We start from the raw sequence: 144,179 nt of genomic DNA, 5'->3' as shown, positions 1-144,179 counted from the left end.
TCCACATGAGATGCAAATACCATGGAGGTTGATCAAGAAATCCCCTTGAAATAATGCACAAACACTCCCCTTCTTTGTTCTCTTACCTCCTTAACATAATCAAACACATCACACACTATGCTTGTTATCATTTAGTACATGAGTTATACCATTTTGATGGAGAGATGTCGACGAGACCACCAAACACAACAAAACTAAATAAAACAAATAAAGAGATGTTTATCACCTATCTAGATCGTGTGCTCTTGCATCAAAGACATAAGCCATTTGCAAAGCTTTCCCATTAACTCCTGTTCTCCCAATTTATCTGCCATCATAAGCAAATATATTTCTTATAGGATTGAAGGCTAATTTGTGTGGCTAAGGCATAAAAGTTGCCTTCATTTTAATACCTCCTTCTAGGAAAATGCTTTACCATCAGTTCTTCCACTTGGATGGATAAGAAACTCTAGTGATATAATTCACCACATAAAAATCAATAGATTCAATTGCTCAAAATTTGATTTCCAAACACCCTTCACTCTTTCCTACCCTACAAAAAGAAGTGCATTTGAATATAAAATAAATTAATTGGTTAAAATCTAATATCAGATTTTCATAATCCATAATTTTGATCATTGTTGTAATGAGGTGGATTAGATTGTGTGCAAGGCTTTTACATCAACAATTCATATTATACTTTGTGATCCATCCATCGTTATTTCTAGATTAGATTGTGTGAGAGTTTTTTACATCAACTTTTAGGATAACACACTAACATAATTTAATCCAAAAATAATAGCAATCATGATTACCACTTTATTATAGATTGGGTTAAACTAATCCATTTTTCCAAAACAAGGTCATAACATCTATGGAGGTTCATAATTCTCACAACTATGAACTCCCCTTTTGTCTCAAATATACTCTAGTTTGATTCAGTACTTATCTTTTATTCAATTCATCACCAAAGATACAAAAAAAAAACTTCTTTCTTATTCTCATCATGTTATCCCCATATAAATTTATCACCTCCCTACAATAGTCTAACAATTTAGTGTAGAAGAAAAGTGAGATCAAATCAATAGTCCCAAAATTCCAACAATACAATGCAAGAGAAAAGAACTTGAAAAAAACAATAGTTCCTTCTTACTTTTTCTCTCCATTGTTTGTTCTATTAGCTCATGGTCCAAATAAATTATAAGTTGAAATGGGAAGGAGAAAAAAAATAATTTTTTTTTATTCTCAACTTTGATTTTCACTTTGGGCATATAGGCATACTTTTTCATGTCACAAATAACAACAAATAGCCTTATCTTTTTCAAGATTCATTAACCCATACAACTTCGGGAGTGGGGGCCTGCTATTGTTAATTCTATTGCATAGGTGGTCCCTTATAATTCAAAAAGTATATTTATTGCATTTAAAAAGCATATATTGACTGCTAGGTGTCCTCTTCACAAGGTTATTAACCTAGGTTCCTCTCTCTTCTCAAGAATTGAAATAGAAAATCATTTGCATTTGTTAAAATACTTTGAGCATTTTCTAATTACATCTTTCCTCACTATTAAGTCATGTGTTTTTGTAAAAATACACTACACCCTTAGTGTTATTTCCCTACACCATATGCATTCCTACTAATATAATGTAATTTAAAATATATATCATAATAGTGTACATTTATCTCTATATCTCCCTCCCACTCTTCTATCTCTTTCTATCTATATTTTTATTACCTCTTCCTACATATATATCTATCTCTCTCCTTATCTCTGTCTCTTTAAGTATCACTTTTATCTCTCTATATCATCCTCAATTTATATCTATCCTCCTTTCTATATATTGAGCTATCTCTTTCCCTCCTCACATTCTTTTACTTTTTCTTCCTCTCTCTCTCTCTCTCTCTCTCTCTCTCTCTCTCTCTCTCTCTCTCTCTCTCTCTCTCTCTCTCTCTCTCTCTCTCTCTCTCTCTCTCTCTCTCTCTCTCTCTCTCTCTCTCTCTCTCTCTCTCTCTCCCCTCTAACCATATCTTCCCCTCTCTCCCCACTCTTTTTCTCTCGCACCCTCTATTTATCTTTCTCTCTCTCCCTCATATACCAATATCTCTCCCTCTCTCTCCCTTTTCTCTCAATTCTTCCTTACCTATCTCTCCCTCTCCCCCCCCTCCCTCTCTCTATTTGTCCCCCACTTCCTCTATCACTTTACCCTCCTCTCTATTTCTATCTCCCTCACCCTCCATCTATCTATAGACATTCTCTATCTCTCTATCCATCCATATCTCTCTCTCCCCCTTTCTCTTCTTATACATCTATATCTATATTTATTTGTTTCTTTGGCTTTATATCTCCATATTTCTTCTTCTATCTCTCCCTTTATCTCTATCTCATATTATATCCATCTCTTTCTTCCTTGTATCTCTCCCTTTAACTCAATCTTATAACATCTCCATCTCTCTCCTCTCAAATATGTTTCCCTCTCTCTACCCCATTATCTATCCATACCAATTGACCTTGTGTACAATAAAAATATATTCAAGAAATAGACCAAAATCTTACCTAATTGACCTTCCACACCTTTTCGGTGTACCCATTGCACACCAAGGTGCGATCGCTAGTTAGCATATATATTTTTATTATTATTACACATGAAGAATAATTATTTTAGTTAAAATATATATTTAATAATTTTTTATTTTTAAATTATTTTTTAAATAATGATAAAAAGTATTAAATTTAATATAAAAAAATAGATGTAAATAGTAGGGAAGAAAAAAAATGTAAATAAAATAAAATTTAAATGTCTTTGTATGCAATAAATATAATTTAAAGTAAAATAAAATCATTTTAATGTAAATAAAATGACTTCAATTGATATCTCTTGACATTTCTTTAGATGGATGTATTTAAAGTATCTATACTAAACTTTATAATTTTAAAATTCAAATTTGAATTAAATCTTGCCAACTCCCTCATAATAGTCATGTAGTGAGTTAGTCTTGCATATGTTTGTCTAGATGTGTGCTATGTTGTTTTTAAAGACAAGCATCATTCATTTTAAGATAATGCAAGGGTCACCTTGGAATCATTATAAAAGAGTTCACGCTAGGGAATCATAGCATCATTGTAAAGCATCCTAATTACTTCATCATCTTTTGACCAACTCAATCATTTTAAGAAAAACTATTTTGTCCAAAATATTTCAGCTAGAACAATACTGAATGTTATAATATTTATGTCATTTTTATACTTCCAACTAAAAGTGTTTCACTATGCTTTGAAAATTTAGTATCATATCTTTGTCTAAAATTTATTTTCCTAAAACTACATAACATCAATGTACTTATGGTTTTCTATTTTTATAACCTTATTTACCCAAAACATTTTCTCATGTTAAGAATTAAAATATCCCTTTGGCAGATTCAAGAACATAAATTTTGAAAATATATTTAATATTTTGATTGTTAATAAAAAAAAATTAAATTCTTACAAATAGAACATTAGAGTTGACTAAAAATTAAAAAATGTATACTAAAATTTACATTAAAAATGTGATAAAAATATCATGCATTAGAGGAAATATTCCTTGTGAAAAGAGTAATTTTTGTATTTACAATAAAAAATTAAGACATAAAATGGAGACTTTTATAAAATATGTGTTTTCAATACACTTAGATTCTAAATATTCAAGTTAACTAAATAGAAAATTAGTTTATTAAAAGTGTCTTGCCAACTTAATTTTATGAATATTTTTGCAGTCATTAAATTATAATGTTAATTTTATAAAAAAAAAATATATTAAAATAATTACAAAATTGCAAAAATAAATTACACTAATAGTTTCGCATTTCATTAATTTGTACTATTTTAAAATTTCAAACATATGTGACTTTAAGTGCTTCAAATTAAAAAGATATATTTTTATTAACCACCTTCTTTTATAATAATGTGACATAATTCTAAATCTAATCATAATGCATTCTTACTTACTATCTTTGGTCTTCATTCATACCTATTGAATTAATCTATTTAGGGGATTAGAAATCAGAGGGGGAATTCACTCCAATACAGATATTTCATCTTCCCAGTTAGGAGGAATCTTCCTTAAAAAAAGTAGAAAAAAATGATGAGTTTCTCAAGATATGTCCCTCATTGAGGAGAGCTAGGCACCCTCTAAAAACACTAGAGAACTAATGAGATTGCCAGTTCTTCTTACCTTAACAAAATTATGAACTCCTTCTTGTATCCAATCAATTCTAGACTTTTGTTTCCAAAATTCCTCATGAAGTTACCATTCCTCCAATTCCTTAACAACCATAGCCTCCTCTCAATTCAACTCCAAAGTAAGCCCCTAGTCTCGAATTAAGCAAGTGATAGAATCTAGCCAATCTAGAGCAACCTTTTTATGGAAGTGCAAATTTCCAATACATTGCCTATTCCACCTCTTAAGCTTGTATTTCACATATTGCAATCTTTTGACAAAAGAATACATAGCCCTACCATGAGAAGGCTTTCCTTCATACCACCAAACACCAACTAAATACTGGAGAGAAATATGTCATAACCACATAAGGTTTATACAAGATCTCACTAGTATAATATTTGGTGTAAATATTTTCTTATAAGGATCAACATGACTTTCTAGATCATCAAACCTATGAATTAGGAGCACAAATTAGGTGAATAATCCTTCCTAAATATTTATTGCTACTCATGAAAATGTTTATGTAATGATGATTAAGTATTATTAGATATGCCAAATAGAATAGGATCTTTTCATTTATGCAACATCCTAGTATATAGTTTGAAGTTTGTTGTACTTCAAGTTAGCACATAATAACTAGTTTTTTTATAGGTAAAAGATTAATTTTATTATTAATATTATAAGAATCAAATGCACATTAGAATTCCATCAAAAATATAAAACAACTCTGGCCCAAAATAGCACTACCACTCATAGGGGAAAATGAAACTCACAACAATACCACCCCTATACCACACAACAAAACAAGAAAGATGATTTTGAATACTAACTCGCCCACCTAGACTCAAATAACCAGTAACAAAAAAGAAGCACAAGATGGGAAACCCAAAAAAAATGACAAGATGCAACTACCCATCTAGATCACTACGCATATAAAATATCCAAAGAAAAATTTATGCCTCCTGTACAGTGGAAAAATTGTCAACCACCTTGTTCCCACCACTAGAAGAATCACCTTCCACCTCTGGCATCTTCAACCTCTTAGTACTATTTGAACTCAGAGGACATCCCCTCTTCCTCTTCAGCTCTTCTTTCTTCCCTTTCTCACTATGCAAAGCTACCTCCAACTCTTAACAACGAGCTCGATTTTACATGGTGCATAGAAAGTTCTTGATTTCTCCCAGCCCAATTTTGGCTACAACACAACTAAATTTCTTATCCTAGTCAACTCCCCAAATGAAGAAGGGGCATAGAGGGGGAATAACTTCACCATTGTTCAACCAATCACCTTTTAGTGCCATAAATCCTTCTCCTAGTCTTGCAAGCACATAATAACTATTTGGAGGAGATGATTTACTCACAATTTAAATTTTAGATTTTGAATTTTAAAAAAGAGAGATTTTTGGCCAAAAAATAGAATTAGGTTAAATTTTAAGCCACAATTTCAAAACCAAGTAGATGAATGGATAAAATAAGGGTCGAAAAAGAACTAGGTTCAATTTTATGCCATGATCTTAATTCAAATGGGTGAATAGATAAAATATAGGTCAAGATCATTCCTTGAATATATTTAGGGGAGATAAAAATAAATATTTATATGCTAATTTTGGTCCCCACCACTTGAGCTACATGCAATAACCAGCACATAATATAAACCCCAAAACTCAAACAAAATATTACACTCAAGATAGAATCAAACAATGAAGATGATTGACAAAATGCAAGATAATAAATAAGTAAACCAACATTTATACCTTCATTGTGATCTTTGGATGTGCTTTAGTTGATTGAATATGCATATGATTTTTATTATAATATCATTGATTTTATAGCATAAGGGCGTATTGGATGATTTGGTAGTAAAAATGGTAACATGAGAATAAAATGTGAAATATGATGAGGGTGGAAAGCACCCATAAATAGATTTACTAAGAGGAAAATGGAGGGATAAAATGAAAAGATAGAATGTGAAGCTAAGATGCATTTGCGTGGAAAGGATTCATATTCTTGTCACAAGTGTCACAAGGAAGAAATAATGTTTTTATCAAAGGATATGGTTTGTTCAAATCACAAGATTGAAGCAAATATGAGCAAGTGAAGGTAAGGTGGAAGGGCATGCATGCTCACACGTGTGTGAGCATAAAGGTGACATGTGTGGAAGACATGTTCGCACATGTGTGAGCATTTTCGGAATGAGGTGAAAGTCAAAGATACCTTCAAGAATGCTCACACATCTATGAGAAAAGAGTAAGATGGTGAAGCATGTGTGAGCATGAAATTGCTATGGAAACATGTTAGATGATGGATGACTTAGATTTTGATCTATGTGAATGGAGTGGAGGGCAAGGATAAAATTATAAAATATTTTATATTATATAAATATGATAAGGCGGAGTTTAATTTTAATTACAAAATGATAATGGAGTTTAGTTAGCCTAATCAATTAACAAATCACTAATTTAACAATAATTAATTAAATATTAATTTAATAAAATTAGAAAGATAAAAAAAATTAGTCAAATTAAAATCATTTTAAAACAAAGGTGCAACAAATGCAATTTTCAGCTTACAGATGCACATAAGCTTGAAATATTCTATTTTAGTGAGAAAAAATGTTTTAACTCTAACACCCTATTACGTAAGTGAGCCACAATGCTTAGATAAGCATTGAAAAAAGAAGTAACAAAATTTAGTGATGACATATAGTTGAAAAAAATAATCATGAAAGAAGACATTCCATATCATAGAAGTATTTGTGATCAATTAATCATACTTTGGTTGTGTTAGACTCACTATATGAGTTCCAATATTCAAGAACATTACCTCCTTTTTTTTCTACACCAATGAATTTGTAAAGAAAATTGAGCAAAGCTCTAATAATATGATATTAAATTTGTATATACTTTTGAACACGTGATATTTTTGAAATAGTAATTTTAGATGTTAGTATTATTTCTTATAATAATAAAAATAATAAAATTGTGTATATATATATATATATATATAAAACAATGGAATGAGATTAATTTTTAAGTTGTGCAAATTGAAAAAATAAATATTACAAGATCTAAAAATAGTTTATAAAATAAATAACAGTTCACATAATCTTATAGTAAAACTCTTCAATAATTTTTACTTAGATATGTTGGAGTGTAGTAAATTTCTAAAGTAGCTTTTAATAAAATTGTGTCTTCATTTGTGTTTGCATGTTGCGCAATGCATTAATTGTCCCTCAAATAATCCATAATTTTGCTATGGAATTTAATTCTAACATTGTAATTCTTTGGTTTAGATCAATCAACTCAAAGTTATTAGTGGGCCATAATTTAATTTCTAGATTGTGTCATCAATTTAAATAAAAATAATAATTTTATTGCAAATTTTTTGAATGAGCCTAAATGACCTATCATTTTTTAGAGAACAAGCAAATGCTTATGACATTCCAAGAACATCGATCTATGAGGTCATTACAACCCTTTTGAATTTTTTTCCTTAAGCATTTAAAGCTTGGACAATGTTTTGCCAATACTTATAAATTAAAATAGTGACCAAGCAAACACCATCACCTATGACTTCTCAATTAACTTCAATTCATGAATACCTATACAATACAATCTAAAATTTTCTCTTATATTAGCAAGATGTTGAAACAAAGTCAATTCAAAATGTTAAGCCAAGATAGTTCTCACACAAGTTATCATCATGACTACCACAAATTTTTGACCTTATGCATGAGACCCAACAACATTCATATACCCAATTCTCTTATTTCATCTGCATGTCATGGCGACAACATAGTCAAGAAGAAAATTCACAAATTGAACACATCCATAATAAACTCAATTCTAATTACACCCTCGAGATATAAGATTTTAAAGAGTACAAAAGCACATGAACCTTTTGAAACAAAACCCTATACATCTAAATAAACAATGATATAATAAACAAAAATTGTTTCCACAATAATCTTCTTGGTTATAGTGACAAGTTTTAGAGTACAAAATAAGCACATTCACATTCTAATTTGACCCTTTTATGCTCATATCAAAACATCCTAAAAACCCCTTTGCGAAGAAGACAACAATGCACATCAAAAAATATTTCAACATTCACTATTCAAAATTAAGTACATGTAAGAGTCCATTCAAGTAACATTCACCATGACAAAATGAAAAGATCTCACACAAGTTATTCTTTCCTTCTCAACAAAGATATATGACAATATTTTCATTGTTGCTAAGTAGTTTCTAGATTTGACCTTATGAATTTTTATCGTTACCAACATTTAGGATCAAATCCAAAAACTAATTAGCAACAATTGATATGGATTGTGCAAATTTTATACTTTTAATATTTTCATTATATTAAAAACATGAGAAACCTTATCATCCTTTAATATTGAATGAACATTATTCTTACTCTTGTCAAAACCATAAGGACGGTATGTAGAATGTTAACAGGATACTACAATATTGAATTTAAAGTAAATGTTACAAGGAGAGTTCAACATACATTGTTCCTTTTTATTTGCATCATTAATCCAACCATAAAGAGTTAACATGATATAGAGGTTATTACTAATAATAGGAAACCCTTACACTTTTAACTGATAATAAAAACTAGCATGGGTATGTTACATTTTGTTCAATGAAACATAAGATAAATTTCCAATGAAAAACCCTTAAAAACCATTATCAATGGTGCGGTAATAACTTTCTCAAAACAGTGATAAGGACTATTTGTTAGAATCAGAGATCATTGAGAGGGGGAAGGGGGGGTGTGAATCAGTAATTTGTTGAAAATCAAATCCACGAACTTATTCTTTATCCACCAGTTAGCAATGCATAATAGAAAAGAACATAAACAAGCAACAAATAAACCACAAATCCACAACATCAGAATTTTTACATGGAAACCCGGAAAGGGAAAGACCACGGTGGGGTTGGGACCCACAATATTTATATACTATGCCCAGGTTTACATAAATATTACATAGATGGGGAATTCACTTGCATTCAGGCTCACTGCTCAATTACAATGACCCAAAAGGCTACAACCTTGGCCTTCCAGGAAGTCTCGCTGACTTACAATTTAATTACAATGAAATGAACTCCGAAATAGCATCTGATAATGCATGAATGAGTTCTAGTTAAGCACAAGATCTCTGATTGTCCTCACTCTGCAAATACTCTGTCTATCTCAGTCAACTACTGGATTATCTATAAACCAAATGCGCACATGAAGTTGCGCTCAATCGCACCAAAAATGGATCACCACAATAGTATTACCACAAAAACTAATTGCCAATTCGATCATATATATCCAGTCATATTCGAAAATAATCTCCTTCAAGTCAACTTCAAGAAGTGTAACGTGTAGCTTCAAGTTGGCTTCAATAACAAACAAAACATAGCACTGGATCAAAAGAGTATAGTCACATGCTTCCTAAGAATCTTTCCATTCATCGAGATCACAAAATCAATCACCAAAATCACCACAATCATAGGAAATATTTTCGGACCAAAATATCATTGAGATAGCCCTGAATTACCGGTTAACTCCTGCTTCCAGATAAGATGAATCACAATTGCTAGATCAAATCACCAAGAAAAGTTTCCATCAATGACAACCCTAAACCATAAATCAAGCATTGGAAATCACGAGATGAGTGTTAATTGCCAACAATCTCCCCCTTTGGCATTGATGGCAACACCTATGAAAAATGACTAAGTGTTGAAAACCTGTAAAACCTGTGCACTGGATGAAAAAGAATGAAAGAATTCTAGGGCTCCCCCTTAGATCAATAACCCAAAAATCTGCATCACTAAATTGTACACAATCAGCCTGTACATTTTTTACCTTATCTCTCCCCCTTTGACAAAAATGCCAAAGATGGGGTGTTCATCAAAATTACCTGTACATATATACACACACACCAAATGATCAAATTAATATATTCTTAAGGATATTTGCATATGCCATCTTAAGGAACCCAAGATAGGTGTTCCATCCTGCCCACAACTTCTCCAAAATTGAAACAAAACCATTCAAAATTTAAGCATGAAATTCTATAGCTGCAATCTTAGTTGGAGTCTCCTGAGACATATTTTGAATGCAGTCCATTTTATGATACACTAAGGTGTCTAACCAAGGACCAATTACGTTTCGAAGTTCACCTGACCGCCTAACCATTTTCTCCTCCTCAAAATTCTTAATCTGCTCCATAATAGTCAAAATTTGGCCTTCAATACTACTGGTTAAGTTAGTCATAAGATCATAAGCCTGAGAAATCTGAGCTAACTATCCTCTGTAATTATTTATTTTCTTGTCTATTTCAATAGTAAAATGTGTCAAAACTAGACAAGACTTGTTAATTTTATAGCCTTCTGTTAAGGCCTCATCAATTAGTTTTAATTCATTTTCAAGCTGGGCCTTGTCATTGCTAATCATTTGCAAAATGTTTGAACTTTGGCATCTTTGAATTTCTCCATAGCCTATTGGGATGATGCCTTGGTCAAAGAATCAAATTGAGAGGATATGTGATCTATTAGATTCTGAAGCTTACCAGATGAGATGGTATTAGCAATGAGTTGTAGTTTTGGTACCACCTGTTCCAAAATTTTAACTAATTTCTCAATGAATCTCTTCTCTTCAAATTCTAACTGTGTTAACTCCAGACTAACTTGTTCTTGGAGAGAAGCAACAACAATCATCCTTTCAATTGGATACATTTGATTGAAAGTTTTGTCAAAGCAAATATTAAATTGTGGAAAGCTCCCCAGGCTTTGTAATTTTGATGTGTCAATTTCCATAAGGATCAAAGTTTCCATTACCTTACCCTTCTCTTTATCTAATTCCTCCTATTTTTCTTTCTTTTTCGCAGCGTCAACCTGTCAGATTTTGTCTCCTTTAGGTGTCTCCTATGCACCAGTGTCACCACTTGGTGCACCAACCTCTACCTCAATTGATTTATCATTCTCCTTAATAGGCTCAAGCTCTACATAATCCAAAATTTGTTTCTCTACAACATCCTAAGTGTCCTCCTCCTTATTTACATCATTTACTAGAGGATTCTCTAACTAAGTGGCTTCATCTTGTGAAACAGTTTCTACTAGCCGGTTCTCAGTGAGAAACTTCTTCTAGATTGCAATGGTTTCTCTCCTTATTTCTTCAACTCTTCCAACCATCAGGTTGTTGACTCTGTGCTTGCTCCTGAATTCCTTTTTATTTGCTAACAAAATTAATCTATCAATTTCTTCAATAGTGATACTAGTGCACTAATTAACCAATTCGCTTTCCTTTATTTCTCTGTCCATCTGACTTGTGGACTTTCTCCTAGCATCAATTATATTGTACAAATCTTTTGGAAGATATTTTTCTAATTCAATCAATGCTTTACTAAATACATCCATGTACAAAACTACAGCTTCCTCAATCTTCCTCTTATCCTTATCATCCATATTTTCATAATATACAGAAATGTTCTTCAAATTTCCATCTTTAGTAATTTCATCTATTAATTCTTGAGTAGACAGAGGAGGAATAATATGATACTTGGTTTGGGAGGTCTCCATCTTACCGAATTCAATTGCCTCATCCAAGTCAGATTTTATCTTCTTTCCTCGCTTAGGCTTTCTTGTCGGTACATGATCAGACTTTGCCTTCTTATCCTTCAGCCCTTTCTTCTTAGCACTAGATTAAGGTTTCCATATTACCCTTGCAAACTCTCCTTTCTTTGGGGTCTTGGGAATGTCTACATTTGACTCAGTTTCAGATGCCGCCAGAGAAACTGCTACATACTCCCTTTGGGGTTTTTGCTTCTTCCTTAGAACACCTTTACCTTTAGCAAATGAACCAAAGGGTTTTGATTTAGCAGGAGGTGTCTTCACCGGAGTGGGAGAAGACCTTGTCACCTTCATCTTGATTGGAGTAGGTGCAGTCTTTTGTTTCTTCACCTTTTCAACTGCATCCCTTACAACTCTTGCATCCTTGACTTTTTCTCGAGGGTGACCTTCCTCAACAAGGATTTCCTCCACTATCTTTGTTGGTTATCGCATAAAAGACTCTGTAATGTGAATTTTGATTACATTGTAAAGATCAGTTCAACTAAGGCAGTAAGGGATTTACCTAAGATTGTGAAACCTCATAATCCGGTATTTCACTCTAAGACAAAGCATGTTTCTATTAAGTACAATTTTTTGAAAGAAAATGTTGAAGCAAATGAAGTAAGATTGGTTTATGTGAATACTAAAGAGAAAATTTCAGATACATTTACAAAGCCTTTGCCTAAGGAAACATTTGAATATCTCGTAGAGAAGCTTGGGGTAATTTCCTCATCAGTAGAGACTTAGATGATGAAAACTGACATCAAACCGACAGGGACTATCAAAAAAATCTTTTTTCGGCTTTGATGAAGGAGAACTACTTCTCAGGGGGAGTAGTTAGTTGAATGTTATGTTTTGATTCTTAACTGCTTTGGCATTTGATGTCAAAGGGGGAGAGATATCTATGGAAAAAAAATATTCCTTGGGGGAGAGATGTACTCTTTGTAGAGATGTATTTGGGTTTCTGTTTCTGTATCAAACTTTGTATTCATCTATTTTTGGAGATTGTTGGTTTATTGGTTTTTGGCATTCTGTTTTTGGCACTTAAATGTTTTTTTATCTAGTGTTGCCATCAATGCCAAAGGGGGAGATTGTTGGTATTATGGATGACTTCATCATGTGTTGCATTGGTTTTGTCATTGATGTCAACACTTATCTTCTTGGAGGTCTACATTGTTGATTTGAAACTATGGTTATATTGGTTTATTGTTGAACCAGCATATTATGTTCACCGACATGGATATTGGCTTATGCACAGTCACTGGTATATGTTCACCAACAGGATATATGGTTCATTGGTAGCGATGATAACTTGGAGATCATTTGGTTATGTCGAAGACATGGATTGTATGTTTGGATTTGATGCTTTTCTTGTTGGTCTAATCAGGTTGACAAATTTGCCTTTACCGGCATATAGGTCTAGGTTATGGATTGGTACATGATATCTATTCCAGATCAGCACGGTACGTTATGGAGATGGTTTATTGATTAGATAATGTGGTAAATGTATTTGTAGTCACATAAATCTGTCCAGCTTAATTAAATGAATATTTCGTATTTATTTGATTAAAAATCCACTAGCCACCAGTTAATTAAATTAATATTTAATTAATTCATCCCCAAACATTCTTCTATTAATTAAATAAATTATTCAATTTATTTTAATTAATTCATTAAACCAAATACAAATCAATTAAATAAATAAAATCAATTTATTTAATTATATCCCCCTATTCCTCTTTTAAATAAATTAAATAAAACATTTATTTAAATCATTATCCCCCCCCCCCACTTGCATTTTCCTACAAATGCAACTTGCACACATTTATTGAAATAAATAAATTTTTATTTTAATAAAATCCTATTTTCCCTCACCCACCAAATCCACTTGCAAAATCTAATCCCCTTCTAGATTCTTCTAACCCCTTCCTAATTAACTTAATCCATCCCCTAATTATTGTCACATTCCTAAGCAAAATGGAGTCACTTCTCAAAGCCTAAAAGTCTTTGATAACCATTAAAGGCTTTCAACCTTCAACCACTAAATGTCTCAAAGTCTTGGATAACCTTTGAAAGCTTCCAACCTTCAACCACTAAATGGCTCAAAGTCTTTGATAACCATTGAAGGCTTTCAACCTTCAACCACTTAATCCCTAAAGTCTCCAATAACCATTAATGGTTACCTCAAACCCTCCCACATGGTTAAAACATTTGTTTTGACTCAACCTCTATCCAACCCAAGGGTCTCATCAAGCCTTTAATGCTTTGACCATGATTATCTCTTAATCATTTGCACAAAGGTTTATCCTTGCATTAACTCCTAATCCAGTGGGTAATCCTAATTTAGACTTGACCCTTAGCCTTTAGATAACCATGAAGTCTTCTCAGGCATTCAATGCCTCCAACCTCTTCTCTCAACCCAATCCTGTGTTGACACTTGTCACTATTTTATTGGTGCCAATTGTGCACATGGATCCCCAACTTTCAAGCTTGACCCTTGATTAAACCTTTCAATCCTGGCCATCCATTGCTCCATTTTTCCTATAAATAGAGCTCATTCCTTCATAATCCAAATCCTGAAAACTTGTAAGCATTTAAGCTATAGGCATTTTAAGAGAGCATTTAGCATAGCATAACTAAGATCTTGTCTTTTTGATAAAATCAATCATTTTAGCATCAATAGCATAGTAATAGCTTTTCATTTCATATTTGGAGCTATACTACAATCTCAATCCTCCATAAGCATCCATAGTGCAAAAAGCTGCTGAGAGCTACACTATTTTGGAACTTGGAGAGGAGAGGAACAAGGGAGAAGGAACTAGGAGTATGTTAGGAGGTATTTGGAGATGCCTCATCATGTTTTCTTTGATAGTTAAATATGCTTGCATGCTTTTAGTCTCTCTTTTGGTATGCCTTTTTAGATTAGTTTTCGATTGACTAACACTAATGTTTTGTGTGTTTTGTGTTCTTTGATCATAGACTAACCTTGTGTCATTTAGGAGGGCATCATTTGGTGAACCCGACGTGAATACAAGCACCTAAAAAACAAATTTTTTTAACCCAACTAACATGTTTGAATGTTGAACTTGACACATAGGTCGCGCTTTGGCGCTTTTGTCGCGTTTTAGCGCTATTGTTTTTTTGTCTTTTAGCGCTTTTGTTCTTACAATAGCGCTATTGTCAAAGAATTAGCGCTTTTGTCAGTATTTTGGCGCTTTTGTTCATTAATTAGCGCTTTTGTATTGTTGTAAAATCTTTTCTTTTAGCGCTTTTGTAATATTCTAGCGCGTTTGTGTTAAAATAGCGCTTCTGTTTTCACACAGACGAGCGCTATTGTAACAGAACGTTGTAAAAAAAAGGTCTTGTAATTGATAAAATTATTTTTCTTAGGTTTGTGAGAGGCAGAATATATATGGAATATAACATTTAAGTATAAGAAAAAGCTTATACTTTAAGTTATATTCCATATATACTTTCAGGATGTTTGAGAGGGGTTTCAGACCTCTAGGAGTTGTAATGCAAAATCTAGTTTTTGGAAGATCCTCCAAATTTCAGACTTAGTCAAATTTCAGGGCATTTCAGGATCAGGATTTGTAAAATTTGTAACCAAAATCAGAATTTAGGCTTGTGTAAGCCCACACTAACATTTGATCACTGATTGTGTGTAGGTTCTAATATGTTTTGTGTAGGGGAAGGAGTTAGTTTAGAGGCTTTAAGTTTCTTCTTTTTTTACTTTCTTTCAACAAAAGTTGGTTAAAAAGAATCCATTCTCCATTCTTGTACAAGTTAAAATAAACCTCACATTTTATTTTGGAGTGCATAAAATGAACCTCAAACTTGTTTTTGGTGCTTAAAAGAAAATTCATCTTTCTTTATTGCAAGGTAAAAAGAACAACAACTTCAAATTTGCTTTCATTGCAAGTTAGGACTCATTTTCTTTTGGTGCTTAAAATCAACAACACAAATTTGATTTCCTTGCATCAATTGGGACTTAAAAATCACAATCCACACTTCAATTTTTGGTGCAGTAAAAAGAACAATCCACTTGTTTTTGATTTATTTTTGGCAAACAAATTTTCCTTCAAAGCAAAACGTGTTTTTCATTAAGTTGACCAGGATTTCCCAATTCTAGATTACAAAACACATTGCCTTTGAAGTTAAAAAGAACACCATGACTGTTGGAGCAACATCTCCAAATAGTTAGATCATCTTTGCAAAATGTGGGATTAAAAAGAACAAGTGTTTTTATGTATTTGGCATGCTTGTGCAAACAGTCAGTCGAGTGGACCTACTTCTAACACACACTATCCTCTCCCTTGGCTCTCGTGGTCCTAGGTGCAAGAGAAAAGTGTTAGTAACGCTCACATTTTATCTTTTTAAGAGAAGCCTGCCAAGGGATTGATACTCTTGGGAACGACCTCGAGCGGTAAATCCTTCGAGCCGCTATAGAAATCAGGTGAGAGCGAAAGCTGTAGCCTTGGGTATAGCTGTTCCTACAGTGTAACTGGCCGAAAGGACAAATGGGCCCCACCACCAGTTACAAGGCTCTTAAGTGAGTCACTGTAGAATGAACTTATGTCCAAAGCCATCGAACATGACTAAACACCTTTAAGTAGTAGCCCACCTGTTCTATTGATTGAGGATATTTGAGATATAATTTAGTGCAAGAGCATAGAAGGTTTTGCTCCCAAGATACTCACCATACATATTTCCTTGAGTAGAAACATAGCTTTTTGAAAAGTCACTTGTGGCTTGATAAAAGTGGTGACTCCCCCATCATAGGGATCATCTATTTGTTATGCTCGTGCAAAACTTAGTATATCACATCCTTACCTGCCACAGGGGGGATTCATAAGGTATGTAGTACCAAAGTCGAAGAAATATCAAGATGTGGGCTAAATTTATCACAACTGGCCATTTGACCTTAGGGATAAAAAGTGTTTGAAGTGTGTTCGTTTTACAGACCTAGTGCAAATTGAGCCGACTTCAGGCTTTGGAAATACACCTTAAAATAAATCTAAAGGAAGGGTCAAAAACAAGTCCAAGGATTGGGTTGATCTAGACCCATACTCATTTGTGCCTTTGAGGCAACATTCTTGTGTTTGTGTGCTTGCTTTGTTTTCTTGTCAAGGAAAAATCAAAAAAATCAATCCCAAAAACAAAGTATTCATCCAGCATCTGTCAACACAACCAAAAATACCAAAAACAAAGGGCAAACAACACAGAGTCACAACTTTTATGACCATTCTTCACATCTTGCGAAAGAAGAAGTGTCATCAGAATATAAACTTGAAAAGGAGACCATTAAGCTCAAAGGCTTTGATCAAAAGGAGGAAATTCTTCTATCTCAATAGACAAATCTTTGTCTCACATAGAGTCTTTCTACATCGCATGCGTCTATACCTTCAAGGTAAAACAAATGAATTTGATTCTGAATCATTAAACCGTAGAGCTTTTATGCAATATAGAGCTCTGAGTTATCACAAAAATCAAGGAGGAAAGATTAATCCCAACTTCTTCCCAAACATCTGTATCACCTACAACACAGCTCGAGAAGTGCCACCAATGCTTAAAAGGGAAGAAGAAGAGTTTGTCCCATTTGTGACACAAAGTTTTTATTGAAGTTGAAAACATTTTCATCCATCATCTCACTCATACATCATCACTTCATCATCAATCCATCCCAAAACTCTCAAAACATTAAGAGGTTCTTGTCCCAAGATTCCTTTTTAGATATTGCTTGAAATCAAACACATCACATCACTTTTTAGATTGTTTCTACATCTAGGATAAGCTCATCCTAAGAGACACATCTACGTAGGTTAAAACTAGTTCATGAGTGAATCCTCTCATTACTAGGTAGTTAAATCTGTAACACATCTCAGATTTCTCTACACCTTATCACATCCAATCTTATCAAACAAGCAAGCAATTCAAAGAAGGAATTTCGGTTACATCTACCTTAAAGTGCTAGAGATCTCCATACAACACAAATCACCAACCATCAATCTTTCATTTCATCACCAACTCATCATCATCTTTGATCAACTTCAACAAAAACTTGTAAACAAAATGGCTCAAACTCAATCACGGTCAAGGCAACGAGAAATTGGAATTGAAGGACATGACCCAAAAACAACCAATAATGATCATCAGATGTTCAAGAATCCACTTCCATCACAAGATCAAAGGGGTCCTTCCACTTCCCGGCGAGGCACTGATACCACTGATTATACGCAGGCTACGTATAACTACACTGTCAATCACCTGTATGATGCCAGTGAACAAATTGCAACTATCACCTTCAAAAATTCCACCTCAAATTGCAATGTTGTTACGCATCGCGGCAAAGTTACCATCAAGGCAGCTCCACAAGGCACCACCTCCATCCCAAAGCAGTACAATCTTGTGGAACAATTAGACAAAACCCCTGCGCTTATATCCATTTTGGAGCTTTTGCATCTGTCACCCTCTCATAAAACTATCTTGGATCAAGCACTCCAAGAGGCGTCAGTCCCTGCAAACCTGAACATGGACCAATTTCAAGCCATGGTTGGAAATCTAAAGTCATCACCTTGTCTCACTTTTTTCGAAAGTGACAACTCTTCGTTCCAACAACCTCATAATGCCTCACTCCACATTGAAGGCTTTGTCAACCAACACAGGATCAAGCGAGTCTTGATCGATAATGGAGCAGGCCTAAACATTTGCACACTACAGTTGGTCACAGCATTGGGATATGCAATAGAATCAGTGGATCCTCGCAAGAAGATCACCATCAAGGCCTATGATGTTGCAGAGCGTTCATCCAAAGGAGCTGTGATACTACCAATCCGAGTGGGCCCCGTGGTAAAGCACATCATTTGTCAAGTTTTGGACCTTCCTCTGCCATATAATCTATTGTTAGGAAGACCTTGGATACATGCCATGCAAGCCGTTCCATCTACCTACCATCAATGTATCAAGTTCCCACATAATGGTGCAGAGATCACAATCCTGGGTGATGCAAATCCTTTTGCATTTTTCCATAATATCAGCCATCAACCAGAGATTACTGTTCCTAATAATAGAGAAGCCATTTCCTCCACATCATATATAAGTCCCGCCTCTCTTACCAGTTCTAACACCCCTATACCCAAGCAAGAAAAGCTAAAGATGAAAGTAGCAGAGGAAGGTCCTGGAGAATACAACTTGAGTCAGCTCTTTTGTGTAGGACAAATGCCCACTTCTCCTAGAACACATGGTAAACCACAGCAGTTACTCCAGCAACCACGAATCATGCCTGCATGTGCCTTAACGCCTCTCATCCTTGGAAAGAGTCAAGAGGAAGAGACACAAGATGAGGACCTAGCGGACTGGATCTATAAAGATCCCATCACCACTGACAAACCGCAAGTTACACTTCCTACGGAACAATATGGCAAAGGCCTCCTCATTATGCAAAGAATGGGATATGATGGTCAGAGTGCTTTGGGATACTGCAAACAAGGACGACATGAACCTCTGCTACCAGAATTCAAGCCCAAAGGTAATACAGGCCTAGGCTTTGAAAAAGAGATCCTTCCTAAACTCAAATTCAAAGGAAAACTCAGCAAACCATTTTGCCCACCTACTGCAAAGAGGACACCTTTCATAATCAAAGCACCATCAAGCAATATTGCCATTGCCCCATCGAGGCTCACAACCCCACCGCAACCATCACCAGTACCAAACATACCACCAATCGAACCAGTAATCCCATCAGCAACACCATTTGTAGCAACAACTATATTGGAACCCGCAGCAGCATCTATGGCACCAGCCGTTCCAACAGAAGCCACTAAATCAACACTGTCGATACTTCCAGTGACAAATCCTTTAAATCCCATCACGGTTCCTGCAGCACCGATCACCACAAAGGTACATAAACCAATCACGCCTGCAGTATTCAACTCCAGCAACATCCCAGTATGGTATAGCAATCGGATGCTGGAAAGTGATTCAGAGACCGACTCACATGAGTGGGAATTTGATTCTGTACAGCTTAACACTTCAGATGAGGAAGACACATCACCACCTCCACCACGCAAAGACATTCCTGTTTACGGAGAAGCACAGATAAAGACCACTTGGGTACCTGAGCTGGAAACATCTTCCACAGACCCTATGTCTCATCCTATGCCTGATTCTGACAAGGAGAGTACCATTAACGACCTTCACCATAACGTCTTAACCCTCACTGATACATCTCCCGCACTTAACTTAATCAATGAAGTAATGCCCATTATCCACCCTGAACTCATCGAATGGAACCAACCAAATCCCCCATGTCTTGACCTCTTCCAAAACGATGAGGCTATCATTGACTTTTTGGAATTAAGGGATAATCTACCAAGTGGGGATCACAAAGCTGGATTCGCCATTCAACTTAATAGCACAGCATACTTTGGGGCGGATGCCAAACCCTTCAGGTGCAAAAATATAACATTAAAACATGGATCTTCCAGTGAAAACCACACTGTGGCACTGTTTGATCCGACAACAATAAAAAGAAAGAGCGTATCCAACGGTGAAAACCTCTCTGAGGCGCCTGAGGATGAAGGGTTTGACATTCTCCCTGCTAGTACACAATAGGAACGATCAACGATTCTTATCGAGGAAACCAAAGAATACAATGTGGGGACTCCTGAAAACCCTCATATCATACATTTGGCATCTCTTCTCACTCCAGAGGAACAGCCTCAATTTATAGAGTTCTTCCAGCAGCGTCAGATCAACTTTGCATGGTCATATGCAGACATGCCTGGACTTGATCCTGATTTAGTCATGCATCATCTCACAGTAGCAGAAGGAGCCAAACCTGTCAAGCAGAAGCTTCGTAAGATGCATCCTCAGATTGTCGTGCTAGTCAAAACAGAACTCAAGAAACTCCTGGATGTTGGTTTCATTAGACCAATTGATTATGCAGAATGGATCTCCAACATTGTGCCAGTCGGCAAACCAAAAGGGGGCATCCGCATTTGTACAGACTTCAGAGATCTGAATAAGGCATGTCCTAAGGATGACTTTCCCCTACCAAATATCGACATCATAGTGGATTTGACAGCAGGACATGCCATGCTTTCACTCATGGATGGCTTTTCAAGATACAATCAAATAAAGATTGCACCAGAGGACCAACATAAGATAGCCTTCACATGTCCATGGGGCACATATTGCTGGAATGTAATGCCCTTCGGTCTAAAGAATGCAGGAGCGACCTATCAAAGAGCAATGACCACCATCTTCCATGACATGATGCATACTATGATGGAAGATTATGTTGATGACTTACTAGCAAAATCACTCACTAGAGAAGGGCATCTCCACATCTTAGATAAAATCTTTGATCGACTGGAACAATACCATGTTCGACTCAACCCAAAGAAATGTGTCTTTGGAGTAACCTCTGGGAAACTTCTAGGATACATTGTCTCAAGCAAAGGCATTGAAGTCGATCCAGCAAAGGTTAAGGCAATAATGGACATGCCACCTCCAAAGAATATCAGTCAGCTAAGGACATTACAAGGGCGGCTTCAATTCATCTGAAGATTCATTGCACAATTGGCTGATAAGTGTCACCCATTCACACACCTGCTACACAAGAACATACGCTTTCAATGGGATGACAGATGCCAGCAAGCATTTCAGGCACTTAAAGACTATCTCATGAATCCACCCTTGTTGATGCCACCAGATCCAAGTAGACCATTGTTACTTTATATCTCAGCAACAAGTACCGCACTGGGTGTGCTACTGGCACAACATAATGAAGAAGGTAAAGAGTGTGCTGTTTACTACATCTCTCGCACACTGGTTGGCTATGAACTCAATTACACACCTATTGAGCGAGCTTGCCTAGCAGTAATCTTAGCAGCCACTAAATTGCGACACTATCTGTTGACACACAAGGTACAACTCATCGCAAAGATTGATCCACTCAAGTATTTACTCAGCAAAGCAGCATTGACGGGCCACTTGGCCAAATGGGTGATGATTCTAAGTGAATTCGACATTGAGTATGTGGACCGTAAAGCTATCAAAGGTCAAGTTATTGCAGATCAGTTGGCCGATGCACCACTCATAGGCGATCATCCTCTCATGTCCAATTTTCTAGATGAAGAGATATTCATGATCACAGAAGCACAGCCATGGAAACTATACTTTGATGGTTCATACACTAGGCATGGCTCGGGGGCAGGCATTCTATTTATCACACCTCAAGGTGATAGCATCCCGAAGTCTTACAGGCTCACATTTCCATGCACAAACAACATAGCAGAGTATGAGGCTTTGATCACAGGACTTAGGCTAGCCATACAATGGAAATTAAAAGAACTACAAGTATATGGCGACTCCCAACTGGTCATTCGACAAGCAACAGATGAGTATCAGACCAAAGATGATAAACTCATGCCATATAAGCAAATGGTGGACAATCTAAAGACATCATTTACTACTATCACTTTTGAGAAAATACCAAGAGATCAGAATCGAGCTGCTGACGCCATGGCTACCATCGCATCTCTACTAGATCTTCCACAGAATTCAACACGCTACGAGTTCTTAGTAGAACAGCTTTGGATTCCCGCTTATGATATCCCCGAATCCAAAATGATATGTCGCCTTGTTGGTTCCGAATCCCCATGGTACGGTGAGTTCTACACCTATCTCCGTGATCACACCCTTCCTCCTAACCAATCAAATAACCAACGAAAAACCTTCATTCGCCAAACTGCTCGATATACCATTATTGCTGAAACCCTATACCGACATAGTCTTGATGGTACTCTCCTTTGATGTCTGGAACAAGATGAGATAACAAAGGCTTTGGAAGAGGTACATGAAGGAATTTGCGGGACTCACTCAAGTGGTCCATCACTAGCCAAGAAGATCATGCGAGCTGGATACTATTGGCCATCTATGGAAAAGGATTCCTACTACTTTGTCAGGAAATGCAAGAAATGTCAAGTTCACGGTGACCTGATACATGCACCAGCACAGGAACTGCAACCAATCACAACACCATGGCCTTTTTGTCAATGGGGCCTTGACCTTGTGGGTAAGATTCATCCATCTTCATCCAATGGCCATAAATTCATTATTACCGCTACCGAATATTTCACAAAGTGGATCGAAGCTGTTCCACTTACCCAAGTCACCGGCAAGCAGATCGCCTCATTCATCCTCAACTACATCATCTGCCGGTATGGTGTACCCATGTCCATCATCACAGATAATGATCTTCCTTTCAAAAATTAGGATGTCTGTGAGCTTTGTGAGAAATTTCATATCCAACATCGCTTTTCCACCCCCTATTACCCACAAGGCAATGGTCAGGCTGAAGCATCCAATAAAAACATATTGAGAATCCTAAAGAAGACAGTCAATGATGCCGGTCGTGATTGGCATGTTCAATTGAATCCAGCATTATGGGCATATCGAACTAGCATTCGAACCCCTACAGGTGCAACTCCTTATTCATTGGTCTATGGTGTTGAAGCTATCTTACCTATTGAGGTTGAGATACCATCATTACGAGTTTCCTTGCATAATCTCATCGATGATGAAGCATACAAAGTCTCACGCCTTCAGGACTTAGAGTTACTTGATGAGAAGCGACAAGTTGCATACAATCACCTCAAAGCCTATCAGCAGCGCATGAGTAGAAACTACAATCACCGAGTTAGATCTCGTACATTTGAGGTAGGTGATCTTGTTCTTCGAGAGAATCCTCGCAACCAACCAAACAGAGAACATCAAGGCAAGTTTGAATCAAACTGGTTGGGCCCATATGTTGTCACTGCTGTATTCGGGTCCGGGGCATATCAGTTGGCTACATCAGATGGAGAACCACTCGCAGATCCAATCAATAGCATGCACCTCAAATGGTTTTATACCTAAGGTGTACAGAGCATCAGGCTCCCCTACATTTCAGAAAAATACCAAAAACATTCAGAAAAATGTCCTAAAGAAAATACAAAAACATTCAAAAAAGTAAAGAAAAATCATGCATCCAAACGGTGAACAAACACTCCGGTGGCACCTTGGGTAAGTACGATGGTGAAAACCTGGCAAACAGGCGCCACTCGTAAAGGCAATGGCTCCAGTATCTTTCAGGCTCATTGCGATCACATTCATGCACACATACATCCATCCATCCCAACCATGGCTTGTTATTTGATCTACAATTAAGAAAGTACTCCATGCGTCTAGCATCCCACCTTTTCAGAGTCAGGTCTACAAACTGGAGGCAATACCCTTACCCTAGTGATGGAAGTGGATTCTACATTGTCTTATATATCATTACGCTCTTCATTTAGGCAATCATCAGAAAATATCAAAAACATTCAAAAATGACTCTCAAAAATCCAAAAACATTCAAAAACTATTACACAAAATCCAAAAACATCGAAAAACCCATCGAAAATCACACAAAAACATGGCAACACCTTGTACATACTCATCCATGCAGATACCAAATAAACATTGACAAACATTACTCACACACTGACCATTTACCAATCAACCACACAATCAACATCAACAAACCAAACTGTCTTTAAAACAAGGATGCATCCTTCCTTCCCAAAACAAAGACAAAAGTGACGTTTTCTTTGACAAGAAAATTATGTTAAGCTATCAAATGCTTGGTTGATTCATGAGTAATTCATTTGTTTATCTATATCAGGATCTTGCAGCATTATTTTGTATCGTTTGCGCATTATTTTTGATGAAGTTCTGGGGCATGTACTAATGGTGTCTACATGGGAAGTTCACTAAGCTACGTGATCTTATGCCAAATGCAATCATAGATCACTACGGCTTGCTGACTACAGCGTATATCTCGACCATATGGACATGAACCATTACCAAGGATCCTTATTCTTTATTCTTTATGTATATACTGTTTGTTTGCAGGTACAATGCTCTTCCTTTGGTTCCTCCTACCTCATCCAAACTGGATAAAGGTTTTTATCTCTTAGTATGGTATGCACTTGTCTCAGGATATGATCAGCCTAAGATCAAGGAGGACGATCCAAGTCATGCATGAACAGAGATAATCCTTGTTTGTTCCGCAAGCAATACTCTGGTCAACTTGATCCATTATATCAAGTTGCTTGTATTAACTTGCTATATCAAATCCATGTAAGAAATACTCTGGTCATCTTGAATCATTATGTCAAGATGCTTGTATTCTCTTCCAACATTTTAAAGCTCAATGATGAAAATAGAGCACTATGGATCATCATCTCATCTTATCTATATATATTGCATTTCGTTGCATTCCACCCATCCATACATTCATAATAGCTGCACATCATGCATACATAGTCATAATAATGCATACTATATTTTCCTCTTCTTCCATAGGAATGAGTCATAGGTTCTCCATTTCTTCTATCTAACATTGAACCCACCCCCACCCTCCCCATCTCAACAATTAGCATCACATACCCTACATCGTGTCCCAATCAACCTAATCAAGCCACGTTCATCACCATCCATCTCTAAATAGGAGGGATTGTGTTTCCTATCCTAAGTCATCCAATAAGTCAAGAAAGTCACTCTCTCTGCACAGATACATCGACTCCCACACACCTAAACTATCAACAGATACTCTGATCACGTATCTTCGGGTCTCAACAGGTAATCGATTATGGTAATCCTAGACTACATCAGGCATTTATCATAATGACCTAATCTCAACGGGGCTGCCATGATTCCCCACAACCATCCATCACACGCACATACTATCAATTGATCAACCAATCAAACACAATCCAACGGACAATTACATCAATTGTCTACGTCTCAACGAGTATTTTGCTTCATATACCTTGACTTCATCGAGCAATTACATCAATTGTCTAAGTCACATCAGGTCACTTTGATTCACTTACTCAGACTTTATCATGTCCAAGCAACCAACTGACATTAACTGTCACGCTTTGACTTGACCGGGGCAATTACACCGATTGCACCAGATTGTCCAACCAATTTTGATCAATTGTATAGCATCAATCAAAACCCCACACTACATCTGCTATGTATCTCTTGCATGACCTCAGGGTACTCGTTGGCTTGTTGTTTCTTCATATTCACTCCATTTTCTCCCATTCTTTCATCATTCGTTCTAATTTCTTCTATTCTACCTCCCCTCCACTTTTCATTCTTTTTCGAGAGATCGCCCGATTTTTCAAAAAAAAAAATTTGGCCCATCTCTCGAGGGGGCATACCACCCATTAAATTTACATTTTATGGGGCATTTCTTCACACCAGTTTTTCTTTCTTTGAAACAATGCGATAAACCGCACCGTCTCAAAGAGGGGCAAATGTAGTCACATAAATCTGTCCAGCTTAATTAAATGAATATTTCGTATTTATTTGATTAAAAATCCACTAGCCACTAGTTAATTAAATTAATATTTAATTAATTCATCCCCAAACATTCTTCTATTAATTAAATAAATTATTCAATTTATTTTAATTAATTCATTAAACCAAATACAAATCAATTAAATAAATAAAATCAATTTATTTAATTATATCCCCCTATTCCTCTTTTAAATAAATTAAATAAAACATTTATTTAAATCATTATCCCCCCCCCCACTTGCATTTTCCTACAAATGCAACTTGCACACATTTATTGAAATAAATGAATTTTTATTTTAATAAAATCCTATTTTCCCTCACCCACCAAATCCACTTGCAAAATCTAATCCCCTTCTAGATTCTTCTAACCCCTTCCTAATTAACTTAATCCATCCCCTAATTATTGTCACATTCCTAAGCAAAATGGAGTCACTTCTCAAAGCCTAAAAGTCTTTGATAACCATTAAAGGCTTTCAACCTTCAACCACTAAATGTCTCAAAGTCTTGGATAACCTTTGAAAGCTTCCAACCTTCAACCACTAAATGGCTCAAAGTCTTTGATAACCATTGAAGGCTTTCAACCTTCAACCACTTAATCCCCAAAGTCTCCAATAACCATTAATGGTTACCTCAAACCCTCCCACATGGTTAAAACATTTGTTTTGACTCAACCTCTACCCAACCCAAGGGTCTCATCAAGCCTTTAATGCTTTGACCATGATTATCTCTTAATCATTTGCACAAAGGTTTATCCTTGCATTAACTCCTAATCCAGTGGGTAATCCTAATTTAGACTTGACCCTTAGCCTTTAGATAACCATGAAGTCTTCTCAGGCATTCAATGCCTCCAACCTCTTCTCTCAACCCAATCCTGTGTTGACACTTGTCACTATTTTATTGGTGCCAATTGTGCACATGGATCCCCAACTTTCAAGCTTGACCCTTGATTAAACCTTTCAATCCTGGCCATCCATTGCTCCATTTTTCCTATAAATAGAGCCCATTCCTTCATAATCCAGATCCTGAAAACTTGTAAGCATTTAAGCTATAGGCATTTTAAGAAAGCATTTAGCATAGCATAACTAAGATCTTGTCTTTTTGATAAAATCAATCACTTTAGCATCAATAGCATAGTAATAGCTTTTCATTTCATATTTGGAGCTATACTACAATCTCAATCCTCCATAAGCATCCATAGTGCAAAAAGCTGCTGAGAGCTACACTATTTTGGAACTTGGAGAGGAGAGGAACAAGGGAGAAGGAACTAGGAGTATGTTAGGAGGTATTTGGAGATGCCTCATCATGTTTGCTTTGATAGTTAAATATGCTTGCATGCTTTTAGTCTCTCTTTTGGTATGCCTTTTTAGATTAGTTTTTGATTGACTAACACTAATGTTTTGTGTGTTTTGTGTTCTTTGATCATAGACTAACCTTGTGTCATTTAGGAGGGCATCAGTATTTAGTCGACATATTGTATCGCATCAAGACTTATTTGTAATTGATTTTTATTGTAATATCTTTAGTGAGCCGATCTCATGTATAGGTCTTAGGTTTTGTATAAATGATTGTAAGATCTTATTGAAGATCAGATATGGTATGAGTGTGTGATAATATTGAAGAGAGAAAATAAGCAGATCCTTGTGCGAATCACGCATATATTATTTGAAGGTTGAAGGAAAGGTTATGAAGGTGTTTGACACTCATGTTCAGAGCTTACACCGGTACTAAATCCAACATTGCAGATGCTATTCTGAAGCAGTACATTGTTATTGGATTTAACCATCCAATTGTAGTTAGTGTGACTCCTATTTTGTGATTGAGCAGTGAGCTCTAGGTGGTTGGCCTTTCTGTATGTGCAGACCCCATTTGTATACACTTACTATCTGCAGTAGTATCATATGATTGTGGGTAAGGTTTCCCACCGTGCTTTTTCCCTTACTGGGTTTCCACGTCAAAATATATATGTCATGTGTTGTGGATGTTGTTTCTCTTTCTATTTCATGCATTAAGTTAAACCGGTACTGCTATTATTATTAATCTGTTTTACTGGCATTTAAGTTTGGTTTACCAACACTAAGTTTAAGTTGGAATAATTTTCATTTGGGTTATAATTTATTGACAACTGGTTCACAACTGATTCAACCCCCCTCTCAATTGTCCTTCCCGATTCCTAACAATCTTAGCAACTTTTCTTTTCCTAGCTCCGATTCGGTGAACTTGGTGTGCAGTTCCATTGATTTTTCCTAGAAAGTTCTGAACCTTTCTTCTTTGGAGTCTACCTAAGTATTTAGAAGGTGTTGTGCATAGGAATCCAAAGTCGTTGCATCAACCTCATAGCCCATAGGCATGATCCACATTGTTTGGGGCTCAACCTCCTCCATGAGACATTCATCTTTATTTACCATGAAACAAATTGTGCCCTCATATTTCTTCTCAATTTCCTTAGGAATTCTGACCCTCTGCTTCATCTTGTCATGAAAAGTCTTGAAGAATGCCCATAATGCAACTTTTTGATTGTCTCTGTTGTCAACTATGTCAAGACCCTGCCTTAACTGTTGGGCCACCAGTCTATCAAAAGTCCACTGTACACTATCGGTTCTGGGGATCTAATTCAAAAAGTAAAATGCTAGACAGATAACCAAGGAATCAAATTTGAAGACATTCTTTTTATCTTGCTTAATTTTCTTCAAATTTATCATCAATTCTTCTAATAAAATACTACACAGATCATAATGAGCATCTTCCTTAACCATCTAGTAGGCTACATGGATGGTAGTGTCCGATACGGAATTCAGTCGATTAGATTGATACACCTTATAACCTATAACCATTGCAGAAAACTTAACATCATCTTCCTTGATTGTGTTGATCTTCATTGAACGCTCATCAAACTTTGCACCAATTAACTTGTTGATGGTAGGGTTTGTGACTTTGCATAGCCCTGGCTTGTCACCGGTTTGATTCAAACAAGTTACCACCCTAATTTCTTCTAAAGTAATCTTGTAGGGTTGGTCAAGCCATATAAACTCAACATTAAATTCCACTCAACAAATACCTCACCCATTCATTTTCATCGAATGACGAAAAGTTCACAAACTGAGTGAAACTCTTTCTCTGTAAATCCACAAATTTTGGCTTGGGGTTGTCGATTTTATCCATGATGTTGTCGGTATATAGGTTCAAGATATCCTCAGTGTCGGTTTCTTCAATCTCACAGTGAATATAGGCTTGTACATCATCTACATGCAAAACTTCATGCAGAATGGAGGAGAAGGCACCAACCAGGTTGACCTCCATGGATTTGTAGGGGTGCTTCTTGAACACAGGATGAGTTCTATCCTTGACCTCAACAACCAGTGGACTAGAAATGAAAGAAGAAGATGCCATTTGAAATTTTCAGAAAACCGAACTAAGAAATGCTCTTCAAAAAATACCTCAACTGACCGTCGAATGCCCTAGATCACTCATCGGATTGCTTTTAGCTCTCCAGTCGCTTGGAAGCCTTGATCGCCTTGTTTTGCAGCTTGAAAAAACTATTCACAAAGTGAAGAATAACTCTCATATTTTCCCTTTTTTCTTTGCAAACCCTAATTTCACTTTGAAATAAATGTGCCTCAGATATCCAACTGGATGCCCTGTGCATCTACCGAATGTTGAAATTAGCCATCTGAATTCTAGATATCAACTGAAATTCAATTCCTACCATTTGTAATCCATTGAATATAGATCTCATCAAGGGGTACTGCAAGATTTCCATGAGTTTGCCTCCCCCTAAGGCCAAAAGTCCTAGTTACCAGATGGAGGTTTTGCACTAGATTCAGGTACAGATCCACCATCTTCCTTAGATTCATCCTTCTTTACCAACATCTTCTTATGTTGATCTCTGATCACATCTACCTTTTCCTTTCCCTTTTCATCTGATTTGTTCTTGTCTACTGGAGCGCTGTTTTTGCTTCTGCAATACTTTGCAATGTGACCGATTTTGTTGCATGCTCTGCAAACAAGATTATTCTATATAGGTCTAAAGTTCATCTTATTTAGTCTTGTCGTGCACTGATTAGAGATATGTCCAAACATTCCACAAGAATAGCATCTTTTGTTCTGAAAGTTATTCATTACTTCTCTACACATGTTTGACTTGTGTCAAAAGTTATTACATATGAAACACTGACCAGTAAAGGTAGGAACATTATTCATATTGTTCATCATATTGTTACTGTTCATCATTTCATTATTCATCCTACTTCTACATTGACTCGCTATATGACCAAACTTATTGCAAGTAAAATATCTACCATTGAATTTATGAGCATTAGGTTGTCTTACCGGAGGATTCTTGCTCTTCTTCTAATCAGGTTTTGCATTGCCTTGTCTAGATCCGAAGAATTCACCTTTCTTAAATCCTAGGCCTCTCATATCCTTTCCTTGTCTCTAGCTTTCCAGCATCTCATCAAGCCTTGTTGAACTAGCTTTGAATTTGTCTTTGTATTCATTGGCAATAGCAAGTTCATCCCTCAAGGGAGCAATCTGTCTTTCAATTTCTTGACCATTATTCCTTGATTGTGTCAACTCAAGCTTCAACTGATCATTCTCATAGGTAAGCCTGAAGCATTCATCAGCTCTTTCCTTCAATGCTTGTGCCAGATTCTCTTCATTTTTCTTTCGATCCTCAATTTCCTTGGTCAGCCTCATCACAATGGATTGCATCTCATTCTTCAAAGCAACATTTTCTCTCTCAAGCTTATTAACTTCATCAGCTTTGTCCTGGTATTCCATGATCTGAACTTCTTTCTCCTTCAACTTGTCCATTAATTTCTTCCTTTTCTCTCTACAGACACTTGCTTGATCCTTCAGCTCACTAATGAATTCATCAGCAACATTCAGGTTCTTTTTCAAGGTATAGATCTCATTTCTAGCTGCATCAAGATCCTCAAGTGCCACATTGAGTTGTCTTTGAAAACCAGATTCCATTGAATCAATCTCCCAGATCTTCCTCAAGTGGTTAAGCTTCCTCAAAGGAACTAGGCTCTGATACTAATTGTTAGAATCGAAGATCACTGAGAGGGGGGGGTGAATCAGTGATCTATCGGAAATCAAATCCACAAACTTATTCTTTATCCATCAGTTAGCAATGCATAACAGAAAAGTGTTGGCATTGCATGAAGATTGCATTGATGAAGTATGGTTTTGTCATTGATGTCAATAATAACCGGTAATGGAGTTGTATTGCAACCGGTAGTGATGCAATAAAACAACTGGTAGTTAAGCAGTGAAGGCAACCGGTATTGGTATTTCAAGCAGAGTGATCAACCAGTAACCCTAACCAGTTGATATGTTGAACCCTAACCGATGGAGCTTGGTGAATTGGTTATGATGATCTATGATCGAATGTTGATTGAAGATGTTGATGCCACGTATGCATGATGCACGTGATGAGTTTCAAAGTGATTTTGGCATGCAAAGATGACTGTTTATCTTGGGAATGAGCAAATGCATACCATGAAGTGATAATCGCATGATGAGTTACATGATTTGATGTGCAGTGATCCAGGAGCGGTTGATGTTGTCTAGAATAATGTGTAGTTGATTGCTATGTAATCCAATGGTCATGATTGAACCGATATGTTTTTAATCTCTATGAGATTTGTAGGTTTTGTGATGTGTTACCGACCTATTGTATTTGTATTTAAGGTTGATGATTTGTTTGTAATTGTGTTGGCAATTTGGTTAAGTGTGGTAGTGTGATTATTGCCGAACCAAAAGGAGTGTCTGCAAAATGTTGTGAAGGCAGATAGGAGCTGAAAAGGATATGATTAAGTAGAGAAGTGCTATTACCATATCAACAAAGACCTTATTGTTCTCTAACCATTACAACAGTTAAATCCCTTAACCGGGTAAGCTTTAACAGACTTGGTGTTGTCTAAATCCTCTAACCAGGTGGTCCATTATCTTGGATTTGAAATCCTCTACTGAGGTTACTCTTAACAAGGTATTGCCTTTAACAGGGTATTGTAGTCAATCCCTTAACCGGGTGGTCCCTAACCGGATCTATTCTTAACAGGACATTATTGTATAAGCTTCTAACAAGGCTTGGATCCTAACAGGATGAACTTCAGAAGAGTTCAAAATACTTGTGGGTATTCATCCCCACCGTGGTTTTTCCCATTTGGGTTTCCACGTGAAAAAACATTGTGTCAAGTGGTGAATGATTTTGTGGATATGTTTTGATATGGTTGATATGATTAACTAGTAAAGCCACTTAGATATGTTTAGATGACCGGAATTGATCTGAAATAAGCTATTACTAATGTTAGTAAAGTGGTTTAATGTTTTGGTTAAATGGTATGTGAGTTTCAGATCCGTTGCATTGTATCTTTGATGTTTTGATCAACCGGTAAAGCTTGACAGTGCAGTTGTAGTTTTGGATACAGTGTCTAAACTAGTTTAGTTTAGCAAGTTGTTTCTAAGTTAAGTTTAACTTTGGTGAAAGTTTAGTTTGTTTTTTATCTACTGATTCACCCCCCCCCCTCTTAGTAGTTGATTGGATCCTTATTGTTTCATCATATTATCAAAAATAACATAAACAAGCAACAAATAAACCATAGATCCACAACACCATAATTTTTATGTGGAAACCCAGAAAGGGAAAAACCACGGTGGGGCTGGGACCCACAATATTCATATACCATGGTCAGGAGTACATAAATATTACATAGATGGGGAATACACTTGCATTCAAGCTCATTGCCTAGAGCTCACTGCTCAATTACAATGACTTAGAAGGCTACAACCTTCAGGGAAGTCTCACTGACTTACAATTTGATTACAATGTGAAAATACAAGTCTGAAATAGCATCTGATAATGCATGAATGAGTTCTAGTTAGGTACAAGATCTCTGACTATCCTCGCTTTGCAAATACTCTATTTTTGTCTCAGTCAGCTACCGGATTATTTGTAAACCAAATGCGCATGTGAAACTGCACTCAATCACACCAAAAATGGATCACCTCAATAGTATTACCACAAAAGCCAATCACCAATTCGATCATATTCAAAAATAATCTCCTTCAAGTCAGCTTCAAGAAGTGTAACGTGTAGCTTCAAGTCGACTTCAATCACGAACAAAACATAGCACCAGACCAAAAGAGTATAGTCACATGCTTCCTAAGAATATTTCCATTCACTGAGATCACAAAATCAATCACCGCAATCATCAGAAATCTTTCCAAACCAAAACATCACTGAGATAGCCTTGAATTACCGGTTAACTCCTGCTTCCAGATTCATTGGATCAAATCACCAAGAAGAGTTGCCATCAATGACAACCCTAAACCATAAATCAAGCATCATAAATCACCGGATGAGTGTCAATTTCCAATACTATTTATATCCTCAATCAATAAACTATACTACCAATATTATAATATCTATTTTTTCTCAGTCATGATAACCATTACACCAAATTTGTGGTGATAAAAAGAAGTGATAGAAAGAAAGTAAAGGAACAAAAATATATAATTCTTGCACTCTCCATCAGCTCCACTTATCCACTGATCACATGCAAAATAAGTTAGGGCACGATGATGCAAGTGGACCCATGCATTGGACCACCATCCCATCCCCCATCTTAATACATGAGAGTTCCCTCAACACAAAACATTATTGACTACAAGAAGTTGCAATCAAATAGTCCTTAATGCATGATCCCTTTTAGGGTTTTACTTACACTCCAACCATAGAAGTGTCTATCTTACCATTCCATTATAAATTGAATGAAATTACTTTTTTTCTACACTTGTGAAGGATTACAACTCTAAAAACACCTATGATATTATTTTCAAGACAAACCCAACACCTAAAATACAAAGCCTTCAATCTCAACCTAGCACTTCCTACAAATAAAGCTAACACTAAAGAATTTAAAATAAAGGTCAATGGTCAAGTCTATAATATGAAAGAAGCATATATACTCAAGGCCATAATTCTAAAGCTATGATCTCTCAAGACAATAACCACGCCACACCTTGAAGAAACTCAATTAAAGATAAAATAGTTTTTAGTGATACTTAACATAGTTATGAGGCAAATAAAACCTCTAGAAAATTTATGTATACAATAACACAAGACAAGGCTATTTTCAATAGCAATAATACTAACAAAGGTGTATAGACTAAAGGCACTAGTTGGTTCAAACTAGAATTTAAAAAACCAACTTTACAAGTTTTATTCAAAAGATATCCCTCTTATAGCTTAAACTTCAACATAAAGTATCCTTGGAGTTTCACATCCCCACATCCATAACATGACAAAGCTCTCTGCCTCATCCCCCCAAATTGATAGATTTATTATTCTTATCCTTTCGTTAGACCTTTGTATCTCCAACAAATGTTGAAACATTTTTTTTTTCCTTTCCCTTCCTTGAAACTTCATCTTTCTCTTCTATACTCCACCTTAGAGAAAGACTATATTCAGGATTAGTGGTACTCAAAATTATGCATTTATGCCAAAGAAGAATACTCATTCAATGATATCTAATAGAGAAAAACTAACAACAAACCAAAACCAAAATGAAAAAATACCATAAATGCTATAAAATCCCAAAAGCCTTTATAAGATTTAGGCGGGTGGATTATTGAATGCCATTTTTTAAGAGCTGTGAATCTTTGCAGTACCTAAATTGTCCTTGCCTTATTTCAAGCCTCCTAGCAACATGGCATGGGTATTTATATTTACATTGCAATTAAAAACTTAAGGAAAAAAATAAAAAATAGGACCCCTTAACACTATAGTAATTAGATTATGACATATTTTTATCATTGTAACATACCACAAGGTCACTAACAATGTTACACATCATGACCAAAAGGATTGCATGTAAAAAATAGACAAGAAGCACAAACTATAAGATAAAGACAACCACAAATATCAAAATACAAGATTATTCGACTTGTAATCACCATTCTTTTGCCCCTTGATAGAATACCCACACAAAACTTCGTTGAACCACTACACCCTAACAAAGTATAAGTTGGTGTTGATGATGTAAATTGCATCAAATAACATAGATTTAGTCAACAATATTTGCAAACTTTAGAAAAAGATGAAATCCAATAATAATGAATACATCACTAACCTCTATTAAAAGAATAATAAAATGTAAAATTATATATTACATATCAATCCATTGTCAAACTTACCAATTTAGTATAGAAATGTATGCTAATAAATCGTCAATCTTGTAATAAGTCAAAATATGAAAAGTGTTTCTATTGCAAAACTAAATATATGAAAATGGATTGATGATAATAAATCAATGATAGATATCATCATGGAGAATAATGATATATGTATGTAAATAGTATGTAAACATGATAAATATAAGTAAAAGCCTATAACGTCTAATCATAAGATCAAAAGTTGTAGGTTTGATATGCATAAATAAGTATGTTGGCATCATAAGATAACATCACAGAAGCACAAATGTGTGTACGCATATAAGCATAAGCATGTTGTCATAATATGTAACTATGATAGCCATAAGTAAGCATGGAAATATTCATAAGCATTATAGTGAGTGTATTTAAGGAAATCCTAAGCATTATATATTTGGACATCAAGCATGAACATGATGAATCGATCATAATAGAATTAGTAAATTGAAGATTCATATATGAGATACTTATCTTTGCATGACCAATGTGTAAGTGAAAATAAAATGTGAAAGAGATGCCCACAAGAAAAAATTGTGCCCCAAGTGACTAGATCAAGTAGATACATATATGATACAAAGGTATAATATGTAACTTGTAAATTAAAAAATAGGATAAGAGATTTGGTTGATTAAATTCTCACTATTGAGTAGATCTATCTAAATTTTCTTTCAAAATACATCATAATAATCCATATCCCACTAACAAACATCTATCTTGTTGCATAAGGTCCTCCATCAAGAAAAGTATGTTGTAAAGATTCCAATTGTGATGCACATGATGTGAAGGGACCAACTTATGTGCTATATCATGTAGTTCTTTTTTACATGAGAAATCTCAATATGTGATGCACCATGATCCATATACTAATCAATAGAAAAATCTACATCATACAATGCCTTCAATTAAACTCAACCGAAATAATCCCTTTATCTATACAAAGATCTTGACTTTTATGTTCCAATGTAATGCATTTATCTATAAAATGTTCATGAATGCAATGATAACACACAAATATTTAATTAATTTTGATACAACCTTAAATATTTCCATTATGTTAGTTTTTTTCATTTCTAGTTTGTACTCTTTGTGATAGTTTTCATCACCAACGTTTCAGATCATATTAAATAATCTATCATCAAGATGAAAGATGAGCTTTCATCTTGATGGTGGATCATGTAGTATGATCCAAAACATTGATGATGAAAAGTATCACACACAGTGTAAACCAGAAACGAAAAAACTAATATTATAGACACTGAAAAATACATAACTTTAATATTTTATTATCTTAACATAATAAAATAATAATATACTTATGTTTCAATATAATCTTGGATTTTTTGAATTGACTAAATCCCCTGATTTGATGTATACATGATTATTAAATACATCCATATTGTCTCTTTTGTCAAAATGCAATAATGATGTGGACATATTACAAGAAGAAACTTGCTAGAAGTTTGGTGATATAAGAAGATCTCCCATTAAAGCACATTCACTAACATAAATAAACGCATTAATCTAAAATTAAGTGATAAGGTTTACAAAACACTTATGCAATATGGGTGGAATTAAACTGTTAAATTAAATATGCATTATATCTAAGCATCTCATAATGTGAAACAGAACTTGGAATCTTAAAATATAATTCTTAATTGACTCACGTTCTTCTTACTAACATTGCAGTACAGATGTGTGTGTTACAGGTGATAAACAGTAGAAAAAGTAGTCCCCATTATAGAAAATAATCATGAAAGAAGATCTTCCAAATCATACAAGTACTGGTACTCAACCACTGATTAAACTAGGACAATCAGTCACTCATTTCAGCATTATACTTTGGTTGAGTTTCACCATTTAAGTTCCACCATTGAAGAACATTGCATTTTTCACAGTCCACAGGAATAAATTTATAAAGAAAACTGAACAAGGCTGTAATAATATGATAATGAATTTGTATAGATTTTTTTAGCAAAACTGTGCAATAATTTTCACAGAGAAATTTCAGATTGTAGATGGTAAATCTATGGGGAAAAAAAAAAAAACTGTGGTAATTTTTACATTGATGTAAGAGATTTATCTATCTAAATTAAAAGAAATAAATGAAGTCTACCCTAAGAATGGAATGAGATCAGTCCCCAAGTTATGCAAATTGGGAAACCAGTATTACAGGATCCAGAAAGAAAACAGCCCAGAAAAGAAGCCATTCACAAAATCCTGAAATAAAACTCTGCGATAACTTTTACAGAGACATTTCAGAGGACAACAAATTCCTGGAGTTTTTTCAATAGAACTGTGTAATAATTTTTACATTGAAAATTCTGGATGACAGTGACCCATCACAATGATAAAAGCACAAATGCCAACCAGATGGTTTTGCACATTTTAGAGAACCCAATTTGTAATTACAGCAGAAATGGCTGAAATTAAAGGACTCAATTTGTAATTACAGTAGAAATGGCTGAAATGATCTGCTCTGTTAGCAAAGAAAAGGTGATCTGCACAGAGGGCAAGTGGTGTGCTCATAATCAAGCCATTTATCCAAACACCCTCTGTGAAAAATATGCCTGCAATTATTCAACCGACGGATCTCCTCCTCTCCATTGAGATCATGCAAACAAACAGCGCACATAATGTCCTTCTCTGCCAAAGCCCCCAAAGTCACAACCGGCAAACGTGCTCTGATCCTTTCAGCGGTCATTACCTCCGCCCGATCTGCTTGCTCGGGCACAGAGGAAGTCCCGGGTTCGAACCCCCCGAACCCCACACAGCGCACAAGGCAGGATACGGCGCTTTTCATAAAGCCCAGTACATAAATAACATGGAGAATCACTCTTGGAAAGAAAAGCTCTGAAGAACCTACAGGAAATCCCATGGCTTAGGAAATTCCGGAAATGCACAGCTCAGAAATAGCAATTGACAGAACCCTCGGGCTCATTTATTGCCTGCAGCAACCAAACAGAGCAGACCAGTTGCAATAAAATAGAGAAAAGCAGGCCTCGGTGAAATGTAATCCACTCAAAATTGCAGGGGAACATGCTGCAGCAGGGCCCTGCGCACACAATAAATTAACAGATTTTATTATTGTTAAGGGAGGGAATCCTTCTGCACGGGTTTGGGGAGTGGAACTGAAAGTTTTGGTTGCTTCAGCGTACTGCCTTGAATAATAATTAAGAAATGCTTAAAAAATAAAGCTTGTTCCCTGAAATGGAAGACAAATCCTTTTGTTTACAATAACTCAGTACCTCGTTCAACAGAAAACATTGAAGACGCATGCCTGGTTTTACAAAATGGTCGGGGCGACAGAATCTGAAACTAACTGTGGCTTAAACATGAGTTACAGTCGAGCATGGAGACTAAACTAATGTAATTGGTCTTTCCCTTTGAGAATAAATTCCTTTTAATCTACACGAGGGTGGTCCTTTTGTAGAATAAATAAACAATGATACTTATCCTAATAACTTGGAACAATGCACTGAACTAAACAAAGTAATGTCATAATTTCTAAACTTTAATAACTTATTGAGTAAGAAATTATCTTTTTTAGAGAAGTATCAATCATTTAACTTCACCAACATATCAAGATTCTATTTACGTGATCATGTAATTGTTTTAATTTTCTTAAGGGGTATCCGTTTTGCCAAATTCGTTCAAGGCACAATCCTGACCTCGTTCATTTTAAATTTGAATTAAGAGCTAAATCTTAATCGTAAGCTATCTTTTTATAATTAGATCTTATATCTATATTATTTGTACTTGGAATATGATAGTTTCTAGGAACATTATTTAGGAGTTTGCTAGGTTGGAATTTATTCTCCTTTTATTATACCTCTAGAATAATGATTTAATAGCTTTTAGAAAAGATTGAATATAATTAGTCATGCAAGATGGTGCAAATAAAATAACTATAGCATGCATGCTTTGACTTTGCTTTTTTGAATGTTTGCTCTTTTGATTACTAAAGTTCTTGGTGAGTCTTTTATATTATAGATATGTAAAAATGTTGTAGGACATGTCTTTAAATATTGTGGATCATAAATAAAATCAATGTGTATAATCAAAGGATTCACCCACAAAATTCTCAAATTCACAAACAATTCTAATCTATCGATGAAGCATGCAAAGTGAATGCATAAACACAATGAATAATTGCAAATTTCACCTTAGTAGAAACACTTTGCTTATATCCCTTGCCTCTTCAAGCTCTCTTGAACAAGTAGTGATATGATAGCATGAAAGCTTGAAGATTGTAATTAGGGTTCGATGATGGATGAAGTTGAATTTATATATCGTTTCGATCTTGATCAATGATGGAGATTGGTTGAGACTGATCATAAGATCAATAGTCAAGAATTGATGAGAAGAACTAAAGGCCAAAAATAAGAGTTATTTGATTGTCTGATTTAGTGAACTAAATTCATGGAAGAATGATTGATTAGAAGACTAAAAGTGAGTGTCAACCGAAGGAATAAGGATATTAATAGAATTAAATAATCAAAAATTATTTATTCATGTGCAAGATCAATTAATTAGAAAATAAACTAACTTTTAATTCATATGCATGGTCAAAAATTTTAATTAAAGATTTTACTTATTTTTAAATGAAATATAGTTAGAAAATGAATAATTAAATAAAAAAATAATTTATTTAATTGTCAAAAAATAATTAGCTAATTAAATTATTAAAAAAATTATTTAATTGTTCTAAACTAAAAGAATGAGTAGAAAATAAATTAATTAAACAATTAAAAATTATTTAATTAATGTGCAAATATGCAAAATTTAATTAATCAAAATTATTTATCTAATATAGAAGAAACGACTAATTAGTGAAATAATTAATAATTGATAATTATTTAATTAAAGTGGAATTGGAGGGAAAATTGAATTTGAATGAAAAAATGAAAAAAGTAAAACTAGCTTAATTAAATAATTAAATTTTTTGATACATTTAATGAGTAAAAACAATGATGAAATGTGTTAGTCATTTTTCAATGTTTACAAATACAACTCTAAAGGTTGCAATGAAATGTTTTTGAGTTTTGAATCAACGCATAATGGATAGTTGAAAGGATTAGATTGGTCCCAAATTAAAGTTAAAATTTTAAAATTTAAGGTTCATTTTCACAAATTGTGCAACTAGCCTAGGGCAATCGTGCAAATTATGAATCTAAATCTCGATTAAAAAATAAACTAACTAAAAATTAGGAATAGAGCTTAGAAGAAATATAGATAAGATAGAAGGCTTAGATTATGTGTAAGCTTTCAATAAAAAATATGTAACCAAAAAATTTAGATGAATTCTTTCATCCAAAACCTTTAAATTATCATAAATTATGACACAATTTTGCAATTTTTACTCATCAAATCCATCTATTCCAATGAAGTACACAAAATAGCAGATTTGTAATCTAAATTTATTGCAAATAGTATAGGAGTTGGGATAAGAATTTGAAATATTAAAAGGGCCACTTTATTATTTAAGCTTAATGAAATATTAAAGATGAGAATTTGAAAAGTCTTTTCGGAAATTTCTTAGGGTTATTATGAAAGAATGTTTTGAATCTCATTTTTATATGCTTGGTTTATTTCTTCTATTAGGATTTTGGAGATCTTCTTGAGGAGCACAAACTCTAGGATGAAAATCTTAAGGGTGCTAGTCTCGGTAGTGCAAGATTCCACCCTAGATGATTGTAGGAGAGATCAGAAATATCTTGCTTGAGATTTAACAATTGAGATTTAATAGAAAGTTGTTAAAAATAAATTTTTGAGTTGCATTATTGGAGAGATATAGGTAGAACTTTGGACACCATAAAAAGAAGAACATTAGATTATGGGCAAATTTATCATTAAGTTAATTGTAGATTATTTTTTTATGTAAGATTATTCTTCCTCTTCAACTTTGAGGTATTCATTCTGCTAAATTTGCCCTAAGCACATTCTTATGATGCCAAAGCCTTGCACTCAACAAGACTTGATCCCTAGTGGGCTCATTAAGAACCTTTCAATTTTACCAACCAACCAAAGGTCCATTGAGAATCGTGGAATTTCGAAGAGTGATTTTTGTGTAAGTTGGGATGCCAAAAATCAACCAATCCTGCTAGGCAAGTGCATATAAAGATATATTTGGTATTAATTTTTGAGTGCATTACCTCTATCTAATCATCTGAGAAAAAAATGGACATCAAGGTGTGAGCATTATATAACTAGATTGATCCCATAAATAAATATTTCAATCATCAATATATTTCAGTTTGAGATGCCAATAATCAAGGTGTATATTGGAGACCTCTTTATTCACCTAGTCGTGGGCATTTTTAGAGCATACAAACACTCATAATGGTGCTTGGATGTGAGGAAATAGACTTGCAAACAAATTCACCACAGTACCATTATGTCTAAAAATGAGGTAAGGATAGACTTGTCAAAATCTATAATTTTTAGTAGTGGATGAATGAATGAAATGTCACTACAACTTTAGTTTGTTCGGTGTAGTTTTTAATCAAAATGAATGTAATGTTTTAAGTTTTCACTTCCTATATGTTCTACACTATCATTGCGAAATGAAACATTTGCACATCTAAGCATACAAACTTGCAATAAAGAAACTTTGGTGCAGGAGCATCTAGTGAAGCTCATGGAGCACTTCATCAAATTTTGGTTTGAAATGGCCTATGTTGGTCCCAATTGAATAATGGACTTTTTGTATGTCCAAAGGGTATTCTTTGTGTGTTTAAGTGTCCTTTGTGTCGTAGTTTTGTTGTTTTTTGAGTTTTTGGTCAATTTTTGACCTTTTATGCTTTGTAAGCCTGGAATGGGCAAAATGTGGAAAAAGGGTCAAAATGCCTTATAAAGCCTTGTTAGGTATTGAAATATGTTTGTGTGGTTATATTAAACCATTTCACATGGTAGAGTTAAGTCTATTTGGCTCACAAGTAAAAAATGCTCATTATACCAAAAATTGTCAAAGTTGTTAAGCAACATTTTGACAATTTTTGGAAAATTTATAAAAATAAGGCAAAAGGTGGTTATTGGTCCATACTTGGGCATGATTTAGGTTGTGAGTGACTATTTAAAGACTCACACAACTTTGTATCAGGTTGGCATTCGAAAACAAGAAGAATTCAATACAAAAACTAAGAATTTTGTCTCTTTTCTTGCATTTTTGCTCCATATGCTATAGCAGTCCGTACTTCCTAAGCATTTGGTTGTACTGTTTTCATTTGGGAAATTGTGCCATGTTGTGTTAAATATTTCTCACCTGGGTTTGTGTGCTGGTGTGAAGTTTTAACATTGTATCAATTTTTTTTTGTTTTAGCCCTATTCTCGGTTGAGTAAGGGTTTGGCTTCAACAATGGAAGCAACTTGATTTTCTTTGGCTCTTTCTCCATGGCCTCTGAGATTAAATTTGTTGTACATATCCTTCTTGTATATACAATTTTTTGTTTGATGGCAATGACAAAGAAAATGGTTTTTGTTGCTTACTAGGCGAGCTCCTATAGCCCAGCTAGTGAATTTTCATGGTGTAAAACAAAGCTTCTTTGCAAACCCCCACCAAGTGGACCTCATTTTTGGTTTCCTAAGGTGGAATGAAGTTTGGACAGATATTTTAGACTAGATGGGAGGATGTTTCAATGAATAATTTGTTGGAATGCATTTTGAGTAGCCAAAGTGTTGAATACAATGGTTTTTGAGCACTTTTCCTCTTGAAACTTGGTTGCACATCAAGTGTTTGTCTTTATGCTTGCAGGGAAGGAAGTTGGAAGGCTTTATAATGATGGTACATACCTTCTCAAAATATTTGGTGGTCTAAAGAAGAGTTTGGAATGGTGATAAGGTGTTTGAAGACTCAAAACTCTTGAAAACCCTTGTTTTTAGGCACATTTATAGGACAACAATTGTACGGTATTTTCAGACCTCCTCATAGCAAAAAATTGAAATATATCCATAAAGGGTATCCAGATGTGCAAGGGTTTCATTAAATGTTTTGTCATTTTGTGGAGTTATAAGTGTTTTAGCAGTTTTGGAGGGCTAATTGGGGCTCTTTCCTTGTAGCCCTGTTTTGAGCTTTTCTTCAAATCGGGTAAGAAGACAATTGAATAGATCACCAAACCAAGTTGAAATAAGCCTAATAGGATGTTAGACAATTTCCTAGACCTCCTACAACTCTTGGCGAGAGATTTTGGTGTTTGGAATAGGAAGCAAAGTTGCACTTTTGTGAGTCTTGAGAGCAAGTATGAATGAAAATAAGAACTAACATGGTAGGAAGATTTTAGGGTTGGTATGAAGCATAGAGAAGGAAAGACATCAAAGAAACAATACCTAAACACATGGAAAAACCTTCAACAATCACCTTTGAGGGAACTTGCAAGCCAAATTGATTACAAACACACAGTTTAAGCCAGTCCTTTTGAGTTTCTCCCTATCACTTATCATTCTCAAAGGTCTAAAAAATGTTTGACAAATGGATATGGGAAATATTAGAAATTCAGGTGAAAACTTGTGAGGGACTTTACATAGTGTCCAAAGAAAAGTTGAGAGCTTCTACTCTTTTTTTTTTTTCACTTTTTAATGTTCAAGTTAAATGCACACTTCAACACAAACTATATTGAGAATAAATTATTTTATTTATAATTTTTAAAATATATTAAATGAGTTAATACAAGTTTAAGAGTTTATTTTATTTTATTTTGGTGAGTGTTGAGATCTTACATTTTTTAGTTTTGAATTTGGATGCAAAGATTAGTTCAAATTATTTCATATTGAGATTAACAATTTAATTTCGCATGTGTTTGTTGGAATAAAAGGAATCCAAGAACACTAAGAGGGGGGGGGGGGTGAATCAGTGTTTTGTCGGTGATATAAGATTTTACCTTATTATAACATACACATATAAACCGGTAAATGAAGAAACATATAACATGAAGTAAATAAACCAGCCAAATGAATGAACACCATAACACACTGAATTTTATACGTGGAAAACCTCAAAGAGGAAAAACCATGGTGGGATTTGTGACCCACAATATCAATTCACTAGCCATATGAAAGATATTACATAGCATTGGGGCCTGCACATGCAGGAAGGCACACTACTCAACACAAAAGAGTCTCACTGACTACAAGCTTCTGCTGAGATAAAACAATAATGGTGAACTCACAAAATGCATTTGCAATACCAAAAAGAGTTCTAGTTATAGCTTTGTTCTGTACCAGTTCATAAACCCTAAACCCTTTTACCGGTATCTCCTTTACTCTGAGAAAGCTTTATAAACTGTCTACTAACCATTTCATGATATTACTTTCACATACAAATGATCTACATACATATCCTTCACATCACTTTTCTTCTCCACATTTGTTAATTTTTATTCTCCTATATCAAAATGACCTAATAAACTGACTTATATACCCTTTACAAACAATATGCCTTATGTCGGCTTACAACACGTTACAAAATATATTCAATATCGTCTCTATACAATAATTACAAAATGATTTTACAAATAAAACCATTTTCAAATCCCAGACTGATGTCGGCTTCACTGAAGTGTAGGATGTCGGTGTCGGTGCCGATATCTGTCGGTATCTGCCTTCTACAAAATCTTGTTGCCATCAATGACAACATATGAATCCAATGAGTGTCAATTGACAACAATCTCCCCCTTTGGCATTGATGGCAACACTCATGTGAAAAATGGATTCCCTACTAGTTCAACTGAGCTGAAACATGCTCCCCCTGAGCTGATTGACCATGATTGCATTTATCTCCTCCTTTGATTCATATACTCTCTATCGGATATCCTCCCCCTAGGATTATATACATACTTTCCTTTTCATTTCATTTTTCACATACATATACTCGGATCCCTTTGGCATCAATGCCAAACACCGGTGAAAGAATTGAAAGAATTGTTAGGAATCAATGAAAAAGAATGAATAATTACAGATTACTTATTGGAGCTTGACCAATTTCAATATTTCTGGATAATCTCTAGTAACTGTATATAGGTATCCCAACCAGTTTTGAATGTTTTAGATATGTATACAAGTCCACTCAGTAAATGTGCAAGTGATTTTTTCTCAGTGACTTCTGCTGGTTTGGGCTTCCCAAGCATATCCATGCATTTCCTCTTATGTACACCAAGTGAATCCAATCTTGGATTCACCAAACCTCTGAGACTTTTGGCTCTCCGAATGATCTTATCTATTTCCTTTTCAAAAGTAAAGATTTGGTCCTCCAAAGTCAAATTTTGTCCATCAAAAGAATTAGCAATATTAGCAATCTTTTCTTGTAACTCCTTTATCCTCTTATCTACATTTGTTGTAAGAATCTCTATATTACAAAAGGCTCTGTAAATGTTAGTACATTGTTTCAAAGAATTTTCATTAAGTATAAGTTTCTCTTCAATCTTCCTCTTTTATGTCTCAATAATCTGGTCAAAGGCGACTTTCTTAACCAAAGTGAATCTTTCAAGTGTTTGCTAGTCGAAAATCTGTTGTAATGATTGAAAGTTTTTAGAGATGTGCTTTGTTAATGCCTTAAGCTTTTCAGAAGGGCTCGCTTCATTTTCAATCATACATTTTGGAATCAGTCTGTGCAAAACTGTTATTGACTGATCTATTATCCCCTTGTCTACAAACCCCTCCTTCATTAGTTTTTGAGCAACCATCATTAGCTCTATGGGACTCATCTCTGTGATGTATTTCTTCTCAACTTGAGAAGTGTCAATTGCCAAAAGTTTTGATGAGGAATCAACTGTCGATTTAGTACTGGATGTTTGTGCAACTTTACTCTTATCAGTCTCCTTTTCCTTTTCTTTCTTTTCCTTATCCTCTCTTGGTGTATCCCTTTTCTCATCCTCTTTTGTACCGATGGCTTCGCCACTTGGTGCAGTATTTGTTACTGCCGGTGGATTATTATCCACAATATTATATGTATCTTGTACATTACCTTGCTCAGACTATACATATGTTGTCTCTGTCGTTTTAGCTTGTACACTCTCATTAATTTTAGGTTGATTTGTTAGTGGAGTCTGTACACACTTATCTGATTGAGAATTATCTATCAGTTCATTCAAAATTTGATCTGAGTTCCCCAAAATTTCTTTTCCTTTGGATCTGTCTGGAATGGTGGGAGTTGTTGCCTTAGCAAATTCTTCTTGGGAAGTAAGGAAATCAGGATTCTTTTGGAAAAATTTAGCCCATGCTTCTCTGGTCTCATTTATTATTTCATTGACTCTACCCATCATTAAGCTTATTTTTCGGAGTTTACTGCTAAAGATTATTCTATTTGCAACTTCTATACATCTTTTCATTTCTTCATTACTAATAGTACCACAAATGCTTAAAAGTTCATCTTCTTTAATCTTTCTATCCCTCTTGATTGCATCTAATCTCCTTGCATCCAAATTATTATACAAAGATAAAGGAATTTCCTTAAAAATCTCTACCAAAGCCTTCTTATATATGTCTAAATATAACAAAATTGCTTCTTCCATTTCATTTTTCTCATATTCATCTAAATGCTCATAAAAATTTGACACATTCCTCAAAATTCCATCTTTAGTTACTTCATCTATTAATTTTGCACAAGTCATTACCGGATTCAATTGCCTCATCTATCTCACTCTTTTTCTTCTTCTTGCTAGGGGTTGCAGGGGCAGATGGAGTTGGCTTCCTCTTCTGGGTAGGTTTCCTTGCCGAAGGTGTGGATGTTGTTGTCACCTTTCTTACTAGCTTCCTCCTTGGTTCCATCTTCTTCTTTTCTACCGGAGGCTTGTCAACTTTCTTCCTTTGTACCCTTCTGAACGCAAGAGGTTGATTTTCCTCTGTATCAGAGTCATAAGTGATAGGAGATATGAAGGTTTATGGCCTCTTTACCTCTAGAGCACTTTTCACTTCAGTCATTGCTAGTTGATCTACCGGTTTAGATCCAGAACCTAGTTTTGTATCTTTTGAACGAAAGCAGACATTTTATCTTTTTTTTTTCCCCTCCTTTTCTTATTGAAACCAATTTTAAATTCAAGTGCCTTCTCCTCTATAGTACCAAAGTGTTCACTCTTAACATTTTTGCATACAGTTCCAAAATGTTGTTATCAATTTCATAGCCCAATTTAGTGACCCATATTGTTCTAGGTTCCACTGCTTCCATGAGAGTCTCATCTGTTTTCACCATGAGGCAGATTTGAGTGGAGTATTTCTCCACAATGTGTTTGGAGATTTTCTCCCTCAGTCTCATGTTCTTTTAGAAATATTTAAAGAAACCCCATAACTTCTCATCCCTATTGCTGCCAAGACTGGTGATTGCATCTCTAATCTGTCTGCCTACCGGAATGTCATGAGCCCATCATTTCTTTCCCAATCTCAGTAGCTCATTCATGAAATATAGCATCAAATAGACAATAAGGTTACCATACCGGAATGTCCCTTTCTTAACACCTTTGATTTTTCCAAGATTTATCATCAATTCACTTCTTAACCATTCACACAAATCATATTTTCCATCATTCTTTATCATTTGATATGCAACATGGATACAAGAACTGGCAACATAGTTTAATAGACTTGATTGTGTTACCTTGTAACTGATGACCATACTGGCAAATTTTATATCTGAGTCCTTAATGGTGCTAATCCTCATCAACCTTCCATCATGGGTTGCATCAATGAGCTTTTCCACCTCAGTGTTGGAGATCTTCTTTCTGGGTTCCTACCCGACTTTGGGTAATCCGATGACCACCTGAATTGCTTCTTTGGTGATCATATGAGGTTGGTCCAACCAAATGAATTCATTATGGACCTTTCTTAGAATGTATCTAACCATTTCATCCTCGAATTCTGGTATATACAGGGTTCCGGTTAACCCTAGGTCTTGAATGATTTGGAATTCCGGCTTGATTGTTCCAGAGCTACCTAGTATCACAGATTGATACATTTCCTTTTCCTCAGTGCCTAAATCCTCCAAAGTGCATTGAATATAAGCCCTAACATCTTTCACATATACTACGCCATCAGGAACCCTCGAAAATGCACCAATAGAGTCTTCCTTCATTGCTATTTGAGGAACTTCTTTGAAAACAAGTCTAAGCCTATCCTTAACCTCAACTACAGTGGGATTCACAATGAAAGTAGGAGAAGAGGATGATCCGGATGCCATTTCAAAGAAATACCTGGATGAGAATTGTTTGTTGAAAGATCTTGATGACTTCTTAGATAACTGTGATCCCTTTAGAATGCCTTTGCTCACTTTTGATCGCCTATGATTTGCCTTTGCTTCGCTCTGGTTTGCTCAAGTGCTGAGTGAGTGAAAATGAGTCGATTTTCCATTTTTATCAGCGAGTAAACCCTAATTCTTCATTGTTATAAATGCTTAGCGGTGTGCCCTATCGGATGCTGGTTTCACAGTTTATGTTGGATAAACCTCCATCAATGATCAATACCACTCTCCATATCTCTTTCTAGATCTCTTCCGGGGAATATGCAAGATTTGCAATGAATTTGCCAACTCCTAAGGCGTCTGCCTCAGTTATCGGTTAAATTTCCTACCGATGCAAGAATGCTCTGTTCTATCGGTGGAGTGACTGGTACAGTTACAGGTGTAGTTGCATCTCCACTTGGTTCTTTAGACTTTCTAACCCATCTCTTAGTGTGATCTTGTTGTAATTCATCTACCTTCTACTTTCCTTTCTCATTTGCTCTATCATTGCTAACCGGTTTAGTCTTTCTTTTGCAGTACTTAGCAATATGACCTATTTTGTTGCATGCATAACATGTAACATTGTTCTTTTGAATTGATTTGCCATATCCGGTGTCATTCCTTGATCTGCATTGGTTAGCCAAATGTCCAAACTTTCCACATGCATGACACTTAACATTCATTCTACAATTTTCTGACTTATGATCATATTTCTTGAAATTTGTGCATTGACCGAGAATTGAATTGTAGTTTTGATTTTCTCTATTTCTACATTATTTAGCCATATGGCCAAATTTATTACAAACAAAGCATCTACCATTGAATTTGTAAGCATTAGATTATCTTACCGGTTTCCTCTGTATACCGGTTGTTTGATCTTCATTTGTAGTACCAGAACTTTTGCCTTGTTCAAATCCAAGTCCTCTAAAATCTTCATTTTGCCTTTGTCTTTTCAATAAATCATCCAACTGTGTAGCACTAATCCTGAATTTTTCTTTATACTCACTTGCAGTAGTCAGATCGTTTCCCATAGTCATTATTTGTCTTTCAAGCTCTTGTTCATTATTCTAGGATTGTACCAAATCAGTTCTTAACATATCATTCTCATGAGCCAATCTACCACATTCTTCAAATTTGTTCTTCAAAGATACAACAAGATTGTATTCCTTCTTCTTTTTGTCCTCAATTTCTTTTGACATCCTCATAGCCAGGTCTTGCATTTCATTCTTCATGAGAATGTTTTTGTTAGGATTCCCAAAGATACTGAGAGAGGGGGGGGGGTGAATCAATATCTTGTCGGTTAATAGATTTTCTAACCTTATTAAATAAATTGCATTCCAAAATAGTGTACCAGTAAACCAGAATTAGTGCAGTAAATATGAACAATAAGCACAACATAGAAGGCACACTATAACACAAGATTTTTAACGAGGAAAACCGGTGTGGGAAAAACCTCGGTGGGATTTGTGACCCACAATATTCACTCACTGGCCAGTGAATGGATATTACTTACAATAGGGGCCTGCACATGCAGGAAGGCCAACTGCCTAAAGCTCACTGCTTAAGTACAAAAAGGAAGTCTCGTTGACTTACAAAAATGGATTATGGAAATCCAATATAATGTACTGATTTAGTTCAACATCTACTATGCCAGGTTCAATACCGATTTAAGCTCATACAATAACCATAAACCTTACTCCATAATCTGCCTTAATATTCGCATGTTACTTTTGCAATAATCTTCCCATGTTGGCATCTATCTATTACCTTCTTAAATGATCTACAAGATCTCATACTTATATATGAGTCTTATTGCAATACGCCTTATCGGCTTACAAAAAGATATTACAATTAAATACAAAATGAAATAAATAAAATCTTGTCGGTTGGGGTGCCGGTAATCATCTTTGTTGCTGCCGGTACCTTCAATCACCTACAATTTCTCACTGGAGTGTGTAATGCCAACAATCTCCCCCTTTGGCATTGATGGCAACACCCATGAGAAAAATTCAAAATTGTTTCCAAAATTTGAAGTCCAAAAATCTTACCAAAAACTATGCCAGATGTGAGCTCTCCCTGAGCAGATGATCTCTTATGTCCATCATTTTTCTCATCTCTACTACTTCCCCTTTGGCATCAATGACAAAGGCTGTCAAAAATGTCAACTGAGTGTAGTTATCAGCTAGAACCTTGTAACTGGTTGGTTACAATCTGAAAAATATCTGCCAATACAAAATTTAGACTCTCAGTGAACCTTTCACTATCCTTCAGTGTTGCTTTAGTCCTTTGAATTGTATCGGTGAGGATGTTCATTAGCTCTTCCGGTGTCTTTAGTCCTGCAACAAGTGCCTCTGAGATCTCTTTTCTCAAAGAGATGAGGTTGTCAAGTTTAGGACCAAGTCTACATTTAAGCTCTTTTACCTTGAACTTTATTCTTTCTTTTTCCTTCTCCAATTTCTCAAGTTTTTCCTCAAATTCAACTATTTCCTGTTGTATAACTGATAATGGTTCAGGTGAACCGATGAGATTATCAGCAATATTATTTCTTTCTTTCTGCACTTCACTGATTTTCTTGTCTATATCCACTGTCAAAATATCAGTCTTGCATTTGTCTCTGTACAACTCTTTAAATTCCATTATTGTTTTGCTAAGTGCCGGTAATAGGGTATCAATGTGTCCCATGCACTTCTTTATTGTCTCATCAAAGAATTTCTCCCTTTCCTTATTCATTTTCTCTCTGAATGTCTCCTCATTTATCTATTCAACTGTCAATAGGTTTCCAGTGATATACTTAGACAATGTGTCTAATTTGCTCAAAGAATATTTATTGTCCACATTGCACTTGGGTGCTATCAGTTTAAATAAAGGAATTGTATCATCAATAGCCTTGTATACCAGTGCATTACACTCTGTGATTTTCTTGATGGAATCCAATAATACCTTTGTCACATTGGTTGGTCTGAATTCTGTCATGGAAGAACCAGAATATTGTCCAACTAACTTAACAATTTGCATTCTGTCAGTGTGAGTAACCTCTTTGCTTGTATCGAACCCAGGTAGGTCAGTTTGGGTCTGCATCTCAACTAGTAAAGGTTCGGGCTTCTCAATAGTTGCTGGTGGCACTATCTCGGTATGAACCTGTGATTCAACCTTTTTCTCTTCCTGTTTCTTAGTGTGTACCTCAATTTGTTTCTCTGTGCTTTCTACTGCCAGTTTCTTTGATGAAGTTTCAGTATTCACTGTCGGTTTCTCAGTATGTACCTCTAAACTGTCCACTACCGGTATCTCTAACTCTGTGGTTTTTTCAATGTGTGCACCAGTGGTACTAGTCACCATTCCAAAAGCCAGGGTATCAACTGTTTGTTTAGTTTGTGTCTCAACCCCAATTTCAATATTTTCAATTGTTTGCTCTCCATGTGTTTCCACTGCAATATTTTCAGTCGGTGGCTCAATTGCCACATCTTTCTTTTCACCAGTGGTTTCCTTATCAACCACAATATTTACCTCTTGTGTATCAATATTCATTGCGTATAAAACTTTTGAATTAGGATTGGTGTCCTCATGTGTTGATTCCAACTCAACATTATCAGTAGCCGGTGTATCAACAGTCTCAACTGATGGAGTATCAGAAGGAGGTGGGGGCAAATTATCAGTTACTTTTATGTTTGGAGGTCCACCTACCTTGCCTTTACCTTTGTCCTTATCCTTTTTATAAAATTTGAAAGTTTTGTGTCGTTTGAGCTCTTCTTGCTTTTCTTTCTCCACAAAGAAGATATCCCATTTATCTGTTGTCTCTTCAGAGATTTCATTCACTCTTCCAGCAATTAAACCAACATGCTGGTGTCCACTAGAAAATACTGTCCTGTTTGCCTCACTTATCAACTCATCAATTTCTTCTACTGATTTAACTGGATGAACTGCAAGCAATTTTTCTATCTTTATCTTCTTATCCAATTCCATAATAGCTAGTCTTTTTGCATCAAGTCTCCTATACAACTCACTTGGTAAATCATCTACAACTTCTATCAAAAATTTCTTGTAAATGTCTAAGTGTAGAATGATGTTGTTTTCTATGCTTTCATTTTCTTCATTAGTAAAAGTATCATACAATTTACTGACATTCGACAAGTTTCCATCATCTGTTATTTCATTCAAAAGATTGTCTAAAGGAGGAATAACCTATTTTTCCTTTTTCTTCCTTGGTGTCATTTTCTTTGTTGGTGGTCTTACTGCCTGTTGTTTCCTTCTTGGTCTCTTTGGTGTAGGAGAGGGTACCGGTGAAGGTTTTATTTTCCTTTCTACTCTCTTAAACTTAGCTGGGATTTCACTATTAGATGAAGTTCCAACTGGTGAAAGATGAGCTTCCGGTTGTATCCCTTCCAAGTCACTTTCCTTAATACTAGTAATATTCAATATGTTTTCCTTGATTTATTTCACCTCTTTTGATGCTTTTCTGATAGTTTGTTCTCTTTTCTTCCTTTGTTTAAGTGTTTGTACCTTTCTCTCAATGGTTTCAACACTTCCAAATATTTCCTCTTCAGGTTCTCTAGGGGCTTCAAGTAGGGCTTTAGCATATGTCTCAATTATGTTTTCATCTGCCTCATAACCCATTTCTGTCACCCAAACAGTTCTAGGAACCACTGCTTCCATCCAGATTTCATCTTTCTTTATAACAAAACATATTTCTTTTTGATATTTGTCAACTATGCTCTGAGATAGCCTTACCCTTGTTTTCATTCTAGCCTTAAATGCTTGGAAGTATTCAATTATGTTGTTTTCCCTGTCATCTCCCATGTCGGTAAAGATATCCAATAGTTGTTTACCTACCAGTATGTCAAAACCAAATTCTTTCCTACCTATACCGGGAACTTCCTTAGTAATGTATTTCATTAGGCACACAAGTAGATTACCAATTCTGAAAGTACCTTTCTTATCACCTTTAATTTTCTTTAGGTTGTCAATCAATTCATCCTTTAGCCATTCACATATGTCAATCTTAGTGTTACTGTTCACCATGTCATAAGCACTCTTGATACATAAACTAGAAACAAAGTTTAATCTGTTAGCATGTGTAGTTTTGTATCCTAGTATCATGCTAATGAATCTGGCATTTATATCATTCACATCATTGACTCTCAAGGATCTGTTGTCATGGGTTGCACCATTTAGTGTCATCACAGTGTTGTTTGGAACTTTCTTAGTTTTGTCAGGCCTGCTACCAGTGGAAGGTAAGCCAGTCACTACCCTAACTACTTCTCTTGTGATCTTATGGATGGAGTCAAGCCAAAAGAATTCACCATGAACTCTACTCAACACAATTCTCACAACTTCCTTAGGAAAATCAGGAACACTGAGTATTTCCACAAAACCTAGGGTTTCTATGATCTTATGTTCAAGTTTCACAATACCATTCTCATCACAAATTACAGTCCTATACATGTTCATAATTTCATCAGCACCAAGTTCCTCAATATGACAATGTATGTATATCCTAGGGTCTTATGCATATGCAACTCCTTTGGGTATTTTAGAGAATGCACCTAGGATATCATCCCGCTTTGCTACTTTGGGTATGATTTTAAATATGGGCCTAGGGAATTTAACCACTTCAATTACAGTAGGGTTTGCAATGAATTCAGGTGTAGAGGAGGAAGCCATTTGATAAATACCTGAATTTTCCTTTAGGTTTGAATGCTTGAAAGATTTTGCTTCACTTCTCGTTGTGGATGCCTTCGCTCGGGTTTTTTGCGCTCTTACGAAATTTGAATGCTCGGTGAGTGAAAAGGAGTGAAAAACACTTGCTTTATAATGTCATTTCCTTCAACTACCATAATAAATGCTTGTCGGTTAAGTGTAAACTTAACTCATCTGCCGGTAAAGAAGCAACTCATCTTCTTACCATCAACCGAGGGTAAACTAGCATGTTTTCAATTAGTTTCCATACCCTCAAAAGATTATCTCTCAATTAGATGAAGAATCTCCTGTCGATGGAGTGATACTCTGTTCTATCAGTGAAGGAATAGCTTCATTAACATTCTGATCTGACTTTCTAATCCATTGTTTTGAAAATTCTTGCTTTACCTCATCAACCTTCTCTTTACCTTTCAAACTAGGTCCTTTATTATTTTCCGGTGATGCCTTACTTCTAAAAAAATTTGCAATATGTCCAATCTTGTTACAAGCATAACAAGTGACATTGTTTTTCTGAATAGCCTTTCCATAGCCTATGTCGGTTTGTGTTCTACATTGATTAGACAAGTGTCCAAATCTTCCACAAACATAACATCTTATATTTATTCTGCACTTTTCTAAATTATGACCAATTTTGTTGCATTTTGAACATTGACCGGTGGGTGCATTAGTGTTCTGATAGTTTCTAGATCTACACTGATTTTATCTATGACCATACTTGTTAACGTTAAAGCATTTCCCATTAAATTTGTAGGCATTAGGTTGTCTTGCCGATTTACTGTGATCATGGTTGTTTGCAGTACCAGAGCTTTCACCAACTTCAAAGCCAAGTCCATTAGTATCTCCATTAGGTTTCTGGTTTTTTAGCATATCATCAAGTTCTTCTGAACTTTTCTTGAGTTTCTCTTTATTTTGATTTGCAGTAGCCAACTCATTTTCCAAGAAATCCTTCTGTCTCATGAGTTAAGTTTTATCATGTTACAAATGAATTAGATTTGTCTTTAACATATCACTTTCATTACTAAGTCTTAGATTTTCATTTCCAGCATCATTGATTCTCCAAGCCAAGTCATCTTCATTCTCTTTTCTATCTTCAATGTCTTTACAAAATCTCATAGTCATATCTTTGCTTCTCATTCCTCAAGGTCATGTTTTCTTGCTTCATCTTGCTTACAAGATCATTAAGAGTTTATTTTTCATCACCATCACTTTGTATCTTCTCATGACGTTCTCTTCTTTTGTTTCTAGCAATAGTAAGATTCTCCTGAAGTCCTTGAATGATTTCCTGTGCAACCTTCAGATCATCTTCAAGTTTGATATTCTTCAACTTTTCTGCATCATAATCTGCAAGAGCTATTTCCAATTGCTTTCTCAAGTTATCCATCTGTACCGGTGTCAAAATCTTCCTCAAGCTGTTAGGCTTTTGAAAATAGAGGACCAAGCTCTGATACCAATTGCATGCATGTAAAATTCATCTTAATAACAATGTATCATTTAGAATCAAAGGAAAATCATGAATCCCTATCTAATCAAAGAGTCTAACAAACAAGACAATGAAATAATGCAATAACAAGAAATAGGAATTATAAATCAAATCAATCAAAAACTCCCTATTCCAAGATTGCATATCACTTCCATTGCTCTTTTGTTCTCTGTGGTATGATGGCTCTCAGATATTGCACTGGTAACCTGCAAGTGACACAAAGATTCAAAGTTCGTGATTGTTGAAAATGGAGATTGAATGCTTAATTCATAGATTATTGGAGAAGATTGATTGAAAGGTGGAACAAATTGATCAAGAGGTGGAACTCAGGTGAGCTCACATGCTGATTGATAGTTGAACTGCTGACTTGGAGGTGAAACAAAATAGATTGAATAGATTAATTGAGTCAATTGATTGAGAAAAAGCTAACTGAAAGAAGAAAAAGGATGATTGGAGGAAAATTAATTAATGACAAAGAAAGCTTTATTTAGAAAAAGCTAACTAAAAGATGGAAATAGAGATTGGAGAGATAATGATTTAATTAATTAATTTAGCATGTGCTTGCATTTAGAGTTAGATTTCCAATTTAATCTTTGCATGAAATTTATTCAAATAATTGAATTTATTTAATTCAATTTAGTATTTGAATATATTTAGAACTTGATTTTGATTTTCAATTTGGTTTTTGAAATCATGCACATGTAATTGAATTTGGAAGAAATTAGAAGAAATAAGAAATTAAATGAAATTAGAATTTGGGATTTGGAAATGGAAGAATTAATTAGTTAATTAAATAATTTAAAGAATCTATTTAATTATTTAGAAATGGTAATTTAATTAAATAATAAAGATTATTTAAATTGATGGAATTAAATCACAATTAATTAAATAATAAATATTTAATTAATATTTAGAAGAGGGTTGAATAATTAGATGATGATAGGATTGAGATAGAAATTGAGAATTAATTTATTTAAATAATGAAGATTATTTAAATTGGGGAATTAATCATAATTAATTAAATAATAAATATTTAATTAATATTTAGAAAATGGTTAAAATGATTAGATGATGATAGAAATAGAAAAGAGAATAATTAGTAAGATTATGAGGAAATATGAAATAGAAGAATAAGATTAATTAACTTAATTAAATAATTAAATTAGTATTTAATCAATTAGAAGAATAATTAATACATGATCAATGAGACATTTTTAGGTGTCTACATTTGCCCCTCTTTGAGACAATGTCAGAATGACTTTGTTTCAAAGAAAATGAAAAATTTTGCCCCAGTATGCCTCGGTACTATTGTATAATGTAAATATGCCCCCTCGAAAAAGGTGGTAAGAAAATTCCAAAATTGAGACCATGTTTTCGATGTCAGTGTAACGAGCAAGCGTGTAAAGTTTCGTGTGATTTCGAGATCGTTTGAGTAGGCTACAAGGTGTTTGAAGCTGGCGGGGACCACGGGCGTCGAGGTGTCAAAAAACCCTAATTTTGAGCTATAAATAGAGATTTTTAGGTTTTCATTTGCTCATTTGCAATTTGGTATTTCCTTGATTTTCTCTGCAATTTTTGTGCTTTTTCTGAGTATTTGATCATCAAAGCTGGTTATAGAGCGCGATTGCACCTTTCTGACCGAGTACATTCATATTAGAGACCTTGTGGGACTGGCGGCATGGTATTTTTCCAATTTTTTTGCCTGTTTTATGCCTATTTTCTAAACAAATTTCCATGATCAATTTTTGCACTATGTCATGCAATCGCTTGTCGATGTTTACGCATTCATTGTTAATGTATCGAAAATGCTCTAAATGCTACACATTCACCTTAAGTGTTACGCTTTCATGTTAAACATGCTGCATTCACTCATTTCTTTATGCAATAGTGTGTATTGTAACGCATGCGCTCATTTCATTACACATTAGCTTTAATTGTCACGCAAGAGTCATAATTGCACCACATTAGTCATAACTATCACACATTCGTTATATTTGTAATTTTTGTCATGCGTTTTGAAATATTTTTTGTTTTTCGAGATTCAATATCTGATATTTTCAACATTTTCTCATTGCAGGAGAATGTTGGAGTGTTATACTGCCGACATAGAAGACCTAGTGGACTTGATCTTCGCGCTGACTTACTGGATGAGGAGATTGAGCATATTCGATAGCTTGGTCTATATCATGTTTTACACTTGCCAGAGGTTACGGCCAACAGGGCCATGATTACAACTTTGATAGAGTGGTGGCACTCAGAGACTTATTCATTCCATCTTCCGACCGGTGAGGTATCCATTACCTTAGAGGATGTATGGCGTATACTGCGTATTCCTATTCATGGTTAGAGAGTTGTATATGACCATGATGATGGCATTGTTGGACTATGTGCACTTTTCGAGTCTGAGATATAGGACTTGCAGATCAGTGGCCGTTACGACATCCCTTGGGCCCAATTAGACTATGATGACATGACTATTGTATTATGAGGTGTTGTCTATGGTTTACTGATACTTGACAGATGAGGTCATGGGTTTCCAGTTGGATGGGGCAGAGTGCTCCATGATATGATTGTTCATCGTCGATTGTATGCAAGGGGTCCTTGTCTACTTGCCATGTTGTACTATCAGTTGCATGGTATTGTGTATCTTGGATATCGTTCTATCAGTTGTGGTGTGACTCTTCTCCAAACATGGGCATGGGAGCATATTTCTATCTCTAGGCCTATTATTCATGTAGATTTGCAGCCTGGTGAGCCTTATGCTTTCAGGTATACAACAAGTATCAGACACAGGGGTTCAGGTAATACCTTGTATTGGAGACATCAGTTTGACATATTGTAGCATTTTATCTGGATACCATACTTAGATTGCCCCGGTTGGGAGGATGATGCAGTACACTTGCCTTTCTGCCGACAAAATAGATATCTTATTGGTAGGACCTTTGAGACCCAACGGATCATTGAGTTGTATCTTCCAGGGCGGGTTCTAAGACAATTCGAAGAGGTACAGGTGACACCAGTGGTTACTGCTTATTTCGATCATGTGTCGTAGGAGGTATCTGATTGGGGTGTTTGCATACAACCACATGTTGCTTATGCTGAGTTTGATTCTCTGTAGCCATTACTCTGGGGTTGGGGTAGAGGTACAATGGATCCAGGGATGATGGCAGAGTATGATGCATGGTTTTCTAGGCATAGACTAGTGCCTTGACTGATCCTATTGTTCTGATTACAGCACAACAAATTCGCCATCCTAAACAACGGTTGAGGATAGATGCAGGGGAGAGAACCAAAGGAGGAGGAGAGGGTGGAGCTGAGAGAGGAGGTGAAGATGATGAGGGAGGAGGTGAGGAAGATGAGGGAGATGAGGATGTAGACATCGGTGGAGACACCGGGTTTATTAGCACTGAGGATAGCGATGATTCTTCTGAGTCATCGAGTATCGAGGATGGAGGTGATCATGAGGATATGCCTGAGCTAGAGGATGTGCCTAGTGCAGAGGGTGGGAGAGGACAGGGTGGTGAGGAGGATGAGCTACAGATTCTTAGAGCACAGGTCTAGAGTTTGGAGGATGAGGTCGTCAGACGAGATGTCAAGCAAGAGACCTACCGTGCAGATTATGGTGCCCTTGAGGCTGAGAGAGATCATCTCTAGAGGGAGAGAGATGAGGCAGTGTGGAGATGTTAGATTACCATGGATGCCTTTGATCAACTTTTTAGAGAAGGTATCGATGTGCGTGACCAATTAGAGAGATACTTCACTACTGCACAGGAGGCTATTTATTATAGACAGGCATATGAGAGAGCCATCCCTGAGGGTCAGCGAGAGCCTAGCTTCAGTGCATTTATGGGGAGGAGATCAAGTAGATCTACTTCATGACAGGCTAGCAGTGGTGGTGTTAAGGGACCACCTTGACATCCTGGGGCAGGATCTAGTGGACAGGATCCACCTACTGACAAAGGTAGTGTTGGTTGATCATGTTGTCTGAGCCTTCAGGCTTATTTATTGTATTCCCACACATTATCATTTTTGAGTTATATATATATGATATACGGGTTTTGATAGTGATCTATTTATGTTTTTCTTTCCATGTATGCTTATATGATGCTATGAGTTTATGATGCATATCTATTTGATTCTATGCAATGGTAGTTCATGTATGTATTAATGGTGCAAATGAAATCTAAATGAATGCAATGAAATCTCTTATGAATGCTTAATGGAATCTATATGAATGTTATTTGTATGCTAATGGTTGAACCAATTTTAACTCAGATAAACCTTAAAGAAATGTTAGTTAGATGATAGAAAGAAAAATTGATGATTAGAGAGAATGTTAGAAAGAACACGATTTAGAAAGAACATGAGAAATCGACAAACTATCAATAAGCAAATGAGATGAGAATGAAATTTGAAGGAATCACGAACCTGTGTCACATATTTTATTTCATCAATATATATTCATCACTGAGCCTTATTATTAAACAATGAAGCTTAGCACATAAGGGTATAAGGAACCAAGATGCAAATATATCTCATTGTAGAAACAAACATGTAGCAGACAAGGAGTGAACCCTCCATTCTGGTAATTATGCTAGGGGTCGAGGTATGTGTGGCATCCAATAGCTGGAAGCTCCTATCACAGACACCCACTAGAGCAATTTCCCTAGAATTTCATCGGTTCACATCACCAAACAACAAACAAAGAAAAAGATAATGCCCATCATAGCTCCTCTAGTCACTTGTGGACATCCCTGAGTAGCATAGGAACATAATCTGTCACCAAATGATAAAAGATAGACTGACCCAGACAAAATTCAGCAGCTATACTAACCTTGTGCCTTCGTTCTCAGTTACTTGATGCAATGGTTGATAATGTCTGATCTTAGAAAGTTGTGGACCCCATTTAAGACTAACCTATCTGATTTCGAGTGTATCCTCTTCTGTTTAAGACAAGATAATGATCACTTTGATATAGATATGCTACGATTGATAAGATAGTTTGATCAGTTGATTGCAGATGTTTAACTAGATAGTCGTATCCTTTGTTAACTTTGTGCGAAGTGTTTGCTGGATATCTGCTAGGGTATTTGTTTCTGACAAGACATTTTATTGCAAGTTTTTCTGATAGATTGATTTTCAATTTTTAGTTCTTTTCCAAGAGCTTTTTCGATGTTTTTGGATTATGTAGATCGATATTTGAATGTTTTTGGATGATTTTTTAAGGACATTTTTTAGATGTTTTTTGGTTGATTATTTCAGGACATTTTTCAGATGTTTTTGGTATTTTATGATTTTCAATGTTTTTGGATTTTGAATATTTCAATGTTTTTTGGATTTTGAGTTTTTCATTGTTTTTGGATTTTGAGTTTTTCATTGTTTTTGGATTTTTTCAGGACTTTATCTGATTTTTATGATTTTTTCAGGACTTTATATGATTTTTTGGATTTTTTAAGGACTTTATATGATTTTTTGGATTTTTTTCAGTTTATGCCCCCAGTGTGCAAATCTATATGACATGATGATCTATAGAATGTATGTGGAGACAAATGAATTTTTGACATGACCTATGTGAATGCAATATGCAGGATGAAGATGCATTTCCTATTCGAACAAGGTTGACTGTGTTTGTTTTTGCATTTCTAATACACCAATTGAAATGGAGGTGCAAAACATTTCATAGATAAGTAGTCAATCGATCCCTAAGGTCCCTTGGAACATTCAAATCAACACACCTAGTGACTAGGATTTACAATGGAGACACATAAAACTTACCTATTGGTTCTTGAAACTTTGATCTTCTTTTGCCCATGTGTGTGCAGATGAGTTAATTCCTACTCTTGTGTTCACTAAAGATCCGTAGCATCCTATATGACTAGCTACATGGATTATTCTAACTTCAAAAGATTCCCGAATAGAGCCTCGCTGCCAGCAAGCCTTGAGAGCTCCGACGAGGTTATAGACTGTAATTTCTCAAATATTGCTCCATTGCCAGTAGACATTCATAGCCCTGATGGAGTTACTTGTACGTTCCCATAGTCAATCTTTTTATCACATTTGTATGCGTGATATTTCAGTTATATATCATTTCTTTTTTTTTGGGCTTTTTTCTTTTCTTTTTATTTTCTTGCCTTGACTTGTAAGTAATGAAACCTACTTGGGTGTGACAATTACATTGGCGCTAAAGTAGAATTTTAGATTTTTCACTAGTCATATGATCAACTAGGTGTCTAGAGTAAATTAGAGATTTATTGTGTTTGAGATATAGCAATTGATAGATTGTGGGTTAACAAGTCTCAAATAGTGAAATCACTACCCAACCATGAGTAAAGCGTCATCACAGGATAATGTTAAAAATGAATGACCTTAGGACCTCAAAGACTTCATGTCTGAATATCTAAGAAAGGAGATGACCCTTACTTCTCTTAAATGCAAACAAATGATAAACTTGGACAATTGCCTTGTTTTATTGACGCTGCTATATGAAAATGCAAAAAATTTGCGAATGCGACTTCTGAATATGTTGTGCCTGGAAAGAAACTATATGTGATGCAGTGCTTTGAATAAAATGATATGTAATGCAGGAAGTAAAACCTAAACTAACCCAACCTTTAGGTATAATATTTGTGTAGGTAGTTCATTGGTCTTTGTTTGAAGAGTTGGATAAAAATGTCTTTTCCAATAGGATATAAGGACTCAGCTAAGTGTACATGTTCAGCATCTCCAATGTTGATTTCTTTAGTTTTTGGATTTTGTGGATCATCAGATGGAAATCCAACTCTAGAACCCATGAATTCAGGTATAGTGTTATCATTTTCAATGCAATCCAACCATGGTAGATTCTCTTGCCCCCAATCTATCAAGTGTGAGTGTATGAGACAAATTGTTTTTGGTTTCAATGTTGTGACACGAGCGGGTGTTATGCCTATTTTTATTGATGTACTTGAAGAGGATGATGAAGTCATCCAGGTGTTGATCTCTTTAGTTGGTGTTGTGCTTGTTTCTATTGTGACATTGGAATTTTATAATGGCACACATACAATTGTTGACAGGTTGCTCTGTGTAGTATGATCTGGATTGGTGATTTCATTGATAAGGGGTTCATGAACAACTTGTGTAGAGGGATTGGGATCACTAGGAGAAATGGTAAGTTTGTTTGAGAGGGAATATTGTGAAGAACATGGAGGTGAAGGGATGGAGGGATCTTGATCAAGATTTGGAGAAATAATGGGATCTTGTTTAGGACATGAAGGTAAAGGTATGATTTGATCTTGGTGTGTAAAGGGATTATTAGGAAGGATAGAAGGGATGTCTTGATCTTGTTTAGGAGGTGGATTTTGGATGGGACTCTAAAGGACACTTTGTTCTTGAGATGAAAGGGTGTCATTATGAATGGAATAGAAAAGAGCGAGGGGATCATCATAAGATTCTTGGTCGATGGGATCTTGATCAAAAATTGGGTAAGATGGAAGTGGTTGTTCTTGATCTTTATTTGTTTCAGGACTCATTTCTTCTGATTTTGGATGATCCTCTTGACATGGGGAAGGAGTTTGGAAATGCATGGGAGATTGTTGGAATGTTTCAACATTTTGGCCTGATGAATAAGGATTTTGAATGAGATCCTCTGAATAATGACTTGAATTAGATTGGATTTGTACTATGGATAGCCATTGGGAGGTTGTGTTATTAGATAGAGATGGCATGGATTGGTCTTGTGTGACTTCAGGGGATGATGAAATGGTGGATAGATATGGTTGATTTTGGATTTGGTTGAAAGGGATTTGATTTTGGTTGAAAGGAGTATGATTTTGGGTGAAAGATATTTGATTTTGGCTGGATGAATTTTGATTTGGACTTTGGTTGAAAGGGGTTTGATTTTGGTTGAAAGAGGTTTGAATGCTGGGTTGGTGTGAATTTTGATTTGGACTTTGGTTGAATGCGGTTTGATTTTGGTTGAAAGAGGTTCTTTGAATGTTGGGTTGGTGTGAATTTTGATTTGAACTTTGGTTGAATGGGGTTTGATTTTGGTTGAAAGGGGTTTGAATGTTGGGTTGGTATGAATTTTGATTTGGACTTTGGTTGAATGGGGTTTGATTTTGGTTGAAAGGGGTTTGATTGTTGGGTTGATATGAATTTTGATTTGGACTTTGGTTGAATGGGGTTTGATTTTGGTTGAAAGGGGTTTGATTTTTGGGTTGATATGATTGGTATGATTGATATCATGGGTTAAAACAAAAAGAAGGTTTACATGACTCTAATGTTGGTTGAATTGAAGTAGGAACGATTTTGTTGAAGAATGAAGGTTGGCATGTTTGAATTGTCTCACAAGAAGAAGAAGGTTGGCCTGACACTAATTTCCTCGTGGCCATTACTTCTATCATCTCGTTTTCTAACCAGCCCCTATGGTTGTCAGGACTAGCCATGTCTGTCACTTATTGTTGCAAAGTCTTGATCTATTGAGCTAAGGTTTTTATGGATGGTGATGGAATAGGAATGGAAGGGATGAATCCTCCACCTTCTCTACGAAATGTATATTGCCAATCCATGATGTTTTCTTGTTTGGTTTGGACCTAGGATCACAACATGTAAGATGTTTTCTCCATTTCTCTAGATGTGACAATGTTTGATTGAACTTGACCAACTTGTTTGAGTTGAGGTTGAGTTTGATTGATCCTATGATTGTATTTTGGATGTTTGTGGTATGACTTTCTAGGATGATTATGCAAATGATGATGAACTAAGACAAACATATATGAAGTCTAGATAAGGACATATATGAGGATGATAATGCGAACACAAAATTAGGACTATGCAATGACTATGGATAATAATGAAGACGTGAAGAACTATGCAATGACTATGGATGATAATGAAGATGTGAAGAACTATGCAATGACTATGGATGATAATGAAGACGTGAAGAACTTATGCAAGGACTTTAGGATGATAATGAGGAAGTAAGTGGGACTATGCAAAGACGTAGGACGATAATGAGGACATAAGTGGGACTATGTAAAAGACTGCCTAGGGTCACAAGTATGTAAGGACTTTTGAGTTTTGGTTTCAAAATGGACTTTGTTTTCTGAAAATTCATGTGTGGGACAATGTTTTGTAGTTTTCTAAATCTGAGAACAATTGCTAGTAGGTATGTATAGTTGACTGACTCAATTTTCATACAATCTCAGAAAATTTAGAGATACGTAGGATAGGGCCTGAAATAGCCCAAGGGACCGACTCAATAATGGTCTAGCACAATGATACATAAAAAATCATGAAATACAATCTTAGGCTAGATAATGGACACCATTCAAATGAGGCCCTTACAATAAAATACCGAAACAAAATGAACAAATAGAGAGTCTGGCAGCACTGGCTCCACTCCACAATACACACTTCTCGGGCATGCCAGTCTCTCTTACCTCAAAAATCTGAAGATCTTATAGCCGAGGGATTCCTATATCATAGTGTAAGGTACATGAAGGGTATCTATGGGGTACGATCTACACTCCCAGAATCACTGAATGTAGGATTTTTGGCAACTAAATTGGTTCGTAGTATTAGGTTTCGAGGGATCCTGATCCAACGACGGATTCTCAGAGTAAGCCACTTAAGACTTTAGTTGAGCTTATTGGTGCAGGGAAGGCCCCCACATATGTCGAATTCACTCAACACTCTAGTTGCCTGACTAGTATATTTATATAGCGGCTTGAAAAACCTGCTCGAGAGTATGCTGGGAGAGATGATATCCCCAACGCATCCCAATTTGAAGTATCTCTGTGGGGTGATGAAATCCCCAATCAAAGATACCCCTCACTACGTAGAATAAAATAAAATTTGGATTCGCTGTCACCTTCCTCCTTTCTCCCAAGACCCCAAAGGCGGGTGGAAAGTTAGTTAGTGCAACAGTAGGTCCACCCCAAACACAATAAAAATTCTTTACCTTAAAAAAAGAAAAATGATTTAACCTAATGTAGCCCGATTCACGTTCATTTTATAGCCCAAATTTAGGTGTTAGATATGCATGTGCATGTCTATTTTAAACACCAAATCAAAATATGAAGGCATACATGTCAATTTTAACCATTTGTTGATTTTAAGCACCAAAAGACCAAGTGTGAGATACATGCATGTCAATTTTAGCCTAGGTTCATTTTAAGCACCAACAACGAAGTGTGAAATTATCCATGCATGTCCATTTTAACTGTTGTTAATTTTAAGCACCAAAAAAAATGAAGTGTGAGGTGATGTATGCAAAAATACTAATCTAATCCTTTCTGCAAATCTACCACAGGCTGTAAATAGGAGATTAGTAGTAAAATCAAACTAACAGAAAACAGAAACTCAAAACTTGACAGAAGCGAATGCGTAACTTTACCTATGCGATTGCGTGATACTTATAGATCGAATGCGTAATTCTGACAGACCTAATACGTGATGATATCTGATCGATTGCATAGCACTAACAAATCGATTGCATAACAGACAGGCAGACAACAACAAAAGTTAAAAATAAAAAAATAAAGGAAAACTAAACTCGATCAGGAACCTGCAAAAGCAATTGTGAAGCCCTAGCCAAATCTCTCATTATCCATTCAGTATTAATTAGATCATATTTAACTTGATAAGAAAGAACTAAGCTATTATGTCTATCAAAGGCCAATTGCTCTTCCGAATCTTGTATAAATTTTTCTGCCTGGAGAACCTTTTGATAGCGTTTGGCTTCTCTTCTTTGTTGTTTCGTCCTTCTCACACCTGAAATCTTGAACTGTACTTTTCTTGCCATAAACTATTATAATAAAATCATGAAATAGAAGCAATTTGATCCCAGATTAACCCAATTTGAGACAGGATTAGATAGACGAAATAACATATGGAATAAAAAATTAGACAACAGTTTTCCCTGTGAATGTGTAGTCCGAAAAGGGCGATTGCGTGATCTGAACAGGGCGATTGCGTAACCCTGTCAGAGCGAATGCGTGACCCCGAGGGGTCGAATGCATGATGTTGTCTATGCAATTGCGGGATGATGTAATCATGATTGTGTGATGGAATATCTGTTCTTGAAATCCGTGTGAAATCTATAAAAAAATACAAAAATCCGTACGACCTGCAAAAATTACGTAGAGAACAAAGAAGGTAAGTTAGCCGTGTTTCACGTCAGGTTCACAAAAATGTATACATGTAAAATTCATCTTAATAACAATGTATCAATTAGAATCAAAGGGAAATCACAAATCCCTATCTAATCAAAGAATCTAACAAACAAGACAATGAAATAATGCAATAGCAAGAAATATGAATTATAAATCAAATCAATCAAAAACTCTCTATTCCAAGATTGCATATCGCTTCCATTTATCTTCTCTTCTCCGTGGTATGATGGCTCTTAGATATTGCGCTAGTAACCTACAAGTGACACAAAGATTCAAAGTTCGTGATTGTTGAAAATGGAGATTGAATGCTTAATTCATAGATTATTGGAGAAGATTGATTGAAAGGTGGAACAAATTGATCAAGAGGTGGAACTCAGGTGAGCTCACATGCTGATTGATAGTTGAACTGCTGACTTGGAGGTCAAACAAAATAGATTGAGTAGATTAATTGAGTCAACTGATTGAGAAAAAGCTAACTGAAAGAAGAAAAAGGATGATTGGAGGAAAATTAATTAATGACAAAGAAAGCTTTATTTAGAAAAAGCTAACTAAAAGATGGAAATAGAGATTGGAGAGATAATGATTTAATTAATTAATTTAGCATGTGCTTGCATTTAGATTTAGATTTCCAATTTAATCTTTGCATGAAATTTATTCAAATAATTGAATTTATTTAATTCAATTTAGTATTTGAATATATTTAGAACTTGACTTTGATTTTCAATTTGGTTTTTGAAATCATGCACATGTAATTGAATTTGGAAGAAATTAGAAGAAATAAGAAATTAAATGAAATTAGAATTTGGGGATTTGGAAATGGAAGAATTAATTAGTTAATTAAATAATTTAAAGAAACTATTTAATTATTTAGAAATGGTAATTTAATTAAATAATAAAGATTATTTAAATTAAAGGAATTAAATCATAATTAATTAAATAATAAATATTTAATTAATATTTAGAAGAGGGTTGAATGATTAGTTGATGATAGGATTGAGATAGAAATTGAGAATTAATTTATTTAAATAATGAAGATTATTTAAATTGGGGAATTAATCATAATTAATTAAATAATAAATATTTAATTAATATTTAGAAAAAGGTTAAAATGATTAAATGATGATAGAAATAGAAAAGAGAATAATTAGTAAGATTATGAGGAAATATGAAATAGAAGAATAAGATTAATTAACTTAATTAAATAATTAAATAATTATTTAATCAATTAGAGGAATAATTAATACATGATCAATGAGACATTTTTAGGTGTCTACACCAATTGTTAGGATTCCCAAAGATACTAAGAGGGGGGGGGGTTGAATCAGTATCTTGTTGGTTAACAAATTTTCTGACCTTATTAAATAAATCACATTCCAAAATAGTGTATCGATAAACCAGAATTACTGCAGTAAATATGAACAATAAGCACAAGATTTTTAACGAGGAAACCTGGTGTGGGAAAAACCTCGGTGGGATTTGTGACCCACAATATTCACTCACTGACCAATGAATGGATATTTCTTACAATAGGGGCCTGCACATGTAGGAAGGCCAACTGCCTAAAGCTCACTGCTTAAGTACAAAAAGGAAGTCTCACTGACTTACAAAAATGGATTATGGAAATCCAATATAATGTACTGCTTTAGTTCAGTATCTTCTATGCCAGGTTTAGTACCGGTTTAAGCTCATACAATAACCATAAACCTTACTCCAAAATCTTCTTTAATATTCGCATGTTACTTTTGCAATAATCTTCCCATGTTCACATCTATCTGGCTGAACTCACAAAGCTGGTTCCCACTTTTTGGTACGTCCTGATTTTGCTTAAGTCCTACATTTTTTAGAAAATATAATGATTTAATCTTTAAGAGGTCCCATTTGAAGTAATCAATTGAAGAGTGTTAATTCAAAGGCTCTTAGATCAAAATTTCTTGGATAGAACCTCTCTACTTCTAATTCATACTTGCAATGGAGTCTCCTTTGCATCTATCAAATGCTGATAAAAAACCAATTTTACATTAGCTTTTGGGGGGTCAAATTAATTCATTTAAAAGTTTTTTTAAAAGTATTTAGGCCTTATTATAAGCTTTCCAAATAGTATAACTTTTAATATATTTAATTTGATTAATATATTTTTATTTTATTTCTTATGAATTTAGGTTTTTCACCGAACATGAATTTCTTTGTTCAATGCATTAGGAAAAATAGTAAACTAACTCAACAAAATTCTAAAAAATATCTATGCACTAGGTATTGATGTTTTCTTTCTAACAAAAAAAAGAAAATTGAATTTTGATATATATAGAACAAGTTATGTGTTCAAACGTTCACCTATATCTAAATTATAATTAGTCAAATTTCAAAACTTAATAAAATGAAAACTATTCAACATATCACTATCAAACCAACTGCATGCCTTGGGTATTGATGTTACAAACTAAAATTTAAAAGAATTAAGTTTTTATCATTTATAGAAAAGAAATTATGCGTTTCGGGATACACATCACTTTTAAAAAATGTTGTTTGCTGAAAAAATTACTTTTTGAGGGAGATGGAAAGATCAATAAAATTTTATTCAAACAAATTTGAAAAAAATATATTTAGAATCTACACATAAGATGATAAAAATCACTAGTTTATATCATCTTCAAAATCTTAACGGTTTAAAAGTTATAGGTGTTGGAAAGTGAAGGTTTTTTTCAAAATATTCATCTAAGTGTCAAAGTTGGTCAAAAAGTGGGAACCAGTATTGTGAGTTCACCCATCTATTACCTTCTTAAATGATCTACAAGATCTCATACTTATATATGAGTCTTATTACAATACGCCTTGTCGGCTTACAAAAAGATATTACAATTAAATACAAAATACAATAAACAAAATCATGTCGACTGGGGTGTCAACAATCATCTTTGTTGTTGCCGGTGTAGAGTTTGTCGATGTCGGTGCCATAGGATTGCAAGGTTGCCATCAATGACAATACCTTCAATCACCTACAATTTCTCTTTGGAGTGTGCAATGCCAACAATTTTGTTGACTCGGCTTCTAACATTGTTCCTTAAGTGCATTTTTCTCTTCATCATCTTGGTTTTGCAAAATTTCCTTCCTCCTAGCTTGAACAGATGATAACGTTTCTTACAGAACAAGAATGAATTCATTAGCAAAATTCAATTCATCTTGCAGCTTTAAGTTCTTCAACCTTTCAGCATCACAATCCTCAAGTGTCATCTCAGGTTGCTTCTCCATAGCCATATTCAATGATTCTGGTTTCAGGATCTTCCTCAAGCTGTTAAACTTCCTCTGAGGCACCAGGCTCTGATACGAATTATTGGAATAGAAGGAATCCAAGAAAATTGAGAGGGGGGGATGAATCAATGGTCTATCGGTCATATAAGGTTTTACCTTATTATAACATACACATATAAACCAGTAAATGAAGAAACATATGACATGAAGTAAATAAACTAGCCACATGAATGAACACCATAGCACACTGAATTTTATACATGAAGAACCTCAAAGAGGAAAAACCATGGTGGGATTTGTGACCCACAATATCAATTCACTGGCCATATGAAATATATTACATAGCATGGGGTCCTACACATGCAGGAAGGCACATTGCCTAGAGCACATTGCTCAACACAAAAGAGTCTCACTGACTATAAGCTTCTGGTGAGATAAAACAATAATGATGAACTCACAAAATGCATCTACAATGCCAAGAAGAGTTCCGGTTATAGCTTTGTTCTGTATCGGTTCATAAACCCTAGACCCTTTTACCGGTATCTCCTTTACTCTAAGAAAGCTTTACAAACTGTCTATTGACCATTGCATGATATTAATTTTGCATACAAATGATCTACATACATATCCTTCGCATCACTTTTCTTCTCCACATTCGTTATTTTTCATTCTCCTATATCAAAATGACCTAATAAACTAACTTATATACCCTTTACAAACAATATGCCTTATGTCGACTTACAACATGTTACAAAAGATATTCAATGTCGGCTCTATACAATAATTACAAAATGATTTTATAAATAAAACCTTTTTCGGATCCCAGACTGATGTCGGATTCACTGAAGTGTAGAATGTCGGTGTCAGTATCTGTTGGTATCATGCCTTCTACAAAATCTTGATGCTGTCAATGACAACATATGAATCCAATGAATGCCAATTGCCAACAATCTTGTGTTATGATGAAGAGGCTATATAAAGAACAAAGAAACATTATCTATCTAAGTTAAAAAATATAAATTTAATCTATTATAATAAATGCACAACAATTTCTACACTAACCAAGAAATGGAAACACAAAGTTACTTTTCTCAAAAATTTGAGTTTTTTTACTAATTAAAAGTTTAAAAATAAATAAAGACCATGTACAATGAAGAAACTTCACATAAGATTCTTGTTCCTACCAATAGTGGTTTGAATCATTATATAAACTGATTTCTTTTGGATCCTCATCTATAAAATTGGGAACTTTTTTTAGAAAAAGTTGAAAATGTCAAACCCATTATTAATAAAATTAAGAGGATATGATTGTAGCTAACTATGACATTACTAAAGTGAATCTTAACCCACCTATACATGAAGAAGACATTAATAGTTTCAAATTTTTAACTACCAAGTTCATCTAGAAAATTGAAGAAAAAACTAGAGAGCATCATAAAGAGAAAGCCTATGATTTGATTGATATATGTTAAAGTAATTGTATGTGTAACTATTGCATATTGCAAGAGTAATTGTGATAATCAAAATGAACTCAAGTATCATGCGTTCATTACTAAGATGTGCATATTGTATGTGTAACTTAGAATTTGAACACAACACATAATAGATCATTACTAAGATGTGCATATTGTTTCTCCTCTTATGCAAATTCAAATGAGTGAGGGTTGGACAAATGGGTTGTTCACGTAATAGGTCATTGATGGAAGCAAATTTGTTGTTGTGCACTATTGTGTTTTCTTGATGGATTTGAATGGGAAGTATATGCACTAAAATAATTCCTCTAATTATCATTAATTATTCACATTATCATCTATTATTAATTATCATTATTATCAATTAATCATAACAAATTATTATTAATCATTTCTACCTTATTGATTATTATCATTATCCATGTTTTGATAGACTTGGTGAAAGATAAAATAAATAAACTTTGAAATTTTTCTAAACTATTAATTATTTTCGGATTTGTATTATTTTAATCAAGTATTAATCGATAGTACATCTAATTTATAAAGGAGATTATTTTATCTTGAAAAAATTGGAAGTGATTTATAATTTGAATTTTAAAATGGTGTAAATTAATAAAATCTAAATATCTATTGTTGCTTCTAGTTTGATTGTGTGACTTTTTTTGCATCAATTTTTCGGATCACACTCTGTGATCCATCATCAATATGTTTAGAGAATGCCAAGATATGAAAGAAGGTAAAGTATAGACTATGATAGGCTCAAGGCAGTGTTTGAAGGATTGGATAGAGAGAAAGATCCAAGCACGTAGAACAAGGAATAGAAAATAAATAATCAAAAAATAATAAAATAAATTGACAAGGTTACAAAGACCACTAAAAAGACAAAAATTACCCAAAATACAAAGTACATAACAAAAGAAGAAAAATGCAATAAAAAAGAAAAAACCTAACACAAAAAACAAAAACAAAACTATATATATATATATATATATATATATATATATATATATATATATATATATATATATATATATATAATGTTACTCGTTAGGTATTAATAACATTGTGTCAGTTTTCTCTTAAAATTTTAAGAGAATGCACATATGATGTACATATTGATTTCAATTTATGTACATATGATGTACATACAATTTTAAGAAAAGTTCTTATGAAGACAAAATTAGTATGTATTGATTCCAATTTATTTCTTTAATTGTGTAAGTAACAAATATGTGATGTTATTTGTGCATTTTTGAAATTTTTCTTTACAAACAAATAGCTAACTTAAATCTCATTTTAGCATAAGCATATTTCTATTAAATAGTTTAGATTTTTTTATTATATCAAGAAATTTCTTTTTGAAGAGTTAGTTTTTGAGAAAAGATGAGAATACAATTGGAAAAATATTACAATCTCTAACCAAATAAGATTAGTTGACATACAAAACTTAGACAACACACTATGAAAATTTGTGATTGTATACAAATCTAAATTAACATATCTTACTATAGAAAAGCCATAGAGATACACATCTTTGTCATGCTTAAATAAGTCACTTTAATCCACTTTAACATGCTTAATAAAACTATCTTAGATTAACATAATAAAACAAAAAAAACAAAGATTATATCACCACAAAGTAGTAGCAACAAATGGTACAAAATAACAACACAAGAAGAACATCTCACAACACAGGATTTACATGGAGAACCCTTGTGAGAAAAAAAAAACCAAGAAGAGAGGTCAAGTATGTATTAATTTCAATCATATGAGATTGCAATACATTCACTTCCATCACTCTTTCAATTGTTTTAGATTTTATAGAAAATAAATGTAATATAAGAAAATATAGTAGGGAGATATGGTTTTCAAAAAAAATAAAAGATCATAAGAAAGCTGGTACCACACAGTTTTAGGTAAAATAATAATTTGTGAGAAAATTATAATCTATGTCTACAGGCACCATGGCATTCATCATTGTTCTAGTTAAAAAAATTAGGTGAAATTTTTTCACCCAAAACCTCTAAGTTATCACAAAGTACAACACAACTTTACACTTTACCCATCAAATATATGTAGGCCAATGAAATATATAAAATAGTAGATTTGTAATGTAAATTTGTTGCAAATGATATAGGAGTTGGGATAAGAACTTGAAATTGATTATGATAAAGAAAAATATAATTGAAATAACTTAAGAAAAACATGATATGAATTTTGCGGTAAAAATGGACTTTGTGAAGTTAAACAATTATTCATGGTGATTTTTATTAGATTCTAACAACTTTTGATTTTGGGGCATTCATGCTCACTCTTGAGAACTTGTGCCTCATCTCATATGCTTATGTATAGTCCTAAATACTAGTGTCCTCCCTTGAAACTCGTTTTCTTTTATTTTACATAGTTAAAATATATAGTTATGCACCTAGGTTTCCTAAGTTCCTAAGTGCTTGTAGAAACTAAGAAACAATTGTTTGAACCTAAAGAGGAAGAAATGGTCAGTTCTATTTGAGAAACTACATCACTTGCAATACCTTATTTTGACATGTTTTACCCTCCATGGTGCCACATTAAATTTAGGAGTGTGTATCCATAAGTGTTGTGTGTGAAAATATTTTTAGGTGCCGAATAGTTTTAGGATAATGTTGAGTAAAGTGTTGTGTGTTTGTGCAATTGAGGAGGTAACAAGATGGAAATCTCTAATGAGCCAAGGGGCTAATTTAGGAGAGGTTCATAGATCTACAACATTGATGTATTTAGGAGAGAAATGAAATGTACGACGATAGAGAATAGGTATAAGAGGTCTTTGAAAGGAAGTCTCTACTAAATATGGGAGAGATTTTTTGAGTCATCTACAAATGACAAGAAAATAGGGAGATTCAAGTATGGATTCAATTATGGAGCACCCACATATTTTTATTGATGGAGAAAGGTGGTTAAAAGTTAAGAGTTATGTTTCCTTAACTAAACCATCCTAAAATCGAAATAAACCATAAACCCTAGCCTCTCTTGACAAGAAACCCTAAACCTGTTAGCAATTGACACGCATCCGATGATTTCAGGTGACTCCCAATAGTTGCTTGTTTGTTTAGAGTTGTCATTGATGACAACTCTTCTTGATGATTCGATCCGACGGTCGTGATTCATCTTATCCAGAAGCTAGAGTTAACCAATAGGCAGTTAACCGATGTACTAGGGTATTTCAGTAATGTTTTGGTCTAAAATTATTTCCGATGATTGCGGTGTTTTTGGTGATTATTTTTGTGATCTCCGTGATTGGGAAGACCCTTAGGAAGCATGTAATTATAATATTTTGGTCTGGTGCTATGTTTTGTTCAATATTGAAGCCGACTTGGAGCTACACGTTACACTTCTTGAAGCCGACTTGAAGGAGATTGCTTTTGTGCTAAGACCGGATATATAAGATCGATTTGGCAATTGATTTTCAGTGTGTTAGTGGTGTGGTGATCCATTTTGGTGCGATTGAGCACAATTTCACGTGCACACTTTGCTTCCAGACCAACCGTTAGCTGACTGAGACATAAACAAAGTATTCAACAAAGAAAGATAGTCAAAGATTAAGTGATTAACTAGAACTCATTCTTGCATAATCAGATGCTAATTGAGAGTTCATTTCATTGTATTTTCTCATTGTAATCAAATTGTAAGTCAATGAGACTTCCCTGAAGGTTTTAGCCTTTCGGGCAACTATATTTGAGAAGTGAGCTCTAGGCAGTGAGACTGAAAGCAAGTGCATTCCCCATCTATGTAATATTTATGTACTCCTGGCCATAGTATATGAATATTGTGGGTTCCAACCCCACCATGGTTTTTCCCTTTCCGGGTTTCCACGTAAAAATTTTGGTATTATGGATTTGTGTATTCTTTGTTGCATGTTTATGTTCTTTTCTATTAAGGATTGCTAATCAGTGGATAGAGAATAAGTTTGAGGATTTGATTTTTGGTAGATCACTGATTCACCGCCCCCTTCTCAGTGATCTTTGATTCTAAAAATTGGTATCAAAGCCTAGTTCCTCTGAGGAATCTTAATCGCTTGAGGAAGACCTAGGAGATTGATTCTATGGATTATGGTTTTTAGAGACAACTCAATGTGGCACTTGAGGATCTTGATGCAACTAGAAATGAGGTCTATAACTTGAAAAACCTGAATGCTGCTGATGAATTCATTAGTGAGATAAAGGATCAAGCAAGTTTTTGTAGAGAAAAGAGGAAGGAATTAATGGAAAAGTTGAAGGAGAAAGAAGATTGGATCATGGAATACCAAGAAAAAGCTAACGAGGTTAACAAGCTTAAGAGAGAGAATGTTGCTTTGAAGAATGAGTTGCAATCCATCATGATGAGACTGACTAAGGAGATTGAGGATGAAAGGAAGAATGAAGAAAATTTGGCACAATCACTGAAGGAAAGAGTTGATGAATGCTTCAGGCTTACCTATGAGAATGATCAGTTGAAGCTTGAGTTGACACAATCAAGGAATAATGGTCAAGAACTTGAAAGACAGATTGCTACCTTGAGGGATGAACTTACTACTGCCAGTGAATACAAAGACAAATTCAAAGCTAGTTCAACAAGGCTTGATGATATGCTGGAAAGTCACAGACATGGAAAGGATATGGGAGGTCTAGGATTTGAGAAAGGTGAATCCTCCGGACTCAAACAAGGAAATGCTAAACCTGATCAGAAGAAGAGCAAGAATCCTTTGGTACGACAATCTAATGCTCATAAATTTAATGGTAGATATTTTACTTGCAACAAATTTGGTCATATGGTGAGTCAATGCAGAAGTAGGATGAATAATGGAATGATGAACAATAACAATATGATGAACAATAAGAATAATGTTCCTACCTTTACTGGTTAGTGTTTCATATGCAATAAATTTGGACACAAGTCAAATGTGTGTAGAGCAATAATAAATAAATTTTAGAATAGAAGATGCTATGCTTGTGGAATGCTTGGGCACATCTCTAATCAATACAAGACAATACCAAATTAGATGAACTTTAGACCTATGCATAATAATGTTGTTTGCCGAGCATGCAACCAAACCAGTCACATTGCAAAGTACTGCAGAAGCAAGAACAATGCTCTAGTAGACAAGAACAAATCAGATGAGAAAGGAAAAGCGAAAGTAGAAGAGATCAAGGAGAAGCATGAAAAGATGTGGCTGAGAAAGGATGAATACAGAGCTGACAATGGGTCTGCACCTGAATCCAGTGCAGGATCTTCAACTGGTAACTAGGGCTTTATGCCTTAGGGGTAGCTTTTCATGCAAATTCTAAGAACCCCCTCTTTGGTGGACTGCAATCGATTCTGGAAGATTGCAGAAGGACTGAATCATATGTGTAGATGATATCCGAAAGTTTTTGAAGGATCTTGTGCTTCGGTATGAAATTTCATGAAGATCATGATAACTGATTGTTGCATTTATTATAGTAAAAAATTAGGTTTTTGAAGGGTAAAAGTGCATCTCAAGACTTCAATTGTCACAATATGATCAAGCAAGTAAGAGAAGAGGAGAGAGAAAAGCAAATTGGTGATCTCAACAACAATTTCAAAGTAAATTTTAGCACCCTATTGTGAAGCAAGGTATCTATCTGTTCAGATTTTTAGTTTTTTGTAAACCCTAGGATTCAAAATGGCTTTAGTTTTTGGTATTGCGACTCCTCTAGTAGTTGAAAGTAAGGATAGGGCTCATCCAATCTTTAAGAAACATCCCTTTAAATTGGTTGAGGATGATCTAGAAGGTGCATTATCATATTGTAAAGCGGAAAATCGCGATCGAACCCTAGTTGCTCTCCCCTCTTCCAACTCCAAGGAGAGAGAAGGGAGGTTCACTAGGGTTGATGGTTTTCACTTAGGGGAGAGACTTTACATTCAAAAGAGGGGTTGAAACCCACAAGATCCAATCCCACGCAATGCAAGATTGGATGCTAAATGAGTTTCAAGGGTTAAGATAGCAAGGCTACCCTCTTTTGTAAATAATGTGCATAGAGGAATTAAGCTAGGAATGCATAGAAAGTGATAAAGATTCACTTATAAACTGAGTTAGGGATATAGTATGAAGCTGCGGACCTGGAATTAGCAGTAAAATGTCGATACGGCGCTGTCCTGCAAATTTGAGCAAAAGTTGTCGAGACGATGGCGCCCGACGCCATGGTCCTCCGAAAAATCCGCGAAACGAAGGGGGATCTGTTTGTCTCTGCACAAGGATTCCAGATCTTCACTTTTAGCCGCGTACCTGCAACCTACACACAGAAAATCGAAGATGATTGGGGGCTTAGGGATTAGGGGTTTGCCTTTAGGTCAAACCCCGGTTTTGGAATTAACCAAGAAATGAGCAAGTGTTGTAAATGTAAATGACTGTAAAACAAGTACTAATACCTTGTTCTAAGGATGTTTGTATCCTTATGTGCGAAGGTTTAGATGTTGTATGTTGTATGTTGTAGTAGTATGTGATCTCCTCTTCAATGGTTGAATCCTTGTCTTGAATGCAACACTTAGCCTTGAATGGAGACTTGAAATGATCAATTGCTTGAAGGAATGCTTGAATGCTTGAATGCTTGAATGCTTGAGTATAGTTTCCACGCCTTTTCCATCATATCGAATGAAAGAGGAAAATGTAGTTTATATACTTGTCAATTAGGGCTAATAGATTGATTTTCCCGACCTTAGGCCGACCAGGAAAGATAATTTCCAAATTGCAAACAAAAAGACCCGAGACCCCTTAGGAGATCGGGCCCAAAATAGGACCCAGGGACCAGGGCGCTGGGCGCCATGGTCCTGGGGACTAGGGCGCTGGGCGCCCTGGGACAGCAGGGTGCAAAGGAGGTTCAGGCCAGGGTGCAAGAAAATGCAGTTTTCAGTGTCATAATCAGGTTTCGGGGTCTCCATTCAGGTTGCGTGTTGCATCGCCATCATGAAGACGGAAATGCAGTCGAAATTGCAAGTGTCGCAATTTTAGGACGCTACATTTAGCCCCCACTTTAGCGGGAGTATGTATGCTCATACTTCCGGTAAAGTACAAGGAAACAACATTGAAAGACTTTCACCACGTCAAGGAGGCAAGACACACCAAGCCCCCAATGGACTAAGGATCTTACGACTTTGATTGACAAAGTAAAAGGGAAGATCACGAGGGAGAACCATGACTGTCAGTAGTAAGGCTCCCTCACTATGAGTCATGCAAGAAAGATATCAAGAATTCTCAAGGCAAGGTTAAATTTGCCAAGAAATTCTCAAGTATCTTGAAAAGATATGAACGGGATGTATGCCCCCCTACGTTAAAGCGATCCAACACGCCTCACCGGGGGTGATTGCTTTAAGGTAGTGATACATATAAGAATGAGAAAGGGAAGGAGCACGTTATCACAAGGATTTAGTCCCCAAGTGTGAGATAAGCCCAAGGATAATAGACACAAAACACAAAGCACGAGGTGACTTCGCTTTCCTTGGGGTCAGTATGCTGTATGATAAGTCATGTATATATATCATATGTATGTATGCATAATTTTTCTTCATTCCCCAATCAAGGAAGGTCACCTAGAAGAAGGGAACACATGTGTCTTTTGAGTCAACATGAGAGAGATCGAGAGATCTCAATGCTTTGCATCGTCCTCAAGTAGAAAACACTAAGGACAACAAATAGAAGAATGAGAATAACATATAGAAGAAGTAACACAAGAGAGGAGGAGAGAATTTGCTATGCTAATGGATCTAGTCTAGCACGTCATCTACCCCCCGATCTTGCTGATCAATGTTTCAGGAAGGCAGGGAACACGCTAGAGGAGGAACATCCAACACAGCAGATGGAGCTATCACAAGATCCAAACAAGGGCTATGTTCATGTTCCGAGCCACGTTGTTCTTGTCTAGGAGCTAGGATAAGTGCTTTAGAAAATTCGTTAGATAAATGGTTATCAATATCAACAAGTTCATATTCACTATCAGAAGCAAGAGGAGTAACATTTTCATCTATATCATCATCAAGATTTATAAAAATAGGATTTTTAACTCGCACAGGATCAAGACCATCACGCATCTTATGTTTAGGAGATTTAGGCTCAATGTCCGGCTGAGGAGAAAATGGAATAATGCTTGTTGAAGGTGTTTTTGGAGATTTCAAAGTTTGAGCTCTAAGACGACGCTTTCGTCGGCGTTCACGTGCAGAACGATTTCGTCTAGTCTTAGTAGGAAGTGAAGAAGATTGAGGAGGAGGAGTGTTCTCATCCCTATCACTTGGGTGTTTAGGTTGTGGTCTCTTAGGCTGGATAATAGGAGAAGAGGAAGGTCTCTTCTCTCCATAAGAGGAAGGAGGAGGAACTGCTCCATATAAGGGAGGAATATTTGGTTTTGGAAGGAGACCAAGTCCATCATGATGAGGAGGGATAGGTCTACTTTTGGGAAGTTTATTAGATATAGACATAGTCACATCCATAGGGATGGGTTGGGAATCTTCTTGAGGAAAGACATTAGTTTTATCTTTCAAAGGAAGAACTTCCTTCTCAAGAATGATAGGAATGTCAAGTTTAGGTGTTCTAGGTTCACTTAGAGATAGGATCATATCTGTTTTCCACTTTTGATAAGATTTGAAAAGATGATCACTTCGTGGAGGAAGAGATTGGAATTGTTTAGGCCAAAAGTAATCAAGAGGAACACTAGAGGTTCTTTCAGCTGGTTTAAAGAGACTATGATTGACAGTAACAACTTCACCATTATGGGGAAATTTCAAACACTTATGAATAGGAGAAGCAATAGCTTTCATGGAAGATAGCCAAGGATAGCCAAGCTTCACACGAAATTGTTCGGAAGATGGAATAATAGCAAAGTTCACATCAAGGGATTTGTTATGGACCTCAATAGGCAATGTAATAGAACCAATTGCAGGAGAAGAAAATGCATCAAATAATTTCACAATCACATCCGTTTTGTCATATATCACTTGATTCAATTGCAAAGTAAAAAGAAATTCTTCAGTAATAACATTAACCATGCACGAAGGATCAATAAGCACTCCACGGCAAGGTGTATTCTTGACTTTTGCAACTATGTATAAAGGACCATCAGGTGCCCTAATGGTTTCACTGGAATCAAATGTAATGGAAGGTTCTTTAGGGTTTTCTTGCTGCTCTACAAAGTTAATCACATTCGGAGTCATAGACACAAGACCATCAGATGAAAGAGAGGAATCATTAGCCTCAATTGCATTAGAGGTATGAGAAGGTAATGGATCAGTGAAAATCTGAAGATTTTGATTAGGAGGAGCTACAGATGTATTGCCTTTATCATTCACTCCAGAAACAGAGATAGTATTATTATCAATCAAATCTTGAATTTTACTCTTTAAAGAAAAACATTTTTCAGTATCATGCCCAGGCTGACGATGAAATTGACAAAAGGCTTTGTTATCAAAATAAGGTGAAGTAATCTTTGCAGGATCAATTTTCCTTATAGGAGGAAGAGTAAGCACATTTTGTTCCAATAACTTATTCATAATACTATGCAATGATTCATCCAAAGGAGTATACTTTCTTTCTTTCTTGAAAAATTTAGAAATAGGAGGCACACCTGATGCTGCATTCACATTGTTGTTGATGATGTTTTCATTGAATTTGATGGAATCTCTGTTCGGTTTAAACTTCCCAAATGGTTGTTGACTGCTATCACCCTTATCACTCGGAGCCATAGGATGTGATTGTTCCATTTGACTCACAGTCAGTTGATAATTGTGAAGAGTTGCACACAACTGTTGAAAAGAAGTAAACTCAGAAAACAGAAGTTTGTCTCGAATATTTTTTTGTAAATTAGAAATAAAGATTCTTTGAATGTCATTGTCAGGCACTGGAAAAGAAATTTGAGCATACAAATGCTTATATCTACCAATGAAATCAGTCACTTTTTCTTTAACACCTTGTTTACAATGCATTAAATCAATCAAAGTAACTTTAGGACTTATATTGTTTTGAAATTGTTGAATGAAAGCATTTGCAAGTTGTTCGAAAGAAGTAATAGAATAGGAAGGCAACGAGCAGTACCATTGTAGGGCTTTGTCTCTTAATGTTCTAGTAAACAATTTTGCAAGCAACCTTTGGTCATAAGCAAAATCAGTACAAATTGTTTGAAAGGTCTTAACATGTGTTAGAGGATCACCCTTACCATTATAAAGCTCCAAATGTGGAATTTCAACATGTTTAGGAGGAATAGCTCGAACAATGTCAAGAGAAAGTGGGCTCACAACATCAAATGTGGGCACACTAAACTTAGATTGATTCATAGAGGCAATTTGTTGCTGTAAAGAAGAGACAGTTTGTGCAAGATTGTTAATGGTCGCTTCAGTCGAAGAGTTCATATTAGACGTGTTAGATTGTGATGGAGGTGTTATGTTATTGAAAGAAGGTAAAGAGTAAGGTGGTGGGACTCTATGATAATTAGTCATAGGAGATGATTGGATAGGAGGAACACTACAAGGAGGAATAGAATGATTGAATGAATTGCCCCCTTGTGTCATGTTCATTTGTGGAGATATAATAGGGACACTCATTGAAGGAATGAATGAAGAAGTCGGATTAAATGAAGGAAGAGGGTTAATTGAAGAAGGGGGATTGCCCCCATGACTAGTGATCACAGGAGGAATGTCTTGTATAGAAGTGGTCATTATGTTTGATGTAAAGGTAGGTATGCTAGCTTTAGAAGTCATCAAAGAAATAGAATGATTGACTTGAGTAGGAGGTTGTGTATAACCTAAAGTTTCGGCACAACTCTTCATAGGCATCACATTCGAATCCACAATGTGTGCAATACCACGCAAAATATCAATTCCATTCTTATCACTTTGAAGCATACGTTTTAGACCCTCAATTAAAGGAAGAGCTTGACTATCGGGGTATTCTTGAGACATCCATTGTCGAAAATCATCAAATTGGTTATCCAATTTCGAAATTTGTTCTTCAGAAACCTCATGGAGAGCTTCTTCATCATTAGGAGGATTAGAGGAATTACCCATATCTTCGTTAAAAAGGCTATTCAAATTAGGTTCCATCTCCTCGGTAGTTAAACCTCGGAAAGACTTAATTCTACGGCTTCGTCTAACGGGAATAGTGTAAGTAGGGCTTATTGTTGTAAAACTCATGCACTAGAGAAGGAGAGAAAATTTTGATTTTAGAGGTAGCAATTTTCAGTAAAATCAGCCAATCTTCTGGATTTAAGCTGTTAAATGCAATCACGACAGTCTCCTGAAATTTCGGAAAAAATGTCTGGGACCGTGGCGCTCGGAGTGCAACACGGTCCTTGCAACTTTTTTCAAAATTTGCAGGGATGAAAGGTATGATGATTTTAAAGCCAATCAGAAAAAAATTGAGTGATTTTACAATCTGTAGATAGGCCAAATTAAAGTTGCAATCTCAAAATTGAACCCTACCCAGATTGTCGAAAAATGCAAAATTTGAATTTTGAAAAAGAGAGGGAAACTGAAATTTTGAATTTTATGATTTTAGAGGGAATGCCAAAAGCAATGCAAGTTTTGAAATTCAAAAGTTGACTCAATTTCACGCAAAATTCAATTTTGAAAGTGGAAATCAAAGTTGTTATAATTAAGCACTTAATTTCAAAAGTCACAAAATGCAAGAATTTGAATAAAGCACTGAAATTTTTTAATGAATGTTAACACACTTTTCAGATTTAGGACAGTAAGAACACAATTTTGACACAAAATTTCAGTTTCAATAATTTTTGAATGTTTAAAAGCCTTAATCCAAGCAATTACAAGACCAACTTTGACTGTAATTTTGAAGGTGTTAAAATTGATAAAATCAGCCAAAATTCTGGATTTTAGCAGGAAAATATAGTAAGATCTCGCTCCCGAAATTTCGGAAAAAATGTCGGGGATGATGGCGCTCGGAGTGCACACGGTCCTCGCAACTTTTTTCCAAATTTTCAGGGATGAAAGATATTGTGATTTTATTGCGGAATCCAAAGTTACAGCTGATTTGGAGATGTTTTGATCAGTGAAATTGTCGGACAAAGGTTGAATCAAGAGGGTTTCAAAAATTAGGGTTTTGACACTTAACCACTTAATTTTCAAAATTAAAGCACAAATATGAATTGATAATTTGTAATAGAAGGGCAGATCTGAAACAAGCATTAACATTTAGACATTTCACAAGCTTAATTACTAAAAAGAAAATTTAGGGTTTTTATGCAATCACCTCTAAAATTTTGCAAAAGATCAAACATGGAAATGTAATCAATTTTTTCAGATCTAAGCATGAAAAATCAGAAAGGATGTTCACGTCGGGTTCACCAAAATGTAAAGCGGAAAATCGCGATCGAACCCTAGTTGCTCTCCCCTCTTCCAACTCTAAGGAGAGAGAAGGGAGGTTCACTAGGGTTGATGGTTTTCACTTAGGGGAGAGACTTTACATTCAAAAGAGGGGTTGAAACCCACAAGATCCAATCCCACGCAATGCAAGATTGGATGCTAAATGAGTTTCAAGGGTTAAGACAGCAAGGCTACCCTCTTTTGTAAAGAATGTGCATAGAGGAATTAAGCTAGGAATGCATAGAAAGTGATAAAGATTCACTTATAAACTAAGTTAGGGATATAGTATGAAGCTGTGGACCTGGAATTAGCAGTAAAATGTTGATACGGCATTGTCCTGCAAATTTGAGCAAAAGTTGTCGGGACGATGGCGCCTGGCGCCACGGTCCTCCAAAAAATCCGCGAAACGAAGGGGGATCTGTTCGTCTCTGCACAAGGATTCCAAATCTTCACTTTCAGCCGCGTACCTGCAACCTACACACAGAAAAGTGAAGACGATTGGGGGGTTAGGGATTAGGGGTTTGCCTTTAGGTCAAACCCCAGTTTTGGAATTAACCAAGAAATGAGCAAGTGCTGTAAATGTAAATGACTATAAAACAAGTACTAATACCTTGTTCTAAGGATGTTTGTATCCTTATGTGCGAAGGTTTAGATGTTGTATGTTGTATGTTGTAGTAGTATGTGATCTCCTTTTCAATGGTTGAATCCTTGTCTTGAATGCAACACTTAGCCTTGAATGGAGACTTGAAATGATCAATTGCTTGAAGGAATGCTTGAATGCTTGAATGCTTGAATGCTTGAGTATAGTTTCCATGCCTTTTCCATCATATCGAATGAAAGAGGAAAATGTAGTTTATATACTTGTCAATTAGGGCTAATAGACTGATTTTCCCGACCTTAGGCCGACCAGGAAAGATAATTTCCAAATTGCAAACAAAAAGACCCGAGACCCCTTAGGAGACCGGGCCCAAAATAGGACCCAGGGACCAGGGCGCTGGGCACCCTGGTCCTGAAGGACCAGGGCACTGGGCACTCTGGTCCCACCTCCCGGGACAATAGGGTGCAAAGGAGGTTCAGGCCAGGGTGCAAGAAAATGCAGTTTTCAGTGTCATAATCAGGTTTCGGGGTCTCCATTCAGGTTGCATGTTGTGTCGCCATCGTGAAGACCGAAATGCAGTCGAAATTGCAAGTGTCGCAATTTTAGGATGCTACACATATGTGCCCTATAATGTACTGCACAATAAAGATATCAGGGTCTACATTCCCTGTGACCTTGAAGAGCTTGGGAATGAAAACATGTTGGACCTATACAACAAGCATTTGATCGACAGTTTGGGAAATCTCAAACCCAAATATAAGGTGTTGTAGGATAAGGGTTTCACACAGTTCATGCATTTTCTGTTGTTTGATGAGGCAGAATGGATCCACTATATCCTTAGCCACATGCATGATGAGTTGATATGGCTTGATAGGCCTCAAAAAATCACCAAGCAAGCAATCCATGTTGTAACTGGTTTAGCTGAAACTGGTGATGTGCCCAATTTAAGAAAAGTATCAAATGACACTGTCATAGCTACCAATGGATCCAAATTTGACAACAGAGCCATGATTGTGAATGACATTTTGGAGAATGATGTGAAGTTTGTTTCAATGGTAGTCAGATACAAGGTTTACCAGTCGAACCAGTACAACTCTATCTTTGGTACTGCTATCTACTCTGCATACCAAATTATCAAGGAAGATAAGAGGTATAATCTATGCACTGCACTTTTGAATGAATTATTGAGCAATCTGAAAAAAATCAAGCAATATAAAAAAGCATACTTTTAAATATGGTACACTCCTTATTTGCTTGGCACTATACTTTCTAAATGAGATACCCGGTATCAATGACAAGGTCCAATGGGCCTATGATAGATTGTGGCCATGCAGATCAAGGAAGGTCTATGGGGATTTGGTGATGTAACCATGAGGATATCTACCCTCTGGGGATATTTTAAAACCTTCCAAGTCGCAATGAAGAATAGGGAGAGGATTTCAAAGGAGGTAGTTGAGAAATATGAACAAACCATTTGCTTCATGGTTGATAAATAATTAGTTTGATGGAAGTCGTGGAGCCTCAAATGGTCTAGATCATACCCATGGGGTATGAAGTTGACTTTGGTACACTTGAGACATATGCACAACACCTTCCGAGTCCACCAATGGATCCCAAGGAAGGGAGAATTGGCATATTCAAGGAAAAGGACCTTAGTTTACATATGCAGTTCACTGCTCCTACCCAGAAGAGAAAAGTCACTAAGATGGAAGAAGAAGTAGCTGCTCAAATGGGTTTCAACAAGGAGGAGGTGAAGAAAGTAAGAGAAAAATATTCTCAAAAGGAGGCCAAAGAGGAAACCAAGAAACCTGAAGCAGTCACCGGCTAGGAGGGACCTCAGAGAGATCAATTTAGACCGGTCAGCAAGAGTAAACACAATGGAAACACAAGGATATGATGGAGGCAATGCATAATAGATTGAATTATATCATGAATACTGATTACAACCAACCAGTAGCAACTGGGTTATAAAAACCAGCTCACCAGCCAGATAAAACATGCTAAAAATACGGAACAAGTCACAATCGGGACCTCAAATCTTAAGATCTATCTTCTATGCTTAGTATAACTTCTTTATTACATTCTAATTCTATATTAAAATTATTTATACGATCCAAGGGGATCCGGTCAGCCCAAAAAGGGATCAAAACCTAAAGAACAAGACCTAACGTGCAAAACCAACAAGGTCGACCTCCGCCAAAGAAATTCCTTCAGAAAATACAAAGGATGAAGTGTAGATCACAAGAAAAGGTTGGCCACACATTAAGAAACATCAAAATCAATGCTCAGGGCTCCGCAAGCTATGGAAGAGATCCGATAGATCACCAATGCAAATAGGTCCAGGCAACCAGTAACAAAAAACTGTCTTGGAAACCGATAGCGATAACTTGTCAGATAATGATCCAAATGCTCCATGGTTTGGGAATAAGGAAGATGACCAAGTCTTGAAGTAAAATCCAATTCCAAAAGTTCCGGTGAGCCAAATCCAGTACACACAAAAATAAATGCTGAAACTATAAACAAAAACCAAAACAAAAAGGAAATATTTTCGGTTGATGCAAGATTGCTATGAACTGGGGATGCTCCTACATCAGACATCCGGGGTTGTTGAAAAAAAGTGAGTCTCTCACTTTGCTAGGGTCAGAGGAAAATGAAGGCAATCTACCTCTTCCCGAGAAATCCAAGATGAACCTTCAACTAGTCTATCCTTCCACTTCACAAGATATTCCTTATACTAACTGCTTCGGGTACTACGCCCAATCCTACTGTCCAAAATGTCTTCAATCTGATCTGGTTCATTTCGGGACAACTATTTGTCCAAGTCTGCAACACTGTCCTCACTGAATTTTGGCTCATGATACTGATGAAGATCTACAATGTTAAACACAAGTGAAATACTCAGACTATTTGGTAACTCCACTTTATATGCATTCTTAGAATTGAACCTTCTCAAGATCCTGCAAGGTCCAGACTTTCTCATCTACAACTTGTTATAAGTTCCAACTAGGAATCTTTCTAATCTTAGATACACCATCACTTTATCGCCAACTTCAAATTCCTTATGTCTCCTCTTCTTATTTTCCTTCTCCTTATACTTGTTGTTCATGTCCTCTAGATGTTGCTTAGCTTGAATATGTAAGTCCTTCATGTGATTTGCAAATTCTTCTACTTTTGAACTTCTCTAGTCTTCACTGCTAATATCTCTTTATTCTGATATACTTCTAGGATGTACTCCAGTAACAATCTCAAAAGGTTCTCTTTCGGTACTCCTGTTTACAAAAATATTGTAGGAAAACTCTTCTTGGGCAAGAATCAAATCCCAACTTCCAATTTTATCTCCAATTAAACATCTCAACAAATTTACCAAGCTTCGGTTAACTACTTATGTATTCCATCAGTCTGTGGGTGAAAAGTAGAACTGAACTTCAAATCTATCTTCATCTTCTTCCAAAGCGTTATCCAAAAATAGCCAACAAACTTAGTGTCTTTGTCTAAAACTATGCTCTTAAGTAATCCATGCAATCTCACTACTTCCTTGAAAAATAGTTCTGCTACATGTAATGCATTTGATGTCTTCTTACAAGGTATGAAATGAGCCATCTTCGAGAATCTATCCACTACCAAAAATATAGAATCATTCTCTCTCAATGTTTTAGGCAATCCAAGTATGAAATCCATGCTTATATCCTCCCAAGGTCTTACCGGTACTATCAAAGGTTTATACAATCCCGCATTCTGACTACTACCCTTTGCAACTTGACAAATTCTACAACTTTGCACATATTTCCTAACATCCTTATGAATTTGGGGCCAAAATTAATGCTCACTCACCAATGGTACCATTTTGTCAATATCAAAATGTCCGGCTAATCCTCCACTGTGTTTCTCCTTTATCAGATTGTCCCTCGTAGAAATCTTAGGTATGCACAACTGAACTCCTCTAAATAGCATCCCATCCTGAATGAAGTAATCCAACCACTTGCTTATATCTACCGTAACCGGTTCTCTACATGCTCTCCAAGGTTATGCAAAATCCAGGTCATCATCATACAAGGTCTTCAATTCCTCAAATCCTAATACTGTCACTCTCATCTCGGTCAGAAAATTCATTCTCCTACTGAATGCATCAGCAAATTCCTTCTCCTACTCAATGCATCTATGCTTCAACACAAAGGTGTGAACTCTGTAAAAATTCTACCCATCTCATATGTCTCTGATTCAACTTACTCTGACTGTTCAAATACTGCAAGGCTTGATGATCCGTATACAACACAAACTCCTTAGGCAACAAGTAATGTCTCCACTTCTTCAAGGCTTGAATTATGGCATAAAATTCTTGATCATACACTGAATATCTCCTTTGGACATCATCCAATTTCTCACTGAAATAAGCTACTTCTCTCCCTTCCTGACTCAAGACTGCTCCTATTGTTGTTCCACTTGCATCACAATCCACTTGAAATACTTTATTAAAATCCAGTAAAGCCAACACAGGATGCTCAGTCACTTTCTGTTTCACTAGTTCAAAAATTTTGTTTGCTTTGGTGGTCCACTTGAATTCCTTCCGATCTCCCCTTGTGGTCTCAGTCATAGGGTTATAAACTAAACTAAAATTTATGATGAACTTCCAGTAGAAACTATCCAATCCATGAAATTATTTTACCTCTCCAATGATTTCCGGTGTAGGCCACTCAATTGATTTTAATTTCTCAAGGTCCATCTTCAGACCATCCTCAGATATGACAAATCCTAAATAGACTAATTCTTCCTTCATGAAAGTACACTTCTTAAGATTTATCAACAACTTTTCTTCCCTCAACCTCTGCAAAACTTGTATCAAATGCAACAATTTCTCCTCTTTTGTCTTACTGAAAAATCATAATGTCATCCAAATATACAATAACAAACTTACCCAGGAATTTATTCAATACCTCATTCATCAGCCTCATGAAAGTACTCAGTGGATTAGTTAACCCAAAAGGCATCACTAACCATTCATACAGTCCTTCATTTGTCTTGAATGTTATCTTCCGCTTATCTCATTCTCTGATCTTGATCTGATGATATCCACTCTTCAAGTCTATCTTTGTAAATTATTTTGCTCTGCTCAAATAGTCCATCATGTCATCCATCCTAGGAAAAGGAAACCAGTATTTCACTATGATCTTGTTTATTGCTTTGAAATCGGTACACATTCTCCACTCCCCGTTCTTCTTATGTGTTAATACTATTGGTACTGTACAAGGGCTCAGACTTTCTCTGATCAAACCTTTCTTCAATAGCTCCTACACTTGTCTATTCAACTCTCTATTCTCTGTCGGTGTCATCCAGTGTGTAGCTTTGTTAGGCAAACTAGTTCTAGGAACTAGGTCCATGCAATGATTGATACTTCTCACAAGTGGCAATCCATCAGATACATTATCTGAAATGATGTATTTATATTTTGTCAACAAATCTTTTATCTCTTCCAGTTGTTCCTCTTCATGCTCCGGATTCTCAGTCTTCTTAGGAACTAAGGCAAAACACACATTCTCATGTCTCAATCCATCCAAGAATTTCCTTCCATCCACCAAACAGATTCTAGAACTCGTACATAATTCACTCTTCAAAGGTTCCTCCAATGGCAACAAGGTTTGCTTCATCCCATTGGCCACACTAGTGTATGTATTCTTCCTCCCATCATGTATTGTCTATTTGTCAAACTGCCAAGGTCTACCCAATAAAAGATGACAAATATCCATAGGCATAATATCACACAAGACTTCATCATCATAATTCCCAATTTTCAATTTCACTAAACATTGGTCACTTACTAACAACTTATGTTCATCCTGAATCCATGCTATCTGATAAGGCTTAGGGTGCTTCAATCTTTCCAAATTCAACTTATTCACCATCTCTTTTGAAACAAGATTATCTAAACTACCACTATCAATAACAACTTTACAACACTTACCGGATACCTTACATCTAGTCTTGAACAAATTCTTTCTCTGGCGCAAGGGCTCTTCATCTCTCCCAGTATGACACAAAGCTCTCCACATCATCAACAGTTCTCCATCTTTCAGTTTATTATTTGATCTGGTGGGGTTTTCTTCCACCACTGCTGCTCTTCTAGTATTCTTTATCTTCTTACACTCAAAAGCATGATGTCCTTCTCCTCCACACTTATAGAAAGTTCATCTAAACACTCGCCTATCTTGTCTTCCAAAATTCTCATTCTCGTAGCCATTCGATTCTCTCCTCCGGTAGAAATTTCTATCATCTTTCCGATATGAATTACATTCTTTGCTCACTTCTTTGTCCTTATCTATACAATTTCCTCTACCTCTGGTATATCCTCTTCCTCCTTGAAATCTTTCTCTGTAAAACCTTCCCCCTCTGCTTCTCTACCTCTTCTCATGTCTTTTGTTTAGCTTCTCTCCTACCTTTAGGGCATACTGGTAAGCCTCTTCAACACTCTATAATTTGATCAAACTGAGTTCATCTTGTATAGACACCCGCAATCCATTCAAATATCTTGAAACTTGTTCAACTTCATCATCAACATGTTCGGATCTAATATTTAACTTGTAAAATGCTTTGGTGTATTCCTTCACACTAGATTCTTTTTATCTCAAATTTTGCAACTTTTGGAACAAATTCACATGATAATCAATAGGCATAAATTTTGATTTCAACTTAGAAACCATCTGATCCCATGTCTTGATCTTCTCTTTACCTCTTCTATGTCCATCAACTTGCAAATGCTCCCACCAAAGAGATGCATGGAGTTTCAACCGGGTATAGGCATCTTTCACCTTCCTTTCTTCTGCAGTGTTTTCATAATCAAAATATTTCTCCATCTCTGACATCCAATCCATGAATTCATTCAAATCCAGCTTTCCATCATATTCTGGTGGAATAAAATGAGGTTTAGTATTCACCCTACTCAAAACCCTCAAAAACCTTTCCTCATCTGAATCAACCATCGGTGGCTTTACTTGTCTTGTCGGGGTTTCTTCTCCTTCATCTTCACTTGCATCTTCAATGTGTTGGCCCCTTCTCTGGGCTGTCTCCATGGCTTCCAACCGGGCTTCTATTCCTTGCAACATTTCCATCATAGTAGGGTATGCATTCCTACGCACTCCACCATTCCTAGTTCCTCTTTATGCCAGTCTGCCACCCTACAAAACAATTCTCAGGACAACGCAATCTCTGACATGAAATCTCGCTCTGATACCACTTGAAGCAGTCACCGCCTAAGAGGGACCTCAAAGAGATCAGTCCAGACCAGTCACCAAGAGTAAACACATTGGAAACATAGGGACATGATGGAGGCAATGTACAATAGATTGAATTATATCATAAAAACTAATTACAACCAACCGATAGCAATCGAGTTACAAAAACGGGCTCACAGGCCTGCTAAAACATGCTCAAAATACGGAACAGGTAACAACCGGGACCTCAAATATTAAGATCTATCTTCTATGCTTAGTATAACTTCTTTATTACATTTTAATGCTCTATTAAAATGATTTATAAAATCCAAGGGGATTTGGTCGGCCAAAAAATGGATCAAAACCCAAAGAACAAGACCTAATGTGCAAAACCAACAAGCATGGCCTCTGCCAAAGAAATTCTCCAAAAGATCCAAAGGATGAAGTGTAGCTCACAGGAAAAGGTCGGCCACATGCTAAGGAACATATGAATCAATGTTCAGGGCTTCACAAGCTATGGAAGGGATCTAATAGATCACCAATGCAAATAGGTCCAAGCAACCAGTAACATAAAACTGTCTTGGAAACCAGTAGCGATAACTTGTTGGAAAATAATCTAAATGCTCCACTGTTTGGGATTAAGGAAGACGGTCAGGTCTTCAAGAAAATTCCAACTCCATAGGTTCTGGTGAGCCAAATCCAGGACACATAGAAATAAATGTTGAAATTGTAAATAGAAAGCAAAACATAAAGGAAATATTTTTGGTTGATGCAAGATTGCTATGAACCGGGGATGCTCCTGCATCAAAACCCAAGGTTGATTTGGTTCCCTCCAAGGAAAAACCTAAGGTAACTAAGTTTTCTCCTGCTCTGATGGCACAACCTGCAAAACCTAACCCATTTGGAAAAGGTGTGCTGAAGCAGAAAGAAAAACCCAAAAGAATCTATGTTGCGGTATCTCCGGTGCCCTCAGAAATTGAATCTGAGGAAGAGGTAGGAAGAGCTAAGAAAAAGGGAGAGTTTGTCAGATTAATGAGAAAGCCTCAATCTGGTGGAGCACAACAAAGCAAAAATACTAAGTTAGATCCTGCTCTTATTGGAAGATCCCAAAGAGGTAGATAGGTCAAAAGTCAACTCGACAAAGACCTTGAGTCTAGCAACATACAAGGTAAGTACACAATCATTCCTCCATTATCAACAGATCAGATGATAGATGAAATATTATTGGATGGCAATTTGAAGAATCTTGAAACAAATTTTGAGCATTTTGATGATGGTGACCAAAGGAAAGTTGAGGAAGCAGTAGTATTATACTTCATAATTTTAGTAAGATATTAATTGAATTAGAAAATTCCATTCCAAATGACTTGTACAATTTAATAGATTCTAGAAGAATGAATGCAAGCAAGATTGATAGAGAAATGAAGGAGAGAGAGCTAGTAAATAGATGTACTTGTATTACTCATGAAGAAAAGAGGCTAATTGAAGAGGCAAACAAAAAGGAATTCAAAAGTAAGAACAAAATCAACAAATTAATGATTAGGAATGTAGATGAGGCGAGGAAAGAGACAGAGGAAATATGGAAAAAGATTATTCAGAATGACCCTTTGTACAAAAATGCATTTAGACCATCTCAGCTGGAAGATAAGCAAGGTGATTCCAAAAGTCAAAAGGTTGAGACTCAGTCTGAACATCAACCAAAAGACCAAGGTAATACCACAATTGATGTTGAGATTGGTGACAATCCTCTGATGATAGATAGCTCTACAACTGGGGACAAGGGAGAGAAGAAGGATGTTGTGTCAGGAGAAGCTGAGGTAACTGAGGTGGACAAATGTAAAGGCATAACTGATCTGATAATTGCCACTCCTCTGATTACATGGATCTCACCTTATATTTCGATCAATCTTGATGGCTTAGTTGATCTTGGGAAGATGTCTCCTGCTGAGAAACTTATGCTTGTTGTTGTAGTGCAAGCTCAAGCAAGTCAAGATCTGGTGAAATCAAAGAATGAAGACAAAAAGCTAATTTTGATGTCTATAGATGTTTTGCAGAAGGTGGCTTCAATGTATAGTTAGATTCAAATAACAGGCCCTTCGGTAAATTATTACAATTGATTAACAATGTAGATACCAATTTTGATTCTTTGGAGAAGACGACTACTCAGAAAGTTTTGGATAGTTTTAAGGAAGTTAGAAAATAAACATTCCTGGAAATGATTGAAGATGATAGGGTAACACTAAATAAGAGATTGCGGACTATTTCTGACACATTTTCAGAAGCCGGTAAATTGTATAAATCTTACCTCATTTTGCTTAAGTTTACTATTAATATTGATAAATAGATAGGTGTCTACTAGGGCAAGCTTGCTGGTATTTCTCAATCTTTTGACCCCAATATAACATTAACCAAAAATATTGAAGGACAAATTATAGCCTTAAATGATTAGATCTCAAGCCTTCAAGCGGATAAGGAGAAAGTTTTGAGGAAAGTGGTTGAACTCCGGAACTTGATTGCCATCTAGTTAGATACTATGCTAAGTAATAAGGGAGGCTGTATGAAGGAAATGGCTCAACCTGTATCATTAGATTTGAGAGAATTAGAAATTCATGCTACTGTACTTAATGCATTCATCACAATTTTGGATAACCTGAAGAGTGGGTGGGAAACTCACCTAGGATTTTTGAGGACTATTTATGCTAACCTCTTCAAGTATTTGTAAAATGTTTGTCATTTATATATCAGTTTTGGGCAGCACCCCATCTTTGGCATTGTTTTCAAAGGGGGAGAGATGAGGTGGAAAATGTAGAGACTAATTGTGTATAGAGTGTAAGTTTGGTGATGCAGATTTTTGGATTGTTGATTTAAGGGGGAGACTTAGAATTCTTTTATTCTTTCATCCGGTGTACAGGTTTCATCACTTAGCAATTTTTCACAAGTGTTGCCATCAGTGCCAAACGGGGAGATTGTTGGCAATTGACACTCATTCAGTGATTTTAGGTGACTTTCGGTAGTTACTTATTTGTTTAGGGTTGTCATTGATTACAACTCTTCTTAGTGATTCAATCCAGTGGTCATGATTCATCTTATTCGGAGGCTAGAGTTAATCAGTAGGCATTTAACTGGTGTAACAGGGTATTTCGCTAATTTTTTGGTCCGGAATGATTTCCAATGATAGCGGTATTTTTGGTGATTGGGAAGACCCTCAGGAAGCGTGTAATTATAATCTTTTGGTTCGGTTCTATGTTTTGTTCGAGATTGAAGCCAACTTGGAGCTACACGTTACACTTCTTGAAGCCGACTTGAAGGAGATTGCTTTTGTGCTAAGACCGGATATATAAGATCAATTTGGTGATTGATTTTTGGTGTGTTGGTGGTGTGGTGATCCATTTTGGTGCAATTGAGTGTAGTTTCACGTGCACACTTTTCTTTTAAACCAATCAGTAGCTGACTGAGACATAAACAAAGTATTCGGTAGAGTAAAGACAGTCAGGGATCAATGCTTAACCGAAACTCATTCTTGCATAGTCAGATGCTAATTGAGAGTTCATTTCATTGTATTTTCTCATTGAAATCAAATTATAAGTCAATGAGACTTCCTTGAAGGTTGTAGCCTTTCGGGCAACTATATTTGAGAAGTGAGCTCTAGGAATTGAGCCTAAATGCAAGTGCATTCCCCATCTATGTAATATTTATGTACACCTGGTCATAGTATATGAATATTGTGGGTTCCAACCCCACCATGGTTTTCCCTTTCCGGGTTTTCATGTAAAAATTTTGATGTTGTGGATTTGTGTATTCTTTGTTGCATGTTTATGTTCTTTTCTGTTACGCATTGCTAACCGGCAGATAAAGAATAAGTTTGAGGATTTGATTTCTTGTAGATCACTGATCCACCCCCCCTCTCAATGATCTTCGATTCTAACAAAACATTTATTGATAACAATTTAACACTAATTTTGGTTTTTGATATTTATGTTGTTGTTAGTCTATGTGTTGTTAATGTTAATGTTTTCGAAGGGCTATTAGTGTAAAGGTTCAACACCCTTGTTTTGCTACTTTTTAATATAAAAAACAAAATAAGTTCAATTCACCAAATTAATATTTTTTTATGGATAGATAATATGTAAACCCTAACTTAACTTAACAACTAATCTAATAATAATTAATTATTAAATTAGTTCAATTCAATTGACGTATAGATCGATATACATATAATTTTTATAATTAATTAAAAGACATTTTGTTAGTTTATATTTTTAATCTTTTCATAGCCTCAAATTGCGAATCCATGGGAATAAAAACTTCAAAATCAAATCAACTCCCTCAAAATATCTCTCTTTCTACTTGATGCTTAGTACTAGAAAAGACACCACCCATGCAAAACCCACTGCATATGACAATCCCACTCTAATCTCATACCACAGAGTTTCCTCGTTATTCTCTTCTTCACTGGCAAACCTAAAAATAGGAGCAGGACGAAGTTGTGGCCAAGAAAAATTCTTTGAAAGTGGACAGTTCCCCATATATTTGGATTTCTTAAATATGATGATTCATTGAATGTTACCATGTGTCCTCCTTGAGGTATACTACATGAAAGGTTGTTGTTGGACAAGTTTAAGAATCCCAAGTACTCAAAGGATCGAAGCTTCTGAAGGATGAGAAGAGAGATCTAAAGATTCCAATAAGCTCATTTTTGCAAAACTATTCAGAATGGAGCCATTGAGATTTTTCATGGAAAGATTGAGTAACATCAAGCCCTTCAACTTTCCAAAATCAGAAGGAATTTCCCATTTTAGTTGATTGTCTGAAAGGTCTATGGATGTCATGAGGTAAAATATATATAGGTAGTGCTCAACTATCCCTTTGGAATTCATATCTTGCCCATTATGATACATGTCTCCCACGGGTTTATTCACGAGGAGGTCATAATCTAGAATAGATGGCCATAATTAACTCGTTATGGATCCATGATGTTCTCTTTCTATGACCATTGCTTGCAAACTCAAAATGCTCTCTGGTATTGAACTTGACAAGCGGTTTAAGGATAGGTCTAAAATTTGAAGCTGCTTTAGCCACCCAATTGTTGTTGGAATACTATGCCCAAATTCATTCTTCCTCATCACTAACACTTGCAACTTTGAGAACTTTGGAATTAACTTTGGAATCCACTATTTCAATGAGTTTTTCCCAACATCTAGAAAAAATAATTCTTTGCACTTTGAGATTGAAGGAGGGAATGATCCACTAAGCTCATTGTTCTTCAAGACCAATGAACGCAACAGGCTTAGCTCACCAAACTTAGATGGTATCTTCCCCTCCAAATTATTATTTTCCAAATTCAATACTTGAAGCACTGAATAATTTGCTAGGATTTGGGGAATAATATCATTCAAATTATTATGTGCCAAATTTAACATCTGTAGCCCTGGACCGAGTTGCAAGCTTGAGGAAATTTTCCGGTCAACAAATTGTCATTGATCAACAATACTAACATAGTAGAAGGCCACAATGATGGTATTTGTCTGAAAAATGCATTGCTAGACATATCCATGATCTTCATTTGCCCCCAAGAAGAGCTATCTACTATTAGGTGTCCTTTCAGATTATTTTCTGTGAGATTGATTAATTGAAGACTCGTATCCAGTAGCCATATGGGAATTTCCCCTTGAAGATTGTTGCTAGCCAATTTTAAATCATAAAAAGAGAATTAAGTCAAAATCCAAAGTGGAATCTGGTCATCCATCTCACATGATCTCAAATACAAGCTCTCTAACTGGAATGAAGGGATCCAGGTTGTGTTGATATTTAATATACAATTCAACAACTCTAGGTAATCTAGTTTACCGAGGTTGTTAAAGAAAGCCTCTGAAATCACCTGATGGCCACTGATAGAGAGGGAAAGCCAGTGAATCAAAGATGGAAGTGTTGAAGAAGGAATGCCTTGGCTAAATGTATTACCATATGCACTAAGACTAGTAAGGGCGGTGAGACGAGAAAATGAGACTGGAAGGGTTCCATTAAATTAGTTGTAGGATAAATCCGAAGTTGTTAGAGAAGATGTATTGCGCAAGGAATCTGGAACTTGTCCAAATAATTCATTGATATAAACATGAAAATCACTAAGGGAAGACATCTTGCTTAGAGATTTTGGGATAATACCACTGAAGCGATTGTTAGCAATATACAAGGTATGCATTGAAGACAGAGTAGATAGAGAAGAGGGAATGGTGTCGGTGAGTTGATTTCCATTAAGCAAGAGATAATCAAGAGAAGAAAGATTTACTAGACACAATGGTAAGCTTCCATCAGTTGGTTGCCAGAAAGATCAATCATATTAACGCTAGTGATCATACATATGGTACTAAGGACACTTTCTCCTTCCAAATTATTTCTCTGTAAACTCAGAGTAGCAAGAGAAGACATGTATGGTACTAAGGGAAGTTTCACCTTACAAATTATTTCTCTGTAAATTCAGAGTAGCAAGAGAAGACATGTTTGTAAAAGAAAATGGAATTCTCCCTGTCAATTTATTCCAAGCTAGAACCAGTTTTGTAAGATAAGATAGTTTTCCAAGGCATGAAGGAATTGTACCTGTTAGTCCATTGGCATCAATGTTAATGGCCGTAAGAAAATTTAGGTTGCACAAGTCATCATATATGATATCTTGTATCAACTGTTACAATATGACTGGAGTTGGGATCACGTAATATGCCCTGCCATAGGCAACAATATGTTCCTTTTATCCACAAATTCAATCCACTGTAAGAGTCATTTAAGCCAGATTTTAAGTGAAGAAGAGTATCGGCTTCCCCCTCATTACATCTAGTATTCTGCATTCCCTGGCACAAACTGATAGCAAATACTCCAATTATAGTAAGCTTAAATAAGAAGGCCATGGTCACTAAGATTGTCTAAGTCCCAAGTGAATTTGGGGCCAACTATATGGAAAAGGTTGAAATAGAGGTATTGACGTTGATCAAGAAAAAATATGTTGCAGAACAAGATGAGCCATGCTTTTCTCTATCATCAATGCTCCAATCAGATAGATTATCTTTTGAACTTGGGTTAGTGGATGCTTATAAGATTTTTAGTTATCTATTTTTTTTTCTTCTTGTTTACCCATGTGACAAAGAAAATATTTTTTTTTCTTCTTGTTTACCCATGTGACAAAGAAAATCTGTCTCACATCTCTCAAACCTCCTCTCCAATTCAACTCACATTATTAATTATGCCGAGAGGCATCTACAATGACATCAAAATGTCTATAAACAAAAATTCAATTTCGAAAAAATTTGACATGCAAGTGATGGTTAAATGCATAAAATATGTCATCTTTTGGTTTTTGTGGAGATGTTCTTTTATTACTTCAAATAAAGTAAAACCCTTGCCACTTGTCTCCAGCTATATGAAATAGTTACATTCAAATGATAGTGGAAGAGTACCATAATATTTAAAAGGGAACAATCAATAAAATCAAGTAGCATTGAGAGGTTAGTGGAGTGGGCTTGGCATTGTGAGAGCCCCTTCTATTATAAGATATCTCTCAGCATAATTTATCTATATTTTTAAAATATAGATATACTAGTGTTATTACCATTAATGCCCAACTTCCATTCAACAAGTCCTTTCCAATTCTATTAATCTTCTTAAATAGAATAAGGATTTCAAGTAAGTGAATAAATACTTTTCATCTAACAATTTATGAGACATTTAATTGTTTTGAGAAATTTTCTTCATGTTTATTCATCTACGATAGGAATTGACAATAATAGTAATAAATGTGTCATAACCTCAATTTCAGATCTCTCACGTCTCCTCTAATTCACACTGTAGACACCTAAAATTATCCTCTTTAATTAAATAAACATTTTTATTTATTTAATTATTTTATCCCAAGTCTTCTATTAATTAAATAAATTCTTATTTATTTAATTAATTCATTAATCCTCTTCTAGCCCTTTTCTCATTTAGCCAAATATTTGTATTTATTTAAATTATCTTTTTCCTAGGTAAATTAAATAAATATTTTTATTTATTTAATTGATCACACTTCCTCTATTTATTTAATTAATTCATTAATTTTTTCGTCTATGACACATGTCATTTATCTCTTAATTTTCCTCTACCTCTCACCTTCATTATTCTATTATTTCTTCTACCTACCCTTTTAATCCTATCTGACCATTTATTTATTTCATCTCTTAATCTTATCCCTCCATTTCCTAAAACATCTTTTGTATAAGAGGATTCTTTCTCTCTTTCTAACACCTAATGTAACTATCAAGTCTTCTTGCGATCAAGCGACTTCACAACCACAATCCGTTCTTTGTTGAGCTCTTATGCACATACAAAATCTAAGAGCAAATATATCAAACAAGATCAATGAAGATAGGAGACAATGGAGATTGAAACCCTACTTGGCATGTGAATGGTAATATTGTTTTATTTGTTGATTTACATGTTCTTAGGTATCTTCATTGGTGTATGGTGAATGTTTGATTGTAGAACTAGGGTTTGTTGTGGTTGGATCTTTGTTATTTTACAATAGTTTATCATCATTATTTTTCATCGTATACATTTGGCATGCCCAATGGGACTCTTGTCCCTTTGTTTCTAACTTTTGTTGGTTGTTTTTATCTTTTTTTTTGGTCAAATTGCAGGTTGGATCAATGATAATTTTATTTTATTGTGTGTCCGCGACTTTTATTTTTGCGTCCTTGTTCATTTTTTGCATCTATGTTTCCTTATCTCACATATGTGTCTTTTGATTATATTTTATAGGTTTTAGATCTTTAAAATCACGTCTATGATTTACCGTTCCATGTTTGCCATCAGAAGTCACGTCTTTGCTTTGTCTTTCCGCATTTTTGTTCCTAAATCACATCTGTGTTTGTTTCTCTTGCGTTTCTATTTTCTATCTATGGTTGCAAGTTTTAGCTCCTATTTTTGCATCTGTGTTTGGTAAAATCCCATCTGCGACAATAAACTGCGTCTATGGCTTATTTTTCTTGTGTTTTTGTTTTTTGTCTGTGGTTGCAAGTTTTAGCTTCTATTTTTGCATTTGTGTCTAGTATAGTTGTATTTTTTATTTTCAGTTTGCTTTTTTGTTTTTCATTTTAGTGTTTTTAGATCGGGTTTTTGGTGGGGGTAATTTATCAAAACTACTAATTATTTGTTGCAGGGGTAATTTAGGTGTGTGTCTTTGTTTTTTAGCTTAATAAGGGTCACATCTAAATTTCATTTTGGGTTAAAGAACTTGTTTGAAGTGTTTGGTGTGCTTTGCACATTTTATATTTATAACCCTAGAGGTGATAACAAAAGTATCTTCTCCCCTCGCCTTCCATTGGACCTTGGGTGTAAGAGAAATTGTTATCATCTTATATTTAGGTAGGAGGGCCTATCTCCCACATAGACCATAAGGCCAAGTGAGAGAGCACGACCCAAGTTGTACTTCTTCTGCCCACTATATAAATTAATACATTAGGTGAAATCCGCGATGACTTGATGATGTGTACATCTACACCGATGGTTCTCCCTAGTATCCACACTTACATTGGATGCGTTAAAAATCCTCTTTGAGGATTAGGAGTGGGTTCTTAAATGAGTTATCGCCGCATGGGTAGACACCAAGGACCACAAAAGTTCCCCCACTAAACACCTTTTATTGTAGATGCCAAAAATCCTTACATTTGATGCTTCAGGGAGTGCGGATCATACCCCATAGATACCCTGTCATGTTGAGATAGGAATCCCTCATTTGATCTTTAATCTTTTTAGGTAGGAGAATCTAGTATGCCCAAGAAGTGAGTGTCATGGTGGGGGAGCCAATTCTACCAAAATCTCTAGTTGTCCACTTGTTTGAGGTATTTTATTGTTGTGGGGCCCCCATTGAATGGTTTCTCTTTCTAGCCTAGGTTGTGCATGTTTTCAAGTGTCTTCGATTTGTGCTATACCAATGGAAATCTTTTGAACATACACAAAAACATTTTGGACAAAAACATCTTCATACATTGTGTCTTAATTGTTTGTTGTGTTTTCTTGCCACAAAACATTCAACATCAATATTTGGTCACATTCAACAACTTCAAATTTGGAGAAACTCAATTTTTTTCTCAAAAATTGCGTTTGTGTTCCTTAAAGTTGCATCTGGGTTAGGAAACTGCATTTGCATAGGGCAGAATCATGCTTTTGTATCAAAAGAGTACAAACATTGTCAATAAAAGAATAAAAATTACATTTATGACATACAAAATCACATCTATGAAATTAAACAATGTCTATGTTCCTTAAAACTACGTCTGGGTCGAGAAATCATATCTATGCAAAACAGTTCCGTGTCTATGTTTCAAAACAAAAATTTTCAAAAGTTGAGAAGAGAAAATATGCTTAAGTTTTGAGATTTGAAGAGCTTCTAAGGCATTTCCTATAGGGCCTCATAATTTTCAGTCAACCAGTCTTGGTCACATATTTGTCCATCATTTGCCTTTATTTGCAATCCCTCATACACATTTTTCAAACTAGAGTCAAAAGGTTGCTTTGTTGTCCTCGTCATATCTTGCAAACTTACTACAACAAATCACTAGGTGGTTCTTGTATCAGATCTATCATCTTAGGGTCCCACTTGATCCTCTTTAGTCAAGGTCAACTTACCTCATCAAGAGATCTATCATCTCTTTGGAAGCCACACCTTACTTTAGATTGCACATATCTTGAACTTAAATTTTTGGACATTTCAAGACAACCCTAGATTCTTTCCATCTCATATCCTTTCTTGGTCTTCCATAGTCTTCACATTTTCTTTCATTCTTCATTTTAGCCAATGTTTAGTTCATGGTTGAAACCCATTCCCAAAAGTCTAGAAGAGAAGTCGAAGAATCTCTAAGATCTCTCAACATGATTACCTATGAGTTTGATGGAGATGAATTTTACAACCCATTTGAAAGTTGCAGTAATATGCCAGACAATGATAATGATAATGCATCTATCACTTCTGTAAACATTGAAGAAGCTATCATGGAACCAAGAATTAATAGATTGGTTGAGGAAATTATTAGAAGAGATAGACAATACTTCTTTCAACTCATGTCACAAAATGGGATGAAGCTACCTCATGATTTTTATGTGTCACAAATTCTAGAAGAGGATCCTAGTAAAAAAGTTCAAACAAATGCAAATCCTAGAGGACATAATGGTGTAATAGGAGAGAATGTTTCGTGCCTAAGTCACCCTCATCCTTATTTCAAAAACCAGAAGTTCCCAACACCCATACTCACACAAATTTTGTTAGGAACTCTCATGAACAACCCCGCAGTCATCCTTTCTCATGGAGAAGAAATGATAATACACATTCTCATGATAATACCTAAGATCATACCACTGCATATAATTACACTCAAGTGAACATTCAAAATCATGACACAAGGAGACCCCATGTCAGATTTGGGTGCAATATCCAAGATCATTCTTATGATACCTCCTATCCTCATGGTCATGACATGTATCGACCTAGACCTAGTGCTCCTCATTATAATACCATACCAAGTGGTCCATATGCTAGCTATAATTATTTCCCTCCTCCATATGAAAACATCTATGATCAATAACATCCATACATACATTATATCCCTCCTCCTCCGCCTGGTGGCTCAGGCATGGGACTAGCTCAAAGAGAAAAGAAACCACCCAAGAATGATTTCCAACAACAAATCAAGGATTTGCAAAAACAAATGACATACATGAATACACCAAAGCAATTGTATACAATGAAAGACATGTGTACTTATCCATTTTATAGAAGTGTTCCAATGCCTCCATTTCCTCCACATTTCATGACACAAAAATTTGATAAGTATGGAGGCAAGGGAGATCCTAAGGCACACAAGAGAATTTTTCACAGGATGTATTGAGGTAGCCAATGAAGAAACATACTTGATGAGAATGTTCCCATAAAGTTTAGGTGGACAATCTATGGAATGGTTCTCCCAACTTCTATCTGGAATCAAGTCATGGAGTGATCTAGCATAAGCTTTCTTATAATGCTTCTCATATAACATTGAAACAAATGTGTCAGTAACTACTTTCTGCAACACCAAACAGAAAAATGGAGAGTCCTTTGCTTCATTTTACATCGATGGAGAGGTCTTTCTAGTCGATGCTCTTGTGATATCCCACAAAAACAAACAGTAGAAATGTTCACTCAAAATATCAATAATAATATTGGATATGAACTAAGAAAAGCTTGTTTGTCTACCTTTAAGGAAGTCATAGAAAAGGGATTGGCAACCGAGAAATTCCTTATTGAACAAGGAACCATTAAGCTATTCAAAGAGAACAAAGAGGAATCAAATGGGAAAGAAAAACCTCTCTTTTGGAACAAGAATAAGAACACAGTCAATGATGGGGTAGTAGACGCAAATGTTATAAAACCAAAAGTGACTTTCCCCAGTGCAAGTTCATGCAATTCAAAAAATCAAGTGAACACTCAAAGGCCATCAAAGACTCAAAGGAAATACACTCCATTGGGAGAGCCAATTGAGATAACATTCAAGAAATTGGTTGCAAACAAGCATATAACACTACTAGATAATCCACCTTATGAACCAAAAGTAAAACTTGCATGGTGGAATGATGATGAGTATTGTGAGTATCACAAGAGAAAAGGACATACAACTGGGAATTGTCACAGATTGAAGAATTTTATACAAGACCTTATTGACAAAGGTGACATAGAAGTTGATGGTCATACCTCCAATGAGGAACATGCGATGTTTAAGGAACCATTTCCTAAACATGATAAAATAAAAGCCAAAGTAGATAATCAAGATAATTATGCTAAGATGTCCTATGATTATGATTCCACTGTTAACCATATTTCAATGGACAATTATGTTTCTACCATTATTATAAATGATAAAACTCCTGAAGGTTCTGCCCAAATAAGTAAAGTTGTTTTGAAAGGTATTGGACCATCCTCTTCACCATCTAATGATGAAACCTCCAAATGTAATGTCATGACCCATCAAGATAAAGTCACCTTGCCAGGTGTTCCACCCAAGACCACAACCTCATCATCTACCAAAAATGATTATGACCTTGTAGACCAGTTAGGGAAGACACCCGCTCTCATTTCCATTCTTGAACTCCTATGTATATCCCCTTCACATAAGGTGGTATGGAACGCGGACCAATTTCAATCCATGATGGGATATCTTTCCACTCCCCATTGCCTTACATTCATAGAAGCTGATGATGTCTTTGTATGCCAACCACATAATGCACCTCTCCACATTGAAGCCTTTCTCCATAAAATCGACATCAAATGAGTCTTGATAGATGGAGGAGAAGGTTTGAACATTTGTACATTGAATACTATTAAATAATTGGGATACTTTGATCAAACTGTGAATTCAAAGAGTAAGATCACCCTTAAAGCATATGATGACGAAGAATGCTCATCTAAGGGAACAAACAACTTACCTCTAAGAATTGGATTGGTCACAAAGGATGTAGTTTGTCAAGTCCTTGACTTAGATTTGAAATACAACATACTCTTGGGATATCCATGGATACATGAAATGAGAGCAGTACCATCAACATATCACCAATGTATCAAATTTCCTTATAACAGAGTTGAAGTAATAATAAAAGGTGATCCAAATCCGTTCATATATTGTAATAACCTATGACCAAGATTGGAGATAATAATTCCAATAAATAGAGAAGCAAATCCATCATCAACATATGTGGATCTAGAATCATTAAAAACTTCTACATCAAAACAAGGTGAGCTGAAATGAAAATACAAGGACAATGGCATGAGAGAGTATACTTTGAATCAAACCATGTATTTAAGACAAATAATGGATTCTCCTAAAAATTATGGATGACCACATCCTTCTAAAAAAGTATTCGCTATTACTATAAAATGGGATCCCACCATATTCAAAAAATGGGGTGGGATGGAAGAAGAAGATCATCACAAAATGATTTATAAAGATCCTGAAGAGGAATCTACACAAGATCACATCAAAAACCCATTTGAAAAGTATGGCAAAGGATTTAAGTTCTTACAAAAATTTGGATATGATGGTTGTTGTGCTCTGTGAAGTGTACCTGTACCTGCAACTACAATGCACTCAATAAATCATTACAAGCAATGGTTAGTAAATTGAAACAATGAAAGACAAAACCATAGCTAATCGACTTATTGCCTCCTAGTAAATGCGAGTATGAAAAATGCTCTCAGATCTAATTATGCATATTTCTAGTGACTTGACTACACTTAGATGGAGGATTTGATGGATGAAAATGCATGATCTAGCAAGAATAGCATGATTAAGCTATATGAGTTCATGATTGATCTAGAAAATGAACTAAGATTAAGATTAAATTAAGCTAAGATTAAGCATGATAACATTGCTAAAGAATGATAAACTAGAAGCTAGATGCCTATAATAACAATGCATAAGATGAGAATGAGATGGGATCCAAAAATGATATGAAATTGGGACACTTTGTGCTCCAAAATGAGGTCTACTTATAGGATTTCCCAAGGCTAGGGTTGATGTGGCAAGAATCAACGGTCAAGATTGATCTGAAGATATCAATGGTTAAATTGGAGGAGGTTGGCAAAGGGGGTTGGATTAAAGGGAACATCTGTCATCTCTATGGTGACAAGTGTCAAGAGGCTTCTAGAAGGAGTAGGATGAAAGGGAACACTTAGTGACAAGTGTCACAAAGGTTCTAGAAGATGTTGGATGAAAGGGGACATGGTGGTAGGTAGAATGGGTTAGGTTTAGGAATGGTTAGGTTTAGGAGTGGTAGAAGTTAGGAGAATTTGAATTTAAAAATTCAAATAATATGAAAAGGACAATTAATCTCAACAACTCATGACTTTGATTTGTTTTAATTAATTAGGATCTAGAAGAAATGATTTTGGATGGAGGGAATTAATTAATTAAAGGGGTGAAATGAAATGAACCTATTTAATAAATCCTTAGATTTATTAATAAGTAGATGAAAAGGGAAATTTAATCAAATTACTTAGTGAATTCAATTAAATTGGAAAGGGGGATTAATTAAATAATTGCTTATTTAATTAATTATCTTCAGACCATTTTTAGGTGTATACATTTTGCCCCTCTTTGAAGCGAGGTGTGATGACACGTTGATTCAAAGAATAATCTCATTTTTTATGATGGTATTGATTTGATAGGATGCCCCAGCTCTTGATTGCTAAATTCCGGTATGATGATGCCCCCTCGGGAGATCAATTGAGATAATTGATCTTTGGAGTTTTTGCGAGATTAATATCCCGATAGATTTGATTTGATTTTTGCAACTGTGTTTGATGAAAATGCGAGTTCTTCGATTAGCTTGATTGCTTAGATTGATAAGATTGAAAAATCTTGATTGATTTGATTCAGTCTGGTTTCAGGAAGGATTCATCCTGTATAAGACAGCGATGATCAAAGCGTCTGGTTTTAGGAATGATACATCTTGTATAAGACATGATCAGAACGTTTGGTTTCAGGAAGGATACCTCCTGTATAAGACATGAATCAGAATCATATCGTTTGGTTTCAGGAAGGATTAATCCTGTATAAGACATGATTCAAAATCGATTAGGTTTGATTGATTGATTTGATTTGGTAAGGTTGATTGATAAAGAACTGACAATTTGTTGATATCAAGTTGCAAAATTTTTTTGGATATGCTGATTGTTGATTCTTTTGAGAGAGATAGCATAAGATTTGGGCTAGGTCGATAATATTATGAGAGATATGAGTCATCATTTTGATTGTGTATACACTTGTGATGATACTTTGATGATTCCCGTGATAGATTTAACCTTGGATAAAAGGAGCTTATGGGATCCCATGCAAGAATGAAATGCAATCTAAAATGCAAATGCAAAGCTATGACCGGACCAGTCACTAGATTATTTTGCGTTTTTGTCATCATTGAGCTTTTGAAATGTGGGAAGTGAGTGCAAACATTGATGGTATAATTAAACCATGATGACCTGAGCACTTATTTCCTGGATTTTGATATAGCAAGTTAATACAAGCATCGAGGTATAATTGAACTGCGATGACATGAGTGTTATTTGCTTAAAACGGGAAGTATTAATCATTTCAATTCGCAAATTGGAAATGTCTTCAATGATATTCTGATGATCATGCCCTGAGACAAATTTGCACATATTAATGATTAATTTTCAGACAACAGACAAGAAAAATATCATGTTTCTTCCGTGTTCCTCTAGTCAATGACATCCTGGAGGCACTCAGAAATCATGATAGCGAAAATCAATATAGAAAAATTGAACAATCATGCTAAAATTATTATCCAAAAAGATATTATCCACTAAAAAGTGTGTGATGTGCTTAGATTGATTTTGTGATAGCTTGATAGTTGATAGTTTGATCTTATGTTCAATGTTGGATGTGTCTTAGTTTTCGCTTGATAAGAGTTGTGTAACCATTTTTTCTACCTGTTTGATTAAGCTCAAAATTGATCAATAGTTTTCCCCTAGCTGGGTGTAGGATTTTGCCCCAAGCCTAGAAACAAAGTCGTTATGATATATCCAATGATCCAAACCATGGCAAGAAGCCACCTGGGATGCTTGCGTAGGTATAAAGGCTTAATGATGCATATGGATAGCACTGATGGAAGAATGAATGCATGAACTAATAGATGGAAGAGCTAGCTGATAGATAGAGCCTGTTGGCCAGGTTTTCACCATCTGTGTTTATTGCACTTTTTCTGATATTTGATTTTTTTTGGATTTTCTACTTTTTCACTGTTTTTGATTTTTCTGATTTTTCACTATTTTTTTATTTTTTTGTTTTTTCACTGTTTTTGATTTTTTTGATTTTTCACTGTTTTTTATTTTTTCTAATATTTCACTGTTTTTTATTTTTCTAATTTTTCAAACATAGAATTTCTTTAGGTGCATGCTATTGATGGGTTCTTCAAGTTGATCGTCGTCCTGTGTTGATAGCTGATATGCTCCTGACCCAAATACTATTGTGACCACAAATGGACCTAACCAGTTTGGTTCAAACTTTCCTTTCTTTTCGCGATCTGCCTGGTTGTGTGGATTTTCCTTTAACACTAGTTCTCCAACTTGAAAGATTCTTGGTTTGACCTTGTGATTATAACTTTGGCACATTCTTTGCTGAGATTTCTTTAGATGATCAAAGACATTTTGTCTTTGTTCATGGATCAGTTCTAACTCTTGTAGTCTAGATACTCTTTGTTCTTCATTTGGGATGAGACCTTTTAGTGACACACATAGAGAAGGTATCTCTAATTCAATTAGCAATATGGCTTCTAATCCATATACAAGAGAGAAAGGTGTGGCACCTGTCGGTGTGTGGATACTGGTGCGGCAGGCCCATAGAACAGGGTTTAGTTGGATATGCCAATCTTTCCCGACATCGTTCACTGTCTTTTTAAGGATTTTCAGTATAGTTTTGTTGGATGCTTCTGCCTGCCGATTTCCCTGTGGATAATGTGGTGTGGAGAATCTGTGCTGGATTTTGAACTTCTCACATAGCTCTTATACATCTTGATTCTTGAATGGTCGCCCATTATCAGTGATAATGGTCATTGGTATTCCATAGCGACAAATGATATAATTCAAGATAAATGCAGTAATTTGTTTTCTTGTGATATTGATGAGAGGTACCGCTTCAATCCATTTTGTAAAATATTCAGTAGCTACCAGGATGAATTTGTGTCCATTAGATGAGGAAGGATTTATCTTTCCTACTAGATCAAGTCCCCATTGACAAAAAGGCCAAGATGTTGCTAAAGCATGTAGTTCTTGTGCTGGTGCATGGATCAAGTACCCATGGATTTGACATTGTTTGCATGTTCTTGCTATTTTAAAAGAATCTTGTTCCATAGTTGGCCAATAGTAGCCCAAGCGTATGAGTTTTTTTGAAAGGGTAAGACCACTTGAATGCCATTATGGACTTCATGTAAAGCCTTCTTAGATTCTTCTTGTTCGAGACATCTTAAGAGAGTACCGTCTAGACCTCATTTATAGAGGGTATCCACGATGAGAGTAAAATGAGAGGATTGGCGAATAAATTTTCTCTTTTGGTTCTTCGATAAATCTGGAGGTAAGATATTATCTTTCAAGTATGTGTAAGTTTGACCATAGCGGGAGGAATCATGTCCAATAAGTTGACATATGGTTTGGGAATCAGGACAATTAAAGGTGGGATGAAACAACTCTTCAACCAAGAATTCATAACGCTGTTGATTTTCTCGTGTCTACAATAGAGAAGCAAGTGTAGCCATGGCATTTGTTGCTTTGTTGTCATTTCTTGGAATCTGTTCAAAAGTTATTTCTACAAAGTACTTCTTGATATCATCTACCATCTTTTTGTAAGGCATGAGTTTGTCATCTTTTGTTTGATAATCATCATTGATTTGATTGATGACAAGCTGAGAGTCTCCAAAGACTTGAAGTTGTTTAATATTCCATTCTACAACCATTTTGATACCTATTACCAATGCTTCATACTCAGCTATATTATTTGTACACAGAAAGCTTAATTTGTATGCTTTTGGTATTATATGCCCTTGTGGTGTGATAAATATAATTCCTACTCCTGATCCATGTTGTGTTCCTTTATTGATATCTACTCCTGGACTGATATTCAGGTGATGTATTGTAAGATATGGATCAAACCTTGGAACGTCTATATATGAACAGGTAAAATTGACTTGCCATCTTTTGAATGATTTCAAGTATTTTTGTCTTGGTAGTTCTGATAGAGAGATTGCCGGATGTAGATCAGTTGTATCAATGATAGTTGCCTCTGTTGGTTCTATTTGGATGGATGACTTCTCTTGATAGTATTCAGGTAAGGTGTCAAATCTCCCATCTTCCGACACCTCAAGGAGGTTTTCACCGTTAGATGCGTCCTTTGTTTTTACTTTTTTTTTTTTTTTTTTTTTTTCTGATTTAATGTTGCCAATAAATGGTTTTCAGCATTAGACCTGATATTGTTTTCTTTATTTTCATTTTTGTGACTAGGAGATTTAACACCCACTTGACAGGAATATACGTTAGCGGAATCCCTGGTGAAAGTTGTTGCGGGTTTGATTTCATCAAGATATAAGGATATGGCATGGTCATTAGGAAAGGTATCAATAGTAGTATGTCCTTCATTTTCCCAATCCATAGGTTCAAGATAGCTTAAGGATAAAGGATCTTCAGGTTGAATAGTTTCAAAGATATTAGGGGTCATGATAGACATGTCAGAGCTTTCAGTATATATTTCCATGTCTAGAATGATACTCTCATCAGAATGACCTCGTATAAGAAAATCCTGATCGTCCTCGGTTAAGTCCATGTCAGTCGAATGTGATTCTGATTCAAGTAGGCTAGTTCCTAATGTTTGTTCTGCATACGTGTGAACTACATTGACTACTATATCTGCTTCTTCATCCCTTTCAATTTGAAGTTGCTCTTGCTTGTTTGTCCATGATAGCAAATATTCTCCATTCCCTTGATCTTTTAGCTGCATTTGTTCTTCCATGTTTGACAAAATTGATGCAAATGATTGTTCCTTGGATTGTGTGCTTGAAGCTGCTACCTCTCTGCTATGTGAAATAATGACCTCTTGAGTTGATTTCAAATTATTACAACACTGCAGTGGATTTGAGACTGTTGATATTGTGATTTCTTGTCCATTGTATGGAAATTTTAAGCACTGATGACAATTTGATGTAGTAGCTTATATGTCCTGAATCCATGGTCTCCCCAAGAGTATATTGTATGGTAGGTCCAAGTCTAAAACTTGGCATGTTGTATCTTTTTGCAAGGGTCCCACTTTGATAGGTAATATCACAATTCCTTTGGAGTAATGTTCTTCTTCACCAGATGTTTTGATTTTTATCCTTTTTCCGAGGATCAACTGCATCTTCTGAATATCCTAGAGCACAGACAAGATTCATAGAGCAAATGTTCAAGCCAACTCCCCCATCTATTAGGACACGTTTAACAAGCGTTCTATGAATGAGGACTTCACTTTGCAAGAGAGCATTATGGGGATTTTGCAATGAATTAAAGCTTGGACAAGAAGGAGATGAGCTTTGAATAGGATCCTTTGAAATAGGTTTGATGGCCATTGTGGATATCCCTTGGGGAACTTCATCTTTGGATGTATTATTTGGCAAGGATGCTATGGAAGGTTCTTGCAATCTTTCAAGAGGTGTAGGAATAGAAGCCTTTGAAGAGTCAATTTTCTTATGGATGGATGGATCATTGTTAGACATGAGTGCACGATTTTTATCTTCTTTAGCCAAGTCCTTTAGGGATATCTTTAAGAGGTGCATAAAAGAGCCACCTTTCTTTTGAGATGTATTTAAATCCTTGTGAGGTTTTAACATAGTTTGATTTTAATTTTGGACTTGTTTGATTTCTCTTATATGTTGGCTTGTTACTTGTATTTTGCTTTGGTATGCCATGTTGATATGGTTTTTAGTTATTTCAAATGTTTTTGTTTCCGTTTTAGAGGTTTGATTGTCTAAAAGTTGTTTTGATAAGTGATCAATAGTCAATTTAAAGGCAATAGAGTGATATGACACTAAAAGAGAATTCAAGTGTTTAAAAGTTTGCAAGTTCTTCAATCTTCGGTTTAGGAGTGCAATAGTGGTGTTTTGATAAGAACCAAGTCCAGTAGGAAAGATATATCCTATGATGTGGAACAAGATTATCCTGACCAAACATTTCAGTTTCATGATAAAGGATGATTGACCTAGATGAGAAACTATGTTTTAGTGATCGGTTTACCAAAGAGGGTGATAGTGCACTTTGAGATGTTTAGATCTTGAACTTGTTAAGGGTGAAGACTTGAAAATCTTAGGGTATTTATCTTCTAGAGTTTGATTTTGATGGATGATAACTTGACCAAGCAAGCCAAGCAAACAATCTGAGCACGGATTGACAGACAACATGTGTTTATGTTTACTGCAAATTGATCAAGGAGAAATGATAAATCTAAAATAGACATGCAAGACATAGCTCTAAATTGACAAATGCAGAGTTTCGTACGACATAAGATTCAGCTTAGAACGACACAAGATACAGAGTTATACGACAAAACAAAGTTTTTCATATAAACAACAATAACTCGTACGACTTGGGATTATAGACTATACGATAAAACACTTATCTCATACGACACAGGATAGTAGATAGTACAACAAATGATTTTATGCAAGTTAACTCATCTAACAAAGATTATGACTCATGCAACAAAGAATTAAAGCTCGTACGATAGGTTGCAGAGAATGGTAAAAAGTGTTTGTTTTGCTGATTTTGATCTTTGAATTCTGATGATGTTTCGCTGATGTTTTCCAGTTTTTAGGTGTCTGATTTTCTCATTTAGGGATGAATACATAGCAAATACATGATGTGATAAATGACTCCCAATCAAGCTAAACCCTAAGGAAGTTGGCTGAGAATGAAAACCTTTGCTTGCTGACTTAGGTTCACACCCAATAGCTAATCAGAATACAGTCGTTGAGTCTCATGCAATGGATTCTCAATGCTGTATTATCCGACTCCAAATGCTAATGGGGGCACAATATGGCAAGTGTCTTGGGAGAGTTACTATCTCTCTTGGACAAAGATTATCACCCTTTCGGAGGTGAATCGGGTAGCTTCTATTTTAACCAGCACTAGTAAGGGATCCATTCGGCGTGTCGGGGTATAAACTCAATTAAGAGGTCTCCCAGCCTTGAAAACCAAGGTTTGATATACCCGAAGGTACGAAGGAGATCTATTCCTGAGCACTGTCGTTGCTTTGATTTTCAACAAAAACACATTAATTTTATAGTGGGTTGGATTAATTGGCGTTAGCTATTCCCACTTAGGTCGTTCCCCTCTCACCGACCTTAAGGGCTAAGAGTTAATAACTCCTCGGGAGGGCAGGCCTGCTAAAGAGATGCACTAATGAAAGCAAAAAGGATGAGTCTAGCTTTCTGATCACCTAAGAAAGGTGAGAGCATACTCACCTATCATCAAAGACATGAAATGCATGGTTGTTCATTTTTAGCCCAAATTGAAGTGTGCCTAAAAATTTAAATGAATATACCAAGTTTAGTTGAATTCATAGGCAACCTACAGTAAATCCGCTAGTAGTCATGCTTGTGTTTTGAATTATGTCTTTGACAAGCGTATCTTCGTAAATTGTCCTGCAGAAAAGAGTTAGGCTGCCAAAAATCTCACAGACAGAACAAGATTAGCATTAGTGATCTGAACTATGAAATTTTCAAAAAAAACTATATGAAATTTTATCCTAACTTCAAATAGGCATAACTTTTTGCTCGGGACTCAAAATTACGAGTTGTTTAACTCATTGGAAAGGTCTCCAAGAGTTGTAGATGAGATTTTGAAAGAGCATGCCTAGCCAAGCTCTATCGGCACTTTCAAGGGCTAAAAATGACCAGAAGGCCTTCAATAATGCAAATTACCAACGTATAGACAAAATTGAAAATTCTAACTTGCAGTTTGTGGAAAAACACAGAGATGCAGAAACTTGTACGAAACATAAATGTGCTAGAATGATTGAGAAATTCTAGAGTAAAAACTCGTACGAGATGAATTTGGCTCTTGTACGATAATGAAATTTAGTTTGTATGACACAGGATTTAGTAGCAAATTAACTCGCATGACATGAATTTATACTTGATGCGACAAGAAAAATGGACTCGTATGAGTCAGGATGAAGTATCATCCAAGATTAAAAGGTAGTTTGTACAAGTTGGAAAATCAACTCGTATGACATTCTGATTCTGATCCAGCAGAGATGAATGTTTGTTGAAGCTTGAGAGGCCAAAAATGATGATTTTTGGCCCACGGTGGGTGCCAAAATGTCATGCTCTGTGAAGTGTACTTGTACCTACAACCACAATGCACTCAATAAATCATCACAAGCAATGGTTAGTAAATTGAAACAATGAAAGACAAAACCATAGCTAATCGACTTATTTCCTCCTAGTAAATGTGGGTATGAAAAATGCTCTCAGATCTGATTATGCATACTCAAGTGACTTGACTACACTTAGATGGAGGATTTGAATGGTGAAAATGAATGATCTAGCAAGAATAGCATGATTAAGCTATATGAGTTCATGATTGATCTAGAAAATGAACTAATATTAAGAAATGACCTTCCTCTTGGGTACCACAAAGAAGGATACATCATAGAACTCGATAGTGTGGCATATCTTGGAGAGAATTCCAAACCTTCTAGTCGCAGAAATATTAAAATAAAAATAAATCATGGGCTTATGGTGAAAACCACATTGTTGCGCTATCTGACCCTAAAAAGGTAAAAATAAAGGACGTATTCGAAGGTGAAAACCTCTCTTAGGCGCCTGAGAATGGAAGGTTTGACACTCTCCCTATGACATCATATGAAGAGAAATCGCCAATTTTGGTAGGAAACTATCAAGACAAATATTGGCACAGAGGAAGTTCCACACAACATCTTCTTAGCACAGTCTTTGATAGACAAAGAAAGACTAAAGTTCATAAGTTTCTTCACAAAGTGACAAATCAACTTTGTATGGTCATATGCAGATATGCCTAGATTGGACCCTAATTTAGTAATGCATCATTTGATAGTTACTCTAGGAGATAAACCTATAAAGCAGAAATTGAGAAAGATACTTCCATAGGTGGCATTATTAGTCAAGGTAGAAATGGAGAAATTATTCAATGTTGGATTCATTAGACCAATTAACTATCCCGAGTGGATTTCAAACTTGGTACCTGTTAGTAAACCAAATCATAGTATCAGAATATGTACAGATTTTAGAGACATCAATAAGGCTTGCCCTAAAGATGATTTTCCATTAGAAGTCATTAAGTTACCACAATCCATGAAATGTTAGTCGCTTGTTTCCGGATTCGATTGTGTGTGATTTTTTTGCATCAACATTTCAGATCACACTCTATGATCCACCATCAGGATGAAAATAGTTAGAGAGCGTGAAAAAATGAGAAAGTAGCAGACTGAGGGACCTCCCTACCTCTTTTTAGCTCCCTTGGTCTACTACTTTCTTATTTTTTCATGCTCTCTAACTATTTTCATCATGATGATGGATCACTGAGTATGATCTGAAATGTTGATGCAAAAAAGCCACACATAATCAAATTTGGAAATAGCTAACTAAAATGATTTTCAATTGTCAAACATTAATTTAATAGTGGATCTTATAGCTGGTCATGCAATTTTATCTTTGATGGATGGATTTTTTGGGTATAACCAAATCAAAATAGTACCTAAAGATCAATATAAAACAACATTTACTTGTCTTTGGGATACCTTTTGTTGGAATGTCATGCCCTTCTGATTGAAGAATGCAGGTGCTACATATCAAAGAGAAATCACAATAATATTTAGTGATCTCATGCATGCCACTGTGGAAGATTATGTTGATGAACTCCTAGGAAAGTCAATAACAAGAGAAACAAACCTTGATATCCTATTTGTGGTTTTTGAACATCTGGAAAAATACAAAAAGATTAAATCCTAAAAAGTGTGTCTTCAAGGTGACCTCCAAGAAACTCCTTGGATACATTGTCTCACAAAGAGAATAAAAGTAGATCCAAAAAAATTAAGAGCTATATTAGAGATCCCACCACCAAATAATATTAGTCAACTTTGGTCTCTGCAAGGAAGACTTCAATCGATACGCAGAATCATCATGCAACTTGTAGATAAATGTCATCCTTTTCAACATCTACTTCACAATAATATCGTTCAAATGGGATGATAAGTGTCAACAGGCTTTCCAAATTCTCAAAGATTATCTTTTGAATCCACCAATATTGATGCTGCCTATTCTAGGAAAAACCCTACTACTTTACATGTCATCTACACAAATAGCACTAGAGACACTCTTGGCACAATAGGACAATGAAGGCAAGGAAAGAGAAGTATACTATATTAGTCGCACATTGATTGGTTATGAGCTTAATTACACTCTGATTGAGCATTCATATCTTGTTGTAGGTTTTGCCTCACAAAAATTATATCATTACATGCTAACTCATAAAATAAATCTCATTGCAAGAATAGATCCACTCAAGTACCTTCTCAATAAAGCAACACTCATCGACATATTAGCTAAATGGGTTATGATACTGAGCGAGTTCGACATTGAATATGTAGACAAAAAAGAAATTAAAGGACAATCTATTGCAAATCAACTGGAAAATTCACCTATGATTGATGACACTCCCATTGTCTCAGAATTCCCTGATGAGTCCATTCTTACAGTGACAAATGTAAAGCCTTGGCAACTATATTTTGATGGTTCATACACATAGCATGGTGCAGGAGTTGATATCCTCTTCATAAGACCACAAGGGGATTCTATTCCCAAGTCATATTGGTTATCATTCCCTTGCACAAAGAACATAGAAGAATATGAAGCATTAACAACAAGATTACAAATTGCAGTTCAGTGGAAGATCCAGGAACTTCATTTTTTTGGGGACTCTTAACTTGTGATTGGTCAAGCAAATGATGATTATCAAACTAAAGATGAAAAGTTAATGCCTTAAAGAAAATGGTGGACTATTTTAAGCAATATTTCACACAAATAATCTTTGAACATATTCCAAAAGATAATAATCAAGCTGCACATGCCATGGCTCTTTGATTGATATGCCTCAGAATGAGACCCGCTATGATTTCTTGGTAGATAATCTTTTGGTTCCCTCATATGAGATCACTCATGCCGAAATGATATGTGTAGTTGGTCTTGATTCCCCTTGGTATGCTACCATTTTCACTTACCTCTGTGACAATATCCCTCCACCTGACCTTTCCAACAATCAACATCGTACCTTCATTCATCAATCCTCCAGATATTTCAATTTAGTCGATACCCTTTATCATTGGGGTCTAGATGGTACTCTTCTTAGATGTTTAGAAAGTGACAAAGCTAAAATTACATTACGTGAGGTTCACAAAGGTATATGTGGTGCTCACTCTAGTGGTCCAACCTTAGCTAAGAAATTGATGAGGAATGGATATTACTGGCCTACTATGGAAAAAGACTCATATCAGTTTGTTAGAAAGTGTAAGTAGTGTCAGATTCATGGAGACCTTATTCATGCACTAGCGCAGGAACTTTAGCCAATTACCACTCCATGGCCCTTTTATCAATGGGGACTCCACCTCATAGGTAAGATTGGCCATCCCTCTTCCAATGGGAATAAATTCATTATTATAGCTATAAAATATTTTATAAAATGGATTGAAGTCATTCCTCTCACCCAAGTCATTGGAAAGCAAATGGTAACTTTTATCCTTATTTATATCATTTGTTGATATAGTGTTCCCCTTTCCATTGTCATAAACAATGGGCATACATTTAAGAATGAAGATGTTCATGAGCTTTGTGATCACTTCCATATACATCATCACTTTTCCACCCCATGTTACCCCCAAGGTAATGGTCAAGTTGAGGCGTCTAATAAAACAATCCTCAAAATCCTCAAAAAAATAGTCAATGACAATGGTCGTAACTAGCATAAACAATAATATACATGAATGGCGGAGCGAAAAGGAGCAGAGCGAAAAGGAGCAGAGTGAAAAGGAGCGGGAATCCCAAATTTCAAATTGGGAAATGACAGAATTCCTAGGGATGGCGGATTTCCTGGAAACTATTGTTCCCCTGGGATTGAATCTGGCATGCAGACAGGAGGTCAAATATCTCAAGGGTTAGAAGAGGACAAGGAAAAAAAAAAACTGGGAGAATAAAAAGATTCGATCCCTGGGGACCCACACGACAGAGGAAAATGGAAAAAATGGTCTTTGCTCTTTGGAGTGAAGCCTCTGGTTAAATCTGGGCTTCCGGAAGTAACAAACATTTCAAACCCTGCCTCTAGTCTGGTCACTATTTCCATTCCAGACAAAGTGGTCGATATGACTGTAACTGGCCTATCTATGACCTTAGTGGGATGATTCTCTGGCTTTAGGCCTAACATTGATGATGTTAGGAATTTCATAAGGAGAAAATGGATGGTTAAAGGACAAGTGGAAGTGGTGGCGTTGCCTAGAGGATTTTTACCTTTGCTTTCAACTCTGAAGAAGACATGAACAAAGCTCTCTACGAAGGCCCTTGGATGTTTGGCAAGTCTTCCTTGGCTCTCTAGAAATGGGCCCCGAATCTCGTCCTGGATGGATCCTTCTTTGTTTCTGTGCCAGTCTGGACATGCCTCCCGGGTCTCCCACTCGAATACTAGAATGAGGAAGTTTTCAAGGGCATTGTGAAATCCTTTGGAGAACTCTTATCAATTGACCCGATGACGGTGGCTAAATCAAGGTTAGTCTTTGCTCACATTTGCATAAATGTTAACCAAATGACAGATATGCCTCAATCCATAGATATCATATCTAAACTAGGAAAATGGTCCCAAGCTATTGAATATGAATCTCTACCGTTTGCCTATTTCCACTGCAAAAAATTGGGGCATTGGGCAAAATCTTGTCCACTCAAGAAAGGCAAGGAACTCAAGACTGATAGTAACTCTAAGAATGAAAAGATCTAGCAAATGACAAACAAAAAAGTAGATTCATCAATATCCAAGAGTAATAAAAAAAAGGATGCAATGGAACTTATGAATGAAGTCAAGAGGATTGGGAGTAGCAGCAATGATAAATAGGATTGTGTTTGTTCCAACAACCCACTAGAGAGCTCTAAAGAAGTAGAGCTAGGAACTGAGTTGATCAATAAAGAAAACCCAGAATCTCAGGAGAATGAAACTGTTAGTCAGGAGAAGGATGAAACCATTCCGGACCAGAAGGATGGATTAGCTAGCTAGGAGAAGGAAGAATCCTATCCAACCTCTTCACTCTCTAAATCGGCCAACACAAACTTTAATGAAGCCCAAGACCCTTCTGATTATGAGCCCTTATTGCTTTTAAATAATGGAAGCCTAAAGCCTCTCCTTTGTAAAACCCCTACCCAAAGTGTGCATATGTTGGATGAAATCCTTCGGATACTCGGGTCGAGAGAAGGAAAATCGAACAAGGACGAACTTAATGAAGGAATCTCAACTAGAAGCAAGATTAAGAAAAAGGCAAATGTTGGAAGCCAAAATAAAAGGCAAGGAAGGCCATCCCTAAAACATCAAAGGGACCAGGAAAGTTGGAAGAACTGTGCTGATGGAACACAGTGTTCCATCGAGTCAGCCCTATCCCCAGTTAAAATATGAAGATTATATCCTAGAATATCAGAGGGCTAAATGCACCCCATAAGCAGGATGTGTTACGGAATGTCATCAGAGATCATAAACTGAATATGGTCCTTGTTCAGGAAACCAAGATGTCTAAAGAAAAAGTTGAAAGGATCAGAATTTTCAAAGAAAATAGAGTCATAAGAACTAACTCGAAGGGTGCTTCTGGAGGAACTGTGATCTTTTGGAACAAAAATACTATAATAGGAAAGGAGATCATCTCTGCCTTTAATAGGAACTCAATTTTTCTTGAGCATATTAAGGACAACTTTGTTTGGGTGTTATCTAATGTCTACGCTCCTAACACTAAATCCGGGAGAGCTAAATTTTGGAAAAGCCTTGCAACTAATAGACTCCAATTTGCTGATCAAAGTTGGATTATTATGGGAGACTTCAATACCCTGCTCAAAGACGAAGATAAGATGGGAGGAATCCCCTTACATCTTGATGGAAAACAAGACCTTATGGATTTCATTAATGACCAAGCTCTCATTGATGTTGATCTCCAAGGCATCAATTACACCTGGACCAATAGAAGAACCGAAGCTAATTTGATTCAAGTTAGGCTTGACAGATCTTTAATTTCTCCTAACTGCCTTTCTAAGTATAGCTACTCCCTTGGTTCTGTTATTAAAATCGGTTCAGACCATTTCCCCATCTCATTTTCTGCCAACTCTTTTTCGGCTAAGAGAAACTTCCCTTTCAGATTTGAAAAAGCTTGGCTCTCCCATCCTTCTCTAGAAGCCTGCATTACTGAATGGTGGAACTCTGAAGTGGAGGGTAAGGCTCTTTTTAGAATTGCAAAAAATCTCAACATCATAAAAGCCAAAATTAAAACCTGGAACAAAGAGATTTTTGGGGACATACTCAAGAACAAAACTCAAGTCAAAGCTGAATTAAAGTTTGTTCAGGATAGAATCCAAGAGGTGGGGTTAACCGAAGATCTTAGGATGGCTAAAAATGATCTGTTATCTAAATACCACTCCATCATTTCTAATGAAGAGACTTTCTAGAGACAAAGATCTAGAGCTTTGTTCCTGAAGGAAGGTGATAAAAACACCCACTTCTTTCACTTAACCGCCCTTAAGCACAGAGCAGCCAACATAATATCTAGACTAACTTGCAATAAAGGTGTCCTAACAGAGGATTGCGATATGAGGAAGGAAGCTCTTGAGCATTTGAGTACCTTGTTGGGTGAAGTGGACAACCTGGATTACAATAAGCAAAATACACTTTTACAAGCTATCCCTTCTATCCTATTGGAAGCTGACAATAGCCTCTTATCCTGTATTCCCACTAATCTTGAAATCAGAAAGGTGGTGTTTTCGTTTTAGGGTGATAAATCCCCTAGCCCGAACGACTTTGCCATGTTTTTCTTGCAAAAATTCTGGCACATTGTGGAGGCGGACATTTGCAATGGTGTTAAGGAATTCTTTGGCTCCAGAAGACTTCTTAAGGAACTAAACGCCACTTTTATTGTCCTTATCCCAAAGATCCCTGGAGTTGATTCTCTTAACAAGTTTAGACCCATCAGCTTGTGTAACTCCGTCTACAAGATCCTTTCCAAGGTTTTGACTTCCAGGTTACTTGATGTTCTCCCAATGATTATCTATGTCCAACAGAATGGCTTTGTCCCCAGAAGACAGATTTTGGACTCTATTATCTTTGTTCATGAAAATATCCACTCCCTAAAAGTGGTGAGTAAACAAGGATTCTTCCATAAGTTAGACATGGCTAAAGTTTTTGATAGAGTGAACTGGCAGTTTCTCCTCAGGATCATGAAATCGTTTAGTTTTGGAGACAAAGTTATCCAGCTCTGTTCTCAACTCATGGAAACCTCCTCCTCTACTGTTATTGTTAATGGCTCCCCATCTAATTTCTTCAAAAGCTCCAGAGGTCTCAGATAGGGAGACCCCATCTCCCCTATCCTGTTTACCATTCTTGCTGAATGCCTGGGTAGATTCATCCTTAAAAATGTGGAAGAAGGCAATCTTAAGGGTCTGAAACCCTCTTCATCCAATGTTGTTTTCTCTCATGAACAATTCATTGATGACTCTATCACCATGGGGGAAGCCACCATCCTGGAAGCCAAAAACATGAAAATCATTCTGAATACCTATGAATCTACCTCTGGTCAAAAAATCAACTAGGATAAAAGCTCTCTTTTTTTCATCAACACCCCGACCCAAAGGCAAATTAGGATTGGTAGGATTCTTGGTTGTAACATATATGAGTTTCCTTCTACCTATTTGGGGCTTCCTCTTTGTCTCAAGCCTGAGGATTCCTTCTGGAATAAGTTAATTGACAGACTCAACCTGAAACTCGCTGGCTAGAAAGGGGTTGTTCTTAGTCAATCTGGTAAAGTCACTCAAAGCCACTCTCCAAAATCTTCCCGTGTATGCTCTTAGCTTGTTCAAAATCCCCTCAAAGTTTACAGAAGCTATTGAAAGAATCCAAAAAAATTTCCTTTGGTCGAGTGTGGAAGTTAAAAACAAAGTCCCCCTTATAGCCTAGAATAACATTTGTACCCCTAAGGCCTCAGGTGGGCTGGGCTTAAGGAACATTAGTTCTATGAATAAAGCTTTATTAGCGAAACAAATTTGGAGATTCAAAGGGGAGGAAAGAGAATGGAACTCTATTTGGAAAAACAAATATCTCTATATGCAACCTTCTCAAGAAGAAATGTTTGACAACTCTCTCTCTGTTGATGGATCTGCCATTTGGAATGTAGTGCAATCTACTAAAGGCTGGGCTGCTGCTGGCAGAACCTGGAACCTTGGGGATGGGAGGAAAATAAGATTTTGGGAAGATAGATGGATCCTGGATAAACCTCTAGAGGAAATCCCTATCATCAAAGATTGGAAAGATAGCTTCAAATGCAGGTATGGTGAAATGGTAAGAGATTACTGGATAAATGGTGACTGGATTGACTTTAGCCAGCAGTGCCTAGATCTCAAGTTCCATCAGATTGCTCTTTTTGCTAAAATCACTAGAGACAACAAAGATGACATTTTGATATGGGGGAAAACTCTGGATGGGAAATACTCTATTTCCTCTGTTGTGGCTATTCATAATGTCCTAGTGGAAGCTACTCCCATTTGGGCTAAAGTTTGGAATAAGAACTTAGTTCCCAAAGTCAACATCTTCTTTTGGATTTTCATCCAAAATAAGATATTAACCCTGGATAATCTTCATAAAAGAGGCATCATTTTTCCTAACATGTGTTCTCTTTGTTGCAGGGAAGAAGAGACAACTTGCCATATTCTCAATCAATGCTCTTTTATCTAGGTTATCTGGAAAATCATCCTGTCTAGGTGGAACCTGAGCTGGGTCTTCCTGAACTCTCTTGGTGACACTTGGCTTCAATGGCATTGTCCTAACTCTAATCCTAAAATTGTGGAGACCTGGAGACTTACTCTGCTGATTGTTATCTAGAATATATGGAAAGAGTGCAACAGCAAGATTTTCAGAGATAAAAGGGCTATTCCTGAAGTGGTTGCAGACAAAATCTTTAGGAGTATTTTTGAATGCCTCTATGGCACTGATCAAGGACCTGCTGCTAAAGAGGATTTCAAAGATAGATGGAATCTTTCTACCACCACTACTAGCAAGGAGAAAGGTAGAGAAGGTCTTGTCTGGTGTTTCCCCTTGCAGGAATGGATTAAGGCTAACTTCGATGGAGTTTCTAAAGGAAATCTGGGTAAAGCTGGATATGGGGGCATTATCAAGAATTTTGTTGGAAGTTGCCTTAAGACGATGGCTGGTCCTCTAGGGAATCAAACTAGCCATTTTGCTAAAGCCTCCACTGCCTTGCATACTTTAATTATAGCCAAAAATCTCAATTACGATAAAATATGGCTTGAGGGGAATTCACTTAATATTATTAAGTGCTTAAAGGGGGAATCGAAGCCTTCTTGGTCTATTGAGAATATCATCATGAAAGCTAGAGAGATTATCGCCAGTTTCAAAGAAATTATTATTCAACATGCCTTCAGAGAGCAAAATAGTGTTGCTGACTGTTTAGCGAATACTGGAGTTAATTTTGACGTTCAAATGATTTGGCACGAGGATGATCTCAATTTAAATATTAAAGAGATGCTCAAAAAGGACCGTTATACGAGGAGAGAAGGACAATTAAATCATGACAAGTAAAAAGCATCACTTACGCCTCGCTAGAAAGGCCATCATTACCTGGCACTGCGATAGATCTCCTACTATCTCCAAAAAATCACCGCATGCTTTGTGGGTTACTCAAAGCGATAATTTGAGTTGCATCGGGAAAGAAGCTCTCAATTTGCAGAGAAACAGAGTCAATATCCTGCATTCAAAAATGGGAGGAGATCTAAGACGTGAAGAACCTGACAACACGTCGACCTGGAAAGAAATGCCTAAAGTCTAGGCAAAGCTAGAGAAGGGCTCTCTCACCAGCTTCATGGAAAAGCTTGAGGATTATGACAAAGGTAGGGTTAACTTAGCCGTTTCTAAGATTTCTGAAAACTGGTCTAATGGCTCTTTTAAACTTTACAGAGTTAAATTTAAGTTGGACGTTGGGCTTATTTCTACCATGACTGGAATGCCCCACACTAGGCTTAACTTCTTTTGAGACCTCAAGGTCTCCAACAATGCAGTTACCCTGTTCCCACAGAAAGAGAAAGAGCGAGCCAAAATTGGCAAGGCTACTAGGGGCTACTATGATGCTGCAAACATCAAGAAGTTATGGGGTTGGGTCCTGAATGCAATCATGGAGTATATTACGGTTGAAGGCCAATTCTCCAGGGCCCACACCTACCATTTCGTTCTCTTAAACCATTTCAAACATGACAAAAAAGTGTCTTTGCCATACTACCTTTTTCGATCCCTCTCCAGGTCCCTGAACAAGCACAAGAATAACCCCTCCAGCCCGATTCTCTACTGTGGGCTCCTAGTGCTCATCTATGAGCATTGCAAAACCCTCACTCTGTAGGAAAATAAGCGGAGATCTGCTTCCCCAGGTAAAAGGAGGATGGAAGAGGGAGATACTAGCAAGGAGAAGGTGTCATCCAGCAAGAAAAGGAAAAGCGCCCCTAGGTTGGAAACTGAGGACATTGTCAAGGAAAGCAGTGGTATGGAGATGGCCGACTCTAACGGTGAAGATAGATGGAAGGAAGAGGAGCTGGGCAATGAGGAAGAAAGTGGAGATTTCGAGCCTGGTCAAGATAGCCCTATTCTAAGTGATCACCCTAGTAAGGACAATAGCCATCTAATGGAGGAGACAACTCCCAAGGATAATGAGGAAACCAAAGTTAATTCTGAGAAGGAAACAAATAAAGGCTCTGAGAAGAACCTGCCTGAGGACAGGGATAGCAAGGACAAGGAAAGTACTGGTGAGGGGCTTATCCTAGATAATCTCAAGAAGCTCTCAGAGGCCAGAATGAATTTCGACAGGCGGACTTATGAAACCCTAAAAAACCTAGAGAAGCAAGGGATAAATTTGGATAAAAAGAGGGAGGATGAAAACAAAGAGCATATTAATTGGAAGTAGGAAATGAAGAATAAGGTAAAATCACTGAAAGAGGGAAAAGAAGCAATGAAAAATCTGATGGGAATTATCCCAAGTATCCTCTCTGCCGTCACCAAAAACATGGAAGACATTGCCAAGGTCTTTGACCATACTCCTAAACTGGTTGTGGATCTTGACCTGGAAGAGGAGACCATCCAGACTGGAAGTGGTGGTGATGCTACCCCGGCGGGCAGAACTGCGAAGAGAACTAGGGCCAGTATCAAGAAAGTTGTGGCTACTGCGGCCAAGGACCCTCCCAACTTCAAAGACAACATCAAAGAGATGCAAGATATTAGCAGCACCCTGGCTAAAGCCCTGGATAAAATCTGATTCCTGGATGGCCTGCTGGCTTTTAGGGGCTTTTGTGGGCTTTCTTCAGTTTTCCGCTAGTTTTTGCCTCTTAGTTCTATTCCTCTTTGTTTCTTGTGGCTTTGTCGTTTAAGTCTTGCTTGTAAAGAGTTTCGGGGCCTCTTCAAAACCTTCTTTTTCATTAATAAAAAACTAGCATATTCAAATCAACCTCGTGCTTTGGGCTTACTGCACAAGTGTTCACACACCTATTGGAGCTACACCCTATTCACTTGTTTATGATGTTGAAGCTATTTTTCCTATTAAGGTTGAGTTACCATCCTCGTGGGTCTCTTTGCACAATCTAATCAATGATGAAGATTACAGGGTCTCCCACTTACAAGATCTGGAATTATTGGATGAGTGTAGACAAACTACTTTCAACCATCTCAAATCATATCAACAAAGAATGAGTCAAAGCTATAATCATAAGGTAAAGCCTCACACATTTGAGATGGGTGACTTAGTTCTCAGAGAAAATCCTAAAAATCAGCAAGATAGAGAGAAGAAGGGTAAGTTTGAACCAAATTGGCTTGGACCTTACATCATGACAATAGTCTATGGATTAGGTGCATATGAGGTCTCAACAATAGATGGAGAAAATTGGAGGATCCTATCAATAGCATGCACCTTCGCAAGTTTTACACATAGTTTTTCAGAGTATCCTAATATCAAAAATACAAAAATAAAATAAAAATTAAAAATTAAAAAAATCAATTAAAAAAAATTGAACTAAAAAATTAAAAAAAGGTAAAGAGAAATAAATTCGTCCAACGATGAAAACAACTTCGGTGGCACCCTACAAAAGCACCATGGTGAAAACTGCGTTACCGACACCATGTGTAGAGACTTTGCTCCTCCCTCCTTCAAGATTCAATCTCATCATTTCACTTTGCACACACTCACAGTCTACCATCCCATAATAAATTTACCCATTCCCATCATGGCTTGTTATTGATCTACCTAAGATTGGTTAGCCATTCATAATAAACCCCCTTTTCACCCTTTCCTTTCATAATAACTTAGGTTCAATCTATAACTGGGGAAAAATCCTAATTCTAGTGATGGAAGTGGTACCCTGAGCATCACATGTTTTGAGGAGGATCATATTTGATACCTCCTTTTGTTCGCGCACAATCCGCAATAAAAGGTCATTTGCATTGTCGATCCGTAATAAAGTTTCATTCTTCTCCACAATAAAGGTATCTGTTCCATGGATTCTGTCAGTTTCAGATGAGACACAATCAACATTGGGCTTTCAATAAATTAAATATTTCAGTAGACTTTGACAACAATGGGGTTTATCAACATTATTTGTCCTTTATTAGGAAAACAACATTGTGACCAAATCAAACATGTTAACATATGTGGCAAGAAACACAAATAACTTGAGGATTTCATTGAATGTTGGTGTCAAGTCTTGATTTTCTTTCTATTTTATCTTTTGGTGACATGTCTTTTATCTTTTCTGGGATGTCTTTGACTAGAGATTCTATCTCCAGGATGTCTTTGACTAGAAAGACGAGGATTGGATATGTGCACCTATTTTGTTGTCTGTGGATTGTCCCTTAATAATACTATGGCTCATCCAAGGATATGAGGACACCAGGAGTCTAGTGTGAACCAGGGCATTCTTTGTTTATGACTATTTGATCTCCATGCAAATGGGTACAATGACTTTCTAGGTCTAACCTTTACCTGGATGGTCATAACCTATTTTTCATAATAAATCTCAATGCTGATAATAGCACAAGAATCTCTTTTCACTTCCATATCTTCTACCTTTCATCCACCTTTCTTTCATTTGTCCTTTGTTGTCCCTTCCTGCATCTATGTAGCTCACTATCACATGACTGAGTATAATGACAAACCAAAAATATTTGCATCTTATATAGTGTGCATCTGCATTATCACATGTTAGTAATTCTCATCATATGCATATACAAATCATCATAGTATCACATTCTAGACACATCACTTATTAGTATCTCATATAATCTTTTGCATCTTATCATGAATATAATGCATCCCATCATTTTTATTTATACATTTGCATCATAAAAACATAAAAGAACAAAAATAATGCATATCATTATGTACATATTATATATCATCGTAATCATCACAAGCATCATAGAATCTTGCATAGACTGCATCATCATATAAGATCATCACATCACATAATCATGGAGCATATAGAAGAATCACATAAGAACACATGTATATAACTACCACAAGGATAGATCATCTCATAAATATATCAAAAATATATCGGTTTCATGATAGAATGATGTCAAAATCTTATATGGCTCCAAAATCACCCGAAGGTGTCTATATCCTCATACAAAAACTGATACAAAATTGGAAATAGGAGAGCTATGATGATGACCCTCCCTTAGAGCCTTCATGCCTCAAAGGAATCTGAGCACTCAAATTCCCAGCCCCAGGATCATCTCACCTATCTTTTCTCCTTGTTGTTGTTGGTGCGAGTGGACCCATGACCCCTCCACTAGATGTTGCTTGTCTGTCCCTGCCTATAGTAGTTGTGTGGGAGGCTCTCCTGTAGCTCCATGACCTTGAGTTTGGATGTAATACAACATAGTATAAGTTACTCCAATATTCTATCTCATCTTCTACTTGGAGGCAGAAGGCCAAACATGATGTTGTGTCCCTACCATTGTAGCCCTAGCCACCCTCAGTGTCTCCTTGACATCTATGTATCTTTGTATATCCTCGCCCCTCTCCCATTGCATATCACCTAGTTGTTACCTCATTCAAGCCACCTCTCTCTCTCTCTCTCTCTCTCATCTCTCTCTCTCTCTCCTCTCTCTCTCTCTCTCTCTCTCTCTCTCTCTCTCTCTCTCTCTCTCTCTCTCTCTCTCTCTCTCTCTCTCTCTCTCTCTCTCTCTCTCTCTCTCTCTCTCTCTCTCTCTCTCTCTCTCTCTCTCGATCATCGATATCATTGTCCTAGCCCTGTGTGAGCTCTTGTAACATGAGCAATTCATCCTCCTCCTCATCTCCTCCCTAGGCTCCCTTTGCCCGTTTTCTCTGCTATTGAGAATATTGTCCCCATCCTCCCTGAAATTGTCTAGCTAGTAACTATACCTATACCTTCCTTTGTCTGATATGACCTTATACCTGTACCTATCTAGTAATCTATAGGACATGTCCTCCTCTACCCCTAGGTGGCCTCGGTGGTCTGCATCCTTGGCTTACCTCTCCACCTCCCTTAGTACTCTCTTCTTTTCCTTCATCTCTATGTCCCCCTCTACCTCAGACCATCCTCTTGGCTCCCCCTCTCCTTCATCTCCTCCATTGGCCTCCACCTCCATCTTCATCATCATCATCTTCCTCTGCAGGTGGTATGGGCTGACCTGGATCTGTGAGCTTGGGGAACAGATGGGCTACAAAATATGTCATGTACTCATCATCCATCCTGACATCAATAGCATCCGCTAGCATGTCCCATGACATCACAACTATCTCCTGAAACTAGGTAACTACTGCATCATATAAAAATAGGCCCCCAATGGACCTGTTCTCTCACAATGCGAGAAAACTCCCCCAAGCCTCGTGGCATCTGCTACTATCTTCCAAATTGCCTACAAAATCTAACAATAAAATGTCTGTCCAAAATGTATGGCATTTGTCCTATTAGATATATGTTGTGGAAGCAATACGGTAACTCCCTATCATCCTCCTTATAGGCCTCATAGTCAAGATAAGGCCTCCATATCACTCTATCAATATCATCAATAACCCATCGCCATTTCTCTACCTTCCCAATCCATGGATGAGAAGTGATCATGCTATACAAGTGCACATATGACTGTCTGTGTCCTTAGAATATAAAATGTATCATCCTTGTCACATCAATGTGCTCATAGGTGCACACTTATAGAAGTGTCACCCCACATCCTAACCCTCAACCACCGAGGCATACAAATTGGTGCAACTCATGGTACATATGATCTATAATGTAGGGGCCCCATGCAAATCTCCTCCTCTTAGTGAGAAGGATCTCCAGTGTCCTCCCCCATCCAATATCTAACCCTTGTGTCTCTTTTTTGGGACATAAGAACCAACTAATCACTCCTCCAACCACCACTGCCAGTCTTTGTCCACTGGAGTACATAACCTCCTAGCTCAAATGTCATGTTCTCAACTCTAGATCTAGATCTTCAAAGACTTGCTTGAGTGCATCCCTATCTCCCTCCTAATAATATACTACAAAATTCATATGGATCAACACCCATAGTATCCTATAGGCATTCTCTAATGTGACTAACATCTCACCAGTCAACAAATGAAATGTGCTTGTCTCTAAGTGTCATCTCTTGGCTGGAGCAGTCATCAGTCCTATGTCCATCCTGATCTTCAGCATATCCAACACATGTCTCAAGCCCATTGTGTCAATATCATCATGCTCTTCGAAGGTCAACTCTAGTCATAACCCCTGAGTCACTAGGAATCTCTCTCATGACTCTAGCTAGGGAAAATACTCTTGCATCCAGTCAAATCAATCATGTGAATCCTAGTGGTACTCATGTTCATCACATAGTGCTACTCCTATCCTAGTGCTTATTTTAATCACATGGTGTTGCATCTTATTAGTGTATATTTTTATCACATTGTACTTGATCCTATTTTACTAGAGCACTTGCCGGATTTTATAAATTTGATGACGTATCCTATATTCAGCTTAGCAAACCTACCTGTTTAGGGCAACTATTGAGTGAATCCTCTCAACAACTTATCCAATTGGCAACATATTTTTATCATAAAATTGTCAATTCTAGCCTATTTTTTAGTGTGTCTATCTTAGGGCACCTATTTGAGTGAATCCTCTTAGTAGATTATCCAATTGGTAGTGTATGTACATCACAAAACTATCAAATTTTGCCTATCTTAGACATAGACATGTTTCTACTACATGGACGTGCTTTTACCCTACCCAAACATGTTTTTATAGCATAGATGTGCTTTCTCAAGCATAGACATGCTCGTACCCAGTGTAGAGGTGATTACACATGTAGACACACTTTTTCATCACAGACGCGGACAAAGATAACCTAGATGCATTAAAACCCTAAAACACCGCTTTCGCGTTTTTGTTAAACTACTCTAAAATGTATTAAATGAAGCAATAAATGCAAAAATGTACAAAGCAAGGTCGAGGTATATACCAGCTCACCCATGTCACCTGGTCTCTGGAACCGTCAGACACGATCAAATCTATGAATCCTCTCTGTCATCGCTCCTTCTTTGTTGACTGCTCTCTAAACTTGAGATGCTCTGTTCTCCTAAATGTTGTGGATGCAAATGAGATTGTTTTCCTTGTGGCTTGTACATATAGGTTTCTTAGTCCTAGTCTCTCATGTTAGTCTCCTTTTCCCATGTGACCTTGTCACCCTATCTTGATAGTCAATTCTTACTTTTCTTTCTTATTGAGAGATTGTCTACACTTTTTTCAGCCAATCTCTCAAGGGGGCATATCATTCCCATGTTGGGGCAACTTTGTATCAATTTATCTTATCTTCATAGAGCCAACGTGACAAGCCACATTGTCTCAAAGAGGGGCACAATGTAAATACCTATAATTGTCCTCTTTAATTAAATAAACTATGAGATTTTGCCAAGATCAAGAGGCAATGGAAAGCACAAATAAGAGAGAACAAAATAGATGATAGAAATAAACTGTATTCTATCAAGATGAAAAATATGATCAACTAGATCATTAAGTATTACATACAATGAATATAAGCCTGCTTATATAGGCAAGGCTATATGGATATGTGAGCACACAAACATGACATGTGGCTCAATAAGAAACAAGGGTAGGTAGGAAATAGGTGTGGGTAGGTAGGAGAAATAATATAATAGTCCACATGAGGTGGATCACGCCATAAAAGGTGGAAATTCTCCTACACACACTATCCCAATGTGGCTCAAACACCCAAGTGTCTCATACCCAAACTATTATGAAATGCATTTCCTAAGTAAACTTAAGTATAGTGTAATAATATCCATGATGAATAATTATTTACACCAACACCCCCCCTTAAGTGCAACTTAGGGAAATGCACGTAAGTCAACAATGCAACTAAGCAATGCAAGATGGGTCCCGACTACGAGGCCATGTTAGGTACCCATGTACAAATGCAAATGCATGAAAACCAATGCAAGGAAATCTCTCACAAATCGGGGAAAGAGAGAAAAACCCAATGGGAAAAAACCCTCCCCCAAAAGAGAGATGAAAAAATAGATACAAAGAACTCTCATAGAAGTATGTGAAGGACAAAGCCCCATGTGAGGAAAAAGTCCCATATGAGAGAAGAAGAGAAGCTAGGAAGCCCCCCCTCAATGTGGAATCTGCACCAATAATAGAAGCTCGATGTATGAAGAAACCGCTCCACAGACCCCTAGTGGGCGTATGGTCAATGGGGCTTAACGGGCCATAGATCATAAGGTGGGTGCAGATCAAGTTCCAGTGACCCGACATAAGTAGCAGTTGCATTTGATCGATGTCGAATCCCAGTTCTTATGAATGTGCACAAACGTCGAACAATATTCCTCCCCTTAGGAAGAAAGAAAACCAAAGGTGTATCCATGAAGTCTCCCCAATCATGAAGGGAAGATGTATGAAGAAAAATCATGATGAAAGGAATATTTGAAAACTGTTCAAGTGTCCCCATGTCGATGCTGAAAGATACCCCCTCCAAAGGTGGTAAACTATGCCACAATGCTGAAAAAGGCACTCCGAGATCTAGTGGAGATGGATGTAGAACATGTCCCAAAGACTCACATGTCTCCTCAAAAGATAAAGAGACCTCCTCCAACTATTGTACATAAGTATCCATAATCATGTCAACCTCAAAAGAATGATCATGTAGAGAATGAACAAGAGGGTCAGAGTGTTCCCTTGCAACAATCGAAGAAAGATCATATTCATCAAAGAGAAGATGAATGTCATCAATGATGTCTCCCAAATCTGCAATGTAGGATTCCACAAATAAACCTACAATGTTTGTCAAGTAATCATCCCATGAATCTAAAGCTGGAAGACAATGAATATCCTGTTGCACTGAATCACATGAAGGCAAAACTATTGCACTATCCACATCATCAGGTGCAATAGGTGATGTGATATCAATATGAGGAGATGAAATACAAGGCTCAAGAATGGGGTCACATGTGAGAATCCCCATGTTCAAGTTCCCAAAGTTCTCCTCAAAAATTGAACCATCACAAGAAGTGTGATCATCATGTGTAGAATCAGCAAATGTGAAATCATCATCATCAACAAAATCTGAAAATGAGTATAACCGAGATGCATGATCAACCACCCCAGTCGCAATGATACCTCTAGTCTCCAAGTCTCTAATGAAAACTGACTCAGGTGTGAACTCCACAACTCTCTTAGTTGTGCCATGTGTGATTTGATAGACAGAAAGGAGATTGTTTGTCAAGTGGGGTACACACAACACATTATTGAAAGAGTTATCCCTAATGTCAATAGATCCTTTCCCAATCACATCCATGTATGTATGATTGCCCATCAAAATCTGCTGCATGGTGCAAGGCTCAAATGTAGAGAACATAGACTGTGAAGATGCCATATGATGAGAAGCCCCTGAATCTAGAAGCCATCTCTTTGAATCATGATTGGTAGTAGCACATAGAGATTTTCCTTTTCTTGTCCTAAAAGAGTGAGTCTTCCCACTTGTAGAAGCCATGAATTCTTGCCCTTTTCCTTTTGAATGTGAGGAAGTAGAAGTTGATGAATCATCCTTCTTGTAGACATTAGGCAAATCAATGTTATGCTTTTTTGATGATATGTGTAAGCTCATCAATCTTTTTAAAATGGCAACGACGCTCCTCATGACCAAAATTTTTACAATAGGCACAAGTAGGTTTCTCCCTCTTTGGTGAATTATCCCTCTTGGAAGAGGATGTATCACCTTGTTGTGGAGAGGACGATGCTTTGTCCTTAGGCTTTAATTGCCATTTCTTCTTGTTTGAGTTGTCCTTTCCTTGATTTTCTTTGTTCCCTTGATTTTCCACTAATGCTTGAGACTTAGAAGCCATACAAATGCCCATTCTTATCAACTTAGTTTGTTCCATCATCAACATTTCATTAAAAGCATCAAATGTAGGCATTGTGTAGCTTGAACCCATTGTCATCCTATGGGTTTGGAAACTAGAAATAAATGCTGCATATTCTTGTGGAAGCTTGCCTATCAAGCTGAAGATCACTTGAGTATCCTTCTTATCAATGCAACAATCTTTGAGTTGTGCCCTCAACTCATTTTCCTTAGTGACATAATCTTGTATAGTATCAAAGTTCTTGGGATCTAACATGGTGAGATCACTATCAATTTGATATCCCCTAATCTCATCAACTTGACCATATAAGTCTTGAAACTTTTTCCTAGCATCCTTGATTAGAGTACACTTCTCAATATGAAAAATGAGATCCTTTGATACATACTTTCTTAAATTAACAATTGCCATGATATTTTTAGTGAGCCAATCCAAGTGACCAACTAGATCAAACTTAGGATCAGCGGGAGCAACAATAGTTCCATCAATATAATGAGTGAGTCCTTTTTCCATAAGTTTACTCCATGCATCAATTTTCCAAGTAGCATAATTATGAGGAGTTAATAGAGGAAACTTAGAAGAACTCATAGCAGCAGAAAGGAAGGAACACAAGAGCACAAAAGCACAAGATACACCCCCCCAAATTCACTCAATCAAGAAAACCCCCAAAATGGTGATTTTGGCACTTTATACTTAGTGCATATACAATGTGCCACTTGCAAACAATGGAAAAGTGGACTTCTGATTTCAATTTACAACTTCTCAAAATGAGATCTAAGAGACTTCAACAAATACTGCTAGTGATCTAAACTGAGATCCAAGCAAAATGCAAGTACCGAATATGCCAAAAATGGCCAAATACTGAAAGTACTATTTCTACTTAAAATCACTACAAACAGATGGTAGATTATGAAAGTAGATGAAAAAATATGCACTTTCAAAAAAAATGGCACCTGAAAAGGAGTCCATATGAGCCCAAACGAAGCCTCCAAAGTTGTAAAAATTGGGATTTCGCAATTTTCGAAAAACCCGTATCCACAGATCAGAAAAATTCTACACCACTGTATAGATCATGAAATTCTACCCCAAAACAAAAAAACTTTCTCCTAAAAACGAGTTCGGATGAGTGAGATATCACTATTTGAAAATTGCCTGCAAAATTATAATTTCTGGAAAATTTCTGCTGTTGTGTCAAACTTCAAATGCCTCTAGATTTGGCCTCCGAAGTCCGATTTGGATGAAACAAAAGGAAAAACTGACTTTCTTGGACCTCCTCAATCCAATGGTAACCTCAGATTTGACCCATCAAGCTTCAATAATAACATACAATAGAAAATTCCAAAATGCAAACCCCAAATAGCATCAAATTTCTCTCAATTGGCAAACCAATGACACTCTAATGGCTCTGATACCATGTGAGATTTTAACAAGATGAAGAGGCAATGGAAAGAAAAAATAAGAGAGAACAAAATAGATGATAGAAATAAACTATATTCTATCAAGATGAAAAATATGATCAACTGGATCATTAAGCATTACATACAATGAATATAAGCCTGCTTATATAGGCAAGGCTATATGGATATGTGAGCACACAAACATGACATGTGGCTCAATAAGAAACAAGGGTAGGTAGGAAATAGGTGTGGGTAGGTAGGAGAAATAATATAATAGTCCACATGAGGTGGATCACCCGCTGAATGTGGAGTGTAACAACAAGATCATGTCATAAAAGGTGGAAATTCTCCTACACACACTATCCCAATGTGGCACAAACACCCAAGTGTCTCATACCCAAACTACTATGAAATGCATTTCCTAAGTAAACTTAAGTATAGTGTAATAATATCCATGATGAATAATTATTTACACCAACATAAACATTTTTAATTATTTAATTATTTTATCCTAAGTTTTTTATTAATTAAATAAATTCTAATTTATTTAATTAATTCATTAATCCTCTTCTATCCCTTTTCTCATTTAAATAAATATTTTTTATTTATTTAAATTATCTTTTTTCCTAAATTAACTAAATATTTTTATTTATTTAATTAATTCATTAGCTTTTTCCTTTATGACACATGTTGTTTATCTCTTAATTTTCTTCTACCGACCCCCTTCAATATTCTATTGTTTCTTCTACCTACCCTTTTAATCCTATCCAACCATTTATTTCTTTCACCTATTAATCGTATCCCTCCATTTTCTAAAACATCTTCTATATAAGAGGATTCTTTCTCTCTTTCTAACACATAACGTGACTATCAAGCCTTCTTGCGATCAAGTGACTTCACAACCACAATCCATTCTTTGTTGAGCTCTTGTGCACGTACAAAATTTGAGAGCAAATATATCAAACAAGATCAATGGAGATAGGAGACAACGAAGATTGAAACGCTAATTGGCATGTGAATGGCAATATTATTTTATTTGTTGATTTGCATGTTCTTAGGTATCTTCATTGGTGTATGGTGAATGTTTGGTTGTATAACTAGGGTTTATTGTGGTTGGATCTTTGTGGTTTTACAATAGTTTATCATCATCATTTTTCACCATATACACACACAACTTCCGTCTAATTCTCGTCTAATTTTTCCAAAGGCATCTCTTTATTTTAGATGCCTGAGCTGAGTTTGCAGATCAATGCTACATAACAATGGAAGGACATGCAAGACGATCAATGAATTTATGATCATTCAATTTCATGGTTTTTCCTCCATAAAAGGAAGCCAACTTGCCTTCACACCGATGGTACCATTGATAGCAGAGTATACAAAATTTATTTCCATGCGGCATTTAATCTTATCATTTCCACCCGTATTCTAAGTCTAGGTGGGAAAAGAATTATCTTTCCAGGTAAGAGTATGAAAAATGATAATGAATATTAGTAATGTTGGCCATTTAAATGAATTGATTATGTGTTGCATTGATGTTTTGTCATTGATGTCAACACTAGTTGTTTGGATGCTTTATCGACACTCTTCTAGTCCCGATAGGTTGAGTGGTTTCTGATTGGTTTGGATCTGGCATGATCTGGTAGGCTCCAATATGGTTTGGTTATGGAATTGGCTTAATCATGATACTTATGTTCATATTCGGTAAGTTGGTTTTGGTCTGGTGATTGGATGCTATCCTGTTTGCTTGGAAGCTTGGCTTGTGGTTCCGGTGAGGGTTTCATTGACAGAGATTTTGATGAAGATCTTTGATGATATGCATAAGTAGTGTTGTTGCAACCTTTGGTGGAGATTCAAGATGTTGTTGGTGATCATGTTCAAGACTTGGCAGATGGAGATCATTGCTTTAGCATGTAGACCTATATTGGGCTCCGGTTGATCTAGGTTATGGACCAACTTAATGTAACGTGTGGATTGGACCTCTTGATGTGTTTTTGGGATGTCTTATGTATTGAATATTATTTGTTTGGCCTAAGGATGACATGTTTTATAATTATGTATTTGGTTTATTGTCTGGTGGCCCACCTGATTGTTGATGGTCTAGGGTTTGTATATATATTCATTGCTTTAGCATGTAGACCTATATTGGGCTCCGGTTGATCTAGGTTATGGACCGGCTTAATGTAACATGTGGATTGGACCTCTTGATGTGTTTTCGGGATGTCTTATGTGTTGAATATTATTTGTTTGGCCTAAGGATGACATGTTTTATAATTATGTATTTGGTTTATTGTCTGGTGGCCCACCTGATTGTTGATGGTCTAGGGTTTGTATATATATGATGTAAGATCTCATTGTAGATCATGATAGGGATAAGGTCAGGGAATGGATATGGATATGTACTGTGTGAATAATGCAGTATCATTTAGGAAGAGGATTTGGTCGATCATTTGAGATCGAATTGGGTTTATGTAAGAGTATTTAGTCCTCCGGTATTGAGCTTAACCGGAACTGTACTCAGGCATAGGAGATGTTATCTTTGCAGTTCAAATACTTCTTCTGGATTGTAGTATGGATTTCTATGTAGTTAGTGAGGCTCCTTTTGTGATGAGCAGTGCACTCTAGGCTGTTGGCATTCCTACAAGTGCAGACCCGTCAATTGTAATTCACATACTTACTGTAGAAGTATTATCTGACTGTGGCTAGGCTTCCCACCATGGGTTTTCCTTTTACTGGGTTTTCCATGTATAAATCTTGGTGTCATGTGGATGGTATTTATTTTGTGATTATTGTTTATGCTTAATTGGTTTAACTATTATTCTGGTATTTGGTTTAAGCATTCCGATATTAATTTTTTGGGTTCCGGTATTAAAGTTTTAATTGCTAAATGTTCTGGTAATCTTGGACAACTGATTCCCCCCCCCACCCCCCTCTTAGTTGTCTTTCGATTATTTGAACTATCTAGCAATTGGTATTAGAGCTTTGGTCCTCTCTGCAAAAAGCTTAACCACTTGAGGAAGATCCTATGGAAACTAACAGTTCAAGTTCATCCAATTCATCTGGAGCTATCTTTCAGAGAGATATCCCTAGGCTTGATGGAACAAATTACACAGTATGAAAGATTCGGATGGAGATTCATCTGAGATTTCTTGGCAAGGAGATTTGGGAGATCATACAAAATGGTGTTACACCTCATAATCCGGCATATGACAATCCTCCTCTAGAAAACCTGGATAAGGAGCTTGAGAATGATTGTAGAGCAAGAGAATCCCTCTTGTGTGCACTTTCTAATCAACAAATAATGGGATTGACTAACAAATCATCTGGAAAGGCTATATGGGATAAGTTGGAGGCTCTTAATGAAGGTGACCCTATAGTGAAGATTGCTAAACTTGATGGTTATCGGGTGATATATGAAAAACTGAAGATGGAAGAAGATGATAGGATTACTGCATTCATGGAAAGGGTAAATGAGATTGTTATGGGAATTCAATGTTGTGGTGGAACTCTGAGTGAAGATGAAATTGTTTCTAAATTTTGAGAGCCCTACCACTAGCTTACAAGATGAAGGCTACTACTATTAATGAGTTGAGAACAATGGCTAATACATTTGTCAATGGAGATACCTCGGTTGGGAAATTATCTTCTTTTGAGCTTGAAGAATTTGGACCTTCTGGAGATGAGAAGAATAAACCTTCTTTTCATGCATCTGCATCAACAACTGGTAAGCAAAATTGGAAAGCTTTGTATGCAAAGTAATTGGATGATATGAAGAGAGAGGATGATGAGTTTAAGAAACTTGAAGCACTATTTTCTAGAAGAGTACCTAAAGGACTGGTAGGAAGTAAGTATGAAGGAAAAGCACCTTTTAAATGTTTTGCATGTAATAAGATTGGTCATTTTGCATCTAGATGTTCTAAAAGGAATTAAAGATTTGAAGAAAGAGTTAGAAGATCTTTTAAGCCTAACCCTGGATATCAAAACAAGTATAAGTACAGGAAAAACAGAGACAAATCATGCTACATAGCGGACAAGGAAGGAATTACTGATTCTGATGATGAACCGACAGAAGACTCTGCTAGTGGTTCTAACAATGGGAAGGAATGGGTGTTCTGGGCTATCAAGGAAGATGTTTCGGCACTGGAAGAGAATGTACCTAAAGAGAAGTCACTTGATACTAAAATTGATGACAAGGATGAATGGGTAATTGACAGTGGTTGTTCACATCATATGACTGTAGCTAAAGGGAAGTTTTTATCTTTGTAAGAATTTGATGGTGGTCTGGTTAGATTTGGAGATGACAAAGCGTATATGATCAAAGGAAAAGTAACTATATCATTGGATGGTAAGAAAAATACTGACAATATTTATTATGTTGAAGGTTTAAGGCATAATATTTTGAGTGTAGGACAATTGGTGGATAAGGGATTTCAATTACAGTTCAAGGATGGAAAATGCAAAATCAATAACAGATCTAGTTTGGAGATTGCAACCGGTACACAAACAAAAGGTAATATATTTCATTTAAATTCCGGTGAGAAGACATGTTTGATTACACAAATTGATGAGAGTTGGCTATGACATAAAAGGCTATGTTATGTGAATTTGGATCGCATTGTGAAGATTAGTTCAACTAAGGCAGACAAAGATATACCTAAGATTGTGAAGCCCTATAATCCGGTATGTAAAGAATGTTAAATGGGTAAATAGGTCAGAACCTCTTTTAGGAGTATACAAGATAAATCTAATGATGTTCTTGATCTTATTCATACTGATTTGTGTGGCCCTACTAGATTTAAAAGTTTTCAAGGTGATATATTTTTAATGCTAATCATTGATGATTATTCTAGAATTATGTGGGTTACTTTTCTAAGGGAAAAACTGAAGCATTTGAAAAGTTTGAAATCTTTAAGGATAAAGTGGAAATTGAGACATGATTGAAGATTAAATGTTTGAGGTTAGATCATTGTGGAGAATTCACATCCGGTGATTTTAATAACTTTTGTGACAAGCATGGTATAAGAAGACAATTTTCTGCTCCCCGGACACCTCAGTAGAATGGAGTTGTGGAAAGGAAGAACATAACTATCTTGGATGTTGCTATAACAATGATGATGGAATCTAGTATACCTCATATCTACTAGAGAGAGGTAGTAAGAATAACACTTTATACATTCAACAAAGTACATATCAAAGGAGAAACTAGTAAGAAACCTTATGAATTATGGTTTGGCAATACACCTTCAGTTAAGTATTTCAGAATCTTTGGTAGTAAATATTATATCAGGAGAGATGATATCATTGGAAAATTTGATCCTAGATGTGATGAAGGCATATTTATTGGTTATTCTAATGAAAGCAAGGCATATAGATGTTATAACAAGAGATTGTAGAGAATTGTGGAAATCACTAATGTCAAAGTGGAAGAGCTGAATAGAGGTCAAATCAAAGTTTATGAGAAGGAACCAATGGTGGAAATGATTATATTTGAACTGGTAGAACCTTTACCGGAATAGAGTGTTGAACCAATTACTCCGACAATATTAGAAAATTCTATAGTAACTGAAGAACCAAGAAGAGGAACAGAGAGTTAGAAGACTCCCGGGTATGTGAGATTGAATCATTCTGAAGATCCGATCATTGGGGATAATAACAATGGAGTAATGAAAAGAAGAAAACTGACAACTAAAGAGGTATGTTTAATTTCTCAAGTTGAATCGGTATTAGTAATTGAGGAATGTAAAGATGAATATTGGTTGAAAGCTATGGAAGAAGAATTAGATCAGATTGAGAAAAATAACACATGGACTTTAGTTCCTCGGCCTGAAAATAAGAATGTTATTGGAACTAAATGGGTTTTTAGGAATAAATTGAATGAGGATGGTCAAGTTGTAAGGAATAAGGCTAGATTGGTTTGTAAAGGATATTGTTAGAAGGAAGGAATTGATTATTGTGAGACTTTTGCACCAGTAGCTAGGATTGAAGCTGTAAGATTATTTCTTGCCTATGCTACCTACAAAAACTACAAATTTTATCAGATGGATGTTAAGTGTGCATTTTTTGAATGGGGATCTTGATGAGGAAGTTTATATTGAGCAACCTGATGGTTTTTCACTATTAGATGATACAAACACAGTTTCCATGTTAAGGAAAGCTTTACATGGATTGAAACAAGCACCTAGATCTTGGTATGCAGGGTTGGATAAATATCTTTTGAAGCTTGGATTCACTAAGGGTAATGCTGACAATAATTTATATTATAAGATCACTAATGATGATATACTGATTGTTCAAGTATTTGTTGATGACATTATTTTTGGAGGTGAAGATAAGTTATGCATGGAATTTTCTAAGAATATGGAGAAAGAAATTGAATGTCTATGATTGGGGAAATGAAACTTTTCTTAGGTTTGCATATTACTCAAACTGTTAGGATTCCCAAAGATACTAAGAAGGGGGGTGAATCAGTATCTAACAGGTTTATGGATTTTCTGATCTTATTAAAGGAATTGTATGCCAAAATAGTGTACCGGTAAACTAGAATTAGTGCAATAAATAAGAACAATAAACACAACATGAAAAGCACACCATAACACAATAATTTTAATGAGGAAAGCCGGTGTGGGAAAAACCTCGATGGGATTTGTGACCCACAATATTCTCTTACTGGCCAATAAGTGAATATTACTGATACAATAGGGGCCTGCACATGTAGGAAGGCCAAGTGCCTAGAGCTCACTGCTCAGTAACAAAAGAAGTCTCATTGAATTACAAAAGTGGATTATATAAATCCAATGTCATGTACTGCTTCGGATCAGCATCTACTATGCCAGGTTCAGTACCGGTTTAAGCTCTTGTAATAATCATAAAACCTTATTCCATAATTTGCCTTAATATTTGCACATAATATCCATCTATGCATATTCCTCATTACTAATGTTCTACAAGATCTCATACTTATATATGAGCCTTATTACAATATGTCATGTTGGCTTACAAAATATATTTCAATTAAATACATTATGCAATAAACAAACTCCTATCGGCCAGGGGTTCGATAATCATCTTTTCGGTGTCAGTGAACTGTATGCCAGTGTAGAGTTTGTCGGTGTTGGTGCATGCCGGTGTCATATGATTGTAAGGTTGCCATCAATGACAATACCTTCAATCACCTACAATTTCTCATTGGAGTGTGCATTTTCCAACACAAACTGATAAAGGTATTTTCATCTGTCAAACTAAGTATGCTAGAGAATTGTTGAAGAAATTTAGTATGGGAGATTCTAAACCAGTAAGTACTCCTATGGTTATAAGTGAGAAATTGGCAAGGAAAGATGTTTCTGCACCAGTAAATCCTACAAGATGCAAATCTATGATTGGAGCTCTACTTTATTTAACTTAGACTAGGCCTGACATAATGAATGTTTTTTGTATTGTATCAAGATTTCAGAGTGATCCTAGAGAAAATCATGAGAGTGTGGTGAAAAGGATTTTTAGATACTTACAAGGTACATTAGAATATGGTTTGTGGTACCCTAAGGATGATGACTTTAAGTTATGTGCATATACAGATGTTGAATGGGTTGAAGATGTTGATGACCAGAAAAGTACTTCCGGTGGAGCTTTCTTTCTTGGAAAGAAGTTGGTTTCATGGATCAGCAAGAAACAATCATTAACTTCTTTATCTACTAGTGAAGCTGAGTATGTTGCTGGTGCTACTAACTATATGCAAGTTCTATGGATGAAGCAAATGTTGAGGGATATAAAGGTTGATTGTAATAAACCAGTAGTTATTCACTATGATAACTCTATTGCTATTGATATATCAAAGAATTTGGTATTTCATTCTAAGACAAAGCATATATCTATCAAGTACAAATTTTTGAAGGAAAAGGTGGAAGAAAATGAAGTTAGAATGGTTTATGTGAACACTAAAGAGTAGATTGTAGATATCTTCACTAAACCTTTACCTAAGGAATAATTTGAGTACTTGAGAGATAGATTGGAAGTTTTTGCCCCTCCAATAAAGACTTGATTGATGTGGTTTGGCATCAGTCTAGTATGCATTATCATAGATATTTTTCATTTCGACACCGATGTGGGGATGCTACTGCTCTGAGGGAGTAGTTAGCTTTGTGATTCAATGGTTTATGTTTTTGCTTTGATTTATTTGTCAGATTTCTAGCATTGATATCAAAGGGGGAGAGATTTTGATGTGAAAAAGAAAAACTTAAGGAGTTGTATACATTAGGGGGAGAGATATATGTATAATTCAGAGCTTTATAGAGATATCATTCACAAGGGGAGTTTGGTCTTTGTTTCAAAACTTCATTACTACATCTGTATGTGGGAGATTGTTGGTTGTCTTCCATTGGGGGAGACTTGTTTAGCATTTCTTGGTACTTAGACATTTTTCACATCTAGTGTTGCCATCAATGCCAAATGGGGAGATTGTTGGCCATTTGGATGAATTGATTATGTGTTGCATTGATATTTTGTCATTGATGTCAACACTAGTTGTTTGGATGCTTTACCAACACCCTTCTGGTCCCAGTAGGTTGAGTGCTTTCTAGTTGGTTTGGATCCAACATGATCTAGTAGACTCTAGTATGGCTTGGTTATGGAATTGGCTTAATCATGATACTCATGTTCATATTCAGTAAGTTGGTTTTTGTCTGGTGATCAGATGCTATCCAATTTGCTTGGAAGCTTGGCTTGTGGTTCTGGTG

The sequence above is a fragment of the Cryptomeria japonica genome, chromosome 1 (genome assembly GCF_030272615.1).
Source record: "Cryptomeria japonica chromosome 1, Sugi_1.0, whole genome shotgun sequence".
NCBI classification, from domain to species: Eukaryota; Viridiplantae; Streptophyta; class Pinopsida; order Cupressales; family Cupressaceae; genus Cryptomeria; species Cryptomeria japonica.
The sequence above is the reverse complement of the archived record's forward strand: the minus strand, read 5'-3'. Positions refer to the sequence as shown.